This window comes from Plectropomus leopardus, chromosome 3, assembly GCF_008729295.1.
Source record: "Plectropomus leopardus isolate mb chromosome 3, YSFRI_Pleo_2.0, whole genome shotgun sequence".
NCBI classification, from domain to species: Eukaryota; Metazoa; Chordata; class Actinopteri; order Perciformes; family Serranidae; genus Plectropomus; species Plectropomus leopardus.
Genome location: NC_056465.1, coordinates 31,103,965 through 31,237,628, shown reverse-complemented (window position 1 = coordinate 31,237,628; position 133,664 = coordinate 31,103,965). Strand labels below are relative to the sequence as shown.

General features: G+C 40.2%; 7 protein-coding genes across 7 annotated transcripts in view; 5 read left to right on the top strand and 2 right to left on the bottom strand.

The window, feature by feature from the left end:
* dhcr24 (24-dehydrocholesterol reductase) overlaps nt 1–8,533 on the bottom strand; it is a 48,995-nt gene extending 40,462 nt beyond the window's left edge. Inside the window, exons 1-6 of the mRNA XM_042484104.1 lie at nt 8,218–8,533; nt 5,498–5,653; nt 2,532–2,637; nt 1,928–2,046; nt 345–608; nt 121–264 (exon numbers count right to left, since the gene is read on the bottom strand). Of these exons, the coding sequence (XP_042340038.1) occupies nt 121–264; nt 345–608; nt 1,928–2,046; nt 2,532–2,637; nt 5,498–5,653; nt 8,218–8,448 (1,020 nt within the window). The 5' untranslated portion in view covers nt 8,449–8,533. The remainder of the gene's footprint in view (nt 1–120; nt 265–344; nt 609–1,927; nt 2,047–2,531; nt 2,638–5,497; nt 5,654–8,217) is intronic.
* Nucleotides 8,534–11,998: 3,465 nt separating this feature from the next.
* On the top strand, nt 11,999–13,554 carry si:dkeyp-51f12.2 (uncharacterized protein LOC100151460 homolog). The gene is made up of 2 exons (XM_042512555.1): nt 11,999–12,315; nt 13,317–13,554. Exons 1-2 carry the CDS (start codon nt 11,999–12,001, stop codon nt 13,552–13,554), a joined length of 555 nt encoding a protein of 184 aa, XP_042368489.1.
* Nucleotides 13,555–19,303: 5,749 nt separating this feature from the next.
* Nucleotides 19,304–24,909, top strand: si:dkeyp-51f12.3 (uncharacterized protein LOC107988041 homolog). Its single transcript, XM_042483752.1, has 3 exons — nt 19,304–19,770; nt 19,958–20,313; nt 24,066–24,909. The coding sequence occupies exons 2-3, from the start codon at nt 20,048–20,050 to the stop codon at nt 24,223–24,225; spliced, it is 426 nt and encodes a 141-aa protein (XP_042339686.1). The 5' UTR covers nt 19,304–19,770; nt 19,958–20,047; the 3' UTR covers nt 24,226–24,909.
* A 1,112-nt stretch (nt 24,910–26,021) lies between these two features.
* bsnd (barttin CLCNK type accessory subunit beta) lies at nt 26,022–27,333 on the top strand. Its single transcript, XM_042484103.1, has 3 exons — nt 26,022–26,198; nt 26,352–26,419; nt 27,166–27,333. Exons 1-3 carry the CDS (start codon nt 26,022–26,024, stop codon nt 27,269–27,271), a joined length of 351 nt encoding a protein of 116 aa, XP_042340037.1. The 3' UTR covers nt 27,272–27,333.
* A 2,616-nt stretch (nt 27,334–29,949) lies between these two features.
* Nucleotides 29,950–38,152, top strand: pcsk9 (proprotein convertase subtilisin/kexin type 9). Its single transcript, XM_042482091.1, has 12 exons — nt 29,950–30,263; nt 30,671–30,862; nt 31,753–31,885; nt 31,973–32,106; nt 32,208–32,349; nt 33,207–33,403; nt 33,859–34,042; nt 34,146–34,316; nt 34,462–34,610; nt 34,694–34,859; nt 37,501–37,667; nt 37,749–38,152. Exons 1-12 carry the CDS (start codon nt 30,090–30,092, stop codon nt 37,941–37,943), a joined length of 2,004 nt encoding a protein of 667 aa, XP_042338025.1. The 5' UTR covers nt 29,950–30,089; the 3' UTR covers nt 37,944–38,152.
* A 2,567-nt stretch (nt 38,153–40,719) lies between these two features.
* On the bottom strand, nt 40,720–88,305 carry usp24 (ubiquitin specific peptidase 24). Its single transcript, XM_042482937.1, is given in 72 exon segments — nt 40,720–43,302; nt 44,932–45,042; nt 45,193–45,279; nt 45,662–45,737; nt 45,895–45,973; nt 46,164–46,230; nt 46,338–46,403; nt 46,514–46,627; nt 47,317–47,435; nt 47,538–47,640; nt 48,452–48,541; nt 48,647–48,854; nt 51,402–51,515; nt 51,609–51,691; nt 51,693–51,713; nt 52,745–52,762; nt 52,764–52,841; nt 52,946–53,008; nt 53,010–53,036; nt 53,039–53,099; nt 54,267–54,408; nt 55,089–55,213; nt 56,879–57,093; nt 57,211–57,330; nt 57,407–57,548; nt 57,640–57,722; nt 57,827–57,925; nt 58,865–58,990; nt 59,106–59,225; nt 59,322–59,466; nt 59,550–59,664; nt 59,761–59,952; nt 60,099–60,160; nt 60,242–60,402; nt 60,506–60,576; nt 61,585–61,746; nt 62,010–62,172; nt 62,263–62,485; nt 62,594–62,689; nt 62,796–62,893; nt 63,573–63,719; nt 63,923–64,031; nt 64,773–64,858; nt 64,958–65,131; nt 65,422–65,520; nt 66,502–66,612; nt 66,787–66,853; nt 66,981–67,114; nt 67,201–67,254; nt 68,619–68,759; nt 68,907–68,983; nt 69,086–69,197; nt 70,540–70,671; nt 71,291–71,440; nt 71,533–71,628; nt 72,250–72,342; nt 74,001–74,162; nt 74,273–74,368; nt 74,473–74,580; nt 74,805–74,908; nt 75,710–75,824; nt 75,933–76,091; nt 77,194–77,268; nt 77,465–77,530; nt 79,245–79,310; nt 79,414–79,449; nt 79,774–79,899; nt 81,242–81,385; nt 81,487–81,554; nt 82,603–82,771; nt 87,894–87,969; nt 87,971–88,305. Coding segments are annotated over 72 exon segments (7,863 nt in total). The 5' UTR covers nt 88,174–88,305; the 3' UTR covers nt 40,720–43,239.
* Nucleotides 88,306–90,269: 1,964 nt separating this feature from the next.
* Nucleotides 90,270–94,378, top strand: bloc1s2 (biogenesis of lysosomal organelles complex-1, subunit 2). The gene is made up of 5 exons (XM_042480982.1): nt 90,270–90,466; nt 90,674–90,790; nt 92,266–92,385; nt 92,496–92,600; nt 93,419–94,378. The coding sequence occupies exons 1-5, from the start codon at nt 90,301–90,303 to the stop codon at nt 93,448–93,450; spliced, it is 540 nt and encodes a 179-aa protein (XP_042336916.1). The 5' UTR covers nt 90,270–90,300; the 3' UTR covers nt 93,451–94,378.
* The last annotated feature ends 39,286 nt before the right edge of the window (nt 94,379–133,664 follow it).

Here is a 133,664-nt window from a genome sequence, read left to right as displayed (position 1 = left end):
GTTGAGGTGACCCTAAAGCTCATGGAAACACCCTCTGTGTGTGTGTGTGTGTGTGTGTGTGTGTGTGTGTGTGTGTGTGTGTGTGTGTGTGTGTGTGTGTTGGTGTGATTTTGCGAGTACCTGAAGCTCCCAGAAGATGCTGCGTGTGTGTCTGTGATAGTACTGTCTCAGAGGGATGTATTCAACTCCAGTGTGATCACCTTTCAGATAACCCTCCACATGTTTAAAGAACCAGGGTTTGAAGTGCAGCCCGATTCTGTTAATCTGATGTCAGAGAGGAAACACGGGGGTTAAATGTGACAAAACGTGAAAACAAGTCAAACGTACCCTCACAGTCACCTCACCTTATCAGGCTCAGCGTGGTCGGTCATTGTTCCCGTCATGATGACGGCGCTGTCCCGGGTGTACTGGAGACCCTCTACAAACGTGTTCTGCTTGTTCTCGGATGCTTCAGTAAAGCGTTTGCAGATGTTCTCCAGCCCTCTGACCGGCTCATAGCGCAGCTTCACCCAGGGTTTAGCTGGGACTATTTTAATCTCAGCTGCAACCAAGAACCCCAGAGTTCCACAGGACCATGGGACGGCGTGGAAAAGGTCCGAGTTCTCCTCCTGGGTACAAACAAAACTGTCTTTTTGAAAAAAAAACAAAAAACTGTACACATATGTCAATTGCACATTTGCAGAGATAAATGAGTTCTTAGCCTTCTGGGTTTGTAATGTTTGTCTTGTATGTTGACTTTGCCAACTAAACAATTAGCGAACCTTACAGGGACAACTCTTTTCGCTTTACTTAGTGTGACAGATACACAACATGTTAGTGCATCTCTGCAGACTGTATCACAAACCCGTCCCAGCTGACATCAGGGGTACTGTCTCCTGCTAAAAAATACCTGGAGGTGCAGCTCGGCAACAAGCCAGACTGGAGGACCCATATAGAGTCTCTGTACAAAAAAGGTCAAAGCAAACTGTAATTTTTAAGAAGGCTTTTTTTTCATTTTAACCTTTATTAAATAGGTCAGATCAGTAGTGTGAAAGGGGGAGAGAGAGTGGGGATGACAGCCTTGAGCAGGAATTGAACCTGAAGCTGCTGCAGCAAAGACACTGCCTGTATTCATGGGGCGCCTGCTTTATCCACTCAGCCACTGACGCCTCAGAAAGTAGAGAATTTTTAACATCTGCAGACCCCTGCTGTGCACCGTCTACCAGTCTGTTGTGGCCAGTGCTTTGTTTTTTCGTGTGGTGTGCTGCGGAGAGGGTGCTTGCACAGCTGACAAGAACAGAGGCAAACTGATTATAAGACGAGCTCTATTGTTAGATCTGAACTGGATTTTTTTCAGCAGGTGGAGAGCAACTCCATCAACCCCGTCCACACCCGGCAGGTGTTTCAGCAGAGCACCTTCAAGCAAAGGTTGATCCCACAAAGATGCAGGACTGAAGGCTGCAGAAATACTTTCCTGACAGACTTTTAAATGCTCTTAAATAACCAATGTTTTTAGGTACTGCACTTTGGCAACCCGAATTTTTGATGTACTACATAGTATCAATTATTATTGGATATTTTATAAAAATATTATTTTTTTAGTATTTACACAGCATAGTATAGCAATCTATTTTTAAGACCTTTTTTCCCTGTGTAGAATTACAGAGACAATGTTTCTTGTATATACCTTGAAGAAATTTGGTATGTTCTGTTGCTAAACTGGCATTTTCAGGAGCCTTGGGTGAATTTGGAAATTTAAATTTTTGGTGCTTTTTTTGTCACAACAGACTGACATTTATGAATAAAAACACAATTTGTGATGGTTTCTGTTGCAGAGGCAGAGAAGCCCATGGTGATGTTACCATGGTGATCCCTATTTAAACGTGATCCAACTCTATGATACTGGATAAATCTGAGACCTGGACTCTGACACACACTCGATACTCACCTCAGTGCAGCGAACCAAGCTGCCATCAGCTAGAACCAGCTCATAGGCGACGCAGATGTGCTGAAACAGCCCGTAAATGTGAGAGGACGACTCAATGCCTGTACCCATCACCAAACCACCTGAGGGAGGAGAGAGAGTGAAAGATTAGTGATTCAGTATCTGCCCAGGTGAGACCAAGAGCGGGCGAACACACCAGCAGAACGCGGCGTTTGCCTGCTGGGAGTGAGTGTGTACAGTGTGTGCCTACTTTGACATCAGGATAAATGAATGTACCGCGGCCTGATGGGAAAACATTAGATTGTTGATGCGCAGTTTATGGCATCAGGAAATCCATTACGAAACCTGATCCAGGGGTGCTTCCAACACTGCAGCCATTTCCTCCCAGTTTCATCTTTTGAGCTACAACATCAATCCTCTAACGTAATTAGAGAAGTCGCTGGTGCTCTAAACAGGATGCAGTGACTGATGGGGGAGATGGAGGACCTGCCTCACTGAGCAATGAGCTGTGGAAATCATCTCTCTATTTCTAGAAACTCGAGAGCCGCAGATGATGACTGTGTGATGATTCCCCAGAAAATAATCCACAGTAATACAGAAAACATACCCACAGTGAGGTCATCGAGCTCGGGCAGCACCGGCAGCGTCCAGCCAATAGAGGTGAGGAGGGCGGTCACCTGACCCATGTTGGCCAGCGGCTCAACTCTCACCACCTAAAAAAACAAAGATTATTGTGAGATTTGCCATCAGGCTGACAAGACAAGCCATTTTAATGAGTAGCACTTTAACTGAAAATTGATTAATGATTCGTTAGGGGTTCAAGCCTTCTTCTGAAATGATTTTGTAAATTCTGGCGAGATGGTACGTTTTAGACACATTAGTTTGTCACCAGTGATTGGGTGTTGTGTGCTGCTCACTGGATATGACTCCAATCAGCTAGATGGTGGCAATGTAATTAAATTAATAAAAAAGGCATCCTCCTCCTTTACCATGAGTCAAAATTGCACAAAACCTCAAAGACATCCATCTGTCAACTCTACAAATGTGCCCCACTCAAGTCCACCTGACAAGATTTTTTCATTTTGAACATATTTTTTATATCCTCCTAATAATAGGTCCAATTGCTACCAAATTTTCTGTGGATCATTATTTGACCGAGCCTATAAAATTTACTAAAAGTGAATATCTTATTGCATTTTGAAGATACTGACCTTCAAAAGGGGCATGGTACCTGAAACATACCCTGAAAGTTTCTTTCAAAGTGACCACTAAAGGAAGCTATACATAAGAAAAACAAATGAATAAATAAAATAGGGCGTGGCGAAATACAAATCAGACTGTAAATTGGAAAACTATTGTCCAGTCATTACAAAACTCAATGGAAATGTTCCATAACAACGTTGAACCACTTGTATAAAATTATTTTTAATTGCACAATAGGAGGCACCACCTGTTCCAAACATTTGTATTGCTGTTGCACAAAATTTGCAAAACTCAGTGTTTTTTTTAAATCAAGCTATTGATGATAGTCCTCAAAGGGTTTTTGAAATTGACCAATAGGGACTGACAACAAAAACCTGTTAGTTACCTTTGAAGCAGTTTTAGTAAACTGTCAAAGGTTTTGATCCTTTTGGCTTTTACTTTCTAACAGTTTTAGTTGGCTTTAACCCCAGAATTGCCATTTGTGGTTATTTTATTTGGTCACTGAGCCATCATTTCTAATGGTTACCAGTATCACCAGTGTAATGCTGAGATCTGGGAACACAGCGTTGCTGTCCAACAGAAGTCCAATGTGGAAAGAAACAGGCAAATGATCTCACAGGTTTGTTTGTTTTTTTAAAAAGTATTTTTTTGGCATTTGAGCCTTTCTTAGACAGGACAGATCAATAGCATTAAAGGGGGAGAGAGTGGAGATGACATGCAGCAAAGAGCCTTGAGCAGGAATTGAACCTGAGGCTGCTGCAGCAAAGACACTGCCTATATTCATGGGGCACCTGCTTTATCCACTCAACCACTGATGCCTCAGAAAGCAGAGGACTTTTAACATCTCCAGGCATTTGAGCCTTTTATTAAAAAGGACAGTTCAACAGTGTGAATGGGGGAGAGAGAGTGGGAACAACCTGCAGCAAAGGGCCTTGAGCGGGAGTTGAACCTGAGGCTGCTGTGGCAAGGACACTGCCTTTACTCAAAGGGCCCCTGCTTAATCCACTCAGCCACCCAATGCCCTGACTACACAGGGTTTAAACAAACCCCCTGGTTAGCCTAATTTATTAGGAAGAAAAAGCTCATAAACTGTAAAAATCATCATGCAAAGTGTCAAATAAAGTGGTTTAAAGACTGACTGCTGGCTGCTTTACAACCTGTCTGATTGTCTCGTCCTTGTCTTTATTGCCCTGCTAAAGTGATGTCCCTTTTTACAATTTCAGCAGTTACTTTATACAATGTTATCATGAGCAAAGTAAATGACAAAACCATAAAAATGGTCAGGGTCTACGGCCATGCTTGTAACTTTCCCTCAGAAGCTCATCAACAGTTTTGCAGTGGCTGGGTGCAACATCTGCAGATTTGTAACTTTTAAAGTCACACACAATGCATGCACTCAGTGTCCTGGTATGCAAGTGCAGCAGTGCGTTAGTGTCTGTAATGCAGCCTTGTCATAAACATCTTTGTTGTGTAAAGTCACGGGTGGATTATGACACAATATACCCCTGTCTATGGCACAGACAGGCAGAAGGCCCACCACTGCTCCTCCAGGGGACTATGACACACACTTAGTGGTTATTTAGCATTTTTTGTTGTTTTGTGTCTCTTTGAGGTCATTTTGAGTCACACAATAAAGCTTTTAAATTTGCCACCTCCTCTTCGTGGAATAATTCACAGAAGGACTTGAAATTGTCTGAGCTGATCACTTTGAGGGAATTTAAGTCAAGATTGAGAAAATAGTACTTTTGGTCAATGTCACTGCTACTCAATTTCTTACTGAAATGAAAAATTGCACACATTAATATACAATATATGACTGTTCTGTGTTGCATTTTATCTGGATAGTTGTATTTGTTTGTATTTATTGTTGTAACTTTGTTTTATGCTGCTCTCTTGGTCAGGCTGCTCTTGGAAAAGAGATTTTACATCTCAATGTGTCTTTTCACCTGGTTAAATTAAGGCTATATTTTGGTCATTTTATGTCTCTCCGTGGTTGCTTTTACCCTTTTTGCAGTTATTTTGTGTCTCTGTGGTCATTTTGAGCCTCTTCCTGGTTAAAATGATTTAATTAATTTGTGTGATAATAACATTTTGGGCCCTGGGGCCCAGCAGACCCATTCGGTAATACATCCATGTTTATTATGATTAGTTTGTCCAGTTGCTGTTGCTTGGCTATGCAATTTGATTTCTTCCAGCAGGGTCACTTTTCTTGTTTTTTTTCCGTCCTCCATCAGATTATTTGACTGATATTGTATTTTAGACAAACGAAAAGAGAGGTAAGCAGATATCCACCACAGAAGGCACATGTCCCCAAAATTAAACACATCCTCTTCACCTTCCCTGTAACCAGTGTCTGTTGTCTCGTCCTACCTGCCTCTTTGTGTCCACCTCCAGAATGTCCATCATGTTGATCATAATGTTCTTGTGTGTTTTCTTGTATTTCCCGACTCTGAGAGACACAGTGAGCCAACCGGGTCGACCCGTACACATGTAGGTCTTACTGCCGTCCTTCTTCCACTCACGCACCTGAAATAGGTCACATGATACAGAGAAGAAGACATTATCTTTTCAGGGACAGAGGATGCACAGCACACATGACTGTTTACCCACTCAGCCATCTTTGAGATTGAGGTATAAAAGACTGAGGATATTCTTTGAGGTGAAAACCTTTGGCAGCTCACTGCACTTGTCAAGGTATATTTTGTGAATGTTAATCTTCACAATTAATTCACCCGACTGTGGAGAGCCGGTCTCTATTTCATGTCAAATTCCTCGCTCCTCCCGACCAAATCCTTTTAGGAATCAAGCTGTCTTGTCTGCTCTCGCCCAAAAATGTTCACAGTGCTCTCTCGTTCTTATTTCGCCAGCAACCGTTGTCTTAATTCAAGCTCGCAGAATCAGTGACTTCTTTTAAATCACTTGTTAAAACTCACGTTTTTAGACTTGCTTTTATGTCATGTCACTTTAATTTATTTGCTTTTCTCTATTCATTTTGCTGCTCTTACTCTATTTATCTGAACCTTATCCTTCTTATGTGCTGTTCTTACCATCTTTTCATGTTATAATTTATTTACTTGTTCATCTGGGTCTATGTTATCTTTGTTTTATCTCCACAGATATGTCAGATTCTTACATGATTTTTATTGTCTTTTATAGCTTTATTCCTATATTTTCTATTTAAAAAATGGATCAGTTCTGCCTGTGTTATTATTTTTGTTTACTTTATTATTGTTGACCTTCTGTATACGCATTTTGCTCTTGCCTTTTTGTTTGAATTTCAGAAATTCCTCTGTTTGGCATGTTTGTTGATATTTTTATAATTTCCTGAGTTTCTGCATTTGCTTAATTTGTCAAAGCACTTTTTAAACAACAGTTTTTAAAAGTGCTATATAAATAAAATTATTATTGTTCATATTATTTTCATTAAGTATACAGCACCGAGACAAAGTTGTACAGAACACGAGAAAATGGAAAACAAAAGTTTCCATATTAGCTCATGATATTCACCCCATTTCTGAGCTGATTAAGTTCACACAACTAACAAACATGTATTTGACTTGATTTCTGCAGTGTATGAATGAACACTGTGTTATGTTATGTTATGTTATGTTGGTTTGATTAATAAGTTCTAAATATGCCACAACAGGTTTTTTTTTCAAATGAATTACAGTCAACATGAACTTTAAACAGATTATCATCGAATGCTACACATTAAAAACACATTTTAACAGAATGACCCTCACATATTGAAATTATAAGACCTATAACAATGATGTTATAATTTTCATAGAAGCCAGGTCTGTAACTTTTTAGTGAGGAAGCTATCGGGGCTTTATATTGGTGGTTAATTAATATAATGTTTTTTGATAATTTATTACAAGCCTGTTAATACAAAATATTTGCAACTGTGTGCATGCCAACATCCAGCTACATAAAAAACAGGTAAATAATTAAGTATGTCAAGCACTTAGTAAAAACTGATTAATGATTGACTGATAAGACAACAGAGATAAAGCAACAGCACCAACATTTAAATTCTTACACCCGTAACTGAAAATAAACTATTACTTTTCCATCAGAAACACACAAAGCCACTGTGAGTTTTTCACTACCCATGATTCCTTACAAAACACATGTAATATACAGCATTCTTTACATGCCAATAATACTCTAAACTTCCATCAACAACATATCTGTCAACACGGTTTAACTATTAAACTCACCACTTGACACTTTACCTTTTAGATACCTGAGCTTATCGTTTTGAGAGTTTATACCTATGTAACTACATAAATTTATACTTATCATTATTATTATGCATATAAATTCATGTTTATATCAAGTCTACTCACTAGCAATCACTGTGTAATTAGTATTAATGTATTTTTTATTTTATTTTAATTATTTATCTGTTTTTATTTGCACTATTTTATGTTTAGTTTCTTGTTTTGCTTTTATTTACATGATCTATTTTTTTCTTTTCTTCTTTATTTATTTTTACACACATTTATAGTCAGTGATGCATGGTGATAATTAACTTAAGTACTGTACCTATTAAGTATAATTTTGAGGGACTTGTACTATTTTCAAGTATATTCATTTTATGGTACTTAATATTATACTTTTTACTCAACTACAATAACTTGCCACTCATAGTTACATTTTAAACATAAAACGCAAGATACGCTTATATGATATGCTGTAGTATATAAAATTGGCTACACATTGACAACATAATGTGCTTAAATGTATTTGCTAGTGACAAAAAACAGAGTAATATATTCTTTGCTGACCCTTTGAAATGAGCCATTCTACATTTAGAGTACTTTTACTTTGATACTTTAAGTAGGCTACATTATACAGATAATACTTATGTACTTTGACTTCTTACATCGGCCTATATTAAATAAAAAAAAATGAACTATAGACTACTGGACGTCAATATTGATGTGAATATCACTTTAATATAACTTATTGTTTTAGCATACTAAATGAGAACAGGCATCAAACCACACACACACACACACACACACACACACACACGCACATCTGTGCACAAGCACGCCGTCAGATGGTGATGGCATGCTCACCTGTCGCTGGATGTCTCGCACGCGCTGGTCGTGCAGTTTGGGCGCAGAGCACATCTTGAAAATGAGCCACGCGCGAACATAATAATACACATCGAAAATAACGGAAAGCGGCAGCAGGAACAAACACACAAATATCCACCTCTGGTGCACGATCACGTAATCTAGACCTTTGACTTTGATCCACAGCAGGAACAACATCACCACTCCGCCTAAATACAGCAGCGGATCCATCGTTTTTCTGATCAGATCCAAATGTGCACGAGCTCCAAACTGTCAAACACACGTTTTAATAAAACTATCACTGACTGCTGGGATATTCCTGCGAGGAAACTCCAAACAGTGACTCCTGATCACCTCTTCACTGCGATAGGTGAGCAGGTCTAGGTGGTCTGTCAGCCCTGCCCCTGCTCCACACTGATTGGTTGATACTGACAACTGGGTGGGACCGAACGCCAAAGTTTCACGCTCATTGGCCAAATAAATGACGTAGCGAATTCTACAGCAGTAGCCTTTCTGAGGTTTAACCAATCAGAGAGCAGAGAGGCTGTCACACCATGCACACTGTCCCCATCATGGATGTATTGTGGCTCTGTTACAAAATGAAAAAGTCTGACAAGTACAGATATACCATGGTTGTATTATAGTGAAATAAGAAATACTCACATTACTCTGTTTAACAATGGTTAAATGCAACCAAGTACATTTGCTCAAGAACTGTACTTTAGCGCAAATTTGAGTTAATTGGACTTGATTATAGTCTTTTCATGCCACTTGAATACTACTACACTACATTTCAGTGGGTAACATTGTACATTTTGCTTAAATACATGTGTTTAAAAGCTCAAGTTACTTTACAAATTAAGATTTTCACATAAAAAACCTAACAAGAGTTTATAAAATATGATGTTTTCTTGAAAATGAAAAAAAAAACTGTTTATATGTGTACATCTGAAATGAATAGTTTACTAATCAATTCTGATTGTCCAAAAAGCAAAAAAATAGTTGGCAACTCTTTTGATAAACAAAAGTTTAAACTAAACTAACTAATCCGCTTTCCTCTCTTTTTTTCTATATTTTTGGAATAATTTTGACGTGTTTTTCTATGTTTTTTGGAATAATTTTGAGGGTTTTTCTTTCAGTTATTCTAGTTATTTTTTCTATTTTTGTAATTTTGAGTGTTGCTTTTACTAATATTTTTCTTATAATTTTAATGTTTTTGGGGTGTTTTTATTTTCTTTATTTTGAGTTTCATGGATTTTGTTGTTTTTTCTAAAATGTTGGGGTGCTTTTCATTTTTATTCAATTATTTTTGTTTGTTTTCTTTTTTCTTTTTAATTATTTTGAGGGTTGGGGGTGTTTGTTCTTTTTGTTATTTCTCTGCACTGGGTACTTTTACATTTAATACTTGCAGTACTTTTTTCCTGATTATACTTAATTACATTTACTTAAGTGACATTTTCAATAAGGATTTTTACTTGTAACAGAGTATTTCTATTGTGTTATATTAGTTCTTCTACTGAAGTAAAGGAACTGAATACTTTTTCAACTTTAAGCAACTATGTATGAATATTCCTATTTCCAGTGTTTGGAGAACATATACATTCAACCCTAATCAACTCTTATATGAAGCCTATTTTTACTGTCAGTAATATAGTTATTTAATTATTTTAGGATTTTTTTTCAATAATATGTAGCAGGGCTGTAGCCAGAGTTTTAGAGGTACTAAGGTCAAGGCCTGCCACTCCTTAAAAAAAAAAAAAAAAAAAGATTTTTTTTTTTTTTTTTTTTTTTTTACAATTTTTGGGGCTGTTAATACTTTACTTTATTTGTTCAGTTAACTGTTATATTTTCTTTAGTTATTTTTTCTGTAACTTTTTGTGCTTCCACTTTTGAGAAAACTGTAATACAGGACCATACGACAAAAAAAATTTTAAAAAGTTAAAAAGTAAAAATCACACTTTTTGTCTAAGTGCTGCCACGCTAGTGTATGAACAGGTAAATAATGTGAAACCAACCCCCTCCCTCAATATGTCAAACCAGATGTGAATAGTGATCAAAAGAGCATGCATCTTAAACCAATAATAAACAGAGGATAAATACACATTATGGCTCCTACACAGCAGTTAATGGCTAACTCAAGAAAAACAGCAGCTGCAAATGTCCGCAAATTGGAAATGCGATGAGATTTGGGAGCTCGCTACCCCTTTGAGCAGAGGAATAGATCAGCCAGCAGATAACAGCGATGGTAAATTATTGTTATTGTCATGTTATGCCATTGTTTTTGTTTACAGAGTGCAGTCGATGCAAATGTAATAAGTCACACTAGAGGCCAACGCTGTTGTGTTAACCATCATGCCTCTTTTAGTTCCGTGATGCCAGCATGCTATCTAAAATCATACACAGGAGCAGCATGATGCCTCCGTTGTTTGGACATAAAGAAGGGACTCTGTAGTGGACCTATAGTGCCATCTCTGTGTAAAAAAAGCTATAGTCCTCAAAGCCACTGTAAGGACAAACATAAAGAGCAGATGTGTATCCATCAGAGGGTTTAACTAAGGGAATGGCTGCAAAACAAATTAAAACTGTGTAGTTCATGCTGCAAAATTTAAAAATTGTATAAAAATATGGCGGTGAACAAACAGAAAGCTAAGTTACGGCTTATATGAAAAGTTTCAGAATCTTAATAGTATTTCTCTTTTAAGTCCTTCTGTTGTTGTTTTATATTTTTTTGAAATAAAACTTTGTAGGAAATGAGTTACTCATACAAATATTCTAAGTATTAAGTTATAATAAGCTTCAGCTTCAACCTACACCTTTTCAGTCGACACATACATATGTGTGTGTGTGTATGCTAACAGGGACTTAAATAAACTACTAATACTATTACAATAAAGACCCATCAGTGTCTTACTGTATAGATTGCCAACAAAATAATATTAGGTTGTTCATCAGCCCATTTGGTCAGCAATATGAACAAATTGTTTTGAATAACATTGCAGGGATCCTGTTTTCAGTGATTGTTGAAAATTAAGGCCTCCTTTATAATGCTGTCAAAGTATTATCTTTGGTTGTTTCGAATCTGTTATTAGCCTACAAATAAACTCAACGGCCAAACATTCATCTCTTAATTTGACTTTTGTAATCCGACACATTGAGACCACAAAAGCTTATTCTGTTAAAGGAAGTTGGCCTAAATTTCACTCTACTTCATGTCCAATATGTCCATTTATGTTTAGAGAAGCTGCTGTCACACACGCACGCTCACACACACACACACACACACAGACACACACACACACACACACACACACACACAGGGCTAAAGTGGTACCCTTCAGACACATTAGACAGAGGGAGGGTGGGGCACCAGTAAAGATTTCTTAATGGGCTCTGCTGTCTTCTCGTCCATCTGCCTTGATGATAAACACTGCTAGTCCACTTTAGCCTGATGCGCATCAAAGCCTTTACCGTTGTATTTTTCTTCATTCACCAACAAACCATTAATTTCAACACTTTTCCCAAGGAGCTGGACATTTACAGAGTGAGGAGTAACACTTGGACTTTATGATCAGCAGCTTTTTGGGGGAGATGGAACTGATGGGAGCAAATAAGTAAGATTCAATGGGACTTCTGTGACTGTGGAGTAAATAATTTGGATGTCTGGTCAGCGTCAGAGCGCACGGGGAGCGCACTCCGTGGGAGTGTTTGAACGTGAGTGACACTATCCAGTCGGTCACAGCCTTCACAGTAACCTCAGACACAGCCCTGGTCCCGGAGGAGGATGCCTTCCCTGCACCACGGAGCAATCTTTGTCGGAGCCTTCCTCATTGTGACCGGGGGCTCCACAGCCTTCCTGGCCTCATACCAGAGCCGAATGCAGGCTTTCTCCCTCTGCTGCGTGGTGCTGGGGGTGGTCATGCTCATCCTGGGGTTATTCTGGGCTATGAACAGCAAAAGTGCCGCAAACTACAATCACCAGGATTTCGACCCGGAGTGTCCACATTATCCATACAACGACTCCCCCAACTTTAGCAGCCATGCCCTCTTCACGCCCCCAGGGAGCCGCTTCCCCGAATCCCAGTCAGTGTTTCTACCCAGGTGAGTAAAAAAAAGGTTTAGATTTATTACTGTTTTGCACAGTTCAATCTGTAATTGTAAGTGATTTTATCTTGAAGCCAGGAAACAAAACTCGTACTATTTATTTTAACATATTACATCACTTATTCCCAAGAAAAGATTTTTATAAAGAACCTAAACAATGTCTGCTTTGCCATGTTGTCTAATTCCTTCTCTCTTGCAGCTCGTCATTTAATGACATCAGAGCTTCAGTTATCAGGTATCAGGTTCCTTCAGGGATCGAGCTGTTCATAACTGTCCCGGAGGTTTGGACACAGTTCCCGACAACTGCACCTTTTAAAGAGAAATGCCAATTTTGGACTTATTTGGGGTTGTGGTGCCCAAAAAAATGTATCCACTGATTTACAGAAGTCTCTTTCACAGTGTAAGTCAATGGGGAAAAGTCTTTTTGTACCCAATGGCATCATGTGGTGGACTTGGAAGTTGTAATTACACTGTTTGACCACTATGTAAAATTGTCTTCAAAGCTCACAGAGCTTGCCTGGCCCTGGCAGTCTTTATGCTAAGCTAAGCAAACGGGCTGCTGATGGTAGCTTGATATTTAACACAAACACAAGAGTGGTATTAATCCTCTCATCTCTCGGCATGAAAATGAAAATTTCAAACTATTCCAGGATTCAGGAGTGGGTGCCATTGCAGTCCAAACACTTTGCAGTTTTTTTCTTAAACTAAAAAATCTGATTAGCTCCTGTTGTTTGGTTAAAAGTGTGTATACGTGGCTCATGTTTATGGCTGTAATTCAAAAGCTTTTTATCATCCTGCACAGCCCAGATGTCTATTATACCTTTGTGAAACCCAAATCCTGCATCTGGCAGGAAACACTACAGACAGAACATGACTCCGACTGATCGCTACAACCGCTGACACCTCAGAACTGTACTGTACATATCAATTTATGTTTGTTCTGGCCTCATAAGGTGTTTCCACATGATTTCTTACTGCAACTGTTTCTTTGAGTGCAGGACAATGGAACGCCACAGGTACGGTGCTCGTGGGGAGGACTTTGACTACCCTCCCATGGACCATGGTGGTTTCAGTCCATCGCCTCGCCCTCCTCCATGGCAGGAACCCCCGCCTCCCTATGAGGTTGCCATCAAGACCACATGCAGCTCAACACACCTGCGACGCGCTTACTCAGATACACACCTGGCAACAGAGCCTCTGTTTGGACAGTCGAGAGAGATCAGCTTTGAGGTGTGACGCTGGACGTTACAGGCGCCACGTCCCTCTGTACATCGAACCGAGACTGGAGGTTTAACTCTGACTCTGCAATAGCTGTCCTCTGACGGCAAAACCGTCATCAAAAACTTGAAGCATGTTTCTCTCTGATGGTGACCAGTGGGTCCTGCATGCTTTCCCTAGGTTTTCTGTACTTTAAATGCAGGTGTAAATGCATATTTAAATATATGGTGAAATTAAAAGTAGATCGCAACAGAGTCAGACTTAGCAGTCCAACATAAAGCACCAAAAAAGAGGTGTAAAAACTGCAGGTCCTGGTTTAAAGGGGGGGGGTTTACGTGCTGGCTTATATTTTTGCACATCGCAGTGACTCTCAGCCTTTATGCTAAGCTAAGCTAATACAGACCAGACACATTAGGGACAGGTCACATCGGAGCTGTATATAACATGCTCATTTTATCTTAGCCCCATGCATTTTTTTTTTTTTTTTACTGTGGTTTGATTCCTAATCAAGACAATCTGGTAAGAACTGCTTTACCTTATCAATATGGACTTCATAACTGTTTTGTAATGCAAAAAAATGGAATTGAAATCATGGGATTTAAAATATGCTATTAACTGTGATTAAGTATTGAAATTCTGTGATTAATCGTGATTTTATAAAAATTAATCATTTTACAGCCCTCAAACCAACGCCTGAAATGTTCGCTGACTCAGAGAAGCAGATATTATAGGGGAAAAAAAGTGCGAAACCAGGCCTCCATAAAGTGCGTTGAACTTTGAAGGCAATTTTCATGGTGGCCAAATTACAACATCTGGGTCAGTCACATAATGCCATTGGGCCCAAAAACACTTTCCCTCCATAGCTTTACACTGTGAAATCAGTGGATATATTTTTTGAGTTTCACTACCATTGCGAAATTATTCATTTCACTATCAAGATTTGATCCACATGGTCCTATAACATTTGGAAAGTCTAGAAGAGATGCAGGACTAAGTCATTTTTATCCTCATTCAATTCCCAAATATGTAATCATGATAATCATAAATATAGTTTTTCCCTGGCTTTTATTCTGTTGTCCCAAGACATTTTCCCTAGTTTTTAAATTCAATTTGGTTTTATAAGTCTGCTAATTTCCTACAATTTGTGGAACATTTCTTATCAAGTTGCCCAATGCCTTTTCCCCTCTTTGTTTTTGAAAGAAATAGCACCAATTTACTCAGGGTTCAAAGGTTTTAAATACTTTTGAAAGGTGCCTAAATGCAGTAAAAGAAAAGTGATGTTGCTTCAGATTTCAATGTGTTAAGGGCATCAGTTTCCATGGTAAGAGAAGCACACGAGAAATCCATGATTTCTTGAAATTTCAGGTCAACAAATGTGGATAATCCTCTGATCCCCCTGGTGGCTGCAGAGGAAAGTTTCCTGTTTGTTTTCTCTTCTATCAAACAACGCAGTGATCTTTCATTCTTTGGGAATGTCGGAAACATCATCCTGACAAACATCACATCACGATCACATGAAGGAGATGATAATAATTCAATTCGGGAAACTAGTGCCCAGGCCCATAGATGTTTTTTTTTACTTTGTGTGCCACACATGTAGGCCTACTCATCAGCTTTTTGAAAGCAGGGGAACGATGACTCATCTGACCATGTGAGTTTTTCCACCGCTCATTAGACCACTGCAGCGAACTGGCAACACGGCCTGAGCTGTAAGTAACCATAGAATCCCTCTATTTTAAAGGAACGTACCTGTGTTTTTGCATATTTTGGTTTTAAATATGTACATAAAAAAATGTTTTTTCTTCCTTCAAGACATCCATTGACATCCATTTCATCCAATGGAATGTTGAAATCAACTTGCAGAGACCTTAAACTTTTGTTTGAGGAATCAGAATCATTAATTAGTTTTAAAACTCGTAAGCACGAGACTTTCAGATGCTGGAGGGAATCTCAAATGTGAAAAATCATTTTTACAAATATTCTCTCAAATCTTGAGACACATAGAACTCTAACCAGGACATGATTGGACATAATGGGGACAATATTCAAAGAAGTAAAAATGTAAATTACTTCATGCATCAAATGAATGTATTTTAATGTAAAACAAGTCTTTGTTAAACTTTTGAAATCTGAGCAAATTGGCTGGATTTCTTCCAAAAACATGGAAAAAGAGTGATGTACAACATAACCAGAAATGTCCCAAAAATTAGCAGAAAAATCTGTAAAAAGTTACAAGAAAAATTATCTGAAAATAAGAAAATAATAAGAACTGAAAAAGAAAGAAAATGACCACAAGAAAGTACTAAAGAAATAAGATTTTTTTTCTTTTAGTAGTGTCATGATCCTGACCTAACCTAACCTTGTTTTGTAGACATTTTCCCATCATTTTTTTGATAATATCTAATCCCCCTTAGCTAATTTTCAGACTAATTTCTTTCAGTCATTTCTTGCCAAATTGCTCATCGTGTTTTTCTTTTTTTCTTTCATGTTTTCAAACCAATTTTCCCAGCTTTCAGAAGTTATTATGTGAACATGTTGTTATATGCTAGTAAATTGTATCTGAATGCAGCACAAGAAAACTGATGTCAATGCGGGTGATTAAAGAAATAAAGGGATTCATTTGATAACCACTATGTTTTGTTTTGCAGTCTCTGCAGGTTGATTTATATGCCATAATGAAAATAATAAAATACTATTAATAAAAATGCACAAAATTTGTATGTAATTCATTGCAAATTATGTAAAAGATGCAAAAAACAAAAGAATGTTGCTATATTTCTATTAGTTTCTCGACATACTGGTGTTTATCAACTGCCTCGCCACTGATTTAATTTCACAGTTACAAAATTGTCAAAAATGTACACGATTTTTATGTGTTATTGTCAGCCCTCACACCACTGTTATACTGTCTTATTCGTGTGAATGAGTCCCACAGCCTTCACCACCTCTGAAATGAGATACTGCCCTGAACCCATGACCACAAATACACTGTTGTGATCTCTGACAGCACAAGGACGACTGACTTCAGCTGCTCTGATGGACCTGCGTGCGCACACACACACAGACAGACACACACAGACACACAGACACACACCAGTATGTCCACACACACAGACACACAGACACACAGACACACACAAACACACACACACACACACACACACACACACACACACACACACACACACACACACACAGACACACACACACACAAACACACACACACACACGCACACACACACACAGACACACACACACACACACACACAACACACACAGACACACACACACAGACACACACACACACACAGACACACACACACACACACACACACACACACACAGACAGACACACACACACACACACACACAAAACAAACACACACACACAGACCGACACACACAGACACACACACACACACACACAAACACACACACACACACACAGAATAGCTGATATGAATCACAAGATTACAGATCCCCCTTGTTGTTTTGAACAGTTTCTTTTATACCTCTGAATATGCATGCTTCTATGACTGATATGCTTTAATCTTGGAAACAGTAACTCAAGGGAACATCTTGCACCATGTTTTTATTGTGCGTATATGCAACTTTATTTAATAAATTTGTGATTAAGGACAAAATATCTCACTCATCGACCAACCATGGTCAATGACCCCAGGCTCTGTTTTTGCTAAATTCTAGTCTTCACTGGTAATAACAGATACAGGTATATTTTTTAGTCTAAAGGGGTAATGACCCGATTAAGTGCTTCAGGTTTTTATTATGCTGATGTGAGTGCGGTTACATGTGCGGGAATAAACTGTGTGTGAGGCGTATAACAGTTATGATCATATTCAGGATGTGGTGTTTACATGAGCACAGAGAAATCAAGCTATTCATGTTTCCCGAATACATCCCAGTTTCTTTACAGCAGAAACAGCAATCCAGCTGGCATATTTGGGTTTTGCTGAAAAGGAATATGGAGTTTGCATGCTAAAACACATACATGGGATACTCCAACCTGATCATAAACAGGATTATGTAAATCCATAACAATTCTGAGTGACAATGCATCTCTCAGTCAGGTTTAAAAAAGGTAGTTCTGAGGATTTTTCAGCTTTAGCTAACTCACAGAAACAAAACATTCTTGGCCCTTGCAGAATTATATTACATGTCAAAAAACATGCAAAAGAAGAGAGCTACACGGAGTGAGAAACTAGAAAATGAAGATAGAGTTTCATTAAATATATCATTAAAAAAATCACATTTTGGCGTAAAACACTTGATTTTTAGGGGCACAAGCGTGGCCACGCATGCAGCAATTCCATGAATCATTTTTCATGGCAATATTGGTGCTGGAAAAACAGCAACAACATGCTGAAAACAGACCTGTGTAATGGCTAAAAAGCTTCTAGCTCATTAAATGACGGCCATTTTTGTTGTTTGTTGGTCGCAAATAGTGATCTGCAGCAGTCTGCAGCTCAGCGGGCATCTTGCCGAGTGACATGCCATTCACTATCCCCTCTCCTGATGAAAGAGTCAGCTCATATATTTTACTTTAGAAAGGCTGGTATGATATGTACGAAATGTGCAAATGTAACAAATCAGTGGTTTGCAGAAACATATGATGCCAACATTTTCTTCTTACAACTGGTCTGTCAAAAAACAAGTAAGGGTGGGGGCGATGTTATCAATATTTTGATTAATTCTTTTAATTATCAGAATCGATCAATAAAACTTTATTTAACTTCCAAACAATCAATGCACTTCAAAGTGCTTTACAAGCAATTGCCAAAAAGGATGTTGAAAAGGCTGTTGCAGCAGTTTGGACACTAATGGCTAAAAGCAGCATCAGCAAACGCTTTTGTTCTGCTTTGTGGAAGAGCTAAAAGAGAAGAACCAGAGGATCTGAGGGGCTTTTTCCTGGTTCAGAATCAGAAAAAACACTTCTGAGATGTAGCCTGGTGCATAGCCATGTAGAGCCTTATGAAGTAATAAAAGAATTTTCAAATCTGAAAAAAGGGAGTTTTGAATCGTTTAACCCTCTGAAACCTGAGCAAATTGGATTGATTTCTTTAAAAAGACAATGTGCAACCAAAGAAGAAATTCCCTCAAAATTAGACATTCATTTTGAAAGCAAATTACCTGATTTTTTAAAGAAAGAAAAATAAAGTTACAACAAAATATAAGGAAAACAAGACTTAAAAAAATGAACTTAAAATATAACAATTTTGTAACATAGTTTTAAATATGCTCTTGACATTTTTCCATAGCTTTAAAAAAAATCTTTTCACAATCTACTCATTTCTTGCAATTTGTGAAATATTATTTACCAATTTTCTGATTGCCATCCCACCCCATGTTTTTAAAAGAAATAGCACCATTTTGCTGAGAGTTCAAAGGTTAAAATATTTGTGAAGGGCGTCTGAGAGCAGCACAAGAAAAGTGATGTCGCTCCAAGTTTCAAATGATTAAAGAGCAAAGGCTTCAGTGAGACAAGGTAAAAGCAGATTCAATCCATATTTCCAATATTTTCAGATATCTGTTTGAGGAAACAGAGAGATCGGCTGTTAAATTTAGGCTCAAGGTAACTGATTTCTGATTAAACCTTTCCATCTTATTCACAATCAATATAGTAGCTATTGTTTCCTCTGATAGTCCTGCCCCTGAATGTAGGCCAGAGAAGATCACCCTGCTCCACCCCCAGCACAGCTCCACCTCAGCACAAAAACAAACAGTTTATAGGCTCATAAATAACTGCGACTATAATTCTCCTCTTTTGCAAACAGCTTGCCCAAACAGAGGCACAGTGACAGTGTTCAGAGCGGGCGCCCGCCCTGCCCTCCATTCCTCGTCACTGGAAACCCGTCCTCATAAAAAAAAAAAACAAAAAAAACACTTCCTCACACAACGAGGATCTGCTGCTGCTGCGGCTAGATGAAAACCAAACAGTGCCCCTCCAACATGCGACATCAACTCCTCTCCTACAGATTTTCGGTGCCGTAGTCGCTCCAAACCCGGATATGCTTCTTGTGCGGGGAGAAAAGGCGAAGCGGCAGCGGAGAGCAGAATGAGAGAGGCGCGGCGGCGGGAGAGCGGGACTCAAGAAGCTGTTTTTTGCCAGTTTTTTGCCACATATCATGACCGGAGTGAAAGTTGATGAAGAGGAGAAAAGAAATGGTTAAGGTCTCGGTCTCTCGCGCGTCTGCTGAGAAGCTCACTTCCTATCAGGTAGAGAGGGGATCGATGTTTATCACACACTTGCGCGCATAAATGATTTACGTGTTGCATATATCCGTGTTATTCCCCCTGATGTCAGCTTCCTTTTGCTTCTGCTTCTTCCACTGTCTATTATTACACACACACACACACATTCCCAGTAGTAGTCTTGATGCCGTGTATCTCTTCTCTCCTGCAGACTGGCTGCTGCTGCTGCTGCTGCTGCTGAAGTGGAGCTGCAGCTGTAGCTGGAAGAAGTGAATTCTTTGAAGGCAGGGGGGCTCCGGAGATGCCGCTCCCTCAGGGCATGCTGCTCTGCCTGGGCATGCTGCTGATGACTGGTGGGGGGGTCATAGTCCTGTGCTTGGGCCTGCCTTATCAGTCAGCGCCGCTGTTTGGGGTCGGGCTGTTCCTGGGCCTGGGCGGCGTGGCCCTGCTGGTCAGTGGACTCTGCATGGCCATGAAGAATCTCCAGGTGGCAGTGCCCGGACACTTCCTCCTGCACCCGCGCACAGGCACGCGATTCAGTCCACAGCAGGCACTGGCTATACAAAGGTAGGCTACAAATGCACAAAGCCTGTATGGCTTGGGAACAGTTGGTTGCAGATGATTTGGGGTTCATTTTTCTCAAAAAAATGTGAGATCTGCCTCAATGAGGTCAGAGGGATCAGGAGAGGGTCCTGACACACCAAGTAATCCACCGGTCAACATTGGACCGTGAATAAGCATCTGTCGCCCCTGTTTAAGCAGTGTGTCCGGCACTGTTGGCACTAGACGACCCTTGTTGAGTTGCATGTTAAATGGCCGCTGGAGACAGCAGAGCCCGCCTGTTAATGAAATTGGCAGTTCTGCTGCGAGCACAAGAAACAATGTGAGGAAAGCAAACAAACAGCTAAAGTCAAGAGGGTGTGAGAGCTTAACAAACTTCTCACATCAGTGGACTCTGCATGGCCATTAAGAATCTCCAGGTGGCAGTACAAGGACACTTCCTCCTGCACCTGTGCACGGGCACGTGTTTCAGCCCACAGCAGGCTGTGGCTATACAAAGGTAGACTACAGGGACATGCACAAACAGGAACATGCACAAAGCCTGCATGACAGAAGAAGAGGGGTAGAAAGACCACCATTGCTCTGGGCGCACACATTTCGGGGTATATTTTTCCCTGCATGCAGTGTTTTCCCACCAGGGGTTGGGATCCCTCAGTGTGGTCAAAGGGCCCTGACTATTGGTAAGCGTCTATGGCCCTAGTTTGACTAGAGACTTTTGGGCACAGAGTGCAGCCAAAAGGCTAACTTCTGCTGTGCAAGTTTTTGGCCGAGACATAGGCAATGTGAGGTGACACAACAGTCGGCCTTTGTTGCCACAAGTTCTTGATGTCAGATTGGTGTGTTTGGCCTTAAGGGCTCACAAGCCAAGTGATTAAGTACAGATGAGGCAGATAGGAATGTTACTATCTAGACTTGCAAGTATTTGGTCATAAACCAAAGTGTTACACAAAATGAAATTATGACCTTATGAAGGACTAAGGATTCTCCAAAGATAGGCTTGTTACATTTCACCCTGAGCAGGGCGTGAAGGCACCTGATGTCATAATAATGCATCTAATATTCAACGAGATTTTTCACTCAAAACCACAGATGTCAATCTGACTGTGGTGCTAATAAACAAGTCAGGGTATCACCAAAGAATGACGGATTAATCCTCTGGTAACTATGACTGTGTGTTCCATATTTCATGGCAGTTCATCGAATAGTTGTTGACATATTTCCATTTGGTCCAAAGGGATTGACCCATTAAGTGATCGCCTGATATTGCAATGCCAGTAGCATGGCTAAAAAGGTTGGAAACCCCTGGCACTGAGGACAACAAGCATAGAAAACCCCCCTTTTTCCTCTATAAACAAATTCTGCTTTCTTAAACATTGGAAGCAAAGAACTTTCCAGGCTTCCCTTGTGTTGTTCAAGATAAATAAACGCACATACAGACAAATACCAGAACACACCATCCAGGGTGCTGAGCTGACAAACGGTCTTGTTGTTGAACAGATCTCTTGGACACATCACCGCATATTAGTTCTAGCGCACAGTTTGGCAATGAGCAGTGAACCACATTAGGAACTTGAAAACACTGGACTTGTGACACTGAGAAATTGGACTGCAACAGATTTTCTGATTATGGACTGATTATAGAAGTAGGTCATGGAGAAAACAGCAGACACACATGCATGTGGCTAACAGACTCCCCCTGGCATTGTTTGAGGTGACGATAGCCTGCAGAATTAAACAAGACATGCTCTGCTCATTGTCCGGCATCGAGGAAAAGAGGCGCCAGAAGCCCCATCCATCATAAACACTTTTTCTGTTTCCAGACTCAGACAAAACTCAGAGAAATCAGTGTTTCTAAACCTGAACTATCTGGTAAATATGAGAGGCAGACTCTGTTTCTCAATAGGCAATAAAAAATCATCACAACTGGGCAAACAACAGAATGCATTTTCAGAGGGAAGTGCTAAGCAAATGCTGCGACTTTGTACGCATTACTGGAAAATCTTTTAGTTAAGAAATAGCTGAAGGATCTGTAGGATGAGGGTGGTCTTAAATAATGAAAGAATGAAAGAAATGAGGAAAATGAACTGAAATAGTTCACTGCAAAAATGTCAACTATAAATAAACAAGGAAAAAAAGCAATAAAATGGGGAAAATATCACTTAAAATTACCCAAATTATCTGCCAACACAACAGGAAAATTTCTCTTATCAAGATTTTTTGTAACAGGCAAAAAATGTCTCACCTAAAATAACCACAAATATCTGAAAATTAGTGCATCCGAAATAAAAAATAAGCACATTTATCTAGATACAAGATTTAAGCGTTATTTTCTCAATATGAAGAAAAATTTAGCAAATGCTAGTGCCGTTTTTTTAGAATAAGGCAATATGTTTTGGAAGAGTATATTAAAACCTGCACAGCTACACTACACAAAAATTCTGCAAAACGACAATACAGCATTAGTCATATAATTTGCCCCCAAAAAGCAAGAATATATTACCTTGATTTAAGATATTTCATCAAACTCAGACTTCAGTTTTTGCAGTTTGAATTTTAAATAAAAATGTAAATGCTGAGAAGAGATTAAGTTTTTATTAAAAGGTAATAACTGAAAAGAGAGAACAATAAGTCAACGTGTGACGTCGAAAGGAGTTGAAGAGTGAAATATAGTGTGGTTACCGATTGGTGTTTACTGTAGTTGAGCTATAAAAGTTGAAGAGTTGAAGTGTTAGATGTAATCAGTAAAAGAATTTGACTGTGTGTATAGGTGTAAATGCTGAAAGGAGCTTAAGTGTAAGACAAAGTGTGGCTGTTGACTTCGCTGTCAGTTGAAGTGTTGCTGATAAAATTAGCTGAGCTGTTAAAGTGTGATTACTGAATGTAGTTGAAATGTTAGATGAAGTGTAAGAACTAAAAGATAAAGCATTTAAAAATATATATAATCACTGAAAGCTGACTGGATTGTAAGCATTGATACAAGTATTTGTGCCCTACCTTACACACGGAGCAAAACGGCCCACAGCGTAGGGAAACTGTCAGTGCTACTTTCAGACCACCGCAGTTGTCATTTTTTACAGCCAGCGCCTGTTTGGTGTCAGTAGCAAATGTATTTGCACCAGTGGGCATAAAGGTCATAAAATGCGTGTGGTCAGGTGCATTGTTGGCATATTGCTATTATGAGGCAGCAGAAAGTGAATATGCCATTGATGGAGTATTTTCCTGCTACGTAAAGAAAGGGCGTATCATTCAGATATTAAGATGAGCCTACATAGGCGGGTTCACAGTGCATTTACAATCTGCTTGTTACACACAGAGGAACTTGCTAATGGGTTGCAGTTGGGTAAAAATTTTATATATTATTAATTATTAATGCGGAAAAAATAATTACATTCACTAAAATGTGAACATAGCAGAGAGCAGAGTAGAGCTGCTGTCTGACTTCCCATTAAGAGAGGCTGTGCAGATTTACGCTCAAGAAGCAGTTGGTGAATTTCAGAAGCTAAAGGTTTTGTACTGTTTTGTCAGTTTATAACTAGATTTTTTAGTTTTGCTAATAAAAGTCCCACGATATTTGCTGAAATGATATCACTGCTCTTACTGCATTGATCTCAGCAGCAACTGTGCCATGCATTTTAGACAGTGCCCAATAGATCATTTAAATAGGGTCCATAGCAATATGTGCACTGTAAACAATTAAAGAAGCTAATGTTTCAGGTGCAGTGAAAGCACTCTAATTGTCTCTGTTTCTCTCTCTTCAGGAGGTTGGACAGAATTCGTAGAGAGATGTCAGAGGACTCTGTCAGCAGGGCACCGGATCCTGAACCCTCCCTCCCATCCACCCCACCGCCCTGGACTATGGAGCCGCCTCCGTCCTACGACACAGTGATGAAGAGCCAGGAGCTCAGCGAGCAGCTTTAACCTCTCTCTCTGGCGGACATCTTTACTTTGTCTTTGTGCCTTTTTGTCTTTGGTTCTCAGCGGGAACCTTGAACAAGCAGTCGGTGCTATGGATGAACTCACGAGGGGCCTCTTCCGTGCCTTAAGACAGCCGCCCTGAACCCAAACACAAGCACAAGCCAAGAAGCAGGAAGAGACTGCAGCTGGTTTAAGACTTAATATTTGTACAGACTGAGCCCCAGTGTGGCCTCTGTGTCTACTAAACGTGTGTTTTGTGATTGATTGTGAAAGGAACCAAAATGATCACTGCAGCTGCTCCGCTCTCTACACTAAGGGCCTTTCTTGAGACTGAGATTATGTAACTTTTAAGAAGTTACGAGGTTAAAGTTAAGAGGTTCATGTCGACAGTTTGGGTGTGAGCCTTCTGTAGACACCTGATTATGATATTTTATTGGCCTGCTTGAATTTATGTGACCTACTACTGTTGCTGCACAGCTCTCTTCTTCAAACACGATAAGAACTTTCCTCACAGCTCCTCTTTGTATCTGCACTCTCTCATTCACAGCTCATTGACAGCTTACTAATATGCAAAGTGCCTTAACAAGTGACGGCAGAATGTTAACAGTACAGCTTTGTATCCTGTGTTTGCAGAATGTCCACTGTTAGTTCTATGTTGTGATGTTACTATAAACTAAAGTGAATTAATAGCTCCTGAGCTCTTTGTGGGTGGCAGCACGCTGAGAAACAATTGAGTGTTTATTTAAAGGAACAGTGTGTAAGATTCAGAGGGGATTTAGTGACATCTACAAACTGCAACCAGCTAAAATGTCTCCCATTTAAATTCCCTCAGTGGACATAATTAAGGAGGTTTTTTTACCAGGAGCCAAATTATCTGCAGCGGCCCCTTTTTCTCCAAAACAAACAGAACTGGTGATTTAAACCATTAAAAACACTGAAAAAAAACAGTCTCACATTACAGATCAGTGTTTCTCTGATGCTTTTCGGCACATCAAAGATAAACCGCTAGCCCAGCACCTGCTAGTGTGTGCTCAACTTATCTCTGATCCAAAAATTCTAAAGGTTTTTAACGGGCTGAATTATTCGCAGAGATCTCTTCCCCTCCAAAACAGCTGAACCAGGTGTTTTAACCAGGTAAAAACACTGAGTAAAGCTTCACGTTTGAAAAAAAGTTGTGCTTTCCTGACGCTCTAGTTGGGAGAGGCTGCTAACCACAGTGGCCAATGTGATAATGCGAATGTCCCTGTCTAAAGCCATCTTTGATTTGTCCGTTCCAGGCTACTGTGAAAACATGGCGGTGCAACATGGCAACCTCTAAACGAGCACGCGCTTCATATGTAGATACAAACAGAAACACAACAATTCTTACATTCAGCTAATTATACACTAAAAAAGACATACTCACGACATTATGTTACATTTATACCAATATCCCCCTAAATCCTACACACTGAGGAAAACCCTGAAAAGCCAGAGAAGAGAAATGTCGACTTATTTAAAGTCCCGTCCAAACCAAGCTAACATAAACACTCAGCTCAATACTGTTGAAAAGCTCAGTCTCCTTTCTGTCAGCAGCTTGAGGCAAGGTCACCTGTCAGCTACACACCTGCAATTTTATACCTGACCTGAGCAGGCTGTCTGCAGGCTGTAATAACCAGCAGAGTGGAACCCTAACTGTGCCTCCTCCAGCCTCACCTTCAAGCCCTGACACAGAACAACACCAAACCTTTCCTCGCTTCACGACAGGTGCTCGGGTTTTACACGAATAAAAGCTTCATGAGCGAGCTGCGGCTGTAGGGATGGTCGAGGGGAAACCGTATCGATACGGGCTGATAGCTGCGGGGCTGTGTGTGGCGGCAGTCGGCGGCTTCATCATGATTCAGGAGCAGCCGCACGTCTACGCTGTAATGTGTGCTTTGGGCTTCACCATGGTGTGTGTTGGGACTGTGTGGAGCCTTTGCCAGTGCTATCCTAAGGTAGACTCTGTGTGTGTGTGTGTGTGTGTGTGTGTGTGTGTGTGTGTGTGTGTGTGTGTGTGTGTGTGTGTGTGTGTGTTGGGGAGAGGGACTCAGGAAATAACATGTGATTGCTATAGATGGATTTGATGATTGAAAGTGTGTGTTTGTTAGGTCATTTTGGCTCCTGAGATTCAGGAAAAAAGACTAGAGGATGTGAGGTGCACTGCAGCCAGAGCAAGGTATTGTCTCTCTCTCTCTCACACACACCCCCACACACACACACACACACACACACACACACACACACACACACACACACACACACACACACACACACACACACACACACACACACACACACACACACACTGCCCTAATGGCTCACAGACAAGTGGGTGTTCATTCAGGCCTTAATGATTCCCTGTGGTCTGTCTTTGTATGTCAGGATGCTAAACGACCATCATCTAGTGGGCAAATGTGGCGACAGCAGCAGCGTAATGTGTCTGCAGGGGGGAAAGATCTGCACTAATACACTTCAGATTCTAACTTTATTATCTTAACGGTAAAATTAATGGTGATGTAATAAAGTGGCAGCAGAGCAGAAGAGAAGAAATGTGGGATTGAAGAAAAAGACGAGATGGAGGCTTGAAGGTTTTGACTGAAAAGATTAGTTGGAAACATGAGGGTGGAGAATGAGTAATGCTGCCCCCTCCTTACCAAGGACCATTAACGTTCCCTTGATTAAAGCACTCGAGCCTCAGTTAGTATCTTGGCCAGCGGCTGAAAAACGAGGTTGTACTGCGCAGCTCCTGCGTGTGAGTGTTTGTAATATTCCGAATGTTCAGCAGTAAGATAAAGACATGCACGCTCAGCAGAACCCTCCTTCAGATTAAAAAAAAAGTAAGAAAATGAGGACAAAACACTCGAACCAGACTTCTATTTCGGTCTCTCCCCCTCCTCCCCACCCTTTCTGATTTAATTTTAGGCATGCCGAGGCTCTGCCAGGTTTCTGTGGCCAAAAGTCGAGCAGCAGCAGACTTCTTCCTGAAGCCCTGAAGAGCCACAGCTGTCCTACACTGCACCTGGTCTGAAGTAGAGACGCCATCATTAGATGACTCCAATAAGAGCACTCCACCACGCTGCACTCAGGACAGAGAGGAGACCCTCTGCTTTTCAATGTCATGTGCCACTTGAATATATTTTGTTTTTTACAAAGAAATAGTGAACAGTTTTGTGTCAGTGTAAAATCAATAAAGTTGAATATGTATTACATAGTAGATCCAGAAGATGGCACTATTTACTATATGAAAGAGATGGATTGTGATTGTGTGTGTGTGTGTGTGTGTGTGTGTGTGTGTGTAGTACACTTGACAGATAGTGAGTGACACAACATTGACCTACATTAATTCCATTAAGTCACATTTTGGCCCCATAATGTGATTAAAGGGACATTCAGCAACATTACACTTTATATACAGGCCCTGATGGCATTCACACATAACCTTTACCTTAAAGGCGGCATTTACTCCAGTTAAAAAATGCATATGTTCTCTCTTACCTGTAGTACTATTTATCAGTCTAAATTGTTTTGAGTTGCAGAGTTTTGGCGATATCGGTTGCAGAGATGTCTGCCCTCTCTCTAATGGTATGGAACTTGATGGCAATCCGCTTGTGGTGCTCAAAGCACCAAAAAATGCATTTAAGAAACTCAACTCTTTCCAGAAATTATGAGCTGATTACTTAACGTAATCCACAGACCATGTTGTGAGCGCTGCACCTGCCAACATTATCACCACACAGAAGTAAGCGTGCATCTATTTATGGAGGAGAGGCTCGTGGTCGTGACAGCGAGAGATATAAATTTAAACGGCGTCCTCCAAGACTGAGCTATAATGTTAGCTACCTCCGTGGAGAGCTAGCAGTAGATGCACTCCTCCTTCTGTGCAGTGACGTGGTTGGCGAGTGTAGTTTTGTATAATTAAAATAGTTCCTACATGAAACCGCTCACGCGACACATTATACGATTAACTCCAAATGTTTGGTCAGTGTCCTGCCACGTCAGATATGATGAGTGAGGTACCCTCCTGTGACAGTGTGCTACATTCAGGGACAGCATGTTGATTCATGCTCGTTATAGGATATACATTGTCACTTTTCAAAATAAACTTTAATTTTCACTGGAAATGTACAGTTTCCAGTTTCCAAATATATATATATATCATAGTTTGGCTTTAGGTAAATATGCTTGTTACTAACATAATGTACCGTCACATAACACACCTTACTTGCGTAATATGCTACACAAACTAGCACACTACGTTGTTATGAAACAACTTGAATGACGATTTCACATTAGATGGATGAAAGTCCCGAGTTTGTTTGACCCATCCACCTCCACTTCAGTCCACCTAATGCAGACTTTCTTGCTATTTAAACTACAGTAGTAAACTGAAGCATAAAAATATGCTGCCACCTGAGCCGTCCCATACCACCCCTAAAGTATGTCTCTCTGCATCGCTGTCTAACATCAATGGACCACTGACCAAGTATCAGTATCTGATGTGTTGAAAGTGAGACCGGGTTGGCTAACAACAAGGTCTGTGGATTATCTTGAGTAACCAGGTCATGATTTCTGGAAAGAGACATTGCTGTTGAGTTTTTCAAAGATTTTATTTATTTATTTATTCATTCATTTATTTATTTTGTGCTTTGAGCACCACAAGCTTAGTGCCACGTAGTTCCAGTATATTGAAGAGAGGGCTGACATCTCTACAGGCAATATCTCAAACAATCGACAACTCACAACGAAACAACCTATACACATAATTAGCACTACAGGTAAGAGAAAAAAATGTATTTTTAATTTAGGGGTGAAATATCCCCTTAAAGTTGGGGGTCAAAATCACTGCTACAGCTTTATACTCTTAATCTCTACTATAAAACACAGGTCCGAAAACGCTGAATCCTACAGTTTCTATAATACAAGTCAGTAGGGTCTCTCATCACCCTCCTCGTTTGTCTATTATTATTCCTCAGGTGGACAGAAACACAACTCCCAATGAACAATAAAATTGCTCCATAATTGCTCTATGTTTAACTAAGCAGCTGTTTGCAAAAGGTGATAATATGCCAGTGTTGTTTTTCTTTATAGCCTGTTCCCAAGATGCACAAAATTAACCCCTCTATTATTCTCTACAGTGAAATTGTTGCCTCCAGTCAATGACACACTGCCAGGTGTGCACCTGGCAAAGCCAGTATAGCGCCACAGAGGACATTCTGTACCTGTTGTTATGGGCTAAGTAATACCACACAAAAATGTTTAAAGTGAGTGAAACTGATACAAGAGGTGTGATAGAGATTTAGGAGTTTTGTAGGTATGCAGCAGCACAAACAGTTTAAATAGAAAGGACATATAGTGCATTTAAAATAATACAACTGAATGGCAAATATGAGCTCAGCATGGTCAGCCTCTCTGCACACAAACACACAACATGAGTTCATGAACAAGTACATGCATGCATCACTAATTGTTCATCAGCAAATGAACTTGAACTAAGAGGACGAGCTTTGGATTGACATGTAATAATTACAGGGTGGTTCAGGGGGAGCATGAAACATGACTCCTCCACAGTAAGAGGTGTTTTTAACGGAGGGCAATCATTCGATACAAAAGCGGTGGCGTGAGCCCCGGAGACGTCAGCAGTCCCCGCCTTAAATTATAAGAATCAATTGTTTCCAAAATCAGAATATTTTGGTTGGAGGCGTTAACTGACAGTCAGGCACACAGTGCGCACGGCTGTCGGAGGCACCAAAACATCTGGAGAACTCAGACTGACATAAAAACTCTCATCAGTGGATTTTTGGATTCTCCTGATCATCTTTCTGGAAACGGTCCAAGAGGTTTTAAGAATGCGTCGCACCTCAGCCTGGTATGGCTGGACGCTGTGTCTGTGCGCATCTTTGGCCGCGAGCGCGCAGGACTACCCCGAGGACGATGAGATACATGTGGATCTGATCTGTGAGAACGGGACTCAACCTGAAACCGGAGCCGAACCCGCTGCCGAGTTCCTCAAGTGCAACAAGGTAATAATAATCATTGTGCCAGAGGCACTGACGCGCATCCTCTGCAGACTGCAAACAGCCTCTTATCATACCTGACGCTGAGCACCTGACAAGTTACAAGTCTTTATCGTGTCATTATCATGAATAATATATTTTTATATTTTATATATGTATATAGTCTGTGTTACTTTGATGCTTTACATTACTATTGAGGGTATTGGGTTGAATAATCCACGGGAAAATCTGCAAATTGACTGATCAACTAAGAAAATCATGATAACAGAGGAGCGCAGAACAAAATATTATTTACAATCTATTACATATAATTGAGTGACTTTTAGTATGAAAACTTTTAGTATGCCTAATTTCTGTTGCCCATGCATTGGGACGAAGCACCTGTACTTTATGTTCTGTGTGCTCTGCTCCAGGCAGCGTGGCGCATGCCTGGTCAGTACCTGGTCATACTGCGTCAGGGAACTCACGACTCTCACGTGCAGAGGACCATCAAAAGACTGAAAGCCAAAGTAGCCAGGAGAGGTTACCTGCTGGAGATCCTGCAGACGTACTCTGGAGCTCTGCACGGCTTCCTGGTGAAGATGAGTGGTGACGTCCTTCACCTGGTAACTGCTTCACTGTCAGCATGCTGCATGAGGTGGTAAATATGTAAAGTGTGGGTTAACTTACTGAGAAAAATCTATTCACTTATATCAGCATTAATGCATTTATTGACTTTTGCCCAAAATAAAATATACAGCTAGCTTTCAAGGTAGACCTATTAAAAATATTCAACTCATTGGAAGATTTATTGTTTTAGCGCTCTGAATCACAGTGGATGTAATGAAACGTATTTAACAAAACAACAAGAAAACTTCAATATCAATGGAAAACATGCTTTAATTATGCAATTATTATGGTGTCAACATTGAGGGAGAGTTAATCTTTTTTTCAAACACAACATTCTTTACAAAAAAACAAACCTGTAATAGGAAGTTAAATGCTTCATACAACAAATAAAATGATAATCATAAACAACAAAATGTGAGGATCTATGAGGTAGTTATGATCTTCAGTTGGGAGTCACTGAACTGTTGGACATTTTTTAGACATCCATATAATAGAAGACATGTCAGATGTACCAAGCTTCATCAGAACCTATAGCTGCATCTAATCTTGATAACAGTGACCGTCTTTATTATGTCTGCGCGTAATATGTCGCAACAGGGTTAGGATATGGAGAATAACAGGGGACCCAGGATAGACCTCTGGGGGTTGCCTCAAAAAAAGAAGGTCATGGGGTGCCCAGTAGCTCAGTTGGTAGAGTGGATGCCCCATGTACAGAGGCTGTCCTTGCTGCATCCATCCTAATTACGTCTACTGTGATTCATATAAAATATTGAAAAATTAAACACTCCACAGGGTTATAATAGTAGATGGGCCCTAAATTACTTTCTGTGCAGACTTTTATTTTTTATCTTAAACCCACAATAAAATGTGATTGTGTTCCTACCAGGCGCTGAAGCTCCCTCAGGTCCACTACATAGAGGAGGACTCGTCCATCTTTGCTCAGAGCGCCCCCTGGAACCTCCAGAGGTTACTGCAGCCTCGTGGTGGCACTTCTGAAAATGGAACATACAAGCCACCCAGTGAGTCCACCTCTGTGTCTGCCTCTCACACACAAACACACCTGTAGTCATTATGTTTTAAATTCACACACCCCCTGTCCTCTGCAGATGATGGAGGGAGGGCGGAGGTGTATCTGATGGATGGCAATGTCCAGAGTTCTCACAGAGAGGTCGAAGGACGAGTGTTCATCACAGACTTCAACAATGTCCCTGAGGAGGACGGAGTCAGAGTTCACAGACAGGTTTCACACACACACAAAGGAACTACTTGCATATTTGTCACTGCAACTCAATAACAAAACTTTCAGTTTCACTTGCGTGTCAAACCTTCTCTCCTCTACAGGCCAGTCAGTGTGACAGTCACGGCACGCACGTGGCGGGGGTGGTGAGTGGGATGGACTCTGGTGTTGCCCGAGGCGCCAGTGTTAACCTGGTCCGGGTGCTCAACTGTCAGGGGAAAGGGACCGTGTCAGGAGCTCTGGCGGGTAGGACTCCCACAGATCTGTTGTACTATGGAGAAAATGTGTTATGACCAATGCCACCCATTGCTCGTCCTTTCATTAGGCCAGCAGCTCTTTGTGTATTTTTTTTTACAGCCTGCTAGATCACTTAAAGGCCTTTCAGTCGCCATTTTACATGAAAAGCAGCGGGAAATGAAGCTGCTGTTGCATGCAACCATTATGTACAAACACATTAGCAAAGGGAGGGCCAGTACCTCTGCAGCAGCAGGGTTTATATCAATGATGCTCAACTTACCGCCCGCAGGCCAAATCTGGCCCCCAGTTGGGTGCCAGCTGGCCCCACAACCATTTTCTAATACACAATAAAATAAGGTGATTCACACTGAGGTTTTTTTTGTACTTTTAGTATACATAAGGTGCCAAAGTGCATAAAACAGCCTCAAATTAGATTTTGTTTATTAAGAAAATTGCCAGTGGATGATCCCCGCACTCCCCAACAAAGATCCAAGGTAAGTCCCCAATGTCCTAAAACCCTAGAAATGTCCTTAAATCCTAAAAATGTCCTGAAAGCCTGAAAACATCCTAAAATGTTGGAAATGTCCTAAAATTGTAGAAATGTCCTAATATTCGACAAATGTCCTCAAATCCCAGAAACATCTTAAAAACTTAGAGGTTTGCTTAAATCCTACAAATGTCCTAAAATCCTAGGAATATCCTAATATCCTAGAAACATGTATGGGGCTGCTGCGACTGGCCCCTGGCCTCGTGTCATTTTGCAAAAGTGGCCCCCAAGCAAAGCAAGTTGAGTATCTTTGGTTTCTATTCTACCTTGACACTAAGAACATTATCTTTTCTGATCATCTCTCTCCTGTCCCGTACAGGTATGGAATATATCCGAGCCAATCTACTGGCCAACCCAGTGGGTGCTGTGATTGTTTTGCTTCCTTTCGTTGGTGGTTTCAGCCGTTCTTTAAACGCAGCCTGTCGGGACATGGTGGCTAATGGAGCTGTGGTTATCGCTGCTGCAGGGAACTACAGAGACGACGCCTGCCTCTACTCACCTGCTTCAGAGCCGGAGGTATCAAAACACTGATGGATGCACTCACACAAAACCCTTACCTCAGAGGGACAGTTCACCCCAAATTTTTTTAAAAAAAAGTATTTTTCTTCTTGTAGCACTGTTTATCAAGTGAGATTGTTTTGGTGTGAGTTGCCGAGTTTTGGGATATTGGCCGTGGAGAAAGGTAGGAAGAAAATATTTCCTACACGAAACTACTCACAACCACGTCTGTGGATTATCTTAAGTAAGCGGGTCATGATTTCTGGAAAGAGACATTGCTGTTGAGTTTTTTTAAATGTATTTTTTGGTGCTTTGAACTCCACAAGCCAAGTGCCAACTAGTTGTACCATATCAGAGAGAAGGCAGACATCTTTACGGCTGATATCGCTCTTGGAAATCGCATCAAAACAATCTAGATTTCATATAAATATCTACATGAGTTGAACTGTCCCTTTAACTTCTTGTGTGTGCAGATCATCACAGTTGGGGCTGTTAACTCAGCGGACCAGCTCATGTCGCAGGGAGCGGGTGGCACCAACTTTGGACGCTGTGTTGATCTGTTTGCACCTGGCGATGACATCATCAGTGCGAGCAGTGACTGCAGCACCTGTTTCACCTCTCGGAGTGGAACCTCGCAGGCTGCTGCACATGCAGCTGGTATGCATGCAAAAACACCTAAAATGAAAACGAAGCGTGACAAATGAAAAGAATCTGTGTAGCTGCAGTAAACGTGTTTTTGTTTTGGCTTGTGTACCTTTAGGTATAGCAGCAGTAATCCTGTCGTCCAATCAAAAGGCTTCGCCGGTGCAAGTCCTGCAGACGATGCTGCGTCACTCCATCAGCAACACAATCAACTTCCTCTCTCTGTCTGACACTCATCGTCTCATCACTCCAAACCTGGTAGCAGCCATGCCTCCTGCAAACAACACAAGTTAGTGATGCACAAAACACACACACACACACACACACACACACACACACACACACACACACACACACACACACACACACACACACAGACACACACACACACACTATGCATCAGTAAGTATTACACACTGTGTGTCTGTTTGCAGATGGGGAGCTTCTGTGTCGCTCAGCGTGGTCAGAGAGGTCAGGCGTTTCGAGAGCTGACAGGGCCATCAGTCGCTGTCGTCTGGGGGAGGAGATGATGAGCTGCAGGAGCTATTCTCCTGACGGCGTCCACATGGGAGAAACCATCACTGTGAGTTCAAACCGACCTCCTCTCATCACTAAAAACACTTCAATCTAAGGTCTGCTGTTTATGAACCTGTCACTCTGTTACAGGAGGACAGAGGGCAGATAGAGTGTGTTGCTTTTAACGCTCCAGGGGGTAAAGGGGTGTATGCTGTGGCCCGTTGCTGTGTGATAAGCGGTCTGCAATGTAAGGTCCATGCTGGTCCTGAACCTGGACGAGATGCTGAGTGTGTCGGCCTGCAGCACCACCTGACCGGTAAGTCACAGATACAACAATACTTTGCATTCTTGCATTTAACATTTAAATTTTGTTTAGGGACAATAAGAACATTATTGGCTGGGAGAGTAGGGGCAGAACTTTATGTTGGACTTATTGTAAAGCAAGACCCTTTTTCAGGGCTATGATAACTGGAATAAAGGGTTGTTTTTAAATTTTTCAACTCAAATATGATTCTAACCCTTAGAACTTGAGAAAATAGACATCATTTGTTTCAAATACATGGAAGGAAGGAAATGAGTGACGACATAAGCAATGACCCAAATATTAGCAAGAAATTAGCAAAAAGTTCAAGAAAAATACATGAAAATTAGTTTGAAAAAAAGGAAAGAAAAAAAAATAAATACATTAAAAATGACCTGAGAAAGGTGCTTAAAAATTAAAATAAATTTAGTTTTTCTCCAACTTATTTCCCTTGACATTTTTCCCAAGCTTTTTAAAAACAATTTTATAAATCTACTAATTTCTTCGCATTTGTGAAACATTTATCACCAAGTGGAAGTGCATGGAAAAGATCCTTTTCTCCTGTCCCACCCCACTAACAGAAAACAGAAACAGAAACAAACATTTTCTTCACAAATTTCAACTTCTGACAAGGCACCTTAATAACATATAAAAAGTTATTTGGAGGGTGAGTTATTGTTCGAATGAAGAGAAATGAGACGGGAATCAATCTAATGCTCAGCAAGAAAGCAGATAATACTGTTTCCAAAAACATCATCCTGTTCTTTGAACAGTGATCTGTTGATGTGTTGAAAACCCCAAACTTACAACTAAAGCCCTGAAACTGTGTACAAACTAGCCTTTAAACCGAGTGCGAGCTTTTGATGCGGCTGCATTTAGAACACCTTGGTCAATTATGCCAGTTACCATGGCAATCACCCTGAAAGGCAAAATGTACTCCCTGCCAACATAAATAACAGCTTTGTGTGCAGTACAAAGCACAGAGTTGTCAAACCTTACAACACCTGAATGGCTTGTTAGTTTATATTATGTTCCTTATTCAGTGACTTCATGATGACTCCTCAGTGGTCAGTGGGTCAGTGCTTGCTTGAGTCATTAATGGACAATACTTGGTGCTTTTTGGATACTTAACATGTAATGGTGCTTATTCCATCTAGTGAAAGGCTCACTGCATGTGGGCAATATGGTCTAAACCGTATTACACACATGCAATGAGCCCTTCACAAGATTGAATACATTTTTTCAAATGTGTCTGCCTCTTTGAGCTAGTTTAAAGAAAAATTTCACAGCTGGGAAAATGGCCTTTTAATAAAACTAGTATGTCTACTTTTAAAATTGGTGCTACATGACCAGAAAAAATCTGAGAAAAGGACGATTTTGCTCAAGAGGTAAAAAAAACCTACAACTACCAGAATGCACTATGCCACACCAGACCAATAAATGCTCCCGCTGATGGGTGACATAATGCAAATTAATGTGTGAAACAATGGTGTACTGCCTACAAAAAACAATCTGGTATTAAATGGTAAGCTAAAACACATTTCTAACAAACATTTGAGGTGAGATACTGGCAACACAGTAAAAGAATCTTGGTTTATGTTTGATGAGCACTGCTTAGTTTTACCGCTTGATCAGATTTCCGTCCGAGTTCGAGAAAGACAGAGAGGATCAGGGCTCTCTCTTGATCTGCTTCTACGCTCTTTAGCCCTCTTCCCACTGCACAAAAAACTGCTAGCATTTGGCTTTTTAATGTAATGTGATAGGTTACAATCAGCATTCACACCCGCGTGAGATTATTCTTTAGTAGTCACAGGTATTAACAGCTTCGGCTCTGATCGGTATTGATGGAAACGCTAATATTAGCTCCTTGGCCAGCAGGATGCAATGATGCACCACCGCAGAATACCGTCTCCACCCAAGCAGCACTGAAACATCCATCCCATGGATGTATTATAGGGAAGTCTGGATACAGCCATGGGGGCAGGGACTTGGTTATTCCTACAAGAGCTGCTCAATGGCTTTCATCCACTATGTAAATTTGAATCAGAGCCTTGCATACGTTTTGGGGCTTGATCCATCCCAATTACACTGCACCAAGTTTGAAAGAGAGTCTAAAGAAGTAAGATCTATATAAAAAAGTAACCACCAATTAGTTTTCACATGCCTCCATGCTGTTTTCTACCAACTGTTTCCAACCTGATTTCCTGTCTATCCATGGTGTCGAACGCAACTGACACAAAAAAGGTCCACACACAGAAAGGCATACTCGTCTGCTGCAGAGCCATGTACACAGGTGTGCTCTACTAGCAATGAGAAAGGAAACTATAGCCTGGTTTCAGCAGCTACCCATGTTTAAAAAACCCACTTACATGTGCTAATTTGGGTGGAAAAGGGGTGTTTGTGTCAATGGTGTTGGCACAGGTGGGGGGGGGTAATACAAAAATTCAAAAGTGCAGCCTGTAGTTTGAGCAACAGCCCTGAGAGCCAGCAAAACTCTGTCAGATGACATGTTTAGGATCAGTTTGCGTCATCTGGCAGAGTTTCACCAAAAGAGTGGAGGAATATTTAGGCGCTGGTTAGATGGAGGGAAGTTTACCACAGTTCATCTGCACATACTACCCACAGTGTTTTGGTTTTGGGTCATGTCTCCCTCTAGGCTGCACATTTTGGTCCACCACTAAGATCTCATTTGGCTCCCGTCCACATCACGGTGATCGTAAGCGTTGTGTTGCTAAAGACGGGGTGACATCACATGCCGTGTGCTGCCATGCGCCGTCTCTAGAGTGCCACCTGCTGGAAAACATATCAGCAGATAAACATCAGGTAAGTATTTAAACATGTCTGTGATGGTCACATCCCAAACTTTCCCTTAGACCCTTACCTGCTCCGGCTGTTCTGTCTCAGGTCGAAGTGTCCTGTCCCTCCGGCTGGACTCTGACAGACTGTAGCATCGTCTCTCAGGGCTCTGCTATCTTTGGGCCAGTTGCTAAGGGCAACAGTTGCCGTATACGCAGTGCCACAGGAGCCGAGGGGGCAGCTGGCATTGCTGTTTGCTGTCGCGTCAGACCACCAGAGCAGCACGCCACAGCTCCACACTGATCCGGTCTCGCACCACTTTGATGTCCAACACCTTGAAAACAGCTTTGATATTCCTCTGATGTGTCATCTTTGTCTTTTATCAGTGACTGTGAGCACTTCTGTAACAATGTTTGTGTTTCTGTTGTAGGATGAGGTCAAAATGTGCTCAAATGTTGTATTAAGGCCTCAAATGTACATGTTTCCTCATGTAGTACTGTGTTGTTAGCTATTTTTTAAACCATACAGTTTGTAAAATGTAACCAAATATTTTTGTATCTTTTACAAAACAATTCCAAAAAAAAGAGCTTTCACAAATAAATCATTAATTGTTTTTTAACTCTATGCTCTTCCCAAGATAATTCATTTAACTAAATGATTTATGAATAGTATTTTAAAGGGACAGTCCACCCCAAAATCCAAAATAGTTTTTTAAATGCATTTTTTGGTGCTTTGAGCACCACAAGCAGATGCATTTAGTTTCATTATATCAAAGAGAGGTCAGACATCTCAAAATATTGAGATGATATTTCTGATATTTCTAACACTCAGCAAATCACACCAAAACAATCTAGACTCATAAATAGCAATACAGGAAAGAGGAAGAATGTGTATTTTTGATGTTGGGGTGAACTGTAGCTTTAAGTCTTAGGATAATTTTATGGACGTATATGTATGACCTAATTAGGAGCTTCTAACCCGTTGACACCTGGATCTTTATCAGTTTTCCTTGCCTGCATTTGGATGCCTTGATCAAGCATTTAAACCTGTAAAACCTGAGAAAATTGGTTTGATTTCTTAAAAAAACCAAAAAAAAAAAAACAGCAACTTGATTAAAAATGTCCCACAAACTGCAGAAAATTAGTAAAGGGTGATGAGTAAATTATCTGAAAATTAGCAGACAGGAATTATATAATCAAAAAACAAGTAAAAGTCTATAAAAACATTTCTCTTAACTATATATTCAGAATTATGTCAGAAAAAAATACATTTTTTTAGCACTTTTTAAAGTTATTTTCTTTCTTTTTTTGGATACTTCTTGGAACTTTTTACTAATTTCTAGCTATTTTTGGGGCCGTTTCTTGTCAAGTTTCTTTTTATCCTGCCATTTTTTTATTTTTGGAAAGAAATCAAGCCAATTTGCTCAATTTTTAATTGGTTAAACAAGTGGAGGTAATACACAATTTCTAATCAAAGAATATCCAACTAATCAGCCTTTTCACAGCAGACATTAACAACAGCTCAAGAGTCCCGGACCCCGAAACTGAAGCAGCTAAATGGAATTCAGCCAATTAATTAATTGCATTATTTACATCTGTGTTTTTCATACTGTGACACATCAAAAGGTCTTTGTGAAAAAGGACAATGAAAAGTGAACACAAAAAAAGAGCAGTCAGCAGTTCAGTGAAATCACAGCTGAAATAAAATTCAGAGAAAACGCAACTCACCACAGACGTTATTACGAGGAGAGTTTCCAGCTCTGAGCCCGGCAGCAGCACCTCTGTGGGAAATCAGTCTGATTAGCAGCTTGATTAATAAGCCAGTTATCTTCTGTTCACTTTGTTTCACATTTAGTCTGGAACAGTAGGTGCACACACAACAAAATGACTGAAATTATGCTGGAATAAAACACGTTTGTCTGTCCTGAGCACTGAACAGCTGTAACAAAAAAAAGAAGTGAAAACACTATGCCATTATACCGAGCATACTCATAGGACGTAAATCCTGATTTGAACAGACTGACTTCAGCGTGGAGACGACCACGCTGCCAGCTGCGATGTACTAATGAATGGGCTGAAGTTTGATTGGCAGGAAAATGTGATACAATGATTCATGGACATGTTTCATCAGTGAATGCATTATTCTTAGGACGAACGGAAGCTGTGACATGAGGCCATGACATGAATTCACCTGATTATCCATTCTCAATTCAACAGGCCCTTTTGTTTCCACTTGCCATAGCAGGAAAAACGCAGGTCTTACAAATGACATTAATAACAATGGTTTGTTCTTTTCAAACATCCTGTGACCGTGAGACGGTGAGCAGCACACAACATCATCAGGGTCCCAAAAATGTAGCAGCTAAATAAAAATCAGCCATTAACAACTGTATTAAAACCTGTGCTTTTCCTACTGTGACATGTTTTCAATGAAAAAGGTCCATTCATTGTCTGTAGGATCAAATCAGGAATATTAAAGGAATACTTTGCCCCCCCCAGTGACCATTTGTATACAAATTACTCCTGTGTGATGCTGAATTTGTGAAGATTAAGAATGATGAATGAAGAATCAACATCCACGTTTAACAACAGCAAAACTTACTAACTAGTTGAGGCAGCAGTAGAGCAGCAACTCCTGTGTTCAGCAAGGTAAAACAACTGTTTTTGTTAATGGAGTCTGGCGTTTTACATTTAAGTTTACTGTCAGCAGGCGCTGTGAAGTACTGAGCATACGACTGGATAAATAAGACTGATAAGATGATACTGCAGGAGCTGTTTGAGAGTTTGCAAGCAGATGTTTTGATATAGTTTTGCTTTTGTTTAACGCAGACCCCTATGACATAAACTCATCATGATTTCTCTCCGTATTTGATTTGTCCACCTGATGAATGTAAGAAAGACGTTTTCATCCCAAATACATCGAACACAGGGTGAAAATTTGATATCAAAATATTTTTGGGGGGGTTGATTTCTTTCCTTTGACAAGAAAAATCAACATAAAAAAGTAGAAAATTAAAGTGCACCAACATTTTGTAAGGATTCAATGTGTAAACATACATAAAAACAATGTTTACAAAAGGTTGTGCATTCCAGTTTATTTTATATCAAATTTCCCCTTAATCAAACTCTGATGTACAAATTAAAACTGAGTTTTAACATGCATTACAGAATCCTGCGATGGCAGAAGTGACTTTTCAAAATTGAATGACAGTAAAAACCCGTACAGATGCCAATCCCTACCCACGCACTTCCCCATCCCTCCCTGCATCCAAGGATTAAAACAAAAGATTGCTTTGAAGGTTGTGGGTTTTTTAAAGTAGTTGTGGTGATGTAGCAGTGGGGCAAACCACAGAGAGACTCTCGGGCTGAATGCGACTCGTGTTGCCATGTATCACTTGGCACAGACTGCATGCAGCTCCGTCAGATAGCCAGCCGCAGAGAAGGGGCGTACGTTTGTGACAGTGAGAGCTAAAGACCAAATTACACAGCAAACAACACAGGGGGGCTGTTTCTTTTTTATCTGTCACACAGAAAAGACAAACTTCACCACCACTTACTGCCACACATGCAGACGTGCCAGGGAGAGCACGACGTGACATTCACATCTAGTGAGATAGAGAGGGGAAATGGGCCGAGTGGGTGGGGTGGAGGTGTGTGTGTGTGTTTGTGGACGCGGAGGAGCCTCAGTGGATTGATCATGTGACAACTCCTAACAGAAAACCGTTTTTGCATGATAGGTTCTCACACTGTAAACATTGACCTGTTAAAGCTGAGAGCTAATCTGCTAAGCTAGTTTAGGCTCATGTCTTCAGAACGTCTGAGTGAAAAGTGTGGCTTCCTTAAAACTATCGAGCATAAATCAGTATCTACAAAGTGTCTCCGCTTGAGCGCAGAGTGAAAAGAAAGCAGCATTTTTTTTTTTTCCAGCACCGCAATCCTGTCCTGTCACCTAAACCCTGTTTTATTAGGGTAAAACTTACACCCCCTCCCCCTCCCACATACACACAGAATCAACAACCAACAGTTACATTCCTACAATCCTTTGTCACAACACACAGAGGAAAGAGTCCCTGTATTATTTTGGGTCTAATGGAGGATGAAGAAGCCCTGTTGCACTCCTACAGCGAAACTATCTGACCACAGGAGACACTGGTTTGGTGTCACGGTGAGGACAAGTGAAGCTGCACCACCTCACAGATGTGAGTGTCGGAGGTGGGACGCGGGGAGAGAAATCGGGAGGTTAAGGCACTTCAAGTCTCCCGATGACTGGTAGGGACAATGGATACACGGGCGGGTGTGAAACTAGAGCTACATTTGGGTTCAGCTCCTCTGTGTGTTTCCAAAGGTAGACAAAAGCAAAAAAAAAGGCAAAGCAAAAACAAAAAAAAATCAAACCTGATAAAGCAGAGGTAACAGTGAGGCGAGGAGGACCTGTTGTTTGAGTGAATGAGTGGCACACGATTGCATGTTTTTCCACGAGTTCTAACATTGTGTGTGTGTGTAACCTTGGCACCTAAAAATAAAACATGCTCCTGAGCTCCCCCTCAGTCGGCACTGACGGCCCACCGCGGCTGATCTGTGCACTTCCGGATCAGCTTTTCTTGCATAAGGCTTGAGTCCCTAAACATCCTCTCCGATATTCAATTCATCCAGAGTCAAAGAAAAGTGGCAAAGAAAATAAAACACAGCGATGAAGAGAATAAAAATCCAGCACGTAGCTGCCTGACAGCGAGGAGAAGAAGAAGTCGAGGGCGAGTGCTGACCATGGCACTGCTTGTTTCGGATTTGCTGAGGCGCGGGACCTGCCCTGTACTGCGTCCCCGTGACTGTGATCACTGGGGCGAAAGTTAGAGTCATAGGCTTTGCTATCAGGGCTTCCATGTGTCTGCATAAGTGGCACTGAAAATATAAAAGCAAAAAGAGGCTGGCGAGGAGGCTCTAGAGGAACTGAGCAGTGCTGCTGTACGTCACGATAGACTGGGCTGGACTATAAAGTGCATACTTAACCCCACCCCTCCCAAGTGCTCCTGTGTGGAGGTGTTCCTGTACACGCGTCTGTAAGTTCCTCTAGAGCGGCTAACGTGACCTCTCGCTATTTGCATGGCTGTGGAGAAGAGCACAGGAGACTTTAAAATATTATCTTACACTGGAAATTACATCTATGGAACAAATCTTTACAATATGAATATGTCTATGTAGATACATTGGCAAATATGAGGAGAAAATTGTTAAAACACAACCCAAACCCATCCTCCACCTTGCTGTCATTCTGAGTGAATGAATGAATAAAAGGATAAACTGAAGTCATCCGTGATTGAGGAAGGTTTTTTTTTTCTTTTTTGTACTTCCCACCGTAATCAACTCTGCTGCCCTTAATGATAATGTATCTCCATCATCGCCTTGGCTGCTCTGAAAGGAAGTAATTTATGATTTATTCATAGCTCCTTCGTTGCCGTAGCGACCGAGAGAATAAGTGTTCTGATTGGCTTGTTGTGGAGTCCCAAATGTCCGGACCAATCAGAGGCAAAGTGCAGCCCTTACAGTTGGCTGCCCGGAGCTGTGCCGCCTCTCCTTCGGAGGGATCCTGCTGGTTGGAGGAGCTAGGGGTCTACATCCTCTAGATCGCTCTTTGAATCCCCGAGCATCATGGGAGACTCTGACCCCTGGGAGAGACACAAATAAAGACAATGACAGGGTTCATACAGACATTAAAAAAAAGATTTTTTAAGGACCCAACTGAAAGCGAATAATTAATTTTCAAATAGTTCAAGCACTTTCTAAAGTTTTTTAACGATATAAACGATGTGATAGATGTCCAGAGTTCCCAAAGATTTTTTTAGCGATTTTTCTCCGTAACATTTTACCTCATTTCAGTGACTTTAAGTGTTTAAAATGTGTATATCACCTTACAGCCGTTCTTTATTTAACACTCTCTTCACAGAGATTTGCGGATAAACAAACTGCAAGTGCTCGCTAACTTTACTCGCTCATTAGATGTTCCCGCCGCCAAACTGCTGCTGAACCTAAAGGAACGTGATACCTGGATAAATTAAGGTCAACTGCTGTCCAGCCAAAACAATATCTATTCAAAACTTTTCTAAAACATTGTATTAATTCCAAACTATTTTCTAGGCCTGGAAAACACTTTTGTTTTTTTAAAATTTCATAGCTTTTCCAGGAATTTCATGACTGTGGGAATGCTCTTTTGCTTATCACACTCTTTTAAGGCATAAATGTAGAAAATCCTCAACATAACATTTTAATGGCATGAGAAATATGAGAAATATGGTGCTTGTACCACTACAATGCACCACTTTCTGTCGCTTTGAATAGTTCAGATCCAGAGAAACTCTAAAAGTAAGTGAGAGCATCAACATACACAGACACTCACTACGACTGAACTCTGCAAGCAGGGGTGCTCATGGAGCACGAGGAGACAGAAACATCCCCCCTCGCTTGCCAGATATCAGAATTGTCAACTTATTACAAAGAAAGAAAAGAAAACTTGTCTTAAAAAAACACCTGTAGTGCATGGAAACGATTCCAGCTGGAGCTTAAGTTTCCATTTCAGTGTCTGGCGGAGTTATGACATCAGCTGAACAGAGAGGACACACATAACGGCGAAAAGCCGGCTCATTACGGCCAGTCCTGCTAAGTGTTGACATGCCAAACCACAGGCCTACTGGTTTTGTTGGGGTTTTAAAGGTGGAGGAGAGCTTGCAGCGGTCGTTAACCTCTCAGCTTTTAAAAGCTGAGCGATTTCTATTTCTGAGGAATTTAATTAGAATGACCTGATGAACAAAATATAACAGCATTATTTGGTTCTTTTGAATTTCAAGGACTTTGATAGACAGGTCGCTTGATTTCTTTTCCTCAAAATTCAAGTACTTCAAGGACCTTGTGCGAACCCTGCAATGATTATTAATAACAGCTACAAAAATGTGTTTTTTTTGAGGAAAAGGAACAAATGGTGGGATATTTTTGTGCTCAGCAGTGACAGTGGGATTATGACTTCTATAAACCACACTGATTATCTGGAGTATTCACGTCTGTGCCAGAACAAGTCTGACAGTCTTGTGTTGTGTGGGCATCCTGTCAGGCACAGCAGGAGTCAGAGAAGAATGGAGCACTTTCAAATCCACCGCTAATAACGACCGTGGGAGGTAACAAACTGCCTTCACAGCTTCTGACAGAAGCTGGTGAGATGTTCCATTTTTGTTCCATTCTCCTCATTTTTTGGCTGCGTGAACCCAGTATGAGTCATGTAAGAAGCCCGCTGCGCTGAGAGCTACCTGTCGGAGGCTGCGGTCGGCGTTTTCGTTCGCCGGGCTGCCGTCTGAGCCGTTGCTGCTGCCGGACTGCTCCTTCTCGTTTAACAGCGCTGTGGCGTAGGCCAAAGTATCCTGCAGAGTTTGATACAAACAATGAAGATAAGAAGAGTTGAGAGCAGGAAAGAAAAATAAAGTTACGTATGAGTGACGCCACGTGTGTGTGTTAAACTAGAGGAGGTCATATCATGCTGATAAACAGTATTTCTGCGTGTGTGTGTGTACCTGTGCAGAAATAGTACGCTGGAAGGTTTTGTTGGTGGATGTCTCATTGGAGACGTTGCTCTGTGGAGTCCAGTAATGCTCCGTCATCTGAGAGTGTGATGCAAAAACAAAATAAGAAAAAAGGATCATTACAAAGTATTTTATCACAGAGTATGAAAGCAGTTCCTCTGAGGTGTCCTTGTGGTCAAAGGCAGTGATTCCTAACCACAGGGTACCTCTGCAGGTGCTTGGGGATAAGTGGAAAGATTGTAGATGAGGTCGACTTATTTGACGATGATGTACCCAGTCACACTGAGCACTTGATGTGGCATTGACCATGAAGTGGTGACATCCCTGATCTGATTCCGATTCTGGGGATCATGTCACCCCTGATACTCTCTTTTAAGTCAAAAAATGTCTGAAAAATATATTAAGAAACCTAAACATATCACCCTGATGCATGTGTTGACATAGTAATTTTGAAGCTTGCCTTTTTCTGCAGCCATTGCACTGCCCAGCTCCAGTGACCAGACAACTCCTTGAAGTAATCCTTCGCCGGCGAACACCTGGTAGGAAAAATAAAAGAAGGCTCAGAATTTTGTTGCACAGTATAACAGCGAAAAAAAAAAACCCATACATTTATCATCATGCAAAATAAATCATATCTAAAGACAGTTACTTCTCCTGAACAACTCTTAACTTGTGACCCTAAGATGAACTCACTTCTGGGCTAATGTGACCAGGAACTTCACACACTGGTAGCAGCGTCTGCTGTCCACATTGTTGCTCTGGTGCATCAACGCTGAGAGGAAAAACACCCAGTTTATGCATTTAATCCATTCAATACACACAAAAACTGACGCTGCTGCCAAGTGCTATGGCAGTCTCCCAACAAGGTTAGTAAAAAAATAATACATTGTAGGTGACTGTATGAGACTGTTTTGCTGCAAGCTGTGGCTTTAAAGCAAAACAACAAAAATACTGAGACATACCCAAAAGGCCTTTCTCTGACTCAAAAGCGTACTTGAGTCTCTGGGTTTGTAGATGGTCCTCCATTACCTGATATTAAAGATTTAACTGATGTTAGCAAAGCTGATTATAGCAATCAGATATCACAAACTGATGGATCAATAGTTGAAGGTCACAACATGAACTGATTCACTCACCAGCAGCTCCTGCAGCATCTGAAAAACGTTCTTCAGTTCATGAGGTGGAGCCGTCTCCAGCTGGGTCTACGAAAAACAACCGATTTAAAGGGTTTCAAAACAAAAGACACTCAGCCTTGAATGAATGTGTGTTAGCTCTGGCTGTTGTCTCTCTGAGGTTTTTTTTTTTTTTATACCTTGAGGAGCTGCAGCACACCCAGAGAGAAGGGCTCATTACAGCACGCAGTGTATGTCACCATCTCTATCAGGAGGGACAGCGGACCTGACAGCTCACGCATGGCAAACATCACCTGTAAATAGTCACAAGATGAGTCTATTCATGAAAAAGACAGATTTTAGAGATGCAATAAACAAAAACTCCCAAACCAACCCCACAGATATGACGCCCTTTTTACCATACGAGGAAAATATACGTAATGTTTGTTGATCTAATTGCATAATCTTTGTTTTTTTTGTTAAATACCAGATAATTTCCCTACAAAGGTGCTGATTTGTTTTCTTTCTTTTCATTCTGCATATTATTATTGGTCTAAACATCCCTGTTCTATGCCTTGAAAAATGCAGGTTCTTTTATCCTCTTTTTTAAAATTTCATTTTATTTAAATATTGTTTTTATTTTATTTATTTAGTTATTTTTTATTTACTCGTTTATTTTCTTTAATGCAGGGATGCATGTGTATATGGGTGTGTATAGATGTAGATTTTTGATCGTACCAATAGTTCACTATCATAACTTTCTGTAATCAACAGCAAATAAACCAACAATGTCGTGAATGTGTGCAATACTGTGAAAAAAAAGAAAAAAAAGAGAAAAATCTGAGTCTAGGAGCTTATTTTTCATTTTTGATATGCAGTTAAAGTCATGACCTAATATGGATCACGTGATTCTTTAAATGACATGACTGTTGGTGTCATTAGTCTGGTTGAAATACAGACAAAAACACATTAAAAACAAGTCAGAAAAACTTTTGTATGTTACCTCTAGAAGGTAAGGCTGCCCCTCTGGAGTGAAGAGTGAGGCCAGGATGTCTGCATGGAGAGGGAGGAGCGTGCTGGAGGTCGGGACGCAGCTCACACGCAGTTTAAATCCTGCAGGAGCTACATGGGGAATAAGGGAGAAATGAAAACGATGAGACTGACAGCTGGACTACACAAAAGCATCGACCCTGTGACCGCCAAGATGTGATTTAAGTGTCGCACCCTGCGTCCGCTGGGAGTTGAGGTCAGAGTGCAGAGTGATGAGGGCCAGAGTGTTGTGGAGGTGGAGGAACTCCCGAGCCTGAGCTGGACTCCATCGTCGGTTCTGTGGAGACACGCAAAGGAAAATTTAAATACAGTGCACTGTTTGTTTTCATTTACAATTTTGGCCACAAATGATTTTAAAAAACAACATTATCAAGATAAATGATTATTGAGCTGCATACCATTTTGTAGTAATGCTTTCATTTTGTCCTGTGCTATGAATCAAGCGCACCCCTGTGCAATGCACACAGTATAGCAAACTAAGTGACTTTTTTTTTGCTTGGTTTAGTGACTTTGAAGATAATCATATGGCGACAAATTTTATGACTTTTTCCAACCATCAGGGAAAAAGCAAGAAATATATTTAGATATAATATACTGCAATTCACAGGGTCTTTCTTTCATCTCTTGGCCTGTATTTATTATCTAATTGATTCATATCATTTTTATATCATTTTTTAAATCCGTTTTTCAGTTGGATTGTGCTCATGTCCAGAAAATCCTCTGAAAGGACAACAGTATTCTGTGCTTTTTTTTAATTTCAAAAAAGTTGCATGATGTTTCTAAAGCCATAATCAAGCAGCCCTACTGACATCAGTTAGTACTGTTGCAGATATTAAAAACTATTAATTTAAATTGAATAAAAATCAACATTTTGCTACTTTCACATGCAGACCATACTGAAAACATTTCTTAAAACAATTTAAATCTACACTTACATTTAATGTTTTTTGTGGATGCTTATTTCTTAAGAGACATACAATAAAGGGTGCCAAAGTAGAGCTTAAAGAAAGTCCTCAGGTTAAGAAAATCTTGAACCAAAAAGTGCAGGGGTCAAAGTGAACGTATTATTGTATCTTTTTCCGTTGTACCTGGTTGTTTTGCCTGTTGGGTCCCAACAGGAAGATAAGCATCCGGCGATAAGCTGAGTGTTTCAACAACAGCTGACAAGGGCCGCACCCCTGAGAGAGAGAGAGCGAGCAGAAAAAACCAAACATATTGTCATTTTACTCGATGTTTGCACTTAAAAAAAGTCTAAATCTATTTATTTGTTGATGGTTTATTACCCTCTGAGCGAAGTTACTGAAGAGGCCAAAGTACTGCGCACAGTTTTTCACATTTTCAGGAACATCTTTGTCAAGTAAGGAAAGCAGAGTGTCGGTCAGGTTGTCCAGTCCAGGGTCTCCAAAGTGCAGCGCGCTCTCCAGAGTCTTTTCAAGGATGGAAGCGACCACCACCCTCACCTCCCTGACACTGCACTCCAACAGACAAACCCTGAGGAGGAGACGTGATGAAAATCATCAGTAACAGTGTTGACAATGATGAGATGACAAGCAGAGTGAAGAGGATTTAACTTGATGTATAAACATCCACATTGTATTTTGAGAAAGACCCAAAACTATTTCTTATTTTTACCCATACCCCTTGTTTTCAAGTGCCCCTATGCTCCTCAGAACGGGGTTGAGAGGGTTTTTGGTTGAAATCTTTCCCCAAATAATGGGACAACCCTTCAAAATCCTGCTAAGTCGTCAGTATCATCAGTATCATAGACGGCATTCACGTAAACAGGTGGGACTATGGTCATAATGGTATTATCACAGTGAAATCTGCCATTTATCTGATGGAAATGGAAAAGCATGGACTCTTGTCATTTGTTTCACAACTTAAATTTCAATTAAACAAGCTGTTAAATATATTTTAAAAAGTCAATAGCTCACTTGCCATGAATGGTAATATGTGAAGATGCAGGTCTGTCATCCACAAATCAGCAATAAAATGTGACATTTACCGACATCAGCATACCGTTAGCATATGTTTTTTAGGCTTGTTAGAGACAAATAATACATTGAAACAACATTAAACTGAGATAATACGATTGTTATCTTAATTCTTAGATCTCTTTTTATGAAGAAAATATATTTTTGGGTTTCTTTCGTTGCTCTAGAGCCATCTTGCCAATGATTTCTCATAACAGTCAGTTAGGAGTGAGTGTGTTTCTCTGGAAAACCTCTGTTTGGAGGGCCATGTAGGACACCCTACAGCTAGACATAAACGGGCAAAACAGGGGAGTAAGGGTTAAGTGGTCAGGGTGATTGGGGTTGAAAAACAGGAAGAGCAGCAAAAAAACCAACATTTTGTGTGAGGAAAACGCATGCTGTTGTGCTGGCGGCTTTGAAGACACACAGCTGAGTGGGACATTCCTCTGTGGGAAGGGTCGTGTGTATGTAAAGGGGGCCGGGGTGTTCTGTTGTTCAAACGTCCGATGTGTGACAACCAATCATGTCTGAGGACCAAACGATCACCCCATGCCAAAAACGCTAAGTAGTGTAAGACGACACCTTTCTTGAAAACACACACACTTTGGTTAAAGTGTTCTGGCGTTAAGTGTTTACATTCCACTGTGACATTCAGTGACCTGCTCTTTCAGCCAATCAGCATTCAGTCAGAGAGCAACACACGAGCACACACGCGCGTCGCACACACACACACACACACACACACACACACACACACACACACACACACACACACACACACACACACACACACACACAAACACACACACACGGACACACACGGACACACACGGACACACAGGTGTTTTTAATACTCCCGCTGTCTGTGCAGATGCAAATAAAAGCTTGTTCAAAGTCACTCCAGATGCTCAGATGGTGTGTGTGTGTGTGTGTGTGTGTGTGTGTGTGTGTGTGTGTGTGTGTGTGTGTGTGTGTGTGCGTGTGTGTGTGTGCCTGTGTGTATTTGTGTGATTAAAACATACTGTCAGGATCCACAGGTCAGTTATATATGAAGTGTATAGGTATTTGAAGGAGAGTGAGTGAAGCTGTAGAGGCTGCGGCAGTATTAATCTAGGTGGAATTATTTAGCCGAGGTCGGAGAGTTCAATGTGCATTGATTAGAGTGAGAGAGCTGCCAGGTCTGTAGTGTCACATATCACTGGGACAGCCACAAAACTGATGCAGTCATTAAAGTCAGACTAAGGCCCTGGATAAAAAAAAAGCACCCTTAAAAAGATACAGCACTACAAGCTCTATGTTTTTGGTGACAGTGTTGTTTTTTTGGCTTCAGAGCTCAAATAAAGTCACTAATACAGACAAATATTCATGAGGCCAAAACCTCTTGAAAACCTCTGGAGCAGGTGGACAAAATTGTCTTTTGAGTTCCCTTTTTTCAAAGAAACTGGCCATTAAATAAATTATTTTGAGCTAATGTAGTAATAAGTTGGAAATAATTAAATATGTGGGAGTCAATTATTTCTCTAGTCTGAATGATAAATGGCCTATTCTAGATAGTTTCGTGTGCTGGCACAGAACAGCGATTCCCCTATTACTGTGTAGGCCTGGTGGGCTGCCAGGCCAACAGGAACCCCCAATAAGACAGGACAAAAAAAAAAAACCCTTTTTTGAAAGTTATATTATGTAAATGTATGTACATTTGTACTGTTTTCTATCTTTTTTTAGTAAGACTTTTTTAAAAAGAAAATTAAATGAATTATGCTGATCTGTGAAAAAAAAGATTTTTGTAAACTTGTTTGCCATGCTAAACATGTATAATAACTTACCCTTTTTGGATATTTTTTTGTTTTGTCAAAAAATGTTTTCTCTGCATTGGTATAAGAAATTCTAACAAGCCAAAACAGCAATTTTTTCAATTATTTCATTCTATTGACTCAAAAACTAAACTGAACTAAAATAGAAACGGTGGTAATGAGTTAATCCTCTCATGACTGCTGCCATGTTTTCATGGTCAAAGCACTATATGTTATATTTCTGTGGGTTAAGCAGATGACCAACCAGCACTGACCTGGTGATCTCTCGCCCCTCTGATCCCACCAGGTACTGCACCATCCACTGACACGCTTCACGACTCTTTGACAACAACACCTCCACTGTGGCCATCCACTCCTCTGTGTCCACCCTGCAGGAGACACACACGAAATAAAGGCATCACGCTGCTGCTTATGAGAGCTGTTCATTAGTGAGACGAGCGGGTGTGCGTGTGTGTACGTACCGGAGTTTCTTTTTGGTGTGCAGGTAGGTGTGAAACAGGAAGTGAACAGCCAGCTGAAGACTCTCTTTGGCCATCGGCTGGTTAGTCTGGATGCTTCAGCTTTGTCTGTAAAACACACACAAACATTAAAGCCACTGATTGCTGCAACTTTTTGTTTCTATGATAAACAATCATGTAGCTTAATTATGTTGCTGTAATAATTGATGTAATCAGTTTTCCTGTTAGTCTCAGTGTGGGGCTTACAGTGTTGAATGATCAATAAGCACTTATGACCCAAGTGAGAGATGAAGTGATAAACAGACAATTAAAATTCCTGGTGGGGCAAAAGAACCAAAAGAAACATTACGTGGTCTAAGAAAACCGAATTGACTTAATATAATAAACTAAACACAAGAAGATAAAGTATTTCTTCTGAGTCTGTTATGTTAACATTTTGCTTCCTGTTGTAGGGTTGCATTTAATTTGCAAATTAAACATGCATTAGTCTCCATTTTGTAAATAAAAACTATATAAAGTATGAATGTAAGATGGTATCAGTGAGAGGATGTACATTCGCTATTTCTCAGTCTCTTTATTAAGATACAAAGAATAAAAAGAACATGAACAATGCATTTAAAAAGTCAGAACAAAATGGCTTCTTCAGGACTGAAGTCAATATTCAGTGTGACCTCCATTTCTATCTTGAAGTTTTTCTTGAATAATCTTCTGGTGTATGATCAGTATTGTAAATCTCATTTTTTCTGCCCAGGAGACTTCAAGACATGCTAAGTGGTCACACTAAATACTTTCAACTTCAGCCTGTTGAAGTTGTTTTATTCTGAAATATTTGCATTTTTCAATACTGTGTAAATATTTCCTGTATGTTCTGGTTGTATTTCAGTAAAACAGACTACTGAGAAATGAATATGTATAGCCTAAAACCTTTGCACAGTACTGTATGAGTTGCATCTACTTCAAAAAGTGCTGCCCAAAAGGGGAAAGCTAAATATAATGCAAGTGTAGAAGAAGATATTTGCCTCCTGGGATTTGAGAGAAACATTCATGACACATAGTTACAATATTTCCGATATAAATCAAGTTTAATATCACTGTGCAGCTCTGCTTTGTAAGTAAACACCAACAGTAGAAGCACATACTGCATTGACGGAGGCCAGTGGAGAGGGTGAAGTTGAAGTAGTCGCTGTTGTAGACGTCTCTGTTCCTCATGAACTTGAGATTCTCGTCTCGCACCATCTGCACAAAACACAGATAAAGAGGCCAGACGGACATGCAAGTTAATAAAAAACAGAACAAATGTTGATAAATGTTGTGCACGTTAATTCTTGGTGCCACTTTACCTGATAGATGCTGGCGGGCATCTTCTCTACAAACAGGCCCTTCTTCTCTCCCTTGCGGACCAGAACGGGTGAGGAGGGTGAGCCGGTCGTTGTGTTGGCCCTCGGGGGGCGAGGAGAGGACTGTGGCGAAACATCAGGAGAGGACGGGGCAGATCTGGCGAAAAAAAAAACATAGAGATACAGGCTAAATGATAACAGACCACTGCTGATGTTTTCTGGGTATGTTCCTAAATTCTGATATGGAACCAATATGCATTTTCAACATTGTTTAAATGCCTTTAGCGTCTGTTAAATCAAAACTGAAACGTTCAACATCATATGCAGCAAGTTCCCAGCAGCTTTTTTTTTTATAGTCCAGTGAAAAATTTTAATTTAAAAAAAAATGAATATATGAAATTAGCCCCCCCCATATGTGGTTTTACAAAATAAAAGTTCGTCCCATGCTGAGACTTCCTTTGCACTTTGTAATTCATTAATTTTATCTGTGATCATTAAATTAAATTGCCAATACAGATAATCATCAAAATGCCAAATAAGGACCCTGATAAACAGCCAGGCTGATAATCTGTCATCCTAGTCCACTCAGTATGTGGCCGCCGGAGCTAACTGTGACAACTTTATATAATGCATGCGGCACAGCTGCAGGTATTGAAATTGTCCCTACCAGCTCCCTTACAATCCAGATGGTAGCAAACATGACTCACCCCTTTTCTCATGAACATGAAATTCATTTTAAAAAAACGCTGTTGGTCAAAATGAGACCAAACTTTTCTATGGATGTTTGTCTCTGAGCCATGATGAAGGCCAAAATATGGCTCTGTATTTAACCAAGGTGAGGAATCAGCAGTGGATGACAATATAAAACAACCAATAAAACAGGTTGTGAATTACTGCAACCACAAGAAAGCATACAGAGCATACAGCCATAAGTACGCACACAAATTATTAGGCTGACAGGTCCAGTAGTATGTGAGATTATCTGTGGACAGACAGTTACATACATTCACACACAAGGACAAACATGAACCCGTCCAATCTTACGCCTGTCTGACGCAATAATAAAGAACTGTATTCCTCCGCACATGAATCACATCTTAATGTGTGTTTTAGTGGCTGCAATGTTTCATAAAATGTTCAGCTCTATCCAACAGACTAAACCAGTTCTATAGATCATCAGAGAGGAGCCGTCTGTTGAAGACAGATGACCTACAGTGCTTTTATTCTGCTGACTGCTGCACACTGCTGATACATTATAAATGACATGATGAGAATGTTTATGAGGTGAGTGTGTAGTGTAGTGTGTGATAGGAGGTTCACTCACAGTGTAAGGTCCTCAGCCTCCTGCCTCATGATGCTGACTCGGCTCTTTTTGGGCAGGACGGGCGAGTTCTGGTCGCTGATCTTTTGATAGAACAACATGTAGGCGTTCCAGTACCTCCTCCGAACATCAGGGTAGGGGTTGGCTGCACACACACACACACACACACACACACAAACACACACACACACACACACACATACAAATCAAGGTTACTTTGTGTGTGCATGAGAAAAACAATATGTGCTGAGCTTCATATATTTTTAAAGTCCCCTTTTATTCAAAGACATGTTTCGCATATTGTTTCAAGTTGACCTCCAATGTGCAGAATGATGCATGTGCAGACTTTAACACTAGGAGGCAGATTTCACAATGTGCTTAAAGCTGAGTATAAAGATATGTACATAACATATGAAGATATAAAGTTACTATATTGCATTGTGATATGAGACTTTATCCCGTCTTAAATATCGGATATTGATGTATTGAAATATGTAATAAATGTTTTTTCCTGATTTTAAAGGTTGCATTACAGTAAAGTAATGTGCTCAGACAGTTCTACTTGTTTTAATACTTGCCTTTATCCACTTAGTCATTTTACTAATGATTACTGATCATCAACGGAATTGTGTTAATTTAACATATAAATATTTTATTTAAAATATTTGATTATATATTATGAATATATATCATATAATATATATCATGAATGTTTCAGAGATTTTTAATTAGATAACTAAACTTTTTATGGGGTGTTTGGGATTTATTGTCAGTTCTTGAATGCTCTTTTTTACACGAATGTTAGAGTTCATGAATGTTACTTACACTGGTCGTAAACTTTGGGACGGTACTCTCCACCAAAGCACTCGTACTCCCGAGTTTCGTCGTCCTTTTCGAACTCCTCCACCACGTGGCGCTTGAGCTTGTTCCAACGTCCACGAGCACTGCCACTGAGAGATAAGGATAAACAAAGATGGCAGGAGGGCAAAGGAGGCACAAGCAAAATATCAGATAAGATTCAGATTTATCAAAATATTCTATCAGAGCTGGACTTTCAGCATTAAACTTAAATAATAATAAATAAGACATGTACACAATGTTTTGTGTGGCAGACAGGGCAAAACCAGGCTCCTTTCTCCCACAACATTTAGCCATTTCTGCTTTACTAAATAGTTTACAGTGAAACAGTGCATGACAATTCACACTGGATTATTGTATGTAGCACAACTGATCCACGTACTGCCTACTCATACTGCATAAACTAAACCTAGTTGAGGGGAGAATTAAATCACAGCTCAAGAAATAGTTGTCAAATTATTTGTAGTTACATAAATGCAGGATGTTTTATTGCCTGTGTGTTGTTTTTAAAGTTAAATGTCATTTTTGCAGGACACTTTTGTGTTCAATCTGCCATATTGTGCTATAATAGAGGACCATAATGAAAATAAACCCTTGGGCTTTTTGTGTATTTTAATCCACTACAATTATACATGATTATATATTCTGTGATTATAATCAGCCTGTCATGTATGTTTTAAATATTGCTAAATAAATCTATTTATGTACTGCCGGTTTGCCACAGGGGCATGGTGGTTAAACAAGTCAGTCTAACTGTTGACTTGTTTAAAAGGTCTAAACACACAGAGATCTCTTACTGGCATCAACAATGACGGGCGTCACAACAGCTCTGGAAAAGAGCTGCAACAACTAATTAATTTTTTTTTATTTCAAAAGTCAAAAATCTCTTATTCCAGCTTATTAAGGTGAATGTTTTCTGTTTTCTTTACTTCTCTGTGTCACTAAACTTTGGGTTGAAGAAAAATAAAAATATATTTCAAGACATCGTGTTTGGCTTTGAGAAACACTCATCAACATTTTTCTGACATTTTAGAGACCAAACAACTAATTTAGAAATCAACAAAATAACCAACAGATCAATCAACAATAAAAATAATCATCAGTTGCAGCCTTGCTCCAGAATGTGTCTACATTTCTGGAAAGAGATCACCATTCTGGGAACAGGCTTCATGGTAGTCTCAGGCGAAGATAGGAACAAACGAGTGAGCAAGAGGAGGATGCCAAATATTAGCTCCTGTGGTCTCTTTATGTTCCACTTCTCCAGTGAGCAATCCTGCCTTCCAGAGCCAGACATCTGGAGATGCTTACAAACTAAACCAGGACAGCCCACACAAAGTCTGATGCTGCATTCATGTGCCCCAAGGAGGTCCTGGAAAACTACAGCAACAGATTACCGTGCTCCACTAATCACTGGTTATGTGATTCTTATGTAAAGTACGAAAAGCGGCTGGAAAATACAACCAGGGAACTTTTGTAGCATGTAGTTCTGACAAGATTCAAGATTCAGTTTTGTTGTCATTTCACTGCATATTCGCATACACAGAATGAAACGAAATGCCGTTCGTCATCAGCTCAGTGCAGAGCATTTGTGTTCTGTGCGAATTAAGAAGTCAGTAAAAACAAACAATATCAAATCCCAAAACAAACAGACATTTCAGACAAAAAGTGCAAGAAAATGAAAACAAAAATGCTTTGGATTTTCAGAGAATGTTTAAATCCTTAAATGAGGATGGTTTTCTGACTGCAGTGCCTCTTACCGTCTATCTTTGATGAAGGAGTAATAGTGACCGGCATGTGCCTGACCACTGTGGACGACAACTCCCACGAGTTCATAGTTCTCAGAAATCGTGACTTTCTTCCTAGGTGACCCTCCTGAGGTCCCGTCACCTCGACCCTCGCTGCCCTCTCCGCTGCAGTCTTGGCGAGCCATTCCAGAGACTGTGTAAGGCTCCATGTTCAACACCCAAGGGAACTGTGCAACAAAAATACAAAATACATTTAAATCATATTCATAATTCAGAGTTTTGACATGCTGCAGCACAATCTGGGTGAGCGCAATAAATAAATATGCGAGTGACTGGTTCCATACCCGAATCTGTTCATCATATTTGATAGAGCGTCCGCTTTCCCAGTCGAAGCCGAAGCGCATGAGGTGAATACAGAGAACGCTGGGCAGAGATTTGATACATGTCCTCTTCACAGTGGTTCTCTGTGCAGATGAACAAATTGTGAGTATGCATGATATTGGTGTTGTAGAATAAAAGCATGCACATCACTATACACACCTTCTCCTTGCATTTCTCACAGTAGTAGGCGTTGCTGCCCTCAAGCACCTCCCCTCTGACGAACTGGTCCAATGAGATCTCTAAGCTTTGACATGACGTCACTCCGAGGTTCAAAGCCATGAATGTTTCTTCACGCTCATAGCTGTATAATAAAAGGTCAAATAAACCTGTGATGTGTTTTAAAATGAAACAAAAGTTCTGGGGTTCAAGAACATATTAAAAAAAAGGCTTACCGGTGAGGACAGTCTTTACAAATCTTTTGGTCGGAGAAGATTCCCTGAAATGTGTTTTTGAAGATCTGTTCTCGACCCATTTTCTAGTGAAGAAGAGATCTACTGTTAATATTATCATAACCAGTTAGGTATTGTAAGAACTTAGCTGGTGTTTTGGGTTTTTTTAAATGGGTGTGGCGAACTTTACCTTGAGATGCTCATCAAGCTGATCCACCAAACTAGTAAAGAACTCATAAGCATCCTGCTGCTCTCTTACATACAGCTCCTTGTTCCACATCTTGAAGATCTGCATCAGAAATGACACATTTGCAGGATATCAATGTTTGTTTTGGGGATAACTACACTGTCCATCTGACTGATCTTAATGCTAAGAGAGAAACAGCTGAAATATTTGTAAATATATTTAATAAGTCTTTTAGACTTTGCAGTCATGATGTTCAGAATGATGTGCAGCAAATTTACATTTTAAAACACACTAATGAGGAACAGAAAGACAAATAGTCTTGGTCTCAAGACCACTTTTAGAGGGTCTCTGTCTCGTCTCGGAATCAAACACATTTTGACTCTGTCTCGTCTTGGTCTCTAACATAGCAGACTCACAAGATTTATTTGTTAACAAATTACTGTGACTGGGTGTTAAACCTCCTTCTTCAAATCCAGCCAATCGCGTGGACGACATGAAGAGAACAATCGACTGCAATCAAGTTTTCTCGGTCTCGGCACGCTCTAGTCTCAGTCAAGTCTTGGTCTCGGTTAGTATTGTCTTGACTACAACAAAAGAAATTACATTATCACAGGCCTGTGGGACAACCTAACTTAATTTGTATTTAGTCGACAAAAACATCTATGGTTTCCACTAATTTTTTAACGTCACATTTTGGCGCCTCATTGAACCCCTTCATGCACCACAACGCGCATTAAGAAAAGAAGTTGAAGCCAGCTCAATTTTGATTTGTAGCGCATCACGCCCATCTGCAGCAAAAAGCGCCAATTTGTAGCTTTATGTCACCTGCTTCCATTGAAAATGATCTGTAACCTATTGCTGTGTCAGTAAGTGGTGTGAACATAGTAAAAGTCTGACAGCCTGGAGAAAGAGGCTGTTTTGACGGTACAATGCGCGACCTTCTGCAAGAGATAGGAGGTTGAAGAGTCAAATTTCAAAGTTATCAGTCAAAGTTGAAATGTTGTACGAATTACAGTCAATGCACACTGAAGTCTTTATTACCTTCCAGAAGTTCTCAGGTACATAGTACTGCAGTTTGCTCTCCATCAGGTGGCCAAACAAAGACTGGACCTGGTAGAAGACGCTCTCTTCTGGCTGATCTGTGTCGTCCTCGATGGACAGGAAAGCCTTCAAACCAAAAACACACACTCTCACTAATATTGGATTCACTTGGACCAGACTCAAAGAGCAGATGTCCTCTGCTGACTACAGAAAGTGAACGGCACATAGGAAACATGTGTACCTCTGGTAGTCCGGGCTGCATGTAGAGCTGCTGAAACACAGCATTCATGTAACATGTGGCCCCACCGTTCTTCAACCCAACAAAACCTGAGACTGACCGACTCTCTACGGGGGGAAGATACTGAAAGAAACACACAGAGTTAGATTGAAAGCAAAATTATGATTTAACCATATTCAAATATTTTTGTAAGATATATTATTGTAATCAGTGACTTACATCAAACTCCTTGCAGAGGGATGGATCAGACTGATGGTGCATGGACATGAGCTCTCTGGTGATCAGGCGGAGGTTCAGGAGAGAGCTGTCCGCCAGCATCACCAGCACCTCGTAGGCTGCCAGTCTGCTGCTGGCTGTGCTGCACCTGACCAAACCACGATGAAGGATTAGATGAGTTCACAGGAGAAAAATAAAATGTAACTGATGGATAAATTTAACATGTCATACTTGGGGTGAAAGTCATGGCTGGGGGCTGGTGAGGGTGTGGGGTTGGAACTGTTGATGATGATGCGCGAGGCTCGAAACAGGAAGTCATCCAGCAACTGCTGGATCAAAGATGGACCTGAAGAAAAGAGTTTTCACATTACATATTTTTATACATTTCCAAATGTGTGTAATGGGTGGAGATATGTATGCGTGCGTCCTTGCGAGCGCTCACCCAGATGCTCCTTCTCATTGCCGCAGAGTGAGAGCAGCGTCTTGATAAGGCGGAGGTGTCCTGCCAGGAGGATGTTGTCCGCCTCACTGGTCTCCATCTCAGAGCTCCAACTAGGCTCAAAGTTGTCAAGCCAAGAGATTTCGTCCTCCAGCATGGTGGCTGCACTCACTTTTAACACCTCCATCTCTGACGCTGGAGGAGGCGGTGAGAGGAGAGGGACGATATGAGGCAGAGAGGAAGAAAGAAATAAAAAAGTGATGATAAGGTGACCTGAAAGGGCTCAAACAGGAGGCTACAACCTCTCTATGAAATCTATTTTTACAATGTGAGGAGCTTACTGGTTAGATCATCCAGAAGCTGGCATCTAAGGTCAAAATACTCTGTGCACTGAGACAGCAACCTGAGAAGAAAAACAACATCAGCGTGAGACCTCTACAAAAGTTTCAGGGCCTTATATCTTGTGTGTTTCCTGCTTAAGTACCTCTGGTTGACGCCTCTCATGATCGACGTGGGACTCCATAATGGCAGCTGAGCGGTCAGAATGACCGAGAGGAGGAACAAGTTTGGTTTCTGGACTTCGGCGAAGGCCGAAGTATCAGACTGACTCAGAGTGTACAGCTGATCACAAGCAACACGGCGGATCTAGACGGAGGGACAGAGACCGCACGTGTAAACACACACTGCAGTGTTAGGGATTTATTTCTTCTGTGTGCAGTCTGTTAAACAAAAAGATGGTGTTGTTTACCTCTCCGCTGGGAGATCCCAGCAGAATGTCGATGATGAAATCATTGACGGAGGGAAGGTTGTAAAAAGAACCTGGAGAGAGAAACCAACCACGGGATTTAGTTTCATTGCAGAAGTCTGGCAAACACAGCAACCTACATACTGAAGGAAATGAACAAACTACAGCATTATTCCAGTTAGCGGTGTATACGGACATTTTCTGTACTTTAAATTATATTTTTCATTTTATATTTTGAATTGCTTCTATATTTTTTATCTTATTTTATTTAAAGTTACTATTTTTATTCTTTTTCTGTGTCCACATGTATCTGTCCTCCGTGCAATGAAACCCGATTCTGATTCTGATCCAGATACCCCAGTTTAGGAGCCATGGTTCAGTGTGAGTTAGGTTTAGCGTTAAAAACAAAAAATGCCTATCTTTTAATTTATTTTGAACAGGCAGTATTAAAAGTGTTAACGACAGTCAACATCTTTCTGTGGGGGACTGAGGTGACACTGGCAACTTTGGTAAACTTTTTTTTTTTAAATAAATATAAGGAAACTGGCTAATTAAAATTCAATGAAATATGGAAAAGGGGGGTGGGACTTCTTTACACTCCTTTTTCGAATATGTAGACCAAATCATCACGTTTGACAATTTCTTCAGCTTTCCATTTGTAAATAATTACTTTTTTTGTCTGTCTTCGTGTTTATATAATCATTCCTCAATTATTTTTACACATTTGAAATAAACCAAATCAAATCAAAATAAAGAACATTTAAACAGTCCTGTATCACACTTTACAAACACAGAACAAACACTTTCCCAAAAACAACAGGTCACATGGGCAATAAAACTGAAAAAAAACTCTAATGCCGTGAAAATGAAAATACAACATTTTTTTTTCTTTTTTCTAACTGTATGAGGAGGAGTGTTACAATTAGTTCCACCGTCGGCTGTATGGCTAATGCAGTGGGGATATGGAGTTGGGCTGCAGTTTGTTGTTTCTTTTCCTATTAATTGACACATCTGAGTGTCACCATCAAGTGAATTATCTTAAAAAGCGAGCGTGTGTGCTTGTAGTGTGTTTGTGCTCTTACACAGCTGCTGACAGCGTAACTGCAGACAGGTGACCAGCAGTGAAAGAGCCTCGCGGGCGATGATGGCATCTTTGATGGAGACACTCTGCTGTCTCACACATATCCCTGCATGCAATGCTGTTGGCGTGGTCTCCCCCTCACTGCTGGAGCTGCAATTACTTCCTGCAAACAAACACCAGACATTTGTTTTACTTTTGTTTCTTTTGTTTGTAGCACTGGAATTGCTTTGACCGTGAGCTGCTGACAACAAAACAGAAAATGCGTATCAGGAATGAAGCTCTGCAGGATGGTTACCACACCTATTGACTGTAAATATCCAGTTGGCATAACAAGTTCTCAGCTTTTGTATGAATGCACCTTGTAGGGGTTGAGAGAAGCTAGCACCCACATTAACAATGATAGCCAGTTTTCTGTGTTTTTTTTACCTGTGCTGCTGACTCGGGTACGGACCCCCTGTGGCAGAAGAGAGCTGTGGGTCTCTCTGATTGGCTGCGGGCTGCCAACCAGATCTAATCGGCCGGCTGCAGCCGCCCAGGTCAGACGCATGAAACAGGCCACGGTGGAGGTGAAGTCCCCCACCTCCATGGTCTAGAGAGAGCAAACAAGATCAATCTGGGTGCTGAATAATAGGTGGATTTGTCATGGAAACAGCTCCATACTGACAGTGTTTGTTGGTACCTGAATAGCTACGCGAGCAGCCGGTATGATCTCCTCCACTCTTATGGAGGAGCGCTCGGACAGAGACATCTGTCTGTAGGAGGACTTCTCTGGAGTTCCACACAGAGACAGCTGTCGTCCAGTCCGTCCAGCGTTACGGAACGGGCGGGATGACAGCGCCTCCCCATCCCTGATGACATCATCGTCAAGCACTGCAGGCATGCTCTGGCCAACCAGAAGAAACCTGCAAACAAAGCCAGTTGAGTATGAAGTCTAACTTTGTACGTGTCCAAAACTGTACATCCAAAATATTCATCCATGTTTGAGTGTTCGGGGGAGGCATTTTTTGCACCTGGCCAGCTGAAGACAGATTGAGTAGACTCCTTGTCTGGTCTCATAGTCCACCTCTGATGGGATGGAGTCTCTCTGCATAACATTCACCACCAGACTTCAAAGAAAACAGAGATACTCCGGTCAGAGCTAAAAATAAAAACTTTGTGACGCAGCTGGACAAGTCTGAATATTTCTCTAACAGGTCTGTTCTGCTCTGTTACCTGAGGCCTCCTGCTTTAAGGAAGTTCTCACAGAAGGACTTGCTGCTGGTTTTGGCCATCTCATCATCCGAAGTGGGCATTAGCTTTGAACTCAACACCTGACACAAAGAGAAAACAGGGAGGAAAACAGATGTTAACATTTTTAATCTGCCTTTAAGTTTGAGAGGAGGCCTTAGGGGTTGAAAGAAGATGTACTGTGTTTGAAGTTTATACAGTCATTACAAAATGAAAATCAAGGACTCAGCAAAGCAAATAATTCATATCTAAATTTTTAGTAAATGTAAATCAATCACGTCATTAATGTCTCTCTTTTAGTGGGGGGTTAATCCTCATACTCTTTTTCTGTCATCTCAATAAAAAAAAGTGTTTTTCATCATTTCTTGATCATTTCATAAAGAAATTTAAAAAATCATATTTAAAATAAAACCAACTGTAAGTTGCACAAGTAAACATTGCCAGATGGAACTGAAGTCTCACCAACTGGTTTAAATATCAATTATTATTATTAATTCAGCTGGCTACAGAGTGGTTTGAGATGATGGTGCATGCAAATTAAAAAAAGGGAGGGGGGGTTGATTGTGACCACTTTCATTATAATGACCTGATAACAAAACTTTTGCCATAATATGAGGCTGCAATATGTAGTTCATTTGAATTTCAAGGATTTTTCAAATACTCAGATATTTTCAAGATTTTCCAGTAGTTGATTTTTCTAACCCTGCTCAAAATTCAAGCATCTTTTGCGAACCCTGTGTGTCAATGATAACGTGTGTGTACCTCCAGGTTGTAGAGCACTCTGAAGGTGGACATGCCCGGGGCCGAGGATCTGAAGAGAGACTCCAGGATGGATGCGGCACTGGGCTGGTGCTGCTGCTTTGCGGCCATAGATGGAGATCGAGAGCCTGTTCCCTGGAAGAGTGTTTTCTGCAGAATAGAGACACAAAGAAGGGAGTTTATAAAATAACAGAGACAGACATGGAAGAGTAGAGATGGTGTAAAACGGAGGCAACACTCTTATAGACAGAGGTGTTCAGATCACAAGCATCGAATAAGTATGTAAAGAGCAGAAAGCTTCAGTCATGACAGTCGCCACTTCACCAGAACACATTACAGACAATCTGACGTACCTGGTGGCTCCAGACGCTGGATTCTTTGGGAACAAAGTTGTCGAGCGCATCCTGCACCTCTGGATCTGTTGGAATCAGCAGCAGCAGCTTCCTCACACGAAGAGTGATCCTGGAAATTAAAAAAACCCAGTGGTAAATATACAGGCCTTTCTTTCTGCAGGCAAAAGTGTCCCAAAAGTTGTTTTGTTTTTCTAAAACAGAGAGAACTAAATCAGAATCAGATACAACTCTGAATTTTTGCAAAGCGACCTCAGTTTGTCATTTATTACAGTTCTGCACTGGCGGGACTCAATCGGTAAAGACAAATGTATAAAAGCAAAAAAAAATGTTGTCAAAAGTAGCCCCTAAATTCCTGAAATTTGGATGAAATCTGTTTCAGTGAAGTCATTTACGTCACAATGCCCCCAATCTTGGCTCCAACTCTCTATACACACACCTCCTCCGTATGCTCCACAAAAAGCCATAATTAAAAATTTGGCTCTATTTTCGCTCATCCTCGTTATCATCTGCTCACAAATTAGCTGGCTTTTTCTGCACAATAACTTATTAATTAAACCCTAATCACTGACTTCGGTGGCTTCATTGTTTATACTTTTTACTCCAGTTCTACTTTTTAATCCTTATGACAAAAAATTGAAAACATCTGCACAACAGCATGCTGTGTGATATGTTTTTGTTATTGTTCCACTGCAGTGTAGGAGCGTGGGCAGTTATCCCTGAAATCTAGTGAAAAACAAAACATTGAAAAACAACATGAAACGCTAAAGAAAAAGTCAGAGATGACCAATAAATCTGAAGTGAGCGCTAAAGCTCGTAGTATGAATGTATCCTTAGAATTGTAGTGTCTCACCTGGTTTCGTCGAGGTTAGCCAGCTGGTAAAGCATCTCAAACACATTACACACCAAAGCCATCACCACACCAGGAAGGGACTTCTCCTGGAGACAGAAAAAAAAATGGCCACAGTGTGTCAGAAATGATGTAAGCCTGAGTGTGACCAGAGTTTTGTTAGTACACAGTCATGTCTGAGCTGGTACCTGCTCCAAGGCGTAGGCAGAGTTGAAGACAGCAGAGCTGGAGCTGCTGGAGGCGGAGGCTGAGGACTCAGAGCTGCCAGAGGGAGTGCCAGTGCCTGAGCTCTTCACAGTCAAGCTCTGCTCATCGCTGAAGCCAAGCTGGGACAGCAGCTTCTGGTCCCGATTCATGGTCAACTAACACATTATGGAGGAGCAGTGAAGGGACGGAGTGAGAGAAAAACAGGGATGGAGGTTGTTTGAGGCTGTGTTTCCCCTGCCACACGATCGACCCACCGACAAAGACGAGGTGGCCGAAAGTTTTTACAGTGCATCGAGTTGTAGTTTGAAATGTTCATTGGCTTCAGGGGAAACACGTGATTGGGGGAGGAGTACAACACTTTGTTGAAGGCATGACAGGTACAATTGTATGTTTAAAGCAAAAGAGAAACAGAGTCCCTGTCACTTTCAGAGTGGTCAACACTTACCACGCTGTCATTGGCAAAGATCTGGACATTATCCACCGGACAGCTCAAGTGCTCCGATATCTTCCACCGGATACTTCCTATTGTCTCATTACTGTGGGTCTGCAGGACACACACACACACACAGAGCAGGGTTATTTCCTCTGTAGATGTAAATCTACACGATAAAGGTGTATCAAACAGCTCTGAGGCCACATCCCCACAAATGGGTTTTCTTTTTAAAATGCTGTTTTTGAAACAAATACAGTTTCCGTACAAAGCAGCTTTTTAGCTCCGTCACAGAAATAACCTCCATAATTTCCATATATAACACCAAAAAAATGCATAGCACATTACCATTGACATCCCCTACCTTCTGGAACTATCTCCCCGGGTCCATCAGATTTTCCGAGTCCTTGGACTGTTTTTAGCATCTACTTAAACCCAACCTTTAAAGGCAAGCCTTCCTTTAGAGCCACTCCATGTGTTTGTTTGTTTTGGTCTTGTCTGTCTCTCATTGTACTATTTTCCACATTGTAATTTATTGAAACTCAATTATTTTAAGTGTGTGTACGTGTTTGTGAAGTGCTTTGTAACTGCATGTTCTAAAAAAATGCTATATAAATAAAGCTTTACTTGCATGTCAATGTAAACAGTAATAGATTGTCTGTTCTGCTGCTGGTTGCTCAGTTACAAAAATACTTCGGAGAGGGCAAAAAATAAAACTAGAAATGTCTGTTTTTGGACTGACGACGAGGTGGAATTACTACTGAGAGAAACTCGAGTATAACCCACACAAGAAGGATAAAATCACAAATGCAGAACTAGCTATAACATTTTGACTTGACACACTGTGACTGATAAGACCTTATCAAGAAGTGGATGTGGGCATCTGTGTTTTCAGAAGTCTCAGTTTACACACATTTAGAGTAAAATGGAAACCCACAGTTTTTTAAATTAAAACAGGGTCAACAGTATTTTCAAAGGTCTCTCAGGGTTTCCAAAATGCTTGAATGGTGTAGATGCTAGACTTAAACGTAGCAATGCTTACAAGTCTTAAAACAAAAACGTATTAGTGTGGATGTGACCTAAGAAAAGTCTTACCTCTAAGGTGAAAGTGTCTTTGGTTGACTCATAGGTGATGTGAAGAGTGACGGGGTGTCCGTTGAACGAGGCCCCGTGAGGTAGAATTGTGCGAGGAACTGAGTACATGTCCTAAAGAGAAAAGCACACAAATTTAAAAAAATGCTTTATCTTGCTAATGCTAATGCTAAATCATCTTGTGTTCTTATGGATTGTGTTAATACTATCCTTGGTTCTCATATATTACTAATATATTTACAATTAAAATGACATTGAGACCCTTACAATGAATAAAACAGAGCTTACCTCTATAGTGATGACGTAGCGTTCAGCCAGTAGCAGCAGTCTTTCGATTATCACCAGCTTAGTGGATCTAGATTTGAACATCAACAGTGATTTACTTGTGTTTTATACAAGTCAAAAATGAATTCAATCTCTGTGGTGAGTTAGAATACTGTTAAACAATCGTGTTTTAATAGGTTTAGTAACTATGCTCTTACCCAAACCCCCCTCTGTACCTGGATGGTGATTGTACAGATGTGGCCACAGTCGGCATGGCAGTGGCCGTCAGCATCTTTGTTGCCCTAGTAACAGCATGTGTCAAAGTAGGCCCACCCAGGGCCGAGCTGGCTGCCTGAAAAAAACAGAAGCAGGATTTCAGATGTTGATTTTTGTGAAATGCCAGAATCACTCCTAATGGTAACATATTCAGCTACTCACCTCCAGGCGCTTGTAACAATCAGCTATAAACTTCTTGTGCAAAGACACAGAATCCTGCAAGGAAACAGAAGTCAATATTACACATTGTTTAACTTTTAATGAGAGACAGCTTTAGCTTTTATTAGATAGGACAGAATATTAAGCTTGAAAGGGGGAGAGGGAGGGGATGAAACCCAGCAAAGGGTCACAGGTTGGAGTTGAACCCACGGGCGCTGCAGCGAGGACGACACCTTTGCACACGGGACGCCCGCTCCATGTGACGATGGCTTTAAGCAAGATTGCAGCATCTTAAAAGGGGACCTATAATGCTCATTTTCAGGTTCATACTTCATACATAGTATTTTTGGATTTCTACTAGAGCATGTTTACATGCTTAAATGTTCAAAAAACACTTTATTTTGCTCATCCTGTCTGTGCTGCAACACCTGTATTCACCCTCTGACTGAGAGGCTCTGTTATAGAGCCTGCTCTTACAGCCCCCCTACCAAAAAAAGCTTAGTCTGCTCTGATTGGTTGGTGTTTCCGGGTCTTCTGCATCTCGGTGTCTCTGCACGGTCATTAAAGGCAGCCCATTGACTGTAACGAAGAATGGCAGCACTTTTTACCGTAAAAAAAACACAAATAAAACCTTCTAAAACAAAATCTTCGCAACCGCACATGTTCTCACAGGAATAAGATGTGAAATTGGGGAGAAATTAACAACATTATTGCAGCTAAGATTACAGGTTTCCTGACTGGGTGAAGCTGATGACAGATAATGCTTTCTGTGAACTAAAATATAAAATCAGGTTTGGCAACATTTTTTGGAATTGTATTCATGGTGGAAATAGGTGCCTCTTATTTATTTTTATCTTTCTTTCATCACTCAAAGGGGCATCGTATCTAGCATGTAACAAATGATGATATGCCTATATATATAGCAGTGTATGCAACGTTAACACTTTCAGTGCCAATTCCATCGTGAGATTATGTCAGCCTGTCATGAAAGTGGAAATTACTGTTGAAAACAGAGTTTTCAGAACAATCAAAGCCAGAGGTTTTTGCACACAGAGATACATTTTAATTTTAGGATTATTTATTTGTCTATTTTGTCCCTAAGTAGATGCAGATAGATAGGGAAGGGGGGAGCGAGACAGAGGATGATATGCAGCCAAGGGCCATGGGTTGAATTCAAACCTGGGCTGCTGCTGAGGACTCTGCTCTATAAGGAAGCTTCACGGGTGATTACTTTTAAATGTCAACGTAATTATTTGAAACTTTGGCAACTTTTAAAAACGAACATCCAACATTGTAGCATCATATGAGCAAAAGAAAATAAGGAAAAGCATAATAGGTCACCTTTAAGTTACTGTTTTTCGCAGATAGTGAGACACACATGAGGAAACTGCTTGAACTGCTGTGCACACACACATACTGACCTTCTTCATCTTGGGATTGAGGTTGGTGTAGCTATATGTGATAATTAGCTGGATTGCTTCATTGGCTATCTCTTCATCTGGGGTTTCCATGGCGATGCGCCAGATAAAATCCATCCCTGCCAGGTCAAGGCGCTCCACACACTGAAATCAGATCATGTGAGTTTAAATGTTAACCAAGATGTTTTTCATCTCTATGATTATTTCCAGCGCACTTCAGCTTTCAGTGACAATAAAAGTAGCTGTCGACGTCACTGGTTAAGAAAAACAGAAGCATGAGTAATAACTGACCAGCTGAGTTCCCTGGCGTTTGAGGCGATGGTCACACAGATTCACATTCTCAAAGAACGTCTTGAACAGATTGAAACCTGGGAGAAAGACATAAAAGAAGTTTACTGCCGTGTCACAGTGTCATTTATAAACTAATCCTGAAAGGCTGTAATGCTGTCAATAGTTGTTGAGTCTCTCACCATTCATGGTGATCTCATAGGGCTCCAGTTTTAGGATCTTCTCCTTGAAGAGCTGCTGCTGAACATCACTCTCGAGGTCATGTTGTCCTTTGGTGAACCACTCAAAACACATCTGAACAAATCGAAACACATCATGTTAAGGTTACTGAATCTTGGATACAGAACTTGTGTGTTCTTCAGAAGGTAATCTGCATATTTTTCCTGTTAACAAGGAGCAGCTGTTGCAGTAGTTAGTAGCAGTTTAGTTTGTTAGTTAAAATGCAAACATGTACACTGAACTATGCAAAGGCCAGATTCCACACTGAGGCAGAGGAAGGTTGCTCAGGGTCAATGCAACAAATTAATTCAGTCAGATCAATAAAATTAGACACAGACTAGACAACTAATCTGTGCACAGTGCCTCTTCTGACTGCTCCATTTTATCCAGTTTGGCTCAGCTTCTTTGATTTTTGACTAAAATGTACAGCAAACAGCAAATAACGACAAATCAAGGAACAGTGAGGAGTAACGTAAGGATTAAATTGGCAGTTTACAAAAAAGGTGTTGAATAGTTAATTTAAACTTTTTAAAAATGTGTACAAACTGATAGTGTTTTTACTGTGAAGTACTTTGTTAATTCTCACTTCTTAATTACTTCTAATGCCAAATTTACACTCACAATAAAAACTATAGTTAAGTATTTATGAGATAATATCATAAAGCAGAAACTGAACACAACATATGATCCTTGAAAATACAAGCAAATTGGCTTGGTTTCTTCCAAAAACATGGGAGGGCGATGATTAGCTTAACAAGAAATGGCCCAAAAACGACCAGAAATTAGTATTAAGTTAAAAGAAAACTGCTGGAAAATAGGGGAAAAAAAAGTTTAAAAAAAAAAACAACAAAAATAATAATAAAAATAAAAATAATAAAAAATAAATTACCCCCTGAAAGTGCTAAAAGATTCTGTAACATAATTTCAAAAATGTAACTAAGAGAATTATAAATATAATTTGAGAGATTTTTCTCTCATTTTTTGATAATATCTAATCGCCCATCCCAGCTCGTTTTCAGATTTATTTCCTTGTCACCTATTATTTTTTGCAGTTTGAGGGTCATTTCTTGCCAAGTTGGTCTTTATGTTTTTCCTTAGTTTTGTGAAAGAAAAAAAAAAAAAATCTTAGGTTTCAGAGGTTAAAATGACTGTGAAATGCATCTTAGCGCAGCACAAGAAAACTGATGTCAATCCAGGTGTTCAAAGGATTAATATTTTTATTTTTTTAACTTATTTTTTAATGTATATTTATGTAACCTGTCATAAAAACTGTCCAAAATATAAAGAAAAGAGAGGAATGCATGACTTAATGTTTGCAGTGTCTTTGTTCCTCCAGAGCAGTCATCCAGAGAAAAGGTCATTAAACACAAACAAAAGGCTGAGGACAAATATTTAATTTGCATAAATGCTTTCATACCTCACGGTCAAGTTCACAGACATCTGGCCCGGACACCAGGCACTCCCACAGCTCCTTGGCCCTGTTCCAGACCAGGTAGAGGCTGGCCTCCTGGAGGAAGAAGGCCAGGAAGCGCAGGTGGCTGTCCAGATACTAAACATAGAGAGAGACACGTCATCATCATGAACCTAAAAACACACACTGTCACCATCATGATGCAATACCTGACAGTGTGATCAGTCATTTCATCATATTATTATCATTATTATGACACCACCTGCATTTTATTTAGTTGTTTGTGCAGGGGCTATTTTTGCATTATGGTTTTGTAAAGATATTGTTTGATCTTATTAAGTTTACTTATATTCTCCTATTTTTATTACTGTTATTTGATCATGTTTTTATTTTGATCACCCTCTGCTCTATTTAATCTCTGTGTGAAGCACTATGGTCAATGTTTGTTGTTTGTAAATGTGCTCTATAAATAAATCTGACTTGACTTTACTTAACTAATGGCACAATGCTCCAAATTTAAAGGCAGAACTCGCTCTTGTGAACTTTGATTCAGCATTACGTGCATCAGTCTACATATCATGTATTTCGGTGCAGGGCTACATGAACCAGACTGTGACAGTCCAGCACAAATACACAAACTGCTGGAGCCGCAGCAAAGATGATCAATAAAAAGCTCATTAAATTAAATAAATATTGTCCTGACTCCTGAAATTAAATTTAAAAAGACCTTATGAGAGAAAATCGAACACAAACAAACCTCCTGGTAGGTGTATCGTCCATCCACCAGAGTTGAGCCTGAGAGGCCATTATTGCCCGAAGCGGTCACAGCGAGCCGATGGCAGCACACGAGGGATCCTGTGATCAATTTGACGATCTCAAAGTTCTTCTTCAAGTCCTGGATGATGCTCTGCGATGAGATGGGGAAAGGTTACCATGGAAAATACTGCGCTGACTGTTTCCATTATGTGTTTGTTTGCTGCACGCGTTTGTTTGTGTTACCTTGTCTTGTTTCTGATAGGTCTGCTTGATGAAAGAACGGGTGATCTCATGCAGCTGCCGCAGAGCAGGAACAACCGGCCGTCTGGGTTGTTCCTGCTCTGCTGAGAAGCCTGTTGAGACACACGCACACACGCCAGATGATGATCCACTAACACACACAGACATGGCTAACCAGATTTTGTAATTACATTAGTTTGTCATCACAGACCCACTTTTTTGTAGTTGTGTAAACATGAGAAAACAAATCAGAGCCAGGGATTTGAAACACTGTAAACTTAGCCTGTTTCAAGTTTAAATGTATTCTCTTACAACTGCTTTTAAAGTCCAAATCGAACATCAAACGTGTACTTTTCATGTATCCGAGGCTCTGATTAGATTCCTTTTTGCATGAGTAAATGTGCAGCACTTCCACCAAAGCTGGCCATCCATACAGCAGCTAAATCACTCATTTAAACCAGCCGACTCTCACCCACCCAGGACAAGATCAACACCACTGTGTAATCATTTTTCAGTGCCAGAGAGCCCTCTTAGTGAGGCAAGCAGAAGATTAACACACACCTGGTCAAACTGCCTAATGTCACAATCAAGTGTGAAATTATCAACCTGTGACCAATGAAAACCCCTCTGTGGTCAAGCCCTCCTCCACGATTGGTTGGCAGGCATGAAGCAGCAAGACTGGTCAGTGAGATTATAAATCAAATGGGTTTCTTCTCTTACTTTGGCCAAAGAGTTAGCTTTCTTCTTGCCCCAAGTGCCAGTAAGAAATGAGCTTTGAGTGTCGCTGCCTTTAGAGCCCTCCTGAGTGTGAGTCTAGAAACATACATTTCATTTCAATCTGCACGAGTAAAGAACAGTTTACGAATTCTTGTTTTCCTATTATGTGCATTTAAAATAAACATAATTTCCTTCTTTCTTTTGATTATTTCTGCCCTTAATATTTTCAGTATCCATAAACAAATCAAGACTACTTGGAAACACTTTGAACATATACTATACAGGATTTTCTCTAAAAACGATGTATAGTCATATATAAGTAATATCTTTCAATCATGTAGGACATACTAGAAGTGTGTGGCGATGTACTTTTCTGCAGACACCTTGCCCTTTGTCCGTGTTTTTTTTATTTTGGGTGGTTTATTATCTCTACCAGGCTCATGTGAGGTTCGGGCTTTATAAAAAAGTGGTTAAAAGAGGGCTTATAACACACTGTAGTTTTAATCAGTATAAAAATGTTTATTTATGTACATTATTTGTCAACCATTATACCTTTTCTCTTCACTGTAACTTTACAACATTGTCATCTATTATCTGTACATACACCAGCCTCCACGTATGGCCGCTCAAAGACAGACCTATAGTGGTCGACAAATTCGACCATGTGAAGGTAAACAACCAAACAGAGGTGAGGACTATCAAATGCAGCCTGCCAATCTCTAGGAAACACTGATCAAATATGAAGCAAGATCATGTGCCTGCACTGCATATTTCTCACCTCAAATGTATTCAGAATCATATTTTTTTTTGTGTTAAGTTGCAAAATGACAAAGTTAATCAGCGCCTATTGGCCAGAGTGAACTTCCTCATTTGAGGTAAGAAGGCAGTTTGAAAATTTGAGAAATCTGACCGCAGTTCATGAACAGTGTTTGACATCATTGACAGGCTATCTGTCTGACTGTAGTGATCAGAGCAAATATTACAAAAGGGTTATTCTTATAAAAGTTACCAACTGTAGCTTTAAGTGTTGCCGACTGTTTAAGAGTCTTTAAAGAACTAAAGAGCTTAACTGTTAAATGTGTGGTTTTCTTGGATCTATTTTTATGATTTGACAAATCCTACCTTTATGTGAATGTAGTGTTAAGGTGTTATAAAAACTGTGTTTCTGAGCATCTTGATAAATAAGCTCCATCGACTCAAGTAAATATTGAGGCAGAGCTCTGAAAGAGGAGAAAGGAGAGTAAAGAGGGAGACGCTGCGTGACAACGGCCCTTTGTTGTGTTTGTGGCAGAATCAGAGGGATCAAGGGAATGAACCAAGAGAATAAAGTAGACCTTTATCTGATTTTCAAAAAAAGCTTTGAAATAAATAAAGAAGTCATGACAGACACTTGTTGTTTTAAAAGTGAGCCAGAGAGTGGCCCATAACAACTGCAGCTCCATGGATGCTAGACTCAGATGGAAGAGATGTAAACAGACTGAAGTTGAAGGGCACTGACAAACTGACAAGGACGTGCTAACTGTAGAACAAAATTGTCAAAGCAGGCAGAAAAATGTAAAGGCCCAATGTAGTGTTTCCTTTAAACCCAGTGAGCTGCACAGTGTTTTGCTCTCTGTAAATACAAAATAAACATCAAATGTGTTTACTCTTTGAGCCGATCCTGGAACGACCTTGTTAAACTTTAAACCTCAATAGAGACTCGCCCCCACATCCACAAAGTAAAATACGAAGCATCTGCAGAATGACTGTCTCACCTTCTTAATGTCCTCAATACATTTAATGATGTAACTGCGTTTCACGGTCTCCTTGACAGCGTAGGCGTCGCTCAGAATCCCCAGGTGCTCCTCCAACGCCTGCTGAACGAGACTGGTAGGGAGGGTGGGGAGGTGAGCCAGCTCCCACAGCACCTCCAGCACCTGAACAGACAAACACAATAATGACAGCTACCACACTGCACATTTCCACATCTGTTTATTTACGTCTCGATGTCCTTAGCCTCGACAGAATGACAGATACACAAACAGACCTTTCCTGTTGTCGTTTCAGAGCGAGCCTCTCTGCCGATCCTCCCGATCAGACTGAGCAGCTTCTGCCTCACGCGATCACTCTCAACCTCCCAACTCTGGACAACATGCAAACAGATAATTATTAACACTATACTTCGACCTAAAAACAATTTTTCTTTGAGCCTACTTATTCACAAAATGTCACAGAGATGGCACCGACCTTCTGTATGAGGACGAAGAGGTGGGTGAGTTGATCAAAACTGAACTTCACAGCAGCAGCAGCGATGATTGTATGAATGTTTTCGATCACAGTTGATGATTGGCCCGCCTGAAATGACCACACAAGAATCAAAGGATCAAATAAAAGCAGGGGCATTTGTCTTTTTCAACATCTGCTATCAGCAATGCTTCTATGCGCATAAAATATGCAGTTCAGCTCAAAGTTTAGCAGTTACAAACAGAAAAACTTGTTTCACATTCTCAATCAAAATGTAATAAACAACTCAGACATGACTGTGTTATTAATGTTGTGATGTGTGCACTGGTGCTGACCTGTATCCTCCAGATCTTGGAGAGTTCGTCCAGTGACAGTTTGCTCCCCAGCAACTCAATGATTCCCTTAATTCTCTCACAGTACTGAGCCTGGTCAATGTTACCTGGGGCACAGAAAAATGTAATGAGCACAGTGTAGAGGGTCAACCACAGGCCAAAAGCCCGATCACTTTAGTGAGTTCTTTTTTTTTCGTAAAGGCTGTGACACACCAAGCCAAAAGTTGGTCATCAGTCAGTATCGGTCAATGGTGAGCGTCTTTCACCCTAGTTTTTCCAATGTGTCCCGCATCGTTGGCTATAGTCAAACCTTGCCTGCTTTTTGACGGCCGATTGAGCATGTTGATTCAGTCAGAGAAGGCGGAGCCCGTCAGTCAATGAAATCACAGTGATTGGCAGTTTAGTTCAGAGAATAAGAGGAGAAACGGATGTGCGCAAAGTGAAAAAATGACTTAAGTCAGACAGGTGAGATTTAAAAAAAAAAAAAACATAATATATTGGGTTACATTATTTTTTTGCTATTGAAATCTTTGGCAGAAACGGTTCATAATTGTTTGTGATAATGTTAGCTTGTACATGGTTAATATGCTTCATTCTTTCAACAACAGCTTGTGTTGTCAATGTGCTAACGGGCTAACTAGCGTCTTGAATCCATCCTGTTTGTCCACCATTTTCCCTCTTTGAATGACGAATAGAAACTACTGTCACCTGCATCTATGGAGAGTTATTTTCCCATTTGGCCATTGGCTGTAGTCTTTAATGTGTTCAGTGCAACTTTTTGGCTGAGGCACAAGTGACGTGAGGCGACTCAACAGTCGGCCTTTGTCACCACTAATTCTTTTATATCGTTTTGGTGTGTCTGACTTAATTTTCATCATTTTGTGGCTCAAAATGATAGATTTTCTTACCCTCCAGTGCTATTGATAGGACCGAGTTCTCTACCAGCCAATCCAATAGTTTATCTGTGTCAATGGCATTTTTCACCGTCTTTGACACCGTACTCTCCTCGATCAACTTCGTCACCTGAGAGAAAAAAGACACACCAAAAGAGACCAAGCACTGATTGAAAAACACTAGGGAAAAATCGGTTTAGTTTTTCGACTTGAGAGTTTAGGATCTACAAGAGCTGACCTCTTTGAGGGAGTTCATCTTGGTAGAGAAATGGGGGGTTTTGAGCATGCGCAGCAGTGTGTCCAGCCGCAGGTCATCCACCACAGTCACCAGCTCCCTCTGGAACCTCATACACAGCAGCTTGATCGCTGACAGCAGGTCTGGGATGCTCACCAGGCGCTACAGTTAACGAGTAAATGAGGAACAAGTTGTTAGAGTCCTTAAAGATAAACTAGAATAAAAAAACACAAATTTGTTCTTCTAACAAATCTTTTGTTAGATACCAAATATATTTTTTGAGCAATTTTTTTCTCCCAAAATGCATCGGGTTATCTTGAGCTCAAGAGCATTACATAAATGAATCTAATCAAATGTAATTTGGGGCTGCTAGTTCACACTGACTGTCATTTAAAACTGCATTAATTGTTAAAAAAAAATGAAAGGAAACTGGCATGCTCAGTGTGTCGAGTTAATAGCGGTTAAACAAGGTACTCTGTGGTGGGTCAAAAAAGAAAAGAAAAAAGAGCCAAAAAGAACCAGCTTATCTAAAAGTGGTAAAGTGGTCTTTTGGGGTGGCACAGGCACTCTTCTACCGGAAAGAAACAATAAGTAGGAAAGAGAAGAATAGTAGGAAAAACTCCGACACATGTCAGCACAACTTCCTGATGAACGCCACCATGCTGAAATGTGTTGGCGTTCTTCTGACTTTTCTACTTAGTTTTTCTCTCCGATACAAGTGCCCGTGACCGCTCCAAAAGACCACTCTACCACGTCTCGGCAAGCTGGTTTTTTTTTTGGCTGCATTAACTGTTAGCTAGAGGAGTTTTGTTTACATTTTTAGTGTGATTGTGCTCTGATTTGTTAAGTTCTCCCTCTTTCTCCTCCCCCTAATCTTATCTACAGCTCCATAACCTGCCACAGCTCTGTGTCTCTCCACTGCTCTGTATTGTGCTGCATTTAATGGCTACACTCACAGCTAAGCAACCCAATTAGATCTGAAAGACTTGATTTAAATCCCTCTTATAAATAAACTGCGCCCACGTATTCTGTTTCACAATGGAAGATTTTCACTATCCTCCAAATCGATCTGTGTAGACGCCCAGACCAACCAAAAAAAGTCACAAGTGCAGCAACAAGGACATGATCCCTCTCTGGCTTCCCAACATGACTGTACAAATAAGATGGACATATCACTCCCGGGAATTGAACACAAGTGTTTTTGTCCCTGCACTGTCTCTCTTTAAATTTAAGCGATGAGCGAGTGACAAATATAAAACACTACCTTGTCTTTAAGGTCCTTTTCCTCCAGGTTCTGCACATATGTGATCATCTTATGGATGACTGGATCGAGCATGGGCTGAGAAAAACAATGAGACTTTATTGGCTACTGCAGCAGAAAAACAGTAAGAGGATACAGCAAATAAAAATAGAATATAAATCTCAACAGTGTCATATAAACAAACACAAGTGAGCATTTTAACACTGGAACAAGGTTAGAAAATGGTATATATTACCAAAAAAGTGTGTATGTGTGCACGGATGAGTTAGCTCACCTGGACGAGGCTGGAGTTTAGGTATTCTGCACCAACTCCAAGAGGCTGGACCAGAGCGGACACACACTGTGTAGGCAGAAGGGCAGAGACAGAGTATCTCAGGCATGTCACAAACCAAAAAGGAAATATTGATACTTATTGATGCCAGCTGAGTATGACAAACTATAGGCTGGTTTCAATTAACCCTCAAACTGCGCATACTGAAATTGCAAATATAAAATGTGCCTAATGGAAACATAAAAAAAACTGCAAAAAAGTTTTTACGCTTGCATGAGGCGATCCATCGCCATGCTTCTTGGTATGTTATCACGAGACAAGAAGCCGCATAACTTCACTCAATGGAAACACGGTCACCTAGCAATTGTGTTTTATCGACATTTCGAAAGTATCGTGCACGTTTTACGCAAATCTGTAATGGAAACCTGCCCTATGATAAGAATTGTTTCATCCACCTCTCCAACATAATTGCTCCTGCATAATTGTGGGAATGGGATGACTTTATGGGTGTCACTTTTGATGGCTTATTAGAGAGGACATAAACAACAACAACACTCTACCCCTCTCAAATTAAAGGCCAGAGGTCGCACTGTGTTTAAACTGATACTGTGTTTTCATTGGTGCGTGTGTGCATGTGAGTGAGCGTGAACAGATGTGTGGTTGACTCTCCAATACCGGAGCCCAGCTGTCATTTGTCATTCAGTGCTAAATCACAGGAGCTTAATGAATGGCTGCCATGTTCCTGTCTTTTTTATTCTGGCGATCTTCCATCACTGCTTCTTGGCTCTCTCTGAGAAGCTCCCGAGTCCCCCACCTTCCTCCTCTATTCACTCAGTGAACCCTCCCCACTCCCCCGTGCACTTGACTTCCTGCTCGGAGCAGACAAATGAATGACTCAGCCCTGGGAGTCAGTCGAGTAGGGAGCTCTCCTCCCATTATCTTTTTTCCTTTCACTTTCGCAGTCTCTCCCTCCTGTGCTTGGAGTATGTTCGGTATCTGACAGCTTACACACTCTACTGAGCTCCCACTGCCACTGAAGAGTGGTCTGCGCCCGGTCTCTTCCTTATTAATATGCTAATGGTTCAAGGGAGTGCGTGTGTGCGTGTGTGTGTGCACTGAATCAATGACTGTGCGCGGCTGTGGTTCCGGCCAGGTTCCCAGAAGGACGCATCAGTACAAGGATGCCTCAGAACACATAACACAACAGAGCATTTCAACCATCACACAGCGGGAGGATGAGAGAGTTGTGTGTGTGTGTGTGTGTGTGTGTGTGAGTGAGAGTGAGTATAAGGGGGAAGGGGGAAGAGAGCAACATTCAGTACCCTGCAGCTGAGAGCCGTGGGGGTAAACATGATGACCTTTTGCCTGCATAAGCTGTCTCAAAGTCTGTCTACAATGTCTTTCTCCATACATGACCAGGGTATCTTGTTACCCTTCACCCATCTTCAACCAGCTTTCTATCAAAACAATGCAGGAAGTAAGTGTAAATGAACTGCGGTAAACTGCCTGTCCATTTAACCATTTTGGTAATGCCCGCCACCGCAACACTGCCTATTTCTCGCCTAAAATGTTTTCAGAAATGCATTTTAGTGCCGTGTTTAGCTGTAATAGCGAGTTTGTAAACAGGAAGTTGGTGCCATACTGCTTCCAACACAATTAAAACAAGACTGGAAAAAGAAAAAAAAAAACAGAAAAAAAGACCATCTTTCAAACAGTGAAACACTTCTTTAAGACATTTGTGTATGAAAGGCAAAAAGATCAAAGTAAGGATGGTTACTCTTACAGCAATCTCAATTTCGTCTGTGTTGAGCTTCGTCTGGATGGCGGTGAATCCTCCCAACTCTCCAAACTTAACAAAAAAAAAACAACAAAGGGAGACATATGAGCCAAAACTGATACAACTATAACATATGTGCATGGAGAAAACATCCTGATAATTGTTCCTCTCTTACCCGATTCACCAAATCAACCAGCCAACCATGAGGCTCCTGAAAGAGATAATTAGAGTTTTATTTACTCAGCAATGACACTGCAAATTACTGTGAGAGAAACATACACAAGCTCTCTGACAGCTGCTGTATGTCAGTCACACATGTTCAGCTGAGCCCCTGTGGCTCAGTTACACAACACCGCTGATGAAGAAGTCGTTTGTCTGCCCCTGAACATGAACTACGAACAGTAAACAAAGGCTAATAAGGGAGTGTGTATATTAATACCAGCACAGCTTTACATATTTGCACGTGCGTCTGGATAACTTGGCACACTCACTGCAGTAAAACCTAAAGAGTCCAGACACATGAGGTGCCCCTTACTTTCTGATAGGTGTTGCTCGGAGAGACTGCAAACATGTTGGCCTCGTCTCCAAAAACTTCAGCCCAGTTCCTCTGACAGGCCTTCATCCGGTTCTTAAAATGGTACTCGTTATCAGGGTTAAAGGCCTGGACACAACAGCAAAGACACCGAATGTAAACACATATTCATGAGATATTACAATGACTTAAAATTCCATGACTTTTCCAGGTTTTCCATGACCATGGGAACCCTGAGTTTTGGTAAAGTAATTTCATGATTCAGAACACGAGAAGTGCTGAGAAGCTTTTTTGTCACGTATTATAATACGATATATAAGACAGTATCAATAAAGTAACTAAGGAGGCATATTTAACACTTTTCTCTCACGACTCATGACTGCACCGACCTCTTCCAGTTTAAAACACTTTAAACTTAGTGTTTAAACTTTAAACACTTTATTAAAACCAACCTGTCTGAAACCACTTTAAATGTCATATGAACTTTAATGTTGTGTATTTTATTGTGTATTTTAGTGTATTCTATATTATATTTTTAAAAACTTCTGTAAGTGTGTTTGAGTACCTTGAAAAGCGCTCCATGAATAAAAATTAATTTAAAAATAAATAATATTAATATTATTATTTATTGACGCACTTTCCTTAATTGATCATCTGCCACATAATAATATTTGATTGATCAATTAAAGTACACTATGCGAGAATGTCAGTTACAGTTTTTAGACACACTTGCCAGTGAAAGCGAAAGTAAAAAGCCAACCTCAGATTCACTCTAATTTGGTGTTTGGTCTCACTATATTTGTTATTTTTGTTGGTGGTGTGGTGTCACTTGGATGCTTACAGTTTCGACACCTGGTCGCTACTTTTTTACAAAGCTCCAACCTCACATGAGCGCCATGGGGATTCACGCCCAGAAATGTGAGACACAGATGCGAAATGCATCAAATGCACACAAATGCGAAACACAGAAAATAAAACGAAAATCAGAAAGACAGAGGGCAGGGACTCTCCAGAAACCACACACTGCTCATGGGTCATAAGTGATGAATGAGAGATTACTTCCCTATGAGTCTATACATTGTTTTTAAATGTAAGACGACTGTGGCTCAGAGGCTCCCCATGTCCTCATGTCGAAGTATCCTTGCGCAAGATGAGCCCCAATTTGCTCCCCATGCAGCACGCCATCAGAGTACAAATGGTGTCTACCTAGTAAATAGGACCTTGTATGGTAGCCTCTGCCACTACTGTGTTAATAAATGAATGTGACATGTCCTGTGAAAGCACGTTGAGTCGTTGAAAATACTATACAAGTACAGTCCATTTACCATTTAAAGGAAGGTCTTGCATAGTATACCTTTAAATTGAATTTTAAAATGTGTTAATTATTTGAAACAAAGAAACAATAAAAAGAAAAGAGTATCCAAGTATTAAAAGATAAATGATAAGAGACAGAGAGTGAAAGATAACATACCATAGTCAGGACTCCCATCAGGTTTACAGGGATGGGGTCCTGCTTCACCCTCTCTGCAACCAGCTCCACCAGCAACATGAGCATGTTGTAGATCCCCTCGTGAATCTCGGTGCCCCATTTGTGTACGGCACTGCTGGTCAGCAACTGGTGACGATGAAAAAAGCAGACAGAAGGGAGGAGAGTCAGGAAAATGAATAAAAATGATTAAAGTGCTACAGTCAATCTCTGGTCTCTTTACTGCTCACCTTTTTAAAGGCCTCAGGCATGCACCGATCCATGAAGCGCTTGCAGTTCTCGTCTGCATCAGCAAGACCTGACAGAGAGAGATGCTTGATTTTTATATTTATCACACACCCAAAGATGGGACAAAACTCTGTGACACAGGAGATATAGACTGTTTTATTTTGGGGCAAAGGAACAACTGGTAGTTTATCTTTTTTAAGGAATTTGATCTGCTGTTTAGTTTCTTTGTTTCACACACAATGAGGATAAAACATATAAAAAGTACCCGTCAGTTAGTTCCCTTATTGCAATAGTGTGGTGTAATGTGTAATTCCTTTAACTGTTCTAGACTTCTTGATGATTTTGATAAATGTTACTTTGTACATGTTGTTAATGATTATAAGACATGAAATCCTTGCTTATTTTAAATATGTATGTTTTGTAAATATTTCAAGATTTTAAAAAATGTTTTTGGTATACTGAAAAAACAGAAAAATTACATTGATAATGTGTCATGTGACTCATGTATTTATCACACCGAATACTCGTGTAATTTCACTGAGCAAACCTGAAGAAGCCACAGGCGAAACGCATTACTCGCTCTGAATAAAGCAAAGTTCCTCAGTGTGCAATGGTCGACTTTGTTTTTCACTGTTTATTTCATTTATTTAAACTTTATTCAATAACGTTGGTCCTATTGAGATTAAGAATCTTTTTTTTTTTTTTTAAGGGAGACCTGGCCAAGACAGTCAGCAGTGACAACAAAAAGTTGCAGACAGAGTCACAAAGGGAGACAAAATACAATTCACAAGCACTGAAATTTGCATTAAAAGAGAACTACTGTATCTGTGAGTCAGAGGAGAACTTTCTGGGTGTCAGTTGTACAACCAGGCAGGCGAAAAACATTATCGTCCTATAGATTCTGCATCTAAGTCTTTCATTATAGATTTAAAAACATTTCACGACACCAGCTTCTTGCTATTGTGCCATGTAACACAAGTGTCCGAAATAACAACATGGGAAAAATGGCCAACGGTCCAAAAAAAAACAAGCCACCTACACAATAAAGCAGATGGAGAGCTCTTCATTTCATGCAGACCTTCAAAAACAATTTTCACACAATGCAATCGTGGTCTTACCATGCCGGGCGAGGCAGGTGGACGCGATAAGACACTTGCCCAGGGATTCCTCTCTCTTGTAGGGTATGGACCAGTGGTCGGTGAAGACTCGACTCTCCAGCTCGTACAGGTTGGTGGTGGGAAACTCCATGCTGCCCCCGGAGCAGTTCCCATTCTCGTCATTGCTCCTCTGTAAACACACATGCAGGACACGATTACAACCTCATGGGACTTTATTTCACACAGCTCATCCCTGTTTGGACCATTGTTTTAGGACACTGCAGCTGTCCTCTGAGCGAGGTTAATGTAAATGGCCTCTGGCAATGATAAAGTCAGAGAGGATGATGCTTGATTCTTTTCCTCCCTCTGGGAGAAGAGCGATAGCAGTCATTTGGAAAGTGTGTCCTCTCCTCAACAATCTGCCCTTCATCTCTGCCTCTTTTTGTCCCTTACTTTATCCTCCCAAGAAGATGGGACAAGTCCAGACAGGTGCTTGTTTTCAAGCGTTTCACTGAGCGATTAAAAAAAAGGTTGCGACATGTCAGACAGGGTGTGAGCGCTACAGTCACATGTAATGAACATCCTGCTACATGACATGTCAGTGTCTTACTAGCAGTATGATGCTACCAACAATGACATATTTTCTGTGGTCATATCTGAACAGTTATGAAAGGCAAGTTAAAATTCAGCTCATTCAAAGTCACCTTTTATAACATCTGCATTAATGGTTTAAAAAGCTATGTTCAGACTAGGCCTACTATCGTTACAATTAAAACACAAAATGGCTCGTGGCGGTCATGTCTTTGAGTTCATGTGGTGAAACCAGACAAAAGATTATTGAATTATTTACATCATAAAGTTGTTCACATATTCATGAAGTCATCTGAATATTCATTATTAAATTGCAGAACTCCCTCCTCTGAAATAGTGCTGCCAGGCGAAACATTTCTGAACACATGCACGTTGGATTTCGTCAACTAATGATTTATGTTTGCAGCGTTACTGTGCAAAGCATTTAAGCATCACAATCTATGGCGGCTTTTAGCTGCTGTCATCTATCAAAAATTAAAGAGACAGTTAACCCAGCATGCTATAATACATATGTTTTCCTCTAACCTTTAATGCTATTCACCAGTCCAAATTGTTTTAGCGTGAGTTGCAGAGTGTTGATATATCAGTGTAGATATCAATACAATCCAAATACAATGGAAATAGATGGCACTCAAAAATACAAACCCATTTAAAATTTATTTATAGAAAAAAACTAATCACAGAATATTCGGATTGAATATAAGCTGGGTACAGCCCTATTAATTTTAATGACATCCTGCTCGGCTGAGCTGTAGCTAGTTCAGTGGTGCTTTGTGAGCCAGCAGAAGATGCAAGCTTGTTTCTGCACGGTGATACAGCTGGCAGATGTAGTTCAGCAGAAAGAAAATAGTTCATACATAAAAATGCTCAGAACAAAGTCTGTGGATTATCTTGAGGAACTGAGTCATGATTTCTATAAAGAGACATTGCTGTTGTCAAATGCATTTTTTGGCACTTTGAGCACCACAAACCAAGTACCAAATAGTTCCATTATATTGGAGAAAAGTCGGATATCTCTTCGGACAATTTTTCTAACACTCGGCAACTTAAACCAAAACAATCCAGAGTGATAAATAGTGCAACAGGTAAGAGGAAAAATATGTATGTTTGATCTCAGGGTGAGGACTGCCTTTAAATTATGACTGCTCCCGAGGATTCAGCTCTCGCTACATTATAGATGACCAAAACTATTACAACCCATTTGTCCATTTTGCCTTTGGGCACTGCACAGTACAAATATTAATACAGCAAAGTGTAGTTAGGTCAAGTCTTACCATTTTGAATACATCTCCACATATTAGCATACATAATGGTCAGCGTTCAGTAAATGTTTTACTGAGCTGCATGCTGATACCTATACAGTATAGTAAGTGATGGACCGGGTATGGACGAGAGGAGAGCAGGGGAGAGGGAAGGGGCGGAAAAAGCAACAGAGAAGCATCATATTTCATCCCTTCCCTTTCTAGGAAAATTAGAAATGACAGCTAGATGGATGAGAGGAAGGAAAAAAGGAGAGGGGGGTCTTACGTGACACCAGCTGTAAAAAAACACAAAGTTCAAGGAGTAACAAAGAGGAAAAAATACATCTCTAAACCAGAACTTACAGAAAATTTAAAGTGAGTATAAAACAGGTTCATTTGATTTAAATGAAAGTGACTGCATAAAGATAATGTTGTCCTCTCTTTGTATACAGTATGCACAACCTCTCACAAATAAACAGGAGAGTAAACAAGCAAAACATGCAAATAAGCTGCAAAGCTCTCAGTGTGTCAAAGCCTTAAGGGGAAGGGTTCAAGTCTCAATGGCCCAGACAAGAACATACATGAGTGCGGTTGTGCAGGACGATGAGGTAATTCAGCGCCACTCTGTTACTATGCACCCTGGAAACCTCCTGGGACCCCCTGCAAAAACTGCAGTGTGTTAGTGTGTGTGCTCGGGAGCCTGCAGGGCTATATTTAGGAGCAAAACATGGGGCCAAGACCTGTGACATGCCTCATAAGCACAAATATGGTAAACAGAGGAAGCAAAGAAAGGAAATAAAGCACTTTCATCCTTGTGTAATGCACGTTTCAGACCTTATTTTGACATTTTGGAGTGGTAATTGTTAGTCTTCATCTTGCGACAAATTCTGTAAAAGTTTCAATAATATTCATACGTGGACAAATCCATTACAATAATGGCTCAGACGTGAATTAATCATCCACTACACAAGCTGGTTTAAATTAAAAGAAAAAAAGGTTCAAAATAAACTTCTTTTTGGCAGTGGACACATATGAAAAATGATTTTGGCCACTCTTAGTGAGATTTAATGAATTTAGAAAGTGAGTCATTTTGGACCGAGGTAGTTTGTAACCATGACATTATTAAATATATTTACATAAATAGGCTCATTATCCACAGTAACCTGCAAATTTTCCGTATACTGTACATGCCAAATGTTGTTTAAACTATACTTATTATGACAGCCTGCATCAAAGTGTGACAGCAGTGAGACGAGAGGGACAAAAATGCCAACAGGTACTGCGACCAAAGAAGTTCATTTGTGCCAATTCTGCTGACCCATATTAATCACAGCAGCTCAAACAGCCATCAAAGGGACACACAGAGGTTGGAAAGACTGAATCACAACTCTCACAGTTCAAATGACCTGTAACTTTCCAAGAAAACATTGCTTTCTTTAGACCAGTGGTTCCCAACTGGTTGGTCGCAGTCAAATAGCGGGTCGCTAGTCCACAAGAGATTGCAAAAAACACACTTCACATTTAATTTCTGGCGCAAGGCTTTTACTTTGAAGTGCCTTTTCCTCCTGCTGTTCAGCTACTATTTTATTGCCCTGTTCTTGATATTATTTGGCCTATTAACACACTGAGCCTTTGCAGCATTTTTATGCCACTGATGATAGAGCAATAATATACACTTTTTTTGTTTGTTTCAGTGCTTTGACTCGGAGACCAGGATACTGCAAACTGACTATAGCCTGACTTTATCAGGTTTTTATTAATTGTAGGGGTCGACCAATATTGGTTTTTTGAAGCTGATACTGATACTGATTATTAATAGTTAATGAGACCTATAACAGATATTTGGAACTGATATGCATTTACAATAAAAATTAAAATCTCTGTCAATATTTAGAATTTGGAATATAACAAATTCCAACACAAAACTTTGTTTAAATGCCTTTAGCAAATCAAAAATGAAACTTTCAACATCATATACATCAAGTTCCCAGCAACTTATTTTTATAAAGTTAAGTGAAAATTTAAATTAAAAATAAGAAATAAAAATATCTCCCTGGGATTTTACAAAGTAAAAGTTCCTCCCTTGCTGACACTATGTTTACACTTTTTAATTAATTAATTTTATCGGCAATCATTCAAATGAAATGCCGATACAGATAATCAGCAAAATGCCAGATATCGGCCCCCAATGATCGGCCAGGCTAATAATCTGTCGACCCCTAATAAAGTGGATCTATTTTTTTAATTACTTCAATTATTTATTGAATTAATGCATTTTACATGATACTGATACATATTTGAGTCCAAAACCAATTTCCCTGTGGGGCAATGAAGTATATCCTACATTTCCTTTTTATTTATTAAGTTTTAAATAATTGCACTTTATTCTTGCACTATGTCTAATTTCACTGTGTTCCAAGCCCACGTTGTTTAGTTTTTTTACGAAATTGAGGTAATTCATCTTATGTGTGGATCTTAAAGTAATAACTTTGGACAAAATCTGGACCCTGTGGCTGGACCAGTTGGGGAATCACTGCTTTTGAAAACATTTGCAGGTTTTAAGGAGATCTAAGACAGCAAATTACTGAAACTTTCTCCAGGTCCTCAAGATGCCAGTCAAAGCAGTTAAGGCATGTGTTGAGTAGATTTACGAGTAGCCAACTGTTACAACACCACATAAACACAGCAAACTAAGACGAAATGATACGAGCTGCAGGTAAATCACTGACAACTGTCAAAGACCTAATAGCTAGCTTAACGCATCAAATGCAACGGTGCTAACACAGCCTCTCTGCAAGCAATCATTGGGGTGACACTGGCATTTTGACAGCTTAGCATGTGCAAAGATGAATTATCAAAATGGCCACGTATGTCAAAGAAGTTGCGAAACCGATTTTTAAAGCCCGGTTCTTGTGGACTGCAATCTCGGTGGGAGCCGAGCAGCGTTGACGCTGTCAGGCAACACGAAAGCTAACGCTGGCTAGCCGTTGCAAAGCAAAGCAGTATGGATGATCCAGCAAACTGCCTGCAGCCTAACAAATATTACTGATTATACTCTATCAGAGTAATGTTACTACCAGGAGAGAGTTGTGATCCTCCACAGTGATGTGCAGCTACACCTGGTTCTGTTAACTGGCGCCTTCAACTCCCAACTAACGTTAGCTAGCAAGCTACTAGCCAACTTGGTTAGCTTGCAAGTTTAGAATGGCAATTTGGGTTATGTTTATCATTTAAGCAGGTCATTTCTAAGTTAAGAGTAATTCTCCAGTTACTATGAACCAGTCGCATGCCCTGTCCAGTAAGACAGGACAGTATTTCACCTCCTGCTCTGACAGCTCACGTTGGGCTAGGTGCACCGGAGCTGCTAAGTTTAGCTAGTTATAAATGGGCGAGTCCACTATTCCCAGTAAGTTGCATTTAGCCATGTTCTCCTCCCTCGTCCCTCCGGTTGATGCTTTGTGAAACACAACTTGCTCTTACCTCGCTATCCACTACATCGTGGTATGCAGGCGGTGGATCAAACCCTCCCGTCCCAGTCCGCCCGCTGTTTTTCCCCGTCTCCAGTCGAGCCCACGCCGGGTGCAGGCCCACTCTCCATCGGTTCGTATCCATACCCGAGTCCGGGGCTTTCGTTAGTCAGAAGCGCCACTGCCTCGTTTATGTCGTTCTTTGCCAGCCGAAGCGCTTTCCGTATCACGTCGGGGTCCGGGAAACCCATGCAGAGGAGCGTGGTTATGTGCTGCTCCTCTTCGGTCTCCATGTTTGGGGTGTCTCCGTCTCTCAGGCTAATAGTAACGGGGTGTTCGGCACAGCCCTGTAGCTGTGCACGCCGCCATGTTTACAGTCCGCTGCTGCTAGCCTGTCACGATCTGGCTTCCCCCACAACAGCGCCGACACAGGTGTTCTGGCGAGATCTGTCCGCCAAGAACTGCATGCTTCTCGCGGGAGCGCGCACAGCGAAAAGTCCGACCCCAGGGACGCTCAGCCTGCTTTGCTTGGGGGGCCACTTTTGCAAGAAGACAGGAGTCCCACCAGCCCATACATGTTTCTAGGATATTAGGACATTTCTCAGATTTTAGAACATTTGTAATATTTTTGGACATTTGTAAGATTTTGGGACGTTTGTAGGATTTTAGGACAGTTCTAGGTTTTAGGACATTTCTAGGATATCAGATTATTATATTATTATATTATACAGATTATATATAGGATTTTACAGTGTTTATAAGATTATAATGTTTATATATGTTTATAAGATTTTAGGGCGTTCCAAGGGTTTTAGTGCATTCTTAGACATCTCTAGTATTTTAGGATGTTTTTAGAATTTTAGGACATTTGTAGGATTTGAAGACAATGCTATGATATCAGGTCATTAGGACATTTCTAGGATTTGACGAAATGTAGGCTATTTTAGGATGTTTTGAGAATTTTAGGATATTTGTGGGATTTTAGGACATTCCTAAGACTTTAGGATGTTTCTGAGGTTTAAGTACATTTCTAATATTTTAGGACATTTCTAGGATTTCAGGACATTTTTTTGATTTTAGGGACGTTTCTTGGATTTTAGAACATTTCTAGGATTTCAGGACATGAGCCCTGTGGATGGAGTTAGGATTTTTGACTTGGCTTAGAGGAGGGACATTCGATTTCAAATGGTTGTGTTTTGTAGGCTCTATATTTAGAATACCAGCAGAAACCCAAAGCCCACAGATTTGTTTGAAAAGCACGTTTTTCTTAAAAAATCTCCAATATCACCCCATTTATCATCGTCATAAACTGTGAAATATCGTTTTTAATGGTGGAGAAAGAAACATGCAGTTTCCTTCAGTCACTCAGGGAGGCTGAAAGAAAAATATTTTTAGCTCCCAAGAGGGTTTTATGATATTAAAAAAGCCATCCCCCTATTCTGATAAAGCACAGTCACATATTATATGTAATTTTGATTGAACATCTCATCATATACATATTTTTTAATGGTGTATAACCTTGTCAGCATTTTTACCCTAGCAGAAATTGGCTTTATTTATGTTGATATTGTTCATAAAACACATCCAAGAAATGTATCTCCTTTTATTTAATTCAAGGTACCCATAGCAACATGCTGTCAAGACAAAGTTGCCCAAAATGTATTCTGGTGAAATCACTTCTCTTTGTCCACAGAGAAACACAAGAGGTGGCTTGCAGAACTAATTTAGGGACTATATTTTATTTATCAGAGTAGGCTGGGGTATGACTTCATTTTTTAGTTATATATATATAATCTTCAGTACCTTCCCCATTTTTCAACATCCCCTCCCCTCTCATACATGACACACAGTCCCTTGTTATGTCCTTATTTCAGATGAGTTTGATTGGAGAAATGTTGCAGATATTGCATATTCATTATGGTGTTTAAAACACATGTACATTATCTGTTTAAAATGAAATAATTAGGCACGAATGTCCATAAATTTATATTTTAGGGGATGTGCAAAGATTTACTATAATAATAACTAAGTTAAATTTAAATAAGCATTTGTTTTAAATTTGCAATTGTAATTTATTTCAATTACATTTTATTTAATCTCCACACTAAGTTTCAGATGGCTATATTTCTTCGGACAAATTTTTTCCCTCTAGCTTTCTTGTTTTTACTGGATAATTAAGTATCAATAAAAAGGCGTGTTAAATGTCACCAGAAACATTTTAATTGTTTTAAGTAGTATTAGATATTAGGCCTACCAACTGTAATTAACCACTTATCAGCTGTCTTACTTTCCAACCTCGGCCATCACCAGGGCGTGGCGGTGCGCGCGAGTAGCGGTGGTGATGGTTGTGGTGGCGGGCGGGCGGACGTCACGTGAACGCTCAGCTCATGTGACAAGGAAAACGTCAAAACAGGAACAAAATGGCTGCAACTGGCGACGAAGCCGCAGCTATGGACAGCATCTCCAGGGCACCAGCGGCCCATTTAGCGGCTCTGAACGCGGCCGCGAGCTCCAGCGGCCACACGGAAGCAGCGGAGGACGTGACGGACAGCCCGGCGGTGGTTACCAAAAAGCCCAGCACAAACAGTGAGCGATGGTTCTCTGCAGCTTCCGTAGCTTGCTAATGCTAACCTAGCTCAAATTAGTGCTGCTTTTCATTGTGGGTTACATACAATCATAGTCAGTTTCCTTATTTTGGTGTCTGTCTTATATTTGGCTTTTTTTCCTCAGTGTGTATGCATTAATTGTTTGAAATGTATTGAGGAGCTGTGTTGTGTGTTGTATTTGGCTCAGGTGATGGTGGTGTGGAGACAGCAGAGGAGGCTGTGGAGCCTGCAGAGCCTGATATCAATGAGTTGTGCACTGATATGTTTGAAAAGATGGCAATCTTCCTGCAAGGAGAACTGACAGGTCTGTGACACCCGCTAATGTTACAACAGCCCTCAAACCTAATAAACCACAAACATAATACAAATCTGCAGCTTTTAATGGAGTAATCCCACAATTGTAATAAGCAGTTGCCTACTACAAGTGTAATATGCAATTTCTTACAAATGTAATAGCTATTACATTTGCAGAGGTTTGTTATGTTTGTGAGAAGGTGAAAATATTTAGCTTTTTAAATTGAAATAACTTTCCACAAATCTAATATGAAAATTAAAAATGATCTTTGCGGTCATTGTTGTTTATTTACTTATACACCAGGCAGTGGGTTGCTATATTGCATTCAATCTTTCTGCAAGTTATTTATAACTTACTCAGAGAGCTGCTTTGACACATTTTAACCCACTCTGCCCAAACCTGTGATATTTTCTAATAAGCTGACTCAAACCCAGTTGCAGGTGTAGAAACAAACAATAGTTACCACATAGATCATTTTCATTTCCATATTACACTTGTGGGAAGTTATTATGATACAATACTATATATTTTATTGTCCCTGTAGGGAAATTTGTCTTGGACTCAGTGCTGCACAGACATCACACCATTACATTAAAAACACAACAGTCTTAACAAAAACATCAGCTGTACCATTGCACATAATCTCAGTTACACCTAACACAATATTACACAAACATTACACATAACACATATTACAATTTTGAAAACTGAAGATTTTCCCCTTCACACAAACGTAACAAATCCCTGCAAATATAATAGCTATAACATTTGCAGGAAATTACGTATAACACATGTAATAGTCAAGTCAAATTATATTTATAAAGCCCAATATCACAAAACACAGTTTGCCTCAGACGACTTTACATCATACTACATCCCTCTGCCCTTAGACCCTCACACTGCCTAAGAAAAAAACTCCCCCAAAAAAACCCTGAAACGGGGGGAAAAAATGGAAGAAACCTCAGGAAGAGCGGCAGAGGATGATGAGGGATCCCTCTTCCAGGACGGACGGACGTGCAATAGATGTCGTAAAAATCAGTTGAATTACAATAATGACAAAAAGGAAAGAGGAAGAGAGAGGGGAAGAGAGGGGGAGAGATGCACAGCAATAATGGTAACAAATGCATGTCATATTACAATGATAGTTGTAAAATTACTAACAGCACTCTATAATAGCATGCAATGTTATGTGCAAATATTGTGGGTGTTGATAAAAGTCCCTTGTGTATATTGATAGTGGAGGCGTGACTCATAATAATGGCAGTAGAGGGTCACATCAGGCAGGATCACGTAGGCAAATGCTATTACGTTTGTGGGACGTTTATTACATCTGTGGTATGATTTCATTAAAAGCTGCAGATTTGTATTATGTTTGTGGTTTATTGCATTTGTGGGCTGTTATTTATCTTCTATTTTTAGCAAGAGCAGTGATTTACTGATGCACTCTTTTCATTTCTCATTTTTAATTTTCCTTACCTTACCAGGGACTTGCGAGGATTACCGTCTGTTGGAGAACATGAACAAGCTCACCAGTCTGAAATACATGGAAATGAAGGACATCAGTATCAACATCAGCCGTAACCTGCAGGATCTCAACAACAAATGTGAGTCAGATTCATCATCTACACAAAAAAACGTGTCATTATATTCTTGTGTATTAATGGTTCATATATTATTTCTAAAAACATCTGGTTGATATGTATGTTTTTTGCAGATGCTAGCCTACAGCCCTACTTGGACCAAATAAATCAGATTGAGGAGCAAGTGTCTGCACTTGAACAGGCTGCTTACAAGCTGGATGCGTACTCCAAGAAACTGGGTAAGACGCAGGTGCATTAGTGTGCATGTAAAACATGTTCAATTAAAGAATATATCGATTAAGACTGATTAGATTCAATTTAATTGCAATTCACTGCTTAATGTAAACATGCTTGCCAGCGAAGGTGAAATGAAGCTGTATATTTATTGTGGTATATGTATTTTATTGTGCCTTCCATGTTTATAGTATATTGATGTTGATGAAACTGTATATTTTAAGTACACTGTAGGTGTAAACATGTAAAAGCACATCTATGGACAAGAGTTGAAAATTAGCTATAGCAATAAACTCTCTGTGCAACACATCAGTCTCACAGTCTTCAGTTGAACATTTTATGTTGTATTGTCCCAATCAAATAAAAAATTATAATTTGAAAAAAGCCAACCCTAGATTTACTTTTCTTTGGTGTCCAGCCTTGCTATATTTTAGGGCTGCACAATATGCAGTATTCCTTCAAAATTCCAGTGCATGCTTTCTGTACTTTACTATGTTTGGAGAATGTTTTGTTATTTTTTCGCAAAGAGAGCTCTGCACAACCCGCAAATAGAGAGAGAGAGAGAGGCCAATATGTTTCTGCTGTTTTGTCAGGAATGTGTAGCATAGACCAATAATAGTACAGCCACATCCAGCAGCTCATGTTGCAAACCATTATAAAGTCCACCAGCAGATGGTGCTGTGACACCATGCATAATTCTTCACTTAAATATGTCCACATTACAAGCCTACAAAGAGCCAGGCATTACCAGTTCATGTTGTTTTTGGACTGAAATGGTCATTAGCTACAGAGTGATCACATCTGTCTGTCCTTATCTTTACAGAGGCCAGATTCAAAAAACTGGAGAAGCGATGAGGGGGAAGAGGAGGCCGACTCCAGAGTTATGGTGCCTTCTCACCTTCTTTAACCCTGCCTCGCCTTCCTCTCTCCCTGCCAGTGGAGCCAGGAGCTGCGGGGAGGATGTGAACTGAGACTGAAACAACAAACAGTCATAGCCACTTTGACACCCAGAGAGGACCCAGGAGGAAGCAGCTGAAAGCACATGAATTAGTACTGCAGCGCTTAGCTTAGATTTAACTCCAGCATCACTGATTTTGGCAGCAGTCGTGTAGCTGAGACGAACAGTGTGTGGCGTGTACCCACATTCTTTGCATAAACACTTTATGTTGAATAAATCTGCCTGATTACTAGCATATCCTAACTGACTGGTGGAATACTAATGTACTACTTAACATAAAGAAACAGAAAATTGGCAGAGACTTGTACCACACAAACAATGTATGTAGATATTTATATGATGATGCATGATCACAGGTGTGTTTTTAATAAGTTCCAGCCTTTTTTTCTGACTATTTCAGCTAACTGACCTCTTGACAGATGTATTTCCACTGAGTAATAGAAACTTGAAATGTAAATTGGCATTATTTGTTGTTACACAATTATTTGTCTGGGCAGTGGGAATAGCACCGCACTAGATAACTTTTAGTTTACTATAAAAAATGTCAACGTGTCGAGAGCAGCTGGAAAACACACCATCTCTATAGAATGAATTTTAAGGAATAGCGTGTAAGATTTAGGGGGATTTAGTGGCATCTAGTGGTGAAGACTGTACATTGCAACCACCTCAAACTTCTGCCAGTTAGATTTCCTTCAGTGTTCATTGTTCAGGAGGATTTTTTACTGGGGCCCAAAATATCCACAGATGTCTCTTCATCTCCAAAACAAACTCACCAGGCGATTAAAAACAGTTAAAACACTGAATAAAGCAGTTTGACATTACAAATCAGTGTTTCTCCTCTGCTATTTAGTAGATCTGAGACGTGGGCACTAGCCCCATCACTTGCTTACGGGTGCTCAACTTTTTCTCTCATAACTTAAGATCGAGATGATTGGGAATTTTTTTAGCGGGAGCTGAATTATCCTAAGAAGTTTACACCTCCTCTCCAAAACAAAAGGACTCTGTGATTTAAACCAGTAAAAACACTGAATAAAACAGTTTATCAGTCAGTGTTGCTCAAATGCTGTCTTCTCAGAGGGGCTGCTAACTTCAGTGGTCGACATGAAAACATGAATGGCCCCATTAGGAGCCAGTGTTTGGTTTGTCCGTTTTGGGCTATTTTAGAAACATGGCGGAATCATGTAGATATAAACGGTTTAGTTTAAAGTCACGAAAACACAAAGATTCTTGTTTTCAGGTGATTACGCACGAAAGAAAACACGCTTATATTCAATTTCTGCCAATATATCCCCCTAAATCCTATACACTGGACTTTAAAGTTTGCTGTCAGAAATGAAAGATATTTAAAATGAATGAATTATGTCTATATGGAGATTTTGACATTGAAAACTTGAGTTTTTTTTTAAATAAATAAACCATGTCATGCACATCATTACACAACTGTTTCCTGTTACTGACAGCAGATGGCAGACCTGCATCATGATAGAAACTTCAATAGATCTTATCATATATGCTATAGCTCTGGAAAAACTGATCCACTGCTGAAAGATGTTTGAGTTTCCCAGAAGAAGAAGAAGTCCGGGAAGAGTAAGACCAGCAGAGGGAAACAGATGACACATGCTTGACAATATAAAGGAAAGGGTGAACGGGTGACTAAAGATGTGTGCGATGCCCTCTGTCTCCTTTGTTTCCTCCTTTATATTAGCTGTCCCAGAGCAGAACCCAGAGCTCATTTTTTGCCATGGGCAACAGATTATCTAAACTGGCAGGACCTCCCTCCTGACAGTGTGTGGGTTTGTGTGTGCTGCACACGTATGCATGTGTGTGTATATGTTTGTGAAAAAAAACCTAATCTAAACCAGGTCTCTGTCATTAGTCCAGTTGAGGCCCCGGCACAGAGGGAGCTCATTATTCATACTGTAACATTATTTACTGTTGCACTGTGATCCTTCCATCTCTCCCTCTCTCTGCCTTTTTCCAGGGCCCTGGGGCATAAACTCAGCTCCCCTCCCAAAGGCTCTCAAATCAGGTCTATTAAATGATTTTGGGGCTGTTTTCTAAAAGCTAAATACGAGTGCCAGGAGGCAGTCAAGCATGGAAGAGAAGGTAACATAATAATCATAGATAAACCTTTTTTGATACCCAATTCGGAAAGTACCTCAAAACTAGTCCATACCATAGTAATATAGTTTGGGTGTGGAAACCTAATGTGTGTATTAGTGGGTTTTTTGAGGGGGTGGATGTCATATACAGACGCAAAATTGTTATAGTGTGCAGATTAAAAGTTGGGCCTTTACGTCAGGTATAACTCAACAGATTAATGGAATTAAGATGCCAAGACGAAATTGCATTACTGGGTAATCATCAGAGAAAATTGGTTTTGATTTGACAAGGACACATGAAGAAACATAATGAGCAACTTGTCCATAAATGTGCCACACACTGCAAAACAATAAATAGAAAAAGGTGACGAGGAAATTATCTGCAAATTAGCAGTGGTGCATTATTAGATATTAACAAAAAGGGGGAAATTGTCTAGAAAGCTGTATTTTTAATTCTCTTGCTTATGGTATTTAAAATTATATCATGGGAAAAAATAAATAATTTTTTTAAGCATGTTCTTGGGGTCATTTTCTTATTATTAGTGTTGTTTTTTTGTTGTACTTTTTCATATTTTCCAGTAATTTTCCTGTCTTTTTGTACTATTTTTTTTGCTATTTTTTGGTCCATTTCTTGTTGTGCTGCTCGTCTCCCTCTTCTCATGTTTTTCAAACAAATCAATACAATTTTCTCAGGTTTCAAAGGGTTAAAGAATTCATATTTTCCAAAAAGCGCTGTTATTCCAGGGTGTCGACTATACAGAGAAGGAAGCAGCGAAACAAAGGACACGTACGTCAAAATGACGCAGCCACTTGAGTTGATATATAATTAATAATCTATAGCGCAATGGTTGTTATTGCAATTACGCCATGTATTTCCAGTTGATATCTAATGAGGAAAGTGTTTCCATGTTTCTCTGTGTATGCGTGTGGAGACTTAATGCACCAGCAGCATCAAACAACCACATGCACATTTGGAACAAGTGAGCAGACGGATAATAATTTCATGGTACTGATAACTGAAAATGTGTTCCACTGATTGTGATTATCTGCTTACGCATGTGTGTGTATGTACGCTGGAATGGGACCTCGTGGTGAGCACGCTATGTACAGTAAATAGGCATTAAAGATGTAGTTTGATTTTATGGGAAATATGCATTTCTTTTCTTGTTTATAGTTAGATGAAAACATACCACTACTATCCTTATATCTCTCGTTATGTGTGATCTATATAGGTGAAAATCTTCTATCATAGTAATAGTATATACCAATCAGCGAAACATTAAAACCACTGGCAGGTGAAGGGAATGAATGCAACTGTCTCTCCAATGGCAGTGACCCCCCTTTGCCAGAACAGCTGACTTAAAATAATAAAACTAAAATTCTTTTGCAAGATCATACAAGAATCCAGCCCTGATTTTGCTACATTGCCCGCTCTGAATTATTCCCACGGGAAAAACGGGATCAACAGCCCTAGCCCTATTTCTCTATCGGCTATATACGGTCATATCACCCAACCTTACTTTCTTGCAATGACTCATGCGACTACAGCCAGCCTTTGCTCACCTTAGCTTATCTTAGCAAACAAACAAACAACACATCTAAAGCTTATTAATCAACATGTCTCCATCCTGAAGTCTACCTGAACCTCACAGTGAAAACAAAATGCTTGTGAGTCAATGTGCCGAGCCAAGAAAAAGTCCAGCACATAACTCCTGTAACACTGCAACATGTAATTTTTGCACCTTAAGTGTTAAATTAACACTTCATGTTTTGTGCTAAACTAAATTAACCAGCTGTTGGTTGTAGCTTTGTATTCAGCGTACAGACACAAGAGAGTTTAATCTTTTTTTTTTTTATCCAACTGGGTGAGACAGCTAAGCATATTTCCCAAAACGTCAAACTATTCCTTAATGATTACTGTTACAGACATAGAAAATTAACTTTCAGTGGAGTCTATTCTCATGTACCCAAGTTAGTTATTGTTTATGTGATAGTTAAGAGTACCAGTGAGAAAAGTTTTGTCAGATGTTACATTCTCATTAGGTACCACCTGGTTTATCACTTTGGTTTGTAGTGTTTCCTCTGTAATGTAACATGATCATGTTTGACTCTATAAAAGATCAGAGTACGCCTAAGGATCTTTCAGCTGCACTCTGTGAACAAGCCATTTTTTAGCCGTTTACTGTAATAATACGAAAACATGCTTTCTTTCTGTTTCTCAGACACTCCGTCTCTCTTTTTCACTCCCTATTTCATTTCTGATCTGTACCCACAATATAAATGCTGATTCCCAGGGTTTAAATACACCACAAACAGCAGGGGACTTTGTGCAGACAATGACTCTCCTGCAAATATGCTCTAAAAATGATCTTGCAATCCTCCTCCCCTTTCCAGCATCAACTACTATACATATGCAGAAAGACAAGGCCGAGACCAAACATAAATATATCTCAACACATGTCACACACAATGCCAGGTTATATATCACTTACACAGGAATTATTCTGATTGAATTACATAGACTGTGGCTTTAACATAAAGAAATAATCAACTTAAAATACAGATTACGCAAAACATACCAAATAGGCTCAACTCAACAAAGAAATTATTCCAATTCAGATCTTTTGAGATGATATGGCCTCAATTTGATTTGCTCTGACAGACCTCAGGAGATTTCCAGAAAGTATCAAACACATGTCCATCATCAGCTTCAGCAAAGAAGCTGTTTTCTCCATAAGTCGAACGTGGAAGCTGGGCCGGTTAACAATAACAGGGCAGCGTGCCACACCGCAGTGTTGTGAAACTGACAAGCAAGCACGAAGTTTTGGGGAAATTTCGGTGTTCATGAATGAGAGCGGACAAGGCCACTCAAAAAGTCATTTTCAAACCACATTTGTTCTGTGTTTTCTCAAAGCTGGCATTTCGCTTAATTGGGCAATGTCAACAAATTGAGAAGTATTGTGAAATCTCCCTTTGCCTTTCACTCACTTTTACACACAGGCCGTGATGGCCGTAACAGTAGGTTTTAATACCCTCCTCTGCCCCTGTAAAGCAGTGACACTATAAAGACAGCCAAATGGCTGGAGATAAATGGCAAAGAGCTTCATGTTTACATCCATTTCAAAGCAGCCAATAGCTCTGGGAGGTATTTCAGTGCAAATATAAGCCACATGTGAGATCTGAGGGACTCAGTCAAACTTCAAATACTTTCCACGAGAAGGGCACAAAAAGCCACATGAGGTCAACGTTTGGCACCGCAATCATTCACTTCACTCCGCTGCTCACACCTTCATCATATACTGTGCGCACATGTGAGGATGTAAGAACACACGCAAAACCTACATGTCACATCTGACCCCTTTTGAAACTCTAACCCAAAAGCCCGCGCCTGTCACGTATGTAGTCCTTGGAACGCTACACAAATACAATCCATTCTGATTAGAGCAAAACGTCCACACCGTCACTCCATTATTACAAATCTAAAATGAGACCAGATGGGATTGTGGCACAGAACCGTAGGTGCGGTGTTATTTTGGATTTGAGACGGAGCCCAGCCGTTCTCAGCAGGTAGGAGAGTCCGGGTGTCAGACTCTGGCTCCGGCCTCAGATCCAGCTCTGCTCCTGGGGTTGAAAGAGGACTGAGAATCTTTCCTCTGCAGGAAGTTGTAACCAGCAACACCTGAGAACTGTCCCATGTAATCCCTGTTCAAATGTGATATTGGTTTAGTCCTGGAGTGTCTCCCTGTGTGCTGCTGTTGTTTGTGTTCCCATTATGACTTTCAGTGAGGAGTCTTGCTTTCATCTGCAGCATGTCCGGCACCGTGTCTAAATGGACTCAGCATCTCTTCGACCCCCCATTAGAACCATACTCAGACTCTTCGGCACCAGAGCCATCAGAGTGTCTGTCCCTGCATGTGTGTAGCAGACACAGTGACACTGATCTGGCTTCATTTCTGCAATAATGAGAGTAGTGCCCCATGGTTTAAGAGATGAGGATGTAATTTCATATGGTATCTGAAAAACATGCTATTAGGCTACAATCAGAAATAACTCACAGGTATAAGCCATTCTAAACACTTAACAGGGCTTAACAACTCATGTTTATTTGGGGAAAGATATTTTGAGTGGATGTATTCTTTCACTTTTGCAGTTGTTGGTTTTAAAGCTGCACTGATCATTATTTCTCTATAAAGGGGGCCTATTATGCTCCTCCTTATTTTCTTTATTTTCTGTCAAAAAGGCATAATTTTACAATGTCAGGCATTCATATTATAGAAATATTTCACTGATGAAAAGATGTTCTTGTCATAAACCTGGGCTGTCTATGTAGTAAAAAGATACAAATACTGAAACTGGTGCTACGTGTCAGAAGAAAACAGAGAAAAAGGTAGAAAACCTACAACTACCAGGATGCACTGCGCTGCATGGGACCAATAAATGTTCCTGCTGGTGGGTGACATAACACAAGTTGTTTTTTTTCCCCACTAGATACAAAAATGGCTGCCAGCCTATAATCTCAAATCACAGTTAAGCATTAAGCAAAAATATGTATCTGAAAATATTTGAGGCAAGGAATAAGCATATCGGGTTATAAAGAAGCTTTAATTAATGATTTTTCATGCCTAAATCTTGTGACACTGCATACATATGCAGATATAAAGATTAACAGAAACATGGCTCCAAATGAATGTTAGTCTGCAAAATGTTTAAATAGGCCACTGTTTGCTAGCCAAAACAATTATTTAAGGCGATAATACATCAGTGTTGTGTTTGCAGCTTGTTCCCCTCAAGTGGCCAGTTACCACTAAAACTGGGGCTTTAAAAGACTTTGTTTGTAGAAGGAGTGATTCCTCTTTTTCTTTTTGTAGCCAGATGTTAAAACTCCTTTTGATAGGAATGCCAAATAATCAAAAAAATGTTATATACAGTTCAACAGCCATTACCTCATTATTTTGATTGAGACACTTAAGACCACCATGTTCGGCTGATAAAGGGGATTTCAGGCAGGGACAGTGGCTTTTTTTAACAAGTCACATCCTGTTTGTCAGGAATAAAATGTCAGTAGTTCATAGTTAGCTCGCAATTAATAATTTTCTCTAAAAGGGCTTTTGTATGATGCATGGTGTGTGTGTGTGTATGCATGCGTGCATGCTTGCGTTTTCCTTTCAGCATGTGTGCATTAGCTCATCCAAATGAGTAATAAGTGTCCGGAAGCCATTAAAGGACAGAGTTGACTCATCTTGGTATGAAGGCCCCAAAGGCTGTCTCAAAAAGAGGCAAGCATTCAGAACCCGAAAATTACTCAAACAACACAATACTATCTTAGCTTGGTTCTAAGTAATGACCCACAACAAGCCACTCTTTCTGCCCAGCACCAATACAAAATAAATTAATGCACTTCTTTCTTTAAGATTTTGCAAGATTTGCAGACAAATGCATTTACTGATTGACAAATAGAGATCCTCCAACAACCCCTGTATAACTTTTTTCTTTGATGTTCACTGCACTGTCTGTTCCAGTTCCTCTGTTTCTCCATGGATAACAACTAGCATGCACACTACAGTTTGAACTGATGAATCCTGACTGCAGAAAGGCCTCAGTGGCAGAAAACAAAAGTTGCACACAGACATTTCTGACAGAGCTTACAACCACAGAGTTAGAGACATATGAGCTGTTAATTCCTTTGAACTGGTCGTTCATTAAAAGGGAGACAGGTTTTTTTTTCCCCAGACAGCTGACCTCTCATTTCTGTTCCCATTCTGTCAAAAAATATCTGTCATTACACCTTGATGTTCCCCATGGTCAAAAAATACTGACATTCCCTGTTCTGAGCCAATTAGACCATTAATTTCTAAAACTTTTATATATTATACTTGTGGGCATTATCTAGGCTTTTTTTTTAGTATTGCTTGTCTTGTTTAGTCATTTAAACAGCCCTGGCCTTAAAATGGTCATTTAAAACTAATATGAGCTCTTAAAACTGTTTAAAAAAACAACAACTATGTAGATCCTTTACTTCCTCACAGATCTATCTTCCATTCCATAACAAAAACCTCCTAAACACTCTGAAAAAAATGACATTTTTGATAAATTGTAATCAGACTAATAGGCACTTGATGCATGAACTCTGCTAACTGCTGCAGTCTGTTTCTGCTTGATATTGTGCTGCATGTGTGTATATCTGGAATTTTCTAATCATAAGACTGAATTCTCTGAACTGTTACTTTTTCACTAGTTAAATTGCTATATCTGGAATTGCACATACATGCCTTTATGTTTATCTGTTCAATAGAAGATGTCATGTTCATTGGAGTAGTGATTTGTTATTTCTCATGAACCTCTTTTTACATATATGCGGTGTGCCTCAGGGATCATTTCTTGGTCCTGTTTTGTTTTCTGCATTCATGCTCCTGCAAGGTCATGTAATCCTATTGTTTGTTGTTAATGCTATGCTGACATTATGCATCTATACTGTTTATTAAATCATAATTATGTGTGTGTATATATGTCTGTTCTGGCATGCTAACTGCTCCAATATCAAGACTAAAAAGTAAAGGCAATGGTGCTTTTGCTATTGTTGCCCATGTAACAAAACTTGTTTTACTTAGAATAGTCCTCCAAATATAATCTTATATTTTCTAGTTGGTATGTTTCATTTTTTTCTATTTTCCATTTTCTCTAATTTACAATTTCTTATGATCCCTCTTAAAAACTCTCTAAAACCTGTTTAATGTCTCTTTTTAAAAAAATGGAACATAATGTTAAATATTTACATGTAATACTGTCAGTGCAAAGTTGTCCCTGCATCTTGCTCAAACTGAGACAAGTATAGACATGAAAATGTTCTGCTTTGTGTTACCACTGAGTGCATGCGAGCAGTGTGTGAGAGAAATTCAACAGAACATTGAATTAGACATGCTTTTATTTCCCTCTCCTTATGGAGAAAATGAGCATGGTAGGTGGGACAAAGCCAAAGGACAATCTGTACAAAGATTCAGAGACCTGAGGAGAGGATTTCAAAATATGTATCTGATTGAATAATTGGATCAACTGAGCAGCTAAGTCAACTGAATGTCTTGTCTTAATCTGTGTTTAAATTATCTGAATCAAAACATCTGGAGCCACTGTGATCTCTCGCTTTCTCAACTGGTCCCGCTCTGTGTGAATGAGCTTTGGCTAGTTGTCCAGGCTAATCGCACCAGCAGAGCAGAGTCAAGGGCCGCAGGCTGCAATAATATTTGCCATAATTACAGAGAGAACATAAACATGACTGCACCTGGCTCAGCTGGGCTACCTGGTCAGTTCTGCCGTGTGTGTTAGTCTGTAGTCTTTAGCTGGTGGTGCTACAGTAACCCTGAGCGCAGGTCATGATGGGGTCAGGCTCAGTCTTCCAAAAATATCAGGTGGTTCTTTTGTCTCTTTTGGGGCTCCAACACCAACTTTCTAAATGCACTTTTAATGATTTGGAAACTTCTTTTCATATTGAATGGTCAACATCATGTACCAGTGGGTGTGTTGGGTTTACATGACTAAAAAAACAAAAACAGTCTTTCTTCATGTGAGTCATTGTCATTCCAAGTGAGATCAAGCTTTTGAGTCAGTCTGAGTTCGAATCCAGAAGAGGTGGTGAAATGTGGATTCAAATGTCAGAAATTCAGTGTAGTAATCTATAGAGTTGGGTGGATTTGCAGATTTGCTGGTCCAGTGTACAAGCTCACACCATCTTAAATTTATGCAGACTGGCTGAATGAGCATTTGTCATTATGGCAAATGACAAAGTAGCTTACACCAGCACATTTGCCAACAGTGTCACAGCTCTAAATCCAACTTTTATTGTCTGCAAGAGCAGTCTTATTGGGCTTTAATAAACTTTGACTTGACCTGACTAATCTATAAAGCACTTTGGGTTGCCTTTGGGTATGAAATGTGCTATATGAATAAATTTACCTTGCCTTGACAGGACATACACAATTTACAGGTGAGCTGAGGCCCGCAACACAAAGGAGATCAAAATTTAGTGGAAGTTGGAGGTGAAAGATGTGCACAACTCACATTGTGCTTGTTTACTTAAAAGTTCTTGTGTTTTTTGGGGTCACAAGACAAGATCTGGCAGTGCAACATCCACGTAGGGGGCTGTGGAGTTCTTTGCAGACAAGGATGGGATTACAAAATTTATGTGACATGAACTAAAGTAGACCGTCATGGACAAGGAAACTGTGAAGTTGCCTCAAAGAAAACTTAAACATTTTGGATTTTAAACCAACAGGCAGTGGGGAGTCCCTAGATTATCACTCATAGGCTCTCATTCTGTTCCAGTTGGGAGCAGCTGCTGAGTCAAGTGCAAGACCTAGTGGTTAAATTCAGTTGGAAGAAACATGTATGACTATGACATCATATTTTATACATCAGTCAAAAACTCATTATCGATACAAATGGAAAAAATGAGCCAAACGTTGGATTAACATTCATATGGAAGCCAGGCGTTAATAAGTCATAAATCTAATAAACCCTCTGACAGGTGATGCCATTCTTTAACCCTGGGGTTGTGCCCTCAGTCCTACCCCCCACAAACAAAGAGCAGATACCCAGCTGCTTTAAAAGACCTTGGGCTATATCTGTATTGTATCCATTTAGGCAAAGCTTCTGGCCCAACTGGCTTGATAGACAGTTTCCTCTAAATGACATGGCCAGCCATCCTCTGTGCTTCTCTAGTTTCACTAGTCTTACTAATAGCTACTAGTTCTAGGGATGCCCCCTTGAAAGTTGCAGATTCAAATAATCAGTCAGGGATCCCTCAGTCGATGGAAATTGCTTCAGCAGTCTTTTTTTTTTTTTTGCTAGTCAGTGTATTGCGCAATGTGCTTCTGGGAATGTTTTGGTCCCCAGACTTGGCTGCGGAGTGAGTGCTCTTGACTATCATGCTACTCTTTGGTAGAGGCTGCAGAGGACGAGATGCTGCGATAGAGAGGAAGAGAAACTGGAAGAGGGTCCAGATATTATCTTCTCTCTTTTGCTTAAGTGTTGAATTAACAGGTCACAGCAAGTTAATACAACACAGTTTCTGACCTATGTTTGAAATCTTGATATCTCAACTGTAAAGAAATTGTCAAATAATTAAAAAAGACCAAAGTAACACGACAACATCACACCTAAAAACAAACGTCAACAACAGTTTTGTAGATCAATTCATCATATATCATGTAATTGCTCTAAACATAGACTGCACGTAATGATGGATAATGGATGGCCGCTGTAATCTTGCACTGGTGGCATATTTGGAGCCACAGTCTGAGCAGAAGCAATCTCTGTGGTATCAATTTCCTACCTATACACCTGTCTGACCATTCACAGGCGTCACTGATCACCAACAAACTAATTGGCACACATGGCTGTCAATCATGATGTCAAATCCCTTTTTTAAAGCATTAAATAACAATTTAAAATCAGACTTATCAAAAAAACAAACACTTGAACATATAGCAGCCTTAAGAATGACCTAAGATGAAAGACCCCATCAAGAGGCATTCATAAAAGCACCCTTGCCATCAAACAACAGATAGATTTGAATCTTAAAATCAACTGTAACTTCTAATGTCCACTCAGGAGTGATCTCATGTGCTGATCTTTGTTTTACTCTATCCTACAGTGTGTAGCTGTTTATTGCATTTTACACCCTCCCTCCCCGTCTCTAAAACCTCATTATCCTATCAAAGCTGAGTCTAGTGTTACATAGAGGAACTGTCCACATTGAATTACGACAAGTATGGTCTTACATCTGGATCAATGAGAAAACGCTGTTAGCTCTGCACCACTTAAACACATGCGTCATGCGTGTGTGTGTGTGTGTGTGTGTGTGTGTGTGTGTGTGTGTGTGTGCGTGTGTGCGTGTGTGTAACTTCCAGCAGGTCCACATTTTCTGCAGAAGCAGTTGTGTTGCCCTTTGCAAGTCATATGTAACTGAATCTCCTTATTTACCCTTAAGACTAGAGTCCAGCTTACCCTGATTACCTCAACTTACCCTGTTGACGATGACAGGCCCTCACTGTGATATAGAGCTTTGTGTTCAACTAACCAGCATGCAGCTCCCCTGTTTCTGCTATTTTGAGCTGAACGGGAAAAGGGCTTTACCTTCACTGTTACAGTAAACACGAATAATATGTTTCCCCTTGTTTCCCCAGCCTGGAACGTCATAAGGAGGGAGAAAAAAGGAGGCTGATTGATGGCTCTGCCTCCTCTGGCTTTGAGATTCATACACTCTGTAACAGATCTAACGTACACCAGATGTGAGAGGTGTGTACTTGCGTTTTTATGCATGAGAGAAAGAGGCTGACCTTCACTATCCTGTCCTCATTTCTAGATCATGTATAGATCTCTCAAAAATGAATATATAATCAAAATCAACAGTCGTCTGCAATGAATGGCAGTGTTATTGGCCTGTTGAACTAGTCTGTGTTTGGCCTGAGGTCACCTACAACATTCCACATACAGACCCTGTTTATACCATGTACTGACATGCATCTTGAGTGATACAATCACAAGTGGACAATGCCTAAATACAAGTGTAAATGACCACCAATGACGCAAAGGTCAACCCACAACCTGCAAGGGCAGTTCGGTAAAATTGTTCGAAAATATTGGTGGTTTTGGGAGGGCCAGTCACTGAGTAACAGCAGAATTCTGAGTAAGTTATGAATAACTTACAGAAACATTGTGCAATAGTCCACCTTCCACCTTTCCCTCCCCTATCTCTGTCTCTTTCAGACGAACACAGCAAGAACCAATTAAATTAAACCAGAAAAATCTGTTGTGGTTCAACATAAAATCTCTCTGGTCATAATGTCCTTTAAAAAATGTCCTCTGAGAAAATGTAGGCCTAACACCATGCAAGCAAGTCTCTTTTTGTCCACACTGAAACCAATAAATATGCTCTTCGATTAAGTCATGTCACCAATAGGTACAGTCACCACTGTACCTATCAGCTGAGCACTTATGTAAACAAATCACACAGGATATCAGCTGTGCGCTCAAGTTTAAAGCCTAGTATGGGGCAGCAATGACTCAGTCTATGGGGTCTTTGCTTGGGATCTGGAGGGTCACTGGTTCGAGTCCCCATACGGACCAAGTATGGAGTGTGGGCTGGCAGCTGCAGAGGTGCCAGTTCACACTCTGGGTACTGCCGAGGTGCCATGAGCAAGGCATCAAACCCCAAAACTGCTCCAGTGTTTGTGTTCAAAAAACCAAAACACATGGTAATACCAGGTGTAAACGGGCTCACAGCAGAGCTAATATGTCCAACAGCTGTAAAGTAATTATTTCAGAAAGTTCTATTCTGCTCTGTTCTCTGCCGTAATTGTTGTCCTGAGCTATGTTTAGATGCTAAGGAAGTGGTTTGGTTAACTTGTTTGGTAAACACTTCCTGTAAACACAACAGTATCCCATTTGGAATGAAGCATGCTGTAATGAATGTGCAGCTCATGTGAGCAATCGGATTACAAATCAAATAAATTATAATAAATTCCAGGTTAATATCTGCAAACAATAAAGCCAAATTATGTGACTGAGTCAGGCTTGTCTGCATAGAGTAAATTTATGTAACGTTCCCTCTGTATTACATCACAATTTATCACAAGTTTATATGTGGATCAGGACAGATAATCAAAACATCCCTTGATAAAACACAGTGGGTTTCGTGTGATTTTGTGCTGAAGGAAAGAGAACGTGGATACAAAACATCCTTATGATTCTAATATCAGCAAATAAGTAGGGAGACGAGGAAATGGCTATTTTGAGAGCAGCGCAAAAAGGACCTTGACTGTGTTTATCAAACGTGTGTGTCTGCGTGAAATGAGCTTGTGAATGTGTATGTGTGAGACTGTTCCATAGGCGTGTCCGTCAGGCCACCGGTGACCCTCAGATTCCCTCCTGTGCGACGTCATGTCACTTCCCCCCTTTGTTTCCCCACTCAAGAGGACCTTTCTAAAAATGACTTTTTGTTTAAAGGTTCTCAACAGCCCTTCTTCCTCCTTTGCTTGGCAGCACTGTGTGACTCTGTGTGTGTGTGTATGTGTGTGTGTGTGTGTTTGAACATTAGCGATACCCTATATAGTTGGTCCCAAAAACAGGAACTGTTAAGATGCACGAGGATGCTGAAGGGTGTGTGTTTTCCCTCTCCGGTTTGTACCTATATACAGTCAAGGATCCTGTTTCATAACACACTCTGGATGTGGTGAGGTACAGATGGTGTGGACCTGCATGTCACCAAACACTTTATTTGGAGTGACACACACCCTCTCAAACATAATGTACCTCCCAGGCTGTACTGTAGGATTCACCTCTGCACACAGTAACCTCTGCTCCTGACCACAGCAGTGCTGGGACACAAAGCTTCTCTCGAAACGCTTAACTGCCAATTATATTCTGACAGGCATGATGTAACACTCTCTCTGGGACACCATGACTATATTGAGGTGTTGCAGAAAGAACACAGTGTAATGGTACTGTAATATATATGGATTTTCATCAATTAACCCTTTAAAACCTGGGAAAATTGGCTTGTGTTCTTTTTAAAAACATGGGATAAAGGCAATGACAAACTTAAGAGGAAATGACCCATAAAATGTCAAAAAAGGCAAAAGTACATAAAAATTAGCATTATGCTTTGCTATTTCCATAGCATTTTAAAAATTTTTTTTCTAAATTTACTAATTTTTTGCAATTTGCAGGACATTTCATGCCAAGAGGCTCAATGCCTTTTTCCCCCATTTAAAAAAATTGAACCAATTTGCTTAAAGTTCAAAGGTTTAAATACTAGTGAAAGGCATCTGAATGCAGCACAAGAAAAATGATGTTGATCCATGTTTCAAAGGGTTACGGCCTTCATATACGGATACTGTTCACAAAAACGCCTACACACTTATTTGAAGTTGAAGGGAAGCACACATGCTTTTTTTCCTCCGTGGAAAGTGGCTTCTGTCCAGGTAAATAAGTGACTTCCAGACTTCCAACATTTCCAAAGCTTTCCTCGTTGTAGCAGTACAACAATAAGAACCTGTAGTGGCTATTCAGAAGTCGAAGTATAGGATGCACAGGCGGGAGAGCCGATAAGCGGACCTCAGGGGACCAGTCCAGTCTAGCCTGGACCAGACTCTGCTCATGGGACGGCAACCATGCAGGGCAGAGGTGATAATTATAAAAACAGAGGGACTGTGTAGCTGTGTGTATAGTTTGTATGAGTGTGTATAGTATAGTTGTTATTATCAGTTTTATTTATATATAGGCATTGTTCAATGGGAGGGGAGAGTCCATTCACATCCAACAAGTCCTCAAACCTAAACAATAAAATAATTAATTTCTCAATGGCTCAACTTAGCTATAATCTAAGCACAAATGTAACATTATTGTATCAGATGCATTTTATTAAGCGTCAGCCAGGAAGTAAAAGAACAAGCAAGATTCATTGCTCAATTAAAGATATCCCAATGCAAAACACACAGACAGGGAGAAAGCTATGATGTCACTTAACACAACTTGCTTAGTCCTTCAAATTACATGTTTTTAAAGTCTTGCAGTCTTCAACAGTTTCACAACAAACTGCAACTTTCTTGACTTGAAAAATTATCTTTTAAGTTTACAAACAACATATGTGTAATTCATGGCACAATTCAAACAGGATCAAAAAAATATTAGTCTCTTGCCAACTATTTAAAGTCCCATGGTGGTCCACTGGAAGGGGAAAGACGTGGCCTCTTTATTCCCCTCCACACCCTTACTTTCCGCCTTGAAATATAAAGAGCATTATACTTCCTGTGCGGGCACTGAATGTTGGCATTGGACCTTTATTGTGAGAGCGTCCAATATAGGCATATTTCCTCTAGATGTTGGGCTGGGTTAATAAAAACCAATGTTTAGGAGGAAACCTGCAGTCTACAGGTCAACACTTTGAACACCCCTAAGAGATTTTGTGGTGCTATCTTTATTTGAGTTCACTTGTCAGGAAAACTTTGACATACACTGTACAATTTAAAAAAGTTAGGAAACCAATTGCCTTGAAAAATGTAGATAAATATAAACATTAGGCTGGATTTATGTATATATTATATATAATTGTTAAGTTCACTTAAAATGTAGTCATATTTACTTAATTTTATAAACTGGCCAAAATTAAGTAAATCAGTCTTTCTAAGTTTTAGTAAGTTCAGTAAGCCATGTTTTCTGTGTTATACATCCGTATTGTGCTGGTTGAAAACTAGTCAATCATATTTGCATTTTCTTAAATATGATAATAGAACTCACATATCTCCTAACTTAATCATCTTGATGATCAGGGTAAGTCAGACTAACTTGGTTTAATAAGGCTGCTAACACTTAGAAAGAACAAGGTAATTTTAATTGTCATTTTTAATGTGCTACAACTTCTCAAAATTAAGTAAATACAGCTAAATTTTAATTACACTTAACAATTAGATAGAAAGTAAACATAACAGAAGATTTATTGTTATATTTACTTAAATGTTTGCAATCCCTTTCCTAGATTTATTTAATTATTTTTTATTTTTCTAGTAAGATCAATTTGTCAGATTTTACATAGAAGTTGGTTTTGCACATTCATGCAATTAACCGAAGTTGTAGTTTTCCTGGTGAGAACAAGATATCAAAAAGGAGACATGCAACATATGGAAGAAGTGCTATTAATAAAGACATTATTAAACTGCGTCTCCAGTGTCATCACCCCTTGCCCTCTTCTGTCTTCTCCTGTCCCTTCCTCTAACTCTTCATTTAGTCATTTCAATACGCTCAACAGGGCGTCCTGTCTCAGATACCATCCGGAAACTCTATCCCGACTAAGCAGCTTTCCCCTCTCAACTTCTTAAAGGGCATCATAGCCCACTGCTCTATTTACAGGCCTGTGAGTGTGTGTGTTTTCCGGTATCACAGCTCTGAAATAGCTCTGTCAAAGAGAGCGCCAGGAGCCAGGGAGGCACCAGACGCTGCTCTCACGCGGATGTCCACCTCGACACTGAGTGACGGTCCCACGAACGACTATAACACAAACACAGAATGAGATTTCCATATGCTCAGAAGTAGGAGATGAGAGGAAGGAGGAGGGACAGAGACAGTAGGAGAGGAAGAGGAGAAGGAAGCTGCAAATGAAGGGAAGTGAAGGAAGGACTAAAGGGCGAAGAGCTGTGTAGAGTCTTTGTGAGGTGAAGACTCCTTGGGGGTTTGGCGCAAAGATGAAGGGGTTTGTTGTTTGAAGATCTGTTTGAAAGACAATTTGACACATCGTTGAGGTTTTGCTGCACTTGGCATTTGGATAAAATACTGAATCTCACGGTTGGAGCCCTGAGGCGCGCTGACCAGCAAACTGACCCCTTGATGAAACCATTTACTACCACCCACTGAACTCAGATCAGTTACTTGGGACCCCCACTAGGCTTCTTCTAGCCAGATAGGACTGTTTTATTCCCTGGCAATCTGCTGCTCTACACCTCGGTCCAAACTAAACACATTTCAAAAGTAGGAGCCAGGCACACGCGCACACACACACACACACACACACACACACACACACGCACATGTACTGTCACACACCTCACACACACACACTCGTTTGTGTGCCTGGCTCCACATCAGAGGACATCAGTGCTACAGCACAAACCATCAGAAAAAAAACAGCATCCTGCGGGAGCACTGAGTCGAGTCGATCCATCCACAGCAGTGTGATAACGCTGGGCCTTAACCCAGATGTACACAAAAAGACACACAACATATTTGCACATAAACACACACACACACATAAAGCTCGCAACTGGCTACCATACCCCCCAACTCTCATAAATACACAGGGCCCCTGGGCTTTGATCATTCCTGGCCAAGAAAAGACTGACTAACGACTTAACAACAGAAACATGCGTTAACGGCTTTTTCTCACTCTTTTCTAATGTTTGCCAGGTTCTCTTAGTCATTGTACTGTTTAAATGGGGGGAACACAACCGGTAGACTACTTCTGCAAGATGCTTTCTGTCCACAGTTGTGCCATACGCAACAAAGAAATAAGATTAAAAAAGAAAAATGTTACAATATAGAGTGCTGCAGGGATGATGTTTTTTTTTTGTAAGTCAATCTGGAAGTTAGCATCGCCCTGGTTCCCTTGACAGAGAGCTTATGGGATTTTTCCCTTGGATTTTGGACTATTGTAGAAAATAGGCTCTGTGGCAAAAAAAGTGCATGGTACTTTCATGTTTTGTTCAGTGAGATAATCTTCACAAATGAACACAATTAAATTATTTTTGAGGCCAAAATGCAATCAATAAAAAGCTATCATAAACCAACTATATCACGGTCACATGACTTCAGTGGTGCAAACACAACCAAGGTGGTCAGGAAAGGAGAAATTAGTGTGAACAGTGCCATTCACGTTTACTTGTTACACATAAGTTTGTTGTAGACATTCTGGGACACCATGTTAATCAACACCTGTCAAATTCATTGTGTCTTTTCAAAAATACATATACTTTTTTACAGAAAATGTACAGTTTTGGTTTCTTAGATGCATAGTCTTTTTTAAAATTAACTCACAAAGTCAGCTATACAGCTAGTATTTCTGTTTATTTCCTTGTGCGACACAAGCATGTGGTTAGGTTTATGCAACAAATGCATTTGGTTAGGTTTAAAAAAAATAATAATCGCCATGGTTTGGCTCAACATTCATATGGGAAGCAAACAGCGTGCTCCCAGGAGAAAGTCTGGAGTTTGCTGGACCCATTCACCACCCCTCCTGAGGGACTTTCCATCTCCATGTGTTACATGATTACCAGCAGCATTTGTCCAGCAACGTATCATACTGCCACAACGGGTTCTGTATGGCCACATTATAAATAAGTCTGGCTACATAATAAACTGACACCATTCGTTGTGTCTGATGCCCAAAATCAATGACCAAGCGGCAGTATTTGGAGACTTTGGAGTAAGCAGGGGCTGCACTATTGTAGAACATAGGGGTGATTGATTTGAGGCATACACAGTCGGCCTTGGTTGGAAAGATAAGTGTGAGAATTAAAAATGTGCAATTATTAAAAAGATCTTTAAAAGACCAAGCAAATGCCTTTTATATGAAAACATTATAATGTATATTGGCCAATGCCCATTCAAGCATACCAAAAAGTTCTGTAAGGCCCAAAATAGTTCTCTAAGGCACCTAAGGAAGCTAAAAAGAGTGCACCCAAAGAGCATCTAACCAGACACTATCACTTTATTTTTAGTGTTGTCTGCTGTAAACCCTCCAACATCGCATCTCCAGGTACACGATGCATGTGTCATACTCCAAAACTTGCCTCAGCCTTCACTGAATAGCCTTGACCACCACAAGGCTGTAAAGCCATGTCTGGCATGATGACCCTCTTAAGTCTTATTTAGCCATGGTCTTTTTTAGCAGATACGTAAAACCTCCAAAATTCACGAGTATTTACGGTATTTACCGATATATAGAAAGAGAATCACTGACTCAGAGACGAGGAAACTGGAAATGCTGAAATAACTAGTTTCTGCATTTCAGGACTCATTCTTGCAGCACTCTATTTCACGCAAGCTTCTAAATTTAACAGTGCAGCTGCTGCTCTTGTCTCATACTTTCATTAAAGTGGAACTGCTGGAGGAATGTTTAGGAACTGTGTTGTCTGTATCGGCGCTGACCTCGGCGTCGAGACAGTCTTAGAAGGGAGGCCTTAGGCTTTGTTGGGGGGAGTGTTTGCTTGTAAATGCTGTGGAAATCTGTGCGGAAGTAGGAGGTGTATTTGCAGGAATCTGTTGGTTTAAATACATTTAATTGTTATAGCGTCATCTTTGGTTGTGTGTGTTCATTCCTCTGAAATCTGAGTCACTTTGTGGGATCAGTTCCAAATCACTTGTTATCCAGCAGAACAGATGGTTCAGTTTATTATATAAAACTTTTGAGCTCTCAGCTGTTTTTTTTTCCATTTGTGCTCCTTTATGACAAAGAAAAAATATTTTTGAACACAGATGCTTGGATGCTGGTATCTGAGAACCTGGGCCAACCAAAATAAAATTATCAGCATGGCTCAGCAACACCAGATGAAAGTGAAAAAAAACAAAACCCTTAATAACTTAAAACAAAAAGATTGGGCAAGTTGCATGACATTATATTATAAATGGCCAAAACATAACAAGAAATGGAAATGTGTTTGTTTTTATGTGCATATATTAGTGCTGTGTATTGGAAAGATTCTAGCGACACGATATGCATCACGGTACAGCGGTAATGATTCAGTTTATTGAAATCTATATTTAGAACAAAAAATAAATCTAATTTTTGGAAAACTGTCACAGTGAAAAGAACACACCATCATATCCATAAATAGTTAACATTTTTAAGCACTCAGAACACTGAGATCTCTATTTGTATTTATCACAGACTTAACATTTGCTTATATCAGTAAACAGTAAAATTAAATTGCTTATAGGAGTCTTTGGGTAGACAGATTAAAAAAATAAAAAATGATTAACAATAAAAATCTAATGTGTTTTTGAAAATTGATGTAGTATCACAAAACATTATAAAGTACCCCATGAGACTACAGAACGTCATGAAGCCTTTTACTTTTGGCAATTGCATTTAGGCTTCAAAAAACCTGAAAGGGGTATTTATTTGTGAAGATAATCTAGCGAAACAACACATGCAATTATTATAAACATTTATTAGTCACAGAGCCATAACTGGAGCACTCTATACCTCACTCGTGAACTTTGAAGTTTATTAAGTGTAAGGTAGTTGCTAACAAGTGGCTAAATGAAACTACAGAGCATCATCTCACCAATCAGCACTAAACACGGCTTTGCGGCCTCGCTGTGGTGGAGACGTTAAATCATGTGACCGTTATGTGTAGTTCATTTGAAGCCTAACATCAGCTTTTTACCTCTGGAGATGGCATATAGGCTGCAAAAAATGAATAAATGGTCTTCATTATCTTACTAAACAAAAAGTGTATGAATCATGATTTGTGTGTGTGTGTGTGTGTGTGCCACAGAGTTTATTTCTGCAATAACCAAAAATCCCATGGAAAAATCCCATAGACTTTTTGACAAGGGAACCAGGGCGAAGCTAACTTCAGCACTGGCCTACAGAAAAACATCATTCCTGGAGATCTTTATATCACAATACTTTTGTATTTTGTATTTGTGTCAGTGTATCGATATTTTCTTACACTCGTAGTGTGTGTGTGTGTGTGTGTTTAGCTGGTGACTCTGGGGTCAGGAATCTGACGTCACGGTTTTGCTGGTGTTTGACAGTCAGGATTTCCTGAGCAGGTTGTTTACCTGGTGCCCTGTGTGTCTGCGGGAGGTGAGCACCTGACCCCTGTGCAGGCCACCTGTTTCTGTTTGTCCCCGCTCTAAAGCTACCGGGACACAACCTACTCACTGGATGATGGACTGTTTCTACTCATGACTCTAAATACAGTCCGTACTGTCTGTGCTACTGTAATTTCCTCTCTGCCGCTAAAGTACTGTCTTCTCTTCATTGTTCAGTAATGAACGTCAGTGTAATCTTCAGTGAAGTCAGGGTACGGATGGTGAACACATGGACAGACACGTGTCCTGCTGGGTAGAATAAGGACAGAAGAGAGAAGAAAGACTCCCCTCCATCAGCCCTGTGGTACCAAGAACAGTTCTGAGCTGTCACTCAGCGTAGGCAGGGGTCCTTCATGCACACAAACACATCCGTGCCTGCCCCCTCTGCGCTCACACCGCACACACATGGTTTCGTTTTGTGGGGTCGGAGGTGAGGCAGAGATGGATCATTATCATAGGTCATACATGAGGCAGGCACAGAGCGTGGATCGCCAATACCTAACAGAAACACGCACCGCAGATCTCACAGCAGTCACTCTAGGCTTCAGGTTAGGCTGTTTTTTTGATTGACATGACTCATTTGGCTGAGCCTCAGCATGCATTTATTACTTTTCTGTCATCAGCTCATAAGAGATCTCGCAGTGAAGGGGTGGAAGCTGGTTCTTGGGAATACTACGGTACAGTACGGATCACCGATCCCCTCCCTGGTGACTAAACTGTTGGCTGTGAGCGTTTCCTGATGAAGTTGGCAACAACGTCTCCAGTTGGCATTCACATTACAGCATGAAAATGCAACTGTAATCACACATAAAGTCACAATCCCACAACGATTACCGAACAATATCACAGTCTGTGGATAAGGTGATAAGAGTTGAGGCACATGGTCTTTTGTTCGTTAGATTTTATATGTTAAAAGGTTTCTTGACTGATTTAACCCTTTAAAACCTGAGCAGATGCCCTCAAAAACACGGGAAGAAGGCAATGAGCAACTAAGGAGGAAATGACTCAAAAATTATAAAGAATACAGCAAATATACCTAAAAATTCTGATAAATATATAAATACAAAGTTAAAAAACAAAAACAACCAAAGAAATGACCTGGAAAGTGAAATGTGCTTAAAAATAATAATAATTCTGTAAAATATTTTCAAAAATATAATTAAGATAATTATAGATATATTTTTGGGCTTTTCCCCAGCTTTTCTTCTATATTTACAATTTTTTCCAAATCTACATTTTTTTTAGGCAATTTAGGAACAGTACTTGTCAAGTGTCTCGTTGCCTTTTTCTCCTACGTTTTCAAAAGAAAACAACATACTTTGTTCATAGTTCGAAGGTTTAAATACTTATGAAGGCGTCTGAATGCAACACAAGAAACTGGGACCCGACCTGCTCCATAACTTTGTTAAAGAGTCTGGCTTGGCCTTTTCCCTCCCCCGATTACTGAGGGATGTTTCAGGTTACGCAGATGAGGCTGAGTGGATTAGTTCATGTCAGTGTGACCTCATAAAGAAAGCACCATTTCACATTTCTGTGTTTAAAGGTTACGTAACGGCCATTGTTTTTGTCCCACTCCCTCTCCAGGCACACACGTGTGTAATTTTTTTTTCCCTGTGTATTATTGCAAACGTAACCTAACTCTACTCAGCAGGGCTGAGGGATCAATCCTCAGGTCTCTTCAATTCATCAGTTCTGGTGTAAGAGCTGATGACAGCGCTGCGGCACTCCAGAGAGATATTGCAATGTGAATGATAAGTCTGTTTTTATAGAATCACATGGGGACACATGCACTTTGTAAACTATACACAGGCCCAAAACAAGTCCTGTTTTTAGAGTCAGATGTGAACAAACTATCTCCAGACGTGTAATCTGAGAAGCAGCACTGATGTGGATCTGGATTCACTTACATGTGCATGCACATTTGCATCTCATGTCACATATACACTAGGTTTCTGCTATTGTAGACGTAAATGCAGCATTAGCAGTGGGCACCAGACCTAAAATAGCCCAAGAAACTCCAAGACACTGAGTCACCAGGGGAACGTTGTTTTAGGTACTGGTGAAACACGATCAAGAAAGGCCACTTAGAGGGGGGGGGCACTGAAGTTCCTAATATTAGGCATATCTCTGGAAATTACTGACAATCATTTTAATTTTTGTGATAACTATCATAAGGTGAAGAATAGAAATACAACGTTCACAATACAAAGTAATCCACCAGGAAGGCCAAATGTTGAGCCAGATACAGCTTTTTTCCCATGCTGAATCAAGGCAGCTGCCTCATAAAAATGAAAGAGGAGTCTGAATTTGTTCAATTAGAGCTAATGTTTGTTTTAACACACATCGAAGTAATGCAAGAGAGTGTATAGGACCAGATGCTTCAAACTGACATCAGTGAGCAGCAAGGAAGGCCAACTGTTGTGTTGCCTCACATCACCCATCTGGGCCCAAAATTAGCACACCACAAAGATTACAGCTGATGGCCAAAAACCTCTTGCGTTTGCACCAGCATGAGAGCAAATAACTAACAGCAGTTAGCAGTAGTCTGTGCTCTTCATTCAAAAAGGGAAACTGGAAGACCTAAGACTACAAATACACAAGGACAAATGTAAAAATGACTAATATATCTACCTTCTACAAACCGTTGTTATGATACATACATAAACAACGGTAAACATTTTTCAACATGCCTTGGCTCAAAACTGCTGACAAGGGCTGACTAGTGCCAACGTTGTGATAAACACCGCGAAATGGAAGGCAACAGAGGGTCGCCAATGCCCCACAGCGGTGTGTCAGGGCTTTAAGAGACTCAGTGATTACATTACAGTTACTAATCCCAGTAATTATTACTGCGACATTAGTTAGCCTTGATATTAATTAAGTCTCTGTGCATTCAGTAGACAAACACATCCAGGACATGTTGAAGTACCAGTAAACAACTTCAGAAGTGCTTGCCAGACTGTTGTATAGCTGTTTATAAAGACGATGGGTCTTTTGGACTCTACAAACAAAGGAATGAACTGGACAAACCTACTAGTTTTAGCGTGATAAGTGCCGTGATGTCAAAGCATAATAACTGCTCCCCAAATTGACAAATAAAGCTGCCCGTCCCACTCCTGTTTTCTTAAGTCACTCAAACGTGGAGCATAAAAATTTATTTATTGTTTCGATTTGTATTTTGGCATATGTAGATATGGAGGCTTTGAAGTTGGGTATAGAAATACAACTACATACTAAAAAATGCAGGGTCAGTTATCGTGCTGGATCAATCTAGCACTGACCCGGCAAGTATAAAACCACTGGGTAACCGGTCGGCCCCAAAAATGTTATTTTGACCCAGTTTTAAAACAAACCAGACACCTGTGTACAGGATCAACATGTTCAGCTATTTGAACTAATATTTGAGGACATTATTCCTTTTGCATGACAAAATAACTCAACAGAAAGACCAAAAGGTCATTTACCCTGAAACTGGGTTAGAAACTTGAAACTTAGTAACTTGAGCAAGCATTTTTTTTACATCCGCTTTAAAGTAATTAGTTATATTATGACTTTTTCAACAAGTAATAAGTAACAAGCGATTGATCATATTTTTAACTTGCCCAGCATTATGTGAATGCGACAGACAAAACACATCAGACAGAAAAACAAACACACACATAACTGTCCTGACACACCGACCCAGTAATCTTTGACCTCCAGCTGGATCCAGTGTCCGGTCCGCATTATTCTGACCTCATCCAGAGGTTCCCATTCAGCCCTCATCCTGACCTCAGGCCTCCCTGTGGTACAGGGTCTTATCTCATGTTTATAGGTTCTCTTCATTTTACATTTATCAGTCGCCTGCAGGCATTATTACATGACAGGATTATGTTACTGAGACCACTGTGGAGGAACAGCCGCGTGTGTGTGTGTGTGTGTGTGTGTGTGTGTTGACCCAGTGGATGGATACATGGGAGATGAGCGTAAGGTAAATGAACAGCAGATGTAAGCTCTGCAGGGGTTACACACACAAACGCACACTTGTTATAAAAAAAATCCTTAAAACAGATATATCTTTCATGATTCACACTCTCCTCTGAATTTGAAAACATTTCTCCGCTCTTCTTAAAACAAGTGCCCTCCAAAAAAATCTATAAAACAGGTGTGCGTGAGAGTGTGTGTGTGTTGCATTCCGAAGTATATGGCACTTTTAAGAATGGGCAAGATGAACGGAAAAGACGGAGGAAATTGAGAATTTCATTGGCCCAAAACTGGAGTAAATCATCGGAGAGAGGGGGGAAAGAAGGGAAGTTAGGATTGGAAAAATGGTTGTGGAGAAACAGATGAGGAGGAGCGGGGCTGGCATCATTACAGGACACAGGTGTGTTTACATTACGAGGCAGTGTTTCGATGCGATTAGCCCACTTTGGCAAACTATATCACTGACAAAACCCTCCACATCACTCACAGCACGAACCATGACACCTCCGCTGGGCCCGCACTGCTGAGAAATCAGGGTCCAAGATAATTGCTAAGCCCCAAAGCTCTGTGTGTGTGTGTGTGTGTGTGCTGAGATAGCAAGAAAAGACTACAGAACACCACATGAGATCATCCTGACTCCCTCTCTGACAAGTGTTTTATCACTCGGAGCCTGAGGCCCTCTGGAGGGAAGCTGTGAAGAAGGTAACACTTAGTTTGTTTTCCTCATTAATGCGACATAAGAACCGAGTCATTACATTTAACCACCTCAGTATGTGATGTAGAAGATAAGGTATGGTGAGAGTGTGTGTGTGATCGCATCTGAATGTGATTTTATGTGTGTGTGGGTGTGTAGATAGGATGGTGCTGGTTTGTTAAGGGCCTCGTGGCATCGTGGTATTAAAATTCCAGGACATTGCTGTAAAGGGCAGCATCTGATTATGTTTATGATGAACGCATTCTTTCTTTTACATTTTCTGAAGCATCAAGCTTAATCGCCAACAAGTCCTCCTAATAAAACTACAGATGACTTTGTCCTTGCCCCCTAGAAAGACACATCTGATAGTCAGCACGGTGACATCATTTGTGGTTTTCATTGTAAAAAAAATGGATGAAAAATAAATCAGTTTTATGGAGTAACAACTCTGAGATTATAGTGATGGTTGTGTTTAAGTTTATGGACAAGGGCTACTTCCTTAAGGTCAGGGGACCTTTATTGTCTTGTTACACAGACCGATCTCATCCTCGGGTGGTCAAATACTGACCCTTTGTCAAAGGCACCCTTTAGCGTCTTTATGAGACGTATCAGGCTCTCCAGTAACACCAATATGAACCCCTCCACAGCAATACTTGACGCTGAGAGCAACTGATATTTGAAGAGCAAGAGGGTCCCCATGCGGGAGGTAGGGGAGGTGGATGGGTCAAACAAAGCAAGACTTTTTCTCAGGAGACTGCATTTTGTGTCCCATATGAAACCAATACGCATTTTCTTACCTGATATTATGTTATTTATGTAGTCATGGCACACTGATGTAAATGATGTGATGCATTTACGTCTTGTTATGTAACAAACACATTTATTTTAGCCATTTTATTTTACCGCTATCATTTCACAACACTAAAGCTTTGCTTCATATACAACGGCTAAATGGTGCCCTGTGCGTCACCATGAGATACCAAGAAATGCAACACTGACTGTGAATGACACAAACAACTGTCTGTGGTCAGAATCAGAATGAAAAATACTTTTTTTGATCCCTGGGGGGGAAGTAGTGAAAAAGCAGTCACTCCTTGGTGAAAAAACAAACCTCTCCAATAACATGTTTAAAGAGGGGACAGCCTACTGAGTTACTAGTTAAAGATAGAACTAAGTACTATAAAATAAAATAGCTAAAAGTAAGAAAAAGTTAGAAAAGGAGGGAGTGACTGCAAAAGGCGGCATGCAAGTTGGCAGATGTGTACTAGTTAAGACTCAATTTACTTAAAACAATATAAATTGTACATAGTAGTCATCTCCCTGGGCTTTCTCTGGTCCCAGAAAAAGTTGTCTATTATATGGCGTTAAGGAGACCAGAATCCTAGAAAAATTATGCAGGTGTCTTGTTTCCATTCACCAGCTCTTGGAATCGAAACACAACTATTTTTGCTGAAGTATTTCTAAACAAAGCATTTGTGGATTATCTTCCCATGAAGGAACTGGTGGGTGCTCAGAAATGCTGTGTTTAGTTAGCAAAAATAGCTGTTTGGATTGCCATACATAGAAGACATTTGAATAATGCTGCACAGTAATGTTTCTGACATTTTAAACTTTTTTTGTTTGTTTTCTTGTGTTTTCTTGTGTTTAGTCTCTCTTGGAGTCTGTTTGCACTAATATGCATCATTTTTCGGAAGCTCGGTTGTGATTAATACCTCTCAATAGCAGACTTTTCCTGTGACCACAGAGAGTATAGGGAGGTGAGTACTACATACAATTATTTGTTTTTCGGTGACTTATTCCTTCAAAGTATATATAAATATTTAGTTGGACCATGCCTCCACTCTAACCTCCCTACATAGACTTGTCACTTTATAAAATCACTTGACTTCCTCCTTTGTTCCTGTTACAAATACTGTCCAACAGTCCCTTGAGGTCTTTGTGTCATTTGAACATAAACATTTGCCAGGGTCCAGACCTTGGAAATCATTAGATCAGGCAACATAAACATTTGTTGTTTTAGGGCACTTGCTAAAATGGCTGATGCCATCATTCTTGTTGCCAGTCTCGCTCCACTGCATTTCAGAGGCAAATATTGTAGTTTTTATTTAACCATGTTTATTTAGCACGGGTTACATTGAAGAATTAGCAGTTGTTTCCAACCAGGGGGGTCAGTTTGCCCCTCTAAGGTTATAAGTGATAAAATACGTGGTTGGAGATCATTACTGAGGTAGAGAATAATATCAAAAAAACCCACATTATTCTGATTATGTTCTGGACTTTTCTCAAGTCTTTCCCCCTCATGAAAATCTGAGATAGGAAAATCTCTTTCCAAATGAACTGCTCAAAACTCAACATGTGTTGACGGACACAAGTAAACATAAATGCTGATTATGATGAGCTCATAAATCATGCCACATGATAGAGTTTTAACCCTGTTTTAGACTGACTGAAGTCAACGCACCCAATGACTTTAGTAGTATTTCTTAGTTTAGATTACACACCTGCACTTTTCAACATCCAGCCGGCAAGTGATGATAAATAAAGATGAAAGAAAAGTTTGCAGTGGTCTCTGCCACACAGAGGGAGGCAGAAAGAGCAGGGAATACAGATCCACTTCTCCAGCTGTAGTTTTTTTTTTACCTAACATATTTCTTTAACCACAAAGTTACCTTTGAAGTACAGCAGGAAGCTTACAGGAAACATTCCCACTACTCGCAGAGAAACACACAACGCAGGAGTCCAGAGATCACAGAGTTCAGTTACAGTAATGATTTTACCATTGAGAAATACTCCTACTGATAAAGGAATGTATCTAAAAATTGACTGATCCGTGATTAATTTTGAAAGACTGATACCTGGTAGCTCACTTTTCTAGAGATGTTTGCAGTTGGAAAGAGTCTGAAGACAAAAAGAAGAAAAGAGGCAACACAAGAGACCTGCCAGTGAGCTCCGCAACCTGAGTTAAACCATCAAGTCTTTCATTTTAACAACAGGAAAGCAACATGAGAGTGGGAGAGAGTTTGACCCACACAGAGAGAGAACAGTCAGCAGTTTGTGTTGAGTATCAATGGAGAGTCTCTGTCTTTTCCGTTCCCTCTCAGTGCCCTGAGGGCCGAGGATATGCTACGTCTACACACCCACGTTGTTCCGAAGATGGAAAATGTTTAATATCAGTGTGGACTTTGAAGTAACATGCAAAAGTTAACACATTTTTCTAATCTTGATTATTTCATGCTCAGCAGTATTACTGGGTAAGGCCTGGGTAACAGCTCTAACAATCCTTTTGACTTTTGTCATGCCACGCCACAAATACAACTTGTTTCTCTTTTCTTTCCTTTCATAAGACAAATCTGTTATGCAGGACAAATTACTCACAGATTAAGAAAAACTTCATCCACAAAATGACCACTTGTATATTAATTACTCACCCCGCGTTACTTTGAATTCGTGAAGAAAAGTTTGTTTTTCTTGCATGCCGCAATGTTGAACAAAGAATCCAAAAAAAGCAAACATTCTTGATGAAGTAAAAAAGGGGGCAAAACCATATTAAAACATTGTTTAGAAATTCATACACAACTCATGCAGTGTAATCCATTTATTATACCGCATTGTTGCAGTCATATGCTTTACTTTCCAAAACACATTTATTTTTGCTATAAAACTGTAGTATTTAAAAAAAACAAATCTGCTTTGGAATATGTAAACTCTGCATTTGGACTCTAGTCCAAGTCCAAGTGCATTTCATTGAGCAGAGTTCAAATGAACATTTGCACAGGCACGCTACCCGCCGTGCATGAGACTGCTTATACATTATGTTTAAAACAGTAAGGCTTTAGCTTTAAATAAAATTAAATTCCCGCACAGTTGTCATGAACAGGGAAATTAGCTATGCTGGAGGGTTTTTTGGGCTTTTTTTTGCACCAGGTTAAGCATGTTTATATCTGCTGTAAAGTTCTGCATTTGTACAAAGGCGTCTACGGGGATTGACACATTTTTTGGAGCCAGCCAAGTGGCCAACTGACGAACTGCAGTTTTTAACACTTTTCTTTGAGTATAATGTACGCTCTATTATTAAGGTGGTGTACATGTTACAAAGAAATAAACTCGGTAATTCCTAAATTCAGACCACTTGCTTTTGTACTAACAGCATTTAATTGTATTTTTAAAATTCTAAAATTACTTTTAACAAAATTACTTTTGACACTTAAGTACGGTAAATATCAGCTGCCTTACTCAAGTAATATGTCTGCCTTTTTTTTAATTCTTCATTCACCATGGAGGCATGTGAGAAACAGGTTTTCTTCAGTAATTCAATATGACACGGGGTGAGTAATTGATATACAAATGGTCATTTTGTGGGTGACATGTTCCTTTGAAGACTTGAATAAAAGAATCCAGAGTTGTAACCAACAGTGTGACATGCTGCATTCCTGAAATTGCTACGAGTTGCCGTCAATTGATACAATAACTGCCGTATACCAGTACAACATACAGTATTTCCTGTCATACACAACACTGTCTCTGTTGAAGGTTACATAATGAGCAGCTCAATCTATAGGCCGGCCTCAACAGTAGCTGCTGTGTTACTTCTTTTGGGGTTACACTAGGGTTGACTTTCAAACCCAGAGAGGCACATTCATACCACAGGATGTTTACAGTGTCTGTGTGTGTGTGTGTGTGTGTGTGTGTGTGTGTGTGTGTGTGTGTGTACTGTGCAGCAATTTATGTGTGGAAATTTAACCGACTTAGACACTATTCGCCACCTCTTAGTCATGTGATGCAGTGTGCCTGTTCACAGAATGAGCAGCATGATGAGGTCATTACTGCTGGACTCGTGTAAACACGCAAATGTTTTCACCCTGACACTGTTGTTCACACATGCACGCAGATTCTTTTTGTCCATCTCCTAACAGACGTATAAAAGGTGTACGACAGGGATACTCAACCTGCTCTGCATGGGGGCCTCTTTTGCAGAATAACAGGAGGCCAAGGGGCCAGTTGCACCAGCCTCATACATGTTTGTAAGATTTCTGGACGTTTTCTCGGATTTTAGGAAATGTCTAGGATTTTAAAAAGTTTCTTGGAATGTAGGATGTAAGATTTTGGGATATTTCTAGAATTTTATGATGTTTCTAGGATTTTAGGACATTTCTCTTATTGTAGGATGTTTCTAAGGTTTTAGGATTTTATGACTTTTCTAGGATCGTAGGACATTTCGTGTATTTTATGATATTTCTCAGATTTTACAATGTTTCTTGGCTGTTAGGGACTTAGCTAGGGGGATGCAGGAGATTCTCCATTGGCACTTTTTAAAAAATTTAAATAGGCTCTATTTTGATGCTGTTATATGCTGTTATACCTTATGTATATTTAAAGTAAAACAACACTCTCCAGCGTGAATCACTTTATGTCTATTCTGAAGTAGTAAAAGGTTGAGGGGCCACCCAGCATGCTTTCGGGGGCCAAATATGGACCGCAGGCCATAAGATGTGTATCACTGATGTATACGCGTATATGCAGCGGCAGGATGTGGCCTCTTCATCTCTAAAGCCTTTGCTGCTTTTCTTGGCACTGGACACAGCAAAGCCTGCTGGGGGATCTGCAGCAGCTTGGTGGTCAAACATAGCCGATCCTACCCGTCAGTACCAAACAACAAGAGATAAACACTTTTCCATCCGTCTGCATCTCAGAAACACACAGCAGACACGCCGCTAATGTGCGGCTGAAGAGGAAGGATGCTGCACAGTGACTGCACAAGGCCAACCCAAACTATCAAACCTGCAAGCCCTCGTCTGTTGGCAGAGGTTAGTCCCAGTCCTGTTAATGTAACTGTCTGACACATAACTGCTTGACGGTAGGAAACATATGGACAGTTGGACAATAGACAGTGGCAAAAGACTCAGAGAAACATGAAACTGTCCTCTGAATGAGGAACAGAGTCACCCTTCCTCTCTATTTCCTCTTTATATGTTTTACGCCCCTTTCCTCTTATGCAGCCTATAAGTATTCCCTATACTGCATCAAAGTTGTTTTTTATTTTCTTATTATTGCCTGAATTCTTTCTTCTATGTTATATTTTCAACAGCCATTTTCTTTTCAGCCACCTGTCTTATATTTTGCTTTTTAGCATTATCCTCATCTTTCCCTCTTTAACCAGCACGTCTGTCTCATGTCACATCTGCTGCGCACGGCACTGTGTATTTATGTCCGAGGTTGTTTAAGTTTATCTGTGGATGCCAGATGTCTGAGAGCCTCAGTTTGCTGTCAGGACCTTCTCTTCCCCGAGCATCTGCAAACAACAAAATATGTGTGTGTTTTATGTTTCCCATATTAGTGCTCTCGTGTGTGTGTGTGTGTGTGTGTGTATTTGTATGTGTTATATTCTTAGGCTTGCTGTTGACTGTGGCTAACTGTGTTGATCCCTGAATGAGATACACATGTCTGTATTTGCATGCATGTACAGTGAAATAAAGTGCAACTGCAAGTGACATGTATGGACTATCTTTAGTTTCTGACTCAGCCACACTGTTGCAGTGTTTTTGATTGTTTTTATTAGTATTACAATGTACTCTTTTTTTTTTTTTTTTTTTGGCCATGTAAGCAGCAGGGCTCTTTAAAAAACAGTGACGCTCTAATTAGTGGAGCCACTGCCACTCCAGTTTGATTGCAGTTGCTTGAATTTTGTCTTTTTTATACGAACTTGAATAATCTTGTGTTTCCTGTTTTTTAAATTGTGTTTATTATATCTATTGTATTTTTGATATATTGACTATTGACTGTTTTTAGGTAGTACTGTGGACCTTTTACTGTGGTCCGAATGAAGTCGTTCTTATTAATATTATCTTCAAAACTACTGAACATCAAAAAAAAACAAAAAACAAATTGTGTGGACATCCATGGTCCACATAGGATTAATCTTACAGACCTGAATGATTTCTTTAGTGCCATGTGCAGGTTGAAATTTCAATTTGTCAGATTCTTTGGTTTGCGACTAAATGCTTGCAAAACTAATGACAGTTTTATCGTTATAGCAGTCCATTATGTTTATAGCTAATTAGCAAATTTTAGCAAATTTAGCTACTGCTGGTGAACACGGTAAACCTTAAAGATGTTTATCACCAGAATGTTAGTGTTTTTTAACAGGGTTGTATATGCCATCATATCACACTTCCTGAGAGCTGAAAGTTCTGTTCACACAGACTAATAAATGAATATTAGATACATTGAAAATCATTGCACTTTATGGCTCCATCTGCTGGTGGGCCATCACAATAAGAGACTTGATGATCACTGAAATGAGGTGGGGAAAAAAGTGGATATATCGGTATCTGTTATCAGCCAAATGAGTTGTTATACATCGACATATCAAAAAAAAAAAAAAAAAATCCAATAACCTGCATCCCTGCTTTTTTGAGATGTGGCTTCCGCTCTGACCTCACACACTCCCCCGCCAAACAGTAAATGTGTTAACAAATGCTCCCTCTTAAAACAATGAAGTGATTAATAGAATTGCAACAAGACTTGAAAGTAGCTTCCACAATCCATCGTTCACTTCCCGCTCTTTATCTGTCCGTGGAGATCCTGCAGATCAGAAGCTGCACAGACAGCTCGGTGACTGAGCTCCGAAGCACCGACTTCACTAGAAACAGGTTACTTGGCATGCAAACTGAACACAGACCCTCAACACAGGCGCACTCAGCTGAAGGAAGCCTTTGAAGTGCTCGCCGCGGTTTTGTAAATTGATGAAAACTTTAATGGCGGCAACAAAGCCAGCGAAGAGCAAAACAAATGTGTGATTCATCTTCAAGGGCCGAGGAGTAATTGTTTCAGAATGCTTTGACCTTCAGCCAGTAAACTCAGGTTGAACAGCTATAAAAGAGGCGAGGTCATTGTGGAACAAACAAACAAGCGTGCGGCAAACATCTGGATCATCTCTCAATTATTCCAACTGCGACATGTACTATTGAGTAATCTGAGCGCACTTTATGGATGCACAGATAACGATGCATTTTTTGCATGCATATTTTTCTAAGTTTGTTGGTGTGTGCTGTAATCCAGTGAGTGTGAGACTGCAGGGCTTTTAATAACTAACAGGCCAGTGTAGCTCGTGGCCATCGAGAAAATGTTTATTTTGATGGATAAGCCAAGAGCGGACAGCTGGTTTGAGTTGGGAACAATACTGGAGATTCAGCCTGCATATGGTTTTGATTTCAGCCCTCCCTCGTCCTCTGATTCTCAATCCCCTTTCTCCATCATCCCCCCTTTCTCTCTCCACAGGCCACTCTTGCCTGTATCTTCATTTCCTGGGAATCCTGCTCTTATCCCTCACCTCATGATTTTTTTTTTTGTTCTGTCACCCTTTCTCACTCCCCTACAAGCCCCTGATGATTGCAGCTGATAAAGTAAAAAATGACTCATACAAGTGCATCATGTTTTATTGTTAAAGATTAATAGAACAGAAAAAGTTGGGTAATCCCTGAATTACTGGCCCCACTGGTCTATTGTGTGCTCGCTGGGAGAGCTGAGGTGCTTTTTGGCCTCTGTAGCAAATCAGTCCTGGGTTTATCTGTATGGCAGTTAATGATTTGGGGGACTAAAAAGCACCAATGCACTTATGAAGACTTTGCACTCATTAAAAATAGCTTGTATCTGCACAGACTGCTGTGTTTGATTTTGCGCAAGCTGCAACAAGATGGCATATGTCAGCCAGATGAGAGCTGTGGATGTGTGCCTGCATGCATGAGTGTGTACACCCGAATATACATCGGCCACGTGATAAGTCTTGTTCTACCGATCTTTTGCAGCAGTGCTGGTGATTGCCGGTCAACTCAAACCTCTCTTGTATCAACGTGCAGGCTGCGGTGGAGCTCCTCTCACTCTGTGGTCCGTCTGTGGTCAGTGGCCTCCACACACAGGATCCACTAAAGTGGGTTTTTTTCCCTCAATTTCCTGTTTCAGACCTACAGTACATACACACTGGCACAAACATGGAAACACAAGCCCACATGCAGACATGCATGCATGCACGTCACATATGGGTTGTGAAGAAATTTGGTGCTGTGGTAAGCCCATTAGTTTTATGAAATGGCGTATATCAGACACTGTGGCGGTGACGGGGCAATTCCCTGGCACTGCTGCCTTCTTATTGGCAGAAGCTCTCCAAGATTTTTACCCTTCTTATTTTATTTTTTGCATTTTTAGGCTCCAGCTGTCCATCAGTCGGTCGGTCAGTCGGTTCACCGCTTCAGTTAAGACTAAAATATCTCAAAAACTATTGGTTCGAGTCCCATGAGACTTTGTACAGATGTTCATGGACAAAAGAGGATAATTTCTACTAACTGTGGTGATCCCCTAACTTTTCCTCTAAAGCCACTGGCAGGTTGATATGAGTGAATTGTCTCAAAAACTGTTAGGCTATTGGATTCGTACAAACCAGACAAATGTATTCAAGTGGTTCAACCTGGACCTGACCCAATTACAAAGTGAACTATACAAGTGGGATAGATAAAACATTTAAAATTCAATATGATAAAGATACGTTTTGTTTCACTTAACAATGCCGGTGAAGAAATATGCTCGCTGTTTCAAGCTGGCGAGAAGCGTCTGCTCGGGCATTATACTGGGTAGGTCAAGATCCGCTAATACATGTGTATCGAGAGACGCCGATTTCACTACAAAATCGACGGAAACTCGCTTAATTCAAAACTTATTTTCACGAAACTTGTTTTGTTACAAACCGCTTTATTATCACACGTGTGTGTAATGTTTCTGAAATGTACTGGAAGTGTGAAGTTGAATTAAATCACATTACATGAAATTTAAAGTTGCAGAAAATGCAAATACTCAAGTAATGTGCCAGTACCTCAAAATTGTACTAAAATACATTACTTGAATAAATGTACTCTGTTACACTCCATCACCGGATGTTGCTTATTCATAAGTTGGAGCCTGCATGTGTGTGGCTATTCAGAAGATTACTGGATTGCCTTCAGTAACTGAAATTAATTTTAACAAGTTACCACTATTATGTTCACTTTCCGATGTTTCTAACAAAACAAATTTTAGAAAAATCGGTTGAGAATTAAGCGAGTTACGGTGATTTTGTAGTGAAATCTGCTCCTCTAAATACACATGTATTTTTTTACTAATGGATCTTGACCTCCCCAATATGGCTTCCTCACAGATGCACAATAAGCCGGAAACGTGTTATCTATGTTTCTAGTATCTATGATCCAACCAACCAGCAGGAGTCACTAACACAGCAACAAGGACCCCAAACTGCAGCAGGCCAGTTACAGATCTTATGCTCATAACACTGGTGGGATCCACAATTGCGCAACACTGAGGTTTGCCATTAAAGTTTGTGTTGACTGATACTTTCTGACAGTTACATGCTGAGCAGGAAAAGCTCTGGCAAGTTTGCCCCGTAATCTTCTCCACAGTATGTGTGTGTGTGACTGTGAACACGCCACTGAAGGTTCGAGTCAATCGTACCGTTACCTTAGGGATTAGAGAATTAGGTTTCACTGGAGCCATGTTTGTGTCCTGAAATGATTGTTTGAATGTTTTGAATTAAATTACTTTTTGGGTCAGAGTCATGATAGAGTGAAGTCAGACAAACAGCCCCTGGGTCCCCACTACACACACGCATGCGCATACACACACACACACACACACACACACACACACACACACACACACACACACAAAATGAAGTGTAAAAAACAAAAGTTAAGTATGTTGTGTTGCTCAATCTGTGTTGAATTAGGTGAGCATTCATTACCGAATCAAGAGTCAAAATGAGAGCGAGTGGATTTGGAGAAAGAAGAAAATGTGGAGGAAAAGGGGAATGATGGTGGTCTTTTTCGTGAGAACTTATTATTTAACAGAAAAAAAACTCAACCCCTCCGTTACTTGTTTATGTTCTTGGCTATGTCTTGAAATCTTTGCTAAGCCAACTTCAATACTCTGTCCCGACAAAGATAGCATTTTCACATAAACACATGCACGTACGCAGACACACGAATTCATTCTATGAACACATGACAACTTCTATTAATAATCAATCCGACGGCGGTTTGATTCAGTCTCTCTCGGTGCACAAACAAACAAGAGTTTGATTCAGATTGAATCCAGATCCCATGTGGATCTCATCTCTCTGACAAATATCTTCCAATAATGTTTCCCATTCTGTGGCTTTCGTTACAATACTGAGCAAGATATTAAAGTGCAGTCGGCTAAAACAGAACATCTGCAAAACATGCGCAACGCTCTCCGTAACATACATGATGAGAAAGAAGCAATAAAATACTCAGGACGGCTCCTTCAAGTAGCTTTTATCCTTTTCATATCACAGCAGAAACATCATCCATTTCTGAATTACTGCAAACATTCTTTCAGTCATTTCCTTATTCCACATAATACAAATCACCTATTTATGTTCATGTGTTTGTTTGCGTCCTGAGTGATAACGTGTTTATGTGTTAGCTGTGGCACGAGTATTCAATTAGCCTCTTAGTGGTTCATCTATAAAGTGAGTACAGTTAGTGCATGCCTGGCCCCTATATGAAGATCACACACGATGAATGCAGCAGTAAAATCCAGCTAAATTAATTCCATAATGTAAAATGTTCACATTTACAACATAACCCCCCAATTTTCCTCCTGTTTGCTTGTATATAAGTATGTTTGTTCCAGATGTATGCATGTATATGAACATGTGCATCTGATATTGCATTTGTGCATAAAAGCAATAAAATATCAAGGCATTTATTGGGACAGCTCATAAAATTTGACATTTTGGGGAAACATGCTTATGTGCTTTTTTGCTGGGAGATCAATAACATTCTCATGTCTGCACTTCTCTGGCCCATAACCTCCCAGAAAACCAAAACCAAACATGTCAGTGAGCTTCAGTAATGCTGGTAGGCGGATTTTGTTAGTCTGAACAGAATCAGGTTTCCACGTTTTCAGTCTTTGTGCTAAGCTAAGCTAACTGTGTACTAAGCACTATGAAGCTGGGAGTAGTTTTATATTTAGCTCCTCTGGCATGTTGCGATGTTGAGATTGTGACAATTAATGCAAATTCGACCAATCCCTGTGAATTCTCTGCGGGACCTTACGATTTTATCTGCAAAATTTTCCACATATTTGACCAATCATCACATTTTCCTGTGAGTCACCAAACTCACGTCTTTGTTTCTGGTTGTGAAGAAGCAGAAATGTGCAACACAAACATCTCACATTCACCAACAAAAACTACTGTTAAAGACCATGCAAGGAAAGTCCCTGTTATTCCACACAAAAGCAGGGGGACTATGCACCATATGCAAAGTCACTGACTGACAAACACTTTTACACACACAAAACACACCCAGAAAAAAGCTGAGATTTAAATATGCGTGGTTTGTGGGGACATTAGAGTAGCATCAATTACAAAGTGATAGAGGTGTGCTTGCCTGTTTGCCTGATAAATTACATATTTAACCACAAAATTCTAATGACCTCATTATTGAGTTTAACTGAACGTTTGTGACAAATTTACAGATAATCCCTCAAAGCATTCTTGAGATTTCACATTCACAAGCGTGAATGTGTGAAGCGTGAATGCGTGAAGATGGGTACAAGGTCACAGTGACCTTGAACGTTCACCACTAAGGTCTAATCAGTTCATCCTTGAGTCCATGTGGACATTTGTGCCAAATTTGAAAAAGTACAGTGTTATTGCAGTATCACAAGACTAAGACAAACAAGATCACAGTGAGCTTGATATTGTACCTATTAGTACCAAATTTAATGAGTCCAAGTGGACGTTTGTGCTAAATTTGAAGAAATTCCATCAAGGCATTCTTTCTTTTTTTTTGTGAAATTAAACTGTACAATGAATGCATAAAGAAAATCATAATCCAGTGATTCGAACCAGAGCAAACAAATTATTTTTTCATAATTCTTTAATTATTGCCAAAAAATATGTTTTGTGAGTTCACAGTGACCTCGACCTTCAACTACTAATATTTAATACATTCTTCTTGCCGTCCGAGTGGATGTTTTTTGCCAAATTTCGGGAAAACGCCCTCAAGCCGTCCTGAGATATCTTATTCACAAGAATGAGACCTTTGACCACCAAAGTTTAATCAGTTCATCATTGAGTTGATGTGGATGTTTTTTGCCAAATTTACAGAAATCCTGTCAAGGCGTTCTTGAGAGACTGCATTCATGAGAATGGGATGGACGGACAACCCGAAAGCATAATGTCTCAGGCCGCAACTAATGCCTAAGAACATTACAACATGCAGTGAAATTTTTTAAGGTCCCAAATAAAAACCTACAAAATCCTGGAGGGACTGTTAAGCGTTACACTAATATTCTCTAACTTTTGTTTTTAAAGTCAAACTTTATCGGGACAAGACAAACACTGACACTGTGGCCTCCACCTCACCAGTGATCTCTGAGCCATTGCTCTGCTTTCAATCAGTTTTTTCCCTGCACAGATCACTTACGCTTTGTCCGGCCCTCTTTGTTTTCTCATCACTTTTGCCCTTTTGTCTCGGTCTCTGCTGTGTGTGTTGGAAAAGTTGAGGGGAACGGTAACAGGACAGAACGTTCCTGATAGTCTTGCCAGTGCTCGCACAGGCCTCGCGGCTCTCTGTGTGGGCCAAAGTTTGTGATTTGTGAGCCACAGTGCCCTTCTTTCTTTTTTTTTCTTAAACTGTGTGCATGAATTTATATGATAAGTTTTCATATCTGTGATCTGTGTGTGAGTGCACAGTGTTGCACATTCCTGACGTGGCTAAAGCTGCTGCCAGAAACACTGCCCAAATCATTCTTGGCCTTTCCTTCAGCCTGTGTAAATCAGTGGGTGGGGTTTATTGCTTCGGGGCAAGTATGTTCAGGTGCCAGTGGCCAATCACAGTAACGTATACTAAACTGAAAACTTACAGTGATTATTAAATGCTCAGGGAGTCATGATAGTCATTTGGGATTTCCA

What these genes read in the sequence shown, in the direction of transcription:
- bsnd (XM_042484103.1), top strand. Translation starts at nt 26,022, where the DNA reads ATGGTCGAGGGGAAACCGTATCGATACGGGCTGATAGCTGCGGGGCTG. An exon ending in TTTGCCAGTGCTATCCTAAG is followed by an intron (nt 26,199 to 26,351) that starts GTAGACTCTGTG and finishes TGTGTTTGTTAG; the next exon opens with GTCATTTTGGCTCCTGAGAT. An exon ending in TGCACTGCAGCCAGAGCAAG is followed by an intron (nt 26,420 to 27,165) that starts GTATTGTCTCTC and finishes ATTTAATTTTAG; the next exon opens with GCATGCCGAGGCTCTGCCAG.
- si:dkeyp-51f12.2 (XM_042512555.1), top strand. Translation starts at nt 11,999, where the DNA reads ATGCCTTCCCTGCACCACGGAGCAATCTTTGTCGGAGCCTTCCTCATT. An exon ending in CAGTCAGTGTTTCTACCCAG is followed by an intron (nt 12,316 to 13,316) that starts GTGAGTAAAAAA and finishes CTTTGAGTGCAG; the next exon opens with GACAATGGAACGCCACAGGT.
- bloc1s2 (XM_042480982.1), top strand. Translation starts at nt 90,301, where the DNA reads ATGGCTGCAACTGGCGACGAAGCCGCAGCTATGGACAGCATCTCCAGG. An exon ending in CCTGCAAGGAGAACTGACAG is followed by an intron (nt 90,791 to 92,265) that starts GTCTGTGACACC and finishes TTACCTTACCAG; the next exon opens with GGACTTGCGAGGATTACCGT. An exon ending in GCAGGATCTCAACAACAAAT is followed by an intron (nt 92,386 to 92,495) that starts GTGAGTCAGATT and finishes TGTTTTTTGCAG; the next exon opens with ATGCTAGCCTACAGCCCTAC.
- pcsk9 (XM_042482091.1), top strand. Translation starts at nt 30,090, where the DNA reads ATGCGTCGCACCTCAGCCTGGTATGGCTGGACGCTGTGTCTGTGCGCA. An exon ending in GAGTCAGAGTTCACAGACAG is followed by an intron (nt 32,107 to 32,207) that starts GTTTCACACACA and finishes TCTCCTCTACAG; the next exon opens with GCCAGTCAGTGTGACAGTCA. An exon ending in GCCTCCTGCAAACAACACAA is followed by an intron (nt 34,317 to 34,461) that starts GTTAGTGATGCA and finishes GTCTGTTTGCAG; the next exon opens with ATGGGGAGCTTCTGTGTCGC.
- si:dkeyp-51f12.3 (XM_042483752.1), top strand. Translation starts at nt 20,048, where the DNA reads ATGCCGCTCCCTCAGGGCATGCTGCTCTGCCTGGGCATGCTGCTGATG. An exon ending in CAGGCACTGGCTATACAAAG is followed by an intron (nt 20,314 to 24,065) that starts GTAGGCTACAAA and finishes CTCTCTCTTCAG; the next exon opens with GAGGTTGGACAGAATTCGTA.